The 144179-nt window shown below is 37.1% G+C and overlaps 5 protein-coding genes across 6 annotated transcripts; all 5 read right to left on the bottom strand.

Moving 5' to 3' along the window:
* Positions 1-12646: 12646 nt before the first annotated feature.
* LOC138335802 (uncharacterized) lies at positions 12647-13742 on the bottom strand. Its single transcript, XM_069284963.1, has one exon. The coding sequence runs from the start codon at positions 13532-13534 to the stop codon at positions 12839-12841; it is 696 nt and encodes a 231-aa protein (XP_069141064.1). The 5' UTR covers positions 13535-13742; the 3' UTR covers positions 12647-12838.
* A 32393-nt stretch (positions 13743-46135) lies between these two features.
* Positions 46136-46630, bottom strand: LOC138335707 (uncharacterized). Its single transcript, XM_069284868.1, has one exon. It carries the CDS (start codon positions 46628-46630, stop codon positions 46136-46138), a length of 495 nt encoding a protein of 164 aa, XP_069140969.1.
* Positions 46631-49368: 2738 nt separating this feature from the next.
* On the bottom strand, positions 49369-50130 carry LOC138335706 (uncharacterized). Its single transcript, XM_069284867.1, has one exon. The coding sequence runs from the start codon at positions 50128-50130 to the stop codon at positions 49369-49371; it is 762 nt and encodes a 253-aa protein (XP_069140968.1).
* A 35225-nt stretch (positions 50131-85355) lies between these two features.
* On the bottom strand, positions 85356-107870 carry LOC138334678 (uncharacterized). The gene is made up of 10 exons (XM_069283340.1): positions 107756-107870; positions 107345-107504; positions 103146-103450; positions 98920-99045; positions 97525-97563; positions 95499-95627; positions 93093-93137; positions 87141-87254; positions 86315-86421; positions 85356-85750 (listed from the first exon to the last, which is right to left on the bottom strand). The coding sequence occupies exons 1-10, from the start codon at positions 107844-107846 to the stop codon at positions 85571-85573; spliced, it is 1296 nt and encodes a 431-aa protein (XP_069139441.1). The 5' UTR covers positions 107847-107870; the 3' UTR covers positions 85356-85570.
* Positions 107871-116953: 9083 nt separating this feature from the next.
* LOC138334677 (succinate--CoA ligase [ADP/GDP-forming] subunit alpha, mitochondrial-like) lies at positions 116954-143906 on the bottom strand. Of its 2 annotated transcripts, XM_069283339.1 has the most exons (9): positions 143768-143906; positions 143152-143255; positions 142021-142137; positions 130596-130866; positions 129755-129916; positions 129199-129272; positions 128398-128586; positions 128009-128046; positions 116954-117195 (listed from the first exon to the last, which is right to left on the bottom strand). In XM_069283339.1, exons 1-8 carry the CDS (start codon positions 143802-143804, stop codon positions 128032-128034), a joined length of 969 nt encoding a protein of 322 aa, XP_069139440.1. In that variant the 5' UTR covers positions 143805-143906; the 3' UTR covers positions 116954-117195; positions 128009-128031. The 2 variants fall into 2 exon arrangements, with proteins under 2 accessions (XP_069139440.1, XP_069139439.1); XM_069283338.1 differs by lacking the exon at positions 128009-128046.
* Positions 143907-144179: the final 273 nt, after the last annotated feature.

Here is a 144179-nt window from a genome sequence, read left to right as displayed (position 1 = left end):
TTATTTTCTTCTTGTGACATGATATTTTAAAGCTATATTTTTTACATGTATCTATTCACGTCTGTTTCAATTAATTACTCTATATATAACATATGGTTAATTGTAATTTATTCATTGTGTTTTTATAGCTCATCTTCCCTTTGAAGTTAATTATCCAGACTGGTCTTACTAGTACTATGACACTTACGACTCAGACAATAGATAAGCTAATTATCTCACCTGTCCGAGTACCGACCAGCCTTAATAGAGTCATATACATGCCAGGTGTCACCCATTGTATCAATTGTACATTTAATTCCATGTCTCATATTTTGATAATACCGATCTACTGTATACTTGTATTTGATAATACCGATCTACTGTATACTTGTATTTGATAATACCGATCTACTGTATATACGTATATTTGACAATATCTATCAACTGCATACATGAACATGTATTTGATAATACCGATCTACTGTAGCATGCAGTACATATATTTTAAACACGTTATCCATTCCTTAAGGATGTGTTCTTCTGTGGTTTCAGTCCCGTTGAAGTCTCGTTTCGACATAGATCAGAAACGTTATGAGATTTTCAAATACGATTTATCAATATCTGTAGCATGTGGTCTGTAGCAAATGTTGTCAAAAAATTACATTTCTATATTTAGCAGATTTTTTTACACAGCGATTTTAAAGGTGATAAAAACAGATTTTAAATATGCTATTTTTGTGTTAATATTAGTTTATTGTGGTGCACTTTATGATTTCCAACAAAAAATACAGGTTGTATTTGACGTAATTTCAATAAAATGTGCTTGAAACGTAGTCCACAACGGTACGCGGTTAAAACGGCCCCACTGTAAAAACGGCCCCAGTCAGAACGGCCCCAGTTAAAACGGCCCCAATTTATATATGTAATATATGTGTGTGAATGCATATGAAAACGAGGTATTTAATTATAAAAAATGTATAAACATGAAAAAAAGTGTTTGTTATTTATATGAAGTATATGTTTTCTCATTTTTATTAATTAACATATTTAACCTATTCAAAATATGATAAATGTCTTTGCTAAATTGTTGCATTTAATAATGTTTGAATAAATAATAAAAAAAAGTTATAAATTGAAATTATACATTTATTTTGATCGATATTTAAAAAAAATAGCGAGATGGATACGCATTGGCTGTTAGTGTTTTTATAACCGAGTACCTCGGAGTAACTCGGTTAAAACAACAATCTAACTGATTGGTCCTTTGGTACTGTAAAACGAGTAACTATACGGAATAATTTCACTTCTTTTACATTCTATTGGATTTTAAACTGACATCATGAGACCAGCATTTGTGAGATGTTTGTGTTGTTCCCGTGCAGTGCGACCTGCACAGCATGCACTTCAGTGCGACGGATGCGACAAGTGGCAACATCGTTTGTGTAGTACTGGTAAGTCTTAATTTATTTTATATATTAAAATGTTTTTGTTTAAGTTGTCACAGTTGTTCAAAACCACCGGAGTTGTCAATCACGGCATCCATCGATCGGAGAGCGACGACCAGCCTCCCATTTTGTCCCAGATAAATGATTGTTTTTTCTTTTAATCTGCGTGTATTTTTTTTATGTCTCCGTATGTTTGTAACGCGTGATTTTTTTCATCAAAACGTAGGTCTAAAGAGGTGGGCCGCAATAATTGTCCATTTTCACTACGATCTTATTTTGGACATAAAATTACCGGTATGTACATATATCAAAACTCCCCGGTTAATTTTATGTGTAAACTATAAATTACATACATGCACAGTCGTATTACTACAGGGTGGACTGAATAGGAAAGTAATACATATTCATTCGTGAAAAATGACGTTATGTAAACTTAACCCCTCACATGATACTCCACATGATATATGTATTGTACTCGACATTATTGACATCATCATTTACATATAGTGACGTCATTTTATAGGTTATGACGTCAATAATGTGTCATTATGTAGGGGATAAATCACGCTACCCAATAAGTCAAAATATAACATATTTTTCGCCGTGTGTATTTCCGTAAGTACTAAGACCTGTGGCTAAAATCCACTTGCATGTTGACAGTTCCGCGATCGGCACACCGGCTTCCGGTAGTTGATTGTCTCAGATGACGTCACAACTCATCGGAACTCAAGGGAGGTAAGTCATAGAAAAAAAATTGTCGTCAAAAAGATGTGAAGATTGCTTTCATTAATTTTACTATTTAGAGACAAAATATAAGCAAATATCAAACTGATATATGTTTAAATAGGACTTACAAATGTTTCTAGCCTATTATCTCATTTTCCATGTCCCTTCTGTTTTTATCACCTTTAAATATCTATAATCGTCAATATACCACAACATGCCCCATTGAATTTTCCCGACTCTTGTCACAGCTGTTGGTCTCAGATGACGTCACGAATCTACGGCCACCTGGTGATATCAGGGGCGATAAGCGATGCGATCGTTCTAGACAACTGTTCTCCCTTGTCTAGAACGATCGCATCGCTTATCGCCCCTGCCCACCTCTTTAGACCTACGTTTTGATGAAAAAAATCACGCGTTACAAACATACGGAGACATAAAAAAAAATACACGCAGATTAAAAGAAAAAACAATCATTTATCTGTTGTGTCGTTTTGCCCCCCCCCCCCCCCCCCCCCCATTTTCGTCGACTGAAATGTTCTGCGCATTTAAAAGAAAAAAAGGTCCTCTTGTACAGTTTTCATACATCATTTTAGTGATTCCACTACATGTATTTCAAAAAATGTGTATAAGTCTTAGCAAGACAATTAATTCGTTATTACATTTCTTTGTACTTTGAGTTACACAACAATGTGCCGATGGTGTGAAGCCGGTATGTTCAGATCGAGCAGGGTAGCATAATGATACGCTATGCAGGAGAGGATTGCATAGAGAATGTATTCGATTACACCACTGCATAGAAATGTAGATTTAAAACTACACCATCAACTGAAAAACAAAAATTATGTATATAGGCCTGTGTTGTGTAAACTTTGTTTCGGAAATACACGGGGATTTCACTCAAATATCTATAGCGTTATTATATAAATTAATAAATATATCCTTTTATGTATGTCAAATTGACTTACGGTTGATCTGGAGAAAAAACCAACTTCTCTTTGTGTTGTTAATTAGTCAATATAGCACAGTGGCGTGTATATATACAATATAACTCAACTTTGATGGATTCATCATTTTTTATGTCATAAACTCGCCTTTGTAGTATTTAAAAAATAGAAACATATGAAATGTGTAAGTATGATATAAAAAGTATAAGTATATCAATACAATTTAAACTGTGCTGTTTTTAACGGATACATTTTGCTTTAGATATTGGCAGTGGAAATATTCCGTTATGTATATGTAATTATGTATATGCATTGACCATATACTGCAGTTATATGTGTTTGTAGAGGATAGCACAATTGGAAACCCAGTGTCTATACTTACACGCTCTGTAGGCTGATTAACGTGGATAACCGACGATGGGGGGATAGCCTAGCTATGTGTACGATTTTATATGCAGTTTCACTCGCATCGCCTGGACCCACTCTTTGCAGTGCTCTTTGGCATTCTGATCCTCGACATAACTTTCTGGACAAGACAGACTTCAGAAAAAAGCTCCTATATTCCGCGAATGGCATCTTCTTACGAAGAATCTCGAGGATATATTCTTTATTCCTAGAAGTTTCTGTATTTATTTTTCCGTAAATGCGTTGTTAAAGTACTTCCATTTGTTGCCAAATGATTTTGGGCGCAATTAATAGTTGTTTGATTAGGTTTTATGTCACATAAATTCATAGTTTTTATTCAAGCTATGTCTCTTTGCAATAGTGGAATCTCTTGTCCATTTATAGTGCTATCTCACTGAAACTTGCCGGCACATCCCCTCGGTCATTATACTGACAACGGGCAAACTCACTCACTCCCTTTTATGCTAAAGTGTTTACAACCCAAGTACGAGTAGTGTACGGGAATGAAGTAGTAAGCTGAACGCCAGGTTTGTCCCAGGAAAACTAAATGGAACACGCTGCAGATCTTACACTTGAAACCTCTACTTGACAGTGTGAACTTATATGCATACCATATTTCATATGACGCCGGTACCGTTGGGTAGTTTCACATTTATATGTCAAAATCTCTTTGGTCTGTAGTCAGATATCATATTCTGTGTACTGTCAATTAAACTTGCGATTTCTTATTGCTATATACAATTGTAGTGTATATAAACCTCAAACTTCATAAAACATAATTATGTACAAAAATGACATGGACATGCAGTATTGTAAATTTTTTTATGAGTTCTAAAACGTGAGGTTATATTTATTTACTGAAATATTGACTGGTATATATAGGAATGTATGCCGTTAACGATATGGAATCCATATAATACATGTACTATAGAATATGTGTGTTAAGGCCGCGAATTAGTAAGTTGTGGTACTGTGACCAAATAAAGCTGAGAATAGCTTTTTGTTTGCAAACAAAGCCTTAAAAATTATTATATAGCAGACCCATGTGTCGGTACGACCCCGGTCATCCTGTAAACATGTTCTCCTATGTCGTTTTTATTGACGAGATGACGAGGAGAATAAAATATAACACTATGCATATACAAGATAAATGAGCAGCATAGTGTATTGATAAGAATATAGTGATATAACATTAATAAAATTGTCTCTCTATTCTTTGTAATGCACATGAAACTGAATGAAAAACAAGTAATAGGCCTAAAAATCGGTGGAAATGTCTGGATCAAGATGACGTCTATCCTTTGTAAATGACGTCATGCTACGTCATATTTTACGTCATAAAATGACGTCGGTTGAAATTTCGGAAGATATTCATTTAATTCAGTGATATATACGCAAATATCAAAATAAAACAAAATGGGGTGTGGTATTTTTGAGATCGGCCCAATCGGCCCTCTGGCACTCTGGAAACCCGAAGATCGGCCCAATCGGCCCTCTGACACTCTGGAAACCCGAAGATCGGCCCAAATCGGCCCTACGGCACTATAAGGGTTAACCTTGTCACCAAGTTTGAAGACAATTGGTTTACATTTGTTACAGTTATTGCACGGAAATGGCAGAAAATGACGTTTTTAGTAATTCAAAGGGCCATAACTCCGCTAAATAAGGTCCATCGACAGTCGCAATCGAAGTTGGCCGAGCCCGGCATACTACCCTGTTACCAAGGTTGAAGAAAATCGGTTTAGATTTGTTACAGTTATTGCACGGAAACGGAGTGTTACACACAGATGGACAGACAGACAGACAAACCCAAATTAATATCCCTCGTTGCGGAGAATAATAATCTAGCCTGATATTGATTATATTTTCAACACAAACATTGGAGGAATTTCATTATAAGAATATCGGGAAATCGCTACAAAAAAGTTGTTATTCATTTTTGCTGGGATACCCTGTCTTTACTGTACAATTTCTATTACTTTTATATATTAATACGATTGTCAACAAATTGTTAAGTCTTCAACATTTTAGTACATCGGGAATTAACATGTAGTAAATATGGCTTTAATTTATAATTTACAAATGAAATACTCACGATTAATTCTGGATATCACTTGTAAAGTCTTCGTTTTATAGAGCTCCTCAAGTTGTAAATGTTGATACCCTTTTACAGAAGTTATTACTGAATAGGTGTCGCCGTACGTGTATGTAAAGTAGCAACGGCATGTATGAAGTGATCAGTGGAGAGTCACGGACAGACTAGGCGTGCAGGTAACGATACACTAACACAGCAGCTAGGCCAAAAACGATCATTGCTAACTTCCCAGGCTATTTTATTTAAATTGGTGCTGCAGGCATGTAGTTTGCTTCAAATTATCCTAGAAAAAAGGCAGTGAGAGAGTCTTAACCGTCTTTCTTAGCACACACTTTACTCTATATCAACCTGTTTGTCTATAGATGTGGTATAAAGAACTGAACATTTACCTCGATATGAAATCTATGCCCAAAAAGGGGGAATTCCACAATCAATTTTTTGGTTTTACTCTGCGGTCCTTTTATTGTCCACACACGTGGTATATTTGCCAGTAAGTACATCTCAGTATAACAAAATCAGTACTTTCTGTTAGTTTGAAAACTTAGATATTGGGTCATTTAATTGCGAGATCTTGGGCGTGTGCAGTTAGATGTACGTGCATATCAATGTGCTGCTGAATACAATGTATAATCATAATTTTATTCGTCCGATCGTCCTTCATTTCGTTCGTTCATTGCCCTTTTTTCTTTTGTCCGTTCGCTCGTTATTCATTCATTTGAATTAAAAAAGCGAAGGAAAGGGTATTAAAGCAATCGATTGATCAATAACATTACTTATATTAACACCTGAGTAGAAATCCCATGAACTAATTGCTGCATTTGACTACCTAAGGCTTTATTGTAACTACGTAGTCCTGTTTCTGAATTTATAATGGTCCTTCTAAACAGTTTGTAAATAAATAACTGTTACGTATTGGTTCTGAAATGAATTCTGACTACATGCCTTTTCATTCTATGATATAAAAATACTCAAAAGACGAAGATAACTTTGAATGGTTATTTTTTTTACTTATATTTATTTTTTATTTTTGAAGACATTTTATAGTACATAAAATAATACTGACACGCTCACTCAGATATACCATATACATTATACCTGTATAATTGCGTATATATGACATATGTAGTACATAAATACATTTATACATATATTATATAAATTCATACATACACAAATATATCGTAAATCATATATATAGTAGTTACATATCTCCTATAAACTTACATACACACCCACCCACAACACGCACACGCACCCTCGCACGTACGCACACACACACACACACACACACACACACACACACACACACACACACACACACACACACACACACACACACACACACACACACACACACATACATCACCCTAACATATGCACACACACTTACACACCATTGTACACACTCTTATCTCACAATTTCTTACAACAGAAAAAAATCATCATTTTGTCAAAATCTACACCAAACACTTAAATTTAGAGAGGGGATGAGAGAAAGCGGGAAGAGAGAGGTTCCACAACTGCTATGACATGAAATTGTCAAATTATTGTCAAGTTTCCTTTTTATGTTTTCGTTTTTATAATACGTGGTAAATTTCACAGCATTGAAATTATCTTTAATGGCGTTGATGAGGGCGTCAATACTTAAAGGATTTAGGCCACGATTTTTGTTTGTTGTAAAATGTTATGTATGACACTAAATACATGTAGTTATTAGATAAGGGAGATAACTCCTACAGCTATATTATCAATACATCCTATAAAGTTCATATCATTAATTTAGGTTATAGAATTTTCTTTAATATTATCATGTGTAAACATACATATTTTTAAACATTTTGATTATAATTAGGGATATAGAATGATCTATTTCCAGAAAGTTCTGTGTGTTTATTTGTTTTTAGTTAGATAATCCTAGAAGTAGAAGATTCACCAATATTTTTTAATTAGGGTTTAGCTATGTATACTCCAGCTGTCCAACGCTAATGAGAAGTGTAATGAGACCTGTAAGTAGACATATCAAGAATTGTACAGCGCCATATTAGATCATATTGGGAGAGCTAATGTGACTTTATCTGTGGAGTGTTACAACGCATTGTGTGGATTTATTCATATTGCATGGAATTTTACAAATCATCTGTGGGCATTCATTTGCCCCGTGGAGTTATAAGATATTTTGTTGGCAACAGCAAATTTGACTCCATTGCATTATATAGTATAGAGGAAACAGTAAGTTTAGAAATTCAAATTAGACAAATGGAACTTAAACATGAAATGAAACTAAGACAAATGGAAATAGACAAAGAGAAGGAAATGAGAGAATCGAAATTGAAAAAGAATTAAAAGAAAAAGAGAGAGATAAGATGTTAGAGCTAGAGAAGCATAAAATTCAAGCTGAAACAGAACTTAGAATGAAAGAATTAGAACTAGTTTCTCAGGACAGTTCAAGGGGTTTACAAGGAACATTAGGTTAGTTCCTCCTTTTCAGGAGAAAGAAGTTGACAAGTATTTTCTGCATTTTGAGAAAATAGCTGAATTATTGTTAATAGAGGTGTTTAAACGTTGTGTCCACACAAACATAAAAACTCATTTAGATAAGAGAAAAAAGTTGAAACACTTAGTGAAGCAGCTACAATGGCTGATGATTACGCTCTCACCCATAAAGGCTCATTTGTTAAAAACAGTTTTAATGACAAAAACAGTACCACAGGTACTAGTAAATTTGGTCAGCCTATGAACCCAACCTTTAGTGGCCCTTCTAACGACAAACCTAAATTAGGTGATAAAACTAAGTCCAATTCTAAAACAGATGATAGGGCAGGTGTGGGGTCTCCTTCTGGTCCTGTTTGTAATTACTGCAAGAAAGTAGAACATGTTACATGTATGTCTAAATGTTATTCTCTCCAGCGTAAGGAGCAAAGGCGTAAACAATCAGTTCCTTCTGTGTTAGCTATGTCAAAGCCTAGTCAGAAACTTAGTGATATTGTGAAGGATTCTAAAGTGTCTGTTGATTAAGAGCTCAGAGTCTGATAGTGTCTTGGAGAAGTACTCTCCTTTCATTTCTGAAGGTTTTGTGTCACTTACTAGTGATATCACCAACTTGAAACCTGTGAAGATTTTGCGAGATACTGGGGCTTCTCATTCTTTGATATTTGATGGCGTAGTGCCTTTGTCTGAGGAGACCTCATGTGGTAGTAGTGTTTTGCTTCAAGGTGTAGGGTTAGATTTTGTCAATGTGCCTCTCCACTGTGTTTATTTAAAGTCAGACTTGATACCTTGGCCTGTCATCATTGGTGTTAGACCGGAACTTCCCATAGAGGGCGTGTCGCTCATTTTAGGCAATGACTTGGCTGGAGAGACAGTTCGGGTAGATCCCTTAGTGTCCAGTATTCCTGATAAAACAGGTGGTGCTGAGACTTTTCAACAGGAATTTCCTGGTATTTTCCCTTCTTGTGCTGTAACTCGTTCAATGAGTAAAAAGGTTTCAGATGTTGCAGTAGTTGAGGATCATTATAGGCCAGGGTTAGGTGACACTTTCTTGGCTCATGATATAGAGGATGTCTGAGGCAAGTGTGATCTTTTGAGCAATCCTGTAGACTTTGATAGTGATAGAGTTGTTCCTAACAAAGGTACTTTTTTGGCTGACATGATGAGTAAATCATCTTTGTCTAGAGAGGAGCTTATAGTAGAACAGGAAAAAGATCCTGAAATATCCTTGTTGTGTAATCGGGCTTTGAGTGAGGAATAGGCTGAGAAAGTCAGGTGTGTTGATGCGCAAGTGGAGCCCCCCTGATGTGTCTCCCGAAGAAGACTTGAAGGTTGTCAATCAAATAACTGTCCCACCGAGGTACAGGCAAGTTATTCTGAGATCACTTCTTTTGGCCAAAGTTGAAACGGAATGTGGCTGATTTTTGTAGGTCTTGTCATACTTGTCAGGTGGTAGGGAAACCTAATAAGAAAATCCCTGTGGCACCTTTGCACCCCATTCTAGTATTTGAAGATTCATTTAGTAGAATCATTATAGACTGTGTAGGTCCTCTACCAAAACAAAGTCTGGGAATGAGTATCTTTTAACTATTATGCCATTCTACTCAGGAATACTAAGGCCCCTAATATAGTCAAGGCTTTGGTTAAATTCTTTACACTGGTTGGTCTTCCAAAAGCTGTCCAATCGGACCATTGTTCAAGTTTTATGTCTGGTATTTTTCAACAAGTCATGTACCATCTCCAGATCAAGCAGTATAAGTCTAGTGCTTATCATCCAGGATCTCAGGGTGCTTTAGAACGTTTCATCAGACATTAAAGAATATGATGAGATCTTATTGTTTTGAAAACAAAAGATATTGGGACGAAGGTATACACATGTTGTTGTTTGGCGTTAAAGAATCTGTACAAGAATCTCTTGGCTTCAGTCCCTTTGAACTTGTGTTTTGACACACTGTACGTGGTCCTTTGAAAATTTTGAAAGACAAAATTTTGGGCGAAGATTCTAAAGTGAATCTCTTAGAGTATGTGTCTAACTTTAAGCAAAGGTTGACAAAAGTAAATTTGGCCGTTACTCAAATCAAAATGAAATTATGGTATGATAAAGATGCCCGTGCAAGTAGTTTTGATCCAGGTGACAAAATTTTGGCTCTATTACCAATATCGGGTCAGCCTTTGCAAGCTTATGTTAACTACATTGTACAAACTCCAGGGAGGCGCAAGTAAGCTCAATTATGTCATGTTAAAATCTGATACTTGAGTATAAACATTTGTTTCCGGATACACCAGGCAAAACAGATGCTATTTATCACGACGTGGGTGTGGCCGATGCGCCACCTGTCAAGGAACATCCTTACCGTGTCAATCCTTTGAAAGAAGAACGTTTAAAGAAAGAAATTCAGAACATGTTATGTTGGACAATGATATTATTGAACCAAGCAAAAGTGAATGGAGCTCTCCACGTGTTCTGGTGCCAAAGCCAGACAAGACATACCGGTCTTTTCTGCACTGGCTTCAGAAAAGTAAACTCTGTCGGTAAAACAGACTCTTATCCAATTCCAAGGATTGACTCGTGTATTGACAAAGTTGGAAAAACCAAATACGTAAGCAAGTTTGACTTGTTGAAAGGATATTGGCAAGTGCCATTGTCCATTAACAGAAAGAGCTAAAGAAGTGTCGGCATTTGTAACCTCGTAAGGTTTGTACCAGTACAAAATTGTGCCGTTTGGTATGAAGAATGCCCCAGCAACATTTCAACGTCTTCTTAATAGCGTGATATCAGACCTGGAAGGCTGCGATGGATACATTGATGACGTCATCAACTACCACGACACGTGGGAAGACCATCTACGCAGGATTCGCGAATTCTTCGAGAGACTCACTACCGTGAAATTGACTGTAAACTTGCTAAAATGTGAATTTGGTCATGCAACTGTTGAATTTTTAGGCCATGTTGTAGGACAGGGGCAGGTAAAACCTGTTCAGGCCAAAGGAGAAGCAATTATAGATTTTCCAACTCCTTGTAGCAAGAGAGATTTGATCAGATTTCATGGTATGGCAGGATACTACAGAAAGTTTTGTCAAAATTTCTCTGTTATAGCAAATCCACTTATTGCTTTGTTAAAGAAAAATGTCAAATTTGTCTGGTCAGACGAATGTAAGTGTCTTTGAGAAATTGAAAGCCATACTATCAAACTCACCAGTTCTGACTGTTCCAGATTTAATAAACAGTTTAAACTGTTTGTTGACGCCAGCGATGTAGGTGTTGGTGCTGTTTTGATTCAAGAAGGTTCTGAACAAGTTGACCACCCAATTTGTTATTTCTCGAAAAAGTTTGACAAACAATAGAAAAATTATTCCACCATTGAGAAAGAAAGTTTGGCGTTGATTTTGGCCTTGAACCAATTTGATGTGATCTCTACACTACAGTTGTGCCTGTGTTGGTCTTCACCGACCACAACCCTGTGACATTAATTGGGAAAATGAAAAACAAAAAGCAAAGAATTCTCAGGTGGAGTTTGACTTTGCAAGAGTACAATCTTGACATCAAACATATGAAAGGGAAAGACAATATTCTGGATGATGCTTTATCAAGGATTTAAATGTGACTTGATATTTCAAGAAAGTTTCCTTTTTCAAGAAAACTTTCTTTTCTTTAAGGAGGGGTGTGTTATGTATGACATTAAATACATGTAGTTATTAGATAAGGGAGATAACTCCTACAGCTATATTATCAATACATCCTATAAAGTTCATATCATTAATTTAGGTTATAGAACTTTCTAGATTATTATCATGTATAAACATACATGTTTGTAAACATGTTGATTATAAGTAGGGATCTAGAATGGTATATTTCCAGAAAGTTATGTGTGTTTATTTGTTTACTGTTTTTTGTTAGATATTCCTAGAAGTAGAAGGTTCATCAATATTCTTGAATTAGGGTTTATTATATATATACTCCAGCTGTCCAATGCTAATGAGAAGTGTAATGAGACTTGTAATTAGACATATCAAGAGTTGTACTGCGCCATATTAGATTCTATTGGGAGAGCTATTGTGACTTTATCTGTGGAGTGTTACAACGCATTGTGTGGATTTATTCACATTGCCTGGAACTTAACAAATCATCTGCGGGCATTATTTTCCTCGTGGAGTTGTGATTATTGTTAATTAGGAACCTGGAAGGATTAAGGATTATACCAGGACATTCACATACAGATAAGTAACATTTTAAATTCTCGTATTACTCTTGTACCACCACCAATTACTTTATATATTGTAAACCATCTCTGAATAATATTGAATACATAAATAAATTGTGTTTTGAATTCAGCTGCTGGTTTCTCATTTCTGTTATTCTTGGTCATAACAAAAAAAATACAAATAAAACATTTTACAAAGTTATGTAAAAAGCACATTGGCTCTTCCCCGACATTGCTATACGCGCTTTCAGCTCTTTCAAGGCAGTCAGGGCTGCCGTGAGGCTTGGCCTAATATTTTAATGAGCTGAGCGGTCACGTGACGATATGACGTCACAAGTGCAAACTCTCACAACACGGCCCGCCTATACTACTGAGTAATAGTTCCGTAGCGTTTCTTATTTGATAATTTGCTGAATTGCCCATAACCAAACAAGTTCATATTTTGATTTAGTATATGTACAGTGAAATCTGTCAAATCTGACACCATGTGGGAGCAATTCTTTTGGTCGGATTAGACAGGATGTTGGAAAAATCAGGTGGCAGACTAGACAATTCTCATTGTATATTTACGCAGCTTACCTGCACTAGATTAGTGGTGAGAATCTTGTTGGCCTCTAGATCCATGAGGGTGTAAGTCCCATATTTTGCATAGTACCCCGGAGAGTCACATCTTGCATCACCTCCAAGGACTACCTCCTGTCCTTGTAACTGTTCCAACAGATCAGCCTGAGAGGCAATCCAAGTGGTTTGAATAGATGGCACAACAAATAAACTAATCAAACGACTGCAAGTTCTACTGCTGAACATCTGCAAGTTCATGTTGTGGAAAAGCTGAAGTACCTTTGACTTACTGCTGCCATTGGTCATAATTGCAGAAACAGTCCTTAAATTGAAGCAGGATAAAGTCTTGTGGCAAGGCCGGTTCTTCCATGTAAAAGAGTGTCCATTTACACACACAGACCTGGTCACAATAATTGTACCTCTGGTGAATTGGATGAGAGGTGTGCAATCACCTGAACAATATCTACAAACAGACAAAAGTTCTGTGAGAGCTGTCTCACTGACCAGGAACTGCTTCTCCTCCACAGCAGTCACGTCATTCTCTAAGCGGTAATTCATAATGTTTACTTCTCCCTCCCCATCATCATCATCGCTACATTCTAAGTCATCTGATGTTCGATGATAGTCCTCATCGTCACTGTCTATACATACATACATCAATGTCAATTTCGTCTTCTTCCTCACTTTCATAAGACACAGTACTAGTCTGGTCAGGAATCTCAATATGAGCAGCTGGTGTTACTCTGATCTTGGTTATTTTGGGATCCGTTTGAGTTCCAAATGACCGATACACATAGTTGGTGACATGGTTTGACAGCAAGTATCCTGTGTTGTGTTTGGCAGCTGAATAACCTGTGTTTCATTCATTTCCTCCTCATCATGGTTGGTCACTGTACATGTGATATCCGTCAGTAAATTATTACAAATTACACTAGAAACGATCTGAAACATAAAAAAGATATTTAAATTAAATTACCAATCAGATTGTATCCTATATAAATTGAGTCAATTCATGTATAATTTTTGGGTATGAAGGATCAACAAAGATCGAATGACTAGATTTGTTATAATTAAGAAACTTGTATGGTTTTGTGATGTTCCCATGACATCATGATGTACATAGTGAGTGTCATACAAAGCCTCACATGTACTTTATTATAGTTTGAAGGCCATATATTTTTTATTCAATTCAACCGCATAACACTTTTATATGAATTTAAAATTTTTTATACAGATCAAAGTAGAAATTCCCGTATACATGTATATATAGGCCAAGTGGAAATCCAAGAAATCAATTCTAAATCGATTGAAAAACATATTCACATTATGTTCTAGGACCAGATCTACAAGTGGTTGTTTATTTTCAACATACACGTACATATAGTCAACTGTATGCCATCTAATTACTTTCCTGTAGAATTCAATATAGAAGGACATAAAGTCAGTAGTGTAAATGCTCCCTCCCCCCGGCCCACGGATTATAAAAATATATTCACAGACACACACTCATACATGTATGTATACATATACTATACCTAAATATATTGTTGTTTATTTTACACCACAGGCGTCTGCTTCTGGTTTGATAAACAAGAGATCCCAGAGGGATCTTGGCGCCCACCAAAGAATGATCTATGTCTGACAACAGAAAGAGGATCTTTTCCCTGCTTTTCAAACTTTAACTACATACTATATATGAAACTTGAGAAAGATCCTTTCAGTACTTTCTGAGATATGTAGCAGTAACAAACTTCAATTATCAAAATCAAAGATGGCTACCTGTCGATCATCTTGCTGACCGATAAGTCCGAATGTGCACTAGACCCCTTCAGGAACCTGCACATGAAATTTGTGAGAAAGATCCTCTTCAGTACCTATTATGAGAAAATAGAGGTAACAAACTTTAACTATCAAAATCCAAGATGGCCGCCAGTCGGCCATCTTGTTGACCGATCTGTCCCAAAATTGCAAAATGATGCACAACTAGGGTCCTAGGGGAACCTACATATGAAATTTGAGAAAGATTCCTTCAGTACTTTCTCGGGAAATAGCGGTAACAAACTTTAACTATCAAAATCCAAGATGGCCGCCGGTCGGCTATCTTGTTGACCGATCGCTCCCAAAATGCAATATGCACAACTAGGGTTCAAGGGGAACATGCATATGAAATTTGAGAGAGATCCCTTCAGTACTTTCTGAGAAATAGAGGTAACAAACTTTAACTATCAAAATCCAAGATGGCCGTCAGTCGGCCATCTTGTTGACAGATCGGTCCCAAAATGCAATATGCACAACTAGGGCCCTAGGGGAACCTACATATGAAATTTGAGAAAGATCCCTTCAGTACTTTCTGAGAAATAGCGGTAACAAACTTTAACTATCAAAATCCAAGATGGCCGCCAGTCGGCCATCTTGTTGACCGATCTGTCCCAAAATGCAATATGCACAACTCAGAGAGAAGGTGAGAGAGAGAAAATACATAAAGCGATAGGGGGAAGGGGAGGAAAAAAACAGAACGAGAGAGGGTAAGAGAAAAAAGACAGCGAGAGTGAGCAGAAAAAAAAAGCAGGGGGAAAAGACAGGAAGGGGGAGTTTGAGAATAGAGAGGATGTGGAGGCAGGCGAGACAGTCGTGGGCGCGTGGCAAGTAGAACTAATGTAGATGAGCGAGAAAGCTTAGCGAAAAATAGAATATCCGGTAAAGGGAGTGAGTATATCCGGTAAAGGGAGTGAGTATATCCGGTAAAGGGAGTGAGTAAGAGAAATGAGAGACAGGCTAGATCAAGTGCGAAAGCTAAAGTAAGCTATGTTAGAGTCATGAAGTCATCATCTTTCTTACAAGGACTCACATTACGCTAATATTCAAGTATAATACAATCATGCGGAGAGAAGAAATGTGAATATTTATATATTGTTTGAGTAATTTTTTTAATTGTTGTAAATATCCATTGTCTCACTTTTTCCATATTTGCTAAAGATATTCTTCTTTCAGTGTCATCATAGTGCATTTTTTTATTATTATTATCTTTTTTCGCCATTGTTTCAAATACACTGTATTTAATTTCTGAGCGAGTCATAACCAAAAACATTACATACAATTATACTTAACAAAATTGATTTCATGTGCACACAATCTTCATTTGTACAGGTATACATCAAGTGGCATTGCCCTATATTCCACCAAAACAGTCCATATAAAAGGAAAAAGGCTACGACACTCAAATCTTATACATAGAAAGTAAAAAAAAAAACCTTTTTCAAGTATGAATACTAATTGCCATATTTTGCATAATATAAAAAGGGGAACCTACATATGAAATTTGAGAAAGATCCCTTCAGTACTTTCTGAGAAATAGCGGTAACAAACTTTAACTATCAAAATCCAAGATGGCCCCCAGTCGGCCATCTTGTTGACCGATTGGTCCCAAAATGCAATATGCACAATTAGGGCCCTAGGGGAACCTACATGTGAAATTTGAGAAAGATCCCTTTTGAACTTTCTGAGAAATAGCGGTAACAAACTTTAACTATCAAAATCCAAGATGGCCGACTATGGCCGCCAGTCGGCCATCTTGTTGACCGATTGGTCCCAAAATGCAATATGCACAACTAGGGCCCTAGGGGAACCTACATGTGAAACTTGAGAAAGATCCCTTCAGTACTTTCTGAGAAATAGCGGTAACAAGAATTGTTAACGGACGGACGGAAGGACGGACGGAAGGACGGACGGACGGAAGGACGGACGGACGACGGACCACGGACGAAAGGCGATTTGAATAGCCCACCATCTGATGATGGTGGGCTAAAAATGTAATAACCAACCCCTACTATGATCATATTGTAGGGGTAGAATATGTTATTTTTCCAAAACCAGATGCAGACGCCTGTGTTTTACACATATATAATCAAATAGCCGACATGTTTAGATTTTATTTTCCCTGCTCTACTGCACTGTACATAAACCCGACGAAAAGCAATGGTTTAGGTACAGTACATATAAAAAATACATAACACGACTTCATAACATCGAATTAATAATTACATTCTGGCATGAGTTAGTCTAGACACGGATATATGTAGATATGATGCTATATCATATATGCCTACCTCGGCTCTAGCACGCTTCTAAAACGCTCCTTGTGCACGGGGTCGGGCAGGAAGACTGATGCTGCTAACTTCATTTTGCAGTTTCATGGGAACATCGGGCACTGCATCTTTCTTCAAAATCTTCCGAGAGTACGGCGACGACATAGCCCAAACTACCATAACTGCTGGATCACGTGCAAAACGTGATGCAGAGAAATGTTCCCTCACACAATCTATGGTGGGCAGAAGGCTTGAATACACGCCGCGTATAATTCCAATTCTGGCGGTATTGCTTCTGCTTCTGCTTCTACCATTTGGGTATCCCCAGTCGACATTCCGACTATTTTGATACCTTGGATGAGTGCGCAAATTTAGTGCCGAGAAAATTTAAAATCTAAATGAGAATAATTGAAGAAAAACAATGTACTAAATGAATAAATAATTATCCACAATTAGAATACACTACTTGCAGAAAAAAAGAAGAAAATAGCCACACAGAAATAGATAGGGTTAAAAACAAAGTTGACGTTTACAGTTTAGAAGATGAGAGAGAGTTTGTACAGTATTGGGTGTGAGGTTATTCCAGGCTATGATCGTGCGTGGAAAGTATGACAATTTCCTGTACTGAGTTTTGCAGTGTGGAATGGCAAAGCAAAGATCAAGATGGTTTCTAGATGGACGTGTAGAGGGGAGTAATCTGTTACTAGGATCAATAGCGACTAAGTTGTTATGGATTTTGTACATCATGGATAGGCAGGCATTTTTCCTTCGGGTTTCTAAAAGAGGCCAATCTAAAATATTCAGCATGTCGCTAACACTAGATCTATTTCTATGACTATTAAGAGTAAAACGTGCACCTCTACGTTGGACCATTTCAATTTTGGAGATGTCAGTTTCAAGATAAGGGTCACACAGATTTTCAAATTACTGTAATTGCTTTTGTACTTCACAACATTCCCATAAACAGTGAATGATAATTTCTCTTTCCTTATTACAGAGTGAACATAAAGGGCTCGGATACAACTTTTTTTAAAGAAAAGTATTCGTTACTAAAATATGGTGTATAATTCTATCCTGAAACCCTTGTAGTTTGGAACTTTTTTGTGGCAGAAAGGGGTATTTTAAGTTTTTTTGGTCATTTTTCGTTATCAAATTCAAAATCAAAACGCTCATTCCATTTCTTGATTTGGAGTAAGAGGTGATGAAATAATGTATTTGTAGAAATCTTTAGACCCCTTGTTGCTCATAAAAATATTTCTTATAGATGCGACAATAAAGTTTGGGGTAGCCTTTTCATTTGAAAATTACACTTTTAAAGAAAACATTTCACTGCTGTAACTACTCCATGATACTGGAGGAAATTAATTTTAATCCTGAACTTTTGTAGAAATTCATCAATGAATAACAAGTCATATTATTGGTGTTTTTAACAAGGTCTTTGACTATAAAAAAAAATTGCTGCCTTAAAGTTGTATGGTCTATAACTTTCGCTTTTTTGGTCATAGTGAAAACTGTTTAAGTGTTATACACATTTTTCTCCGTCTGCCTGAGGTTTAAACTTTCTAATTTTACCACTTTTTATAAAGTTGCAGCAATGGAAGTATCTTTAATTATAAAAGTAAAAAAATCTTTTTAACGTGTACACGTCAAAAATAGGCTCGAAAGATGCCAAATCATTCCGAACTCTTCCGAACATCGTCGCGACAATCTCGAAGTAAAACGAGAGTTGTGAAATCAAGAGAAAATATCAACAATTTTTCATAAACAAAATATGTGGTCGACCTCATCAGACTCTATCTACAAAGAAAATAATGCTCGCACATTACAATGTTTGATACACACAACATTTTACGGTAATGTGTAAATTGGATGTTTCAAATACTCAATATGTGGACATATACTAGCATAATTTGCTCATATAGGCCAGAAGGAAAACGTAAGCAAACACATGTATGCTTACGCTAGTTACCTGGCTCACCACGTGCAGGTCGTGTCGAACGTCAGTCACGTGATACGATTAGGAATCCGACAAAACCCGAAGTCACTGAACATGGCGGTGATTGAAGGCGCTTTATTCAAAACTAGGAATATATGATTCCTAGATTTCGGCTCTCTTATAGGCCGACATATGCTTTTGGGGAGCTAAATCATCAAGTTACATGTCAATGTTTAGATATCAAATGTTTAAGTTACATATCGTTACAGTGAAATTAGCAGCAATGCAACTTTAAACCAATTTGGATAAAAAATAATTGTTTCCTACTTAAATGTCTTTTTTATACCACAGCGGTGTTTTCAAGATAGAATCTTGTGTAACATTTCTCAGAAACATAGAGTTATTCATTCTGAACCTTACTTTGCATGAGAAAGGCACAGACACAAATAAATTCTTTGACACAATTTTGTAGTTTATTTAAGTCTATAGTAGTATTCAGAAGCAAATTCCGTTTACCAGAAGACTGAAATATTCTTCTTACCCAGACTAGTTTTAGTGAATCAATAAAAGAATGTACATCAATCATTTTTAACCCTCCTTCTGTATGATTTTGAATATTAACCCTTTATTTTATTTTATGTGTTTTGTTACCCCACAGGAAATAATATGATAGAGAGTTCAATTTGTTAATACATTTCTCATGAGGATTAGGCAAAGTAATAAACAGGTAATTAATAAAGGTTTTATTATGTTAAAGTTATATGTGCTGTATTTTTCATACTCACGAATCAAGATGAGCTTTTAATATGTTATTCAGCACCAAAAATTACCAACTTTTTTGAAAATTACAGTGCTTTCAATGCATAGGTTTTAATTTTACATGTACAACTAAGAGCTGAAAAGAGTACTGCCAAAAATCATTTATTTACATCAATAGTGAAGTGAAATGAGTATATACGGTGAGACCATGAAGCCAAATTTTGGTCTACAATTTCATTACACATTTGTACAATGTTTTCAGTAATTGTAAAGTGACTTCTGCAGGTATGTTTTCATTTAAACATATTTAAGGCATAAAAACAACAACTTTACAGTACAAAATTTCTGTGTTATAACTAACGTTTATAAGTCATCTGAAGCCATTTGAATGATTTTTACAGCTTTATTCATCAAACCTTATGGTTTTTAATAGATTAATGATGAAAAAATAGCATGTCAAAATTATCGCCCAGTTACGCCACATATAACTTTAACTCTACCAAGTGGTGTCAAATTTCTTCTGCTCCACACATTCAAAAGTGATTTTAGTTTCACAATCTATTAATCAAAATTCATCTTGGGGATTTCATTTAAATCTACACAAAATTCTATTTCTAGGAAGCTAAATTTATCCTTTCCCCAAATCGGATTCAGTTCTGGCAAGAAAGTTTCCTGACTATATTTGCAACTACCTATCCGAATAACTTGCGTCTTGCTATTATTTGTAGAAAGCCCTGAAATTCTGGCAAAGTGGTTCAATTCAACAATTCATTCCCTTAAAGGTCTTTCTGAACCGTCTAATATTAAACCGGTATCATCAGCATATTGAACATTTAAAATATTTACGTTTTGAACTTAAATCCCTTTGATATTTTTATTATTTCTTATTCTCACAGCTAAAATTTCAATACACAGAATGAAGAGATATGTGGCGATTGGATCCCCTTGACGACAACCACGATGAATGCTGAGTGGGAAAGAAATTTTACCACCCTGATTTATAACTGAAAACACATTTTTATGCAAAGTTTTGACCCAGTTTCTAATATCTATTCCAAAATTAAATTAAAACATTCTAAAACTTTATCAATAAAACCCCATGACGCAGAATCGAATGCTTTCTCGAAATCAATCATAAGTAACATACCTGGAATGCTTAGATCTTCTGCATACTGCATGACATCATATACTGTACGAATATTTTCACCAATTTAGCGTCCTGATAAAAAACCTGTCTGATCTTCATCAATAAGTTTTCCTAGAACCGATTTCATTCTTTGTGAAATTATACCAGAAGCAATTTTATATGTGATGTTTAAAAGAGACGTGGTTTATTTCCCTTGGGGATACAATTGAGAGCTGGCCAAATATACTCCACAATCCTTAAAAAAAAATCTGCTGTAAAACCATCGGCACCTGGACTCCTATTGTTTTTCCATATTTTTCAAAACAAAACCTGCTTCTTTAAAAGATATTTTACCTTCAAGATTGTTTGATTCATTCTCACTCAATTTAGGGACATCATAATCTTCAAGAAATAATTCTAAATCAATATTATCAACATCTCTGTATCTGTACAATTCCTCATAAAATAATCGAACTTCATTCAATATCTCTTCCTGATTAGTAATAACCCTGTCTTTCTGTATTCTAGGGATGATTTTTGAAGTATACAATTGTAATTCCTATTTTCTAAATTTAAAAAATATGCTGTTGGTTTCTCCCCCCTCCTCAATCCACTTTGCTCTTGATCGTTTCATGCTACCCTTTATCTTTTTCATACGAGTGGATTCTAACTGCTTTTTTCTTTTCATTAATCTCATCTAGGTCAGGATCAGAACAATCTTCTAATGATTTTATTGATTTTTAAAGATTTTCTTCAGTGAAATTCTGTTGTCATTTCCTAAATGAGGCGTATGAAATAGACTTTCCTCTTAACTCCATCTATAAGGTTTCTAAAAATTACTGATCATTCACTAAAAATTGGATCTCACTATTGTGGATGTTAGATGAAATTAAAACAAAATAAATAAAGATATAAACGGCAAATTTCTCGTACTTTATTTAGGTATTGAGGGTTCCAAGTTTGCCCTTATTTCACTTTACGGTCCTAAGCAAGATAATCCAAATTTGTATGCCCTAGTCTCAGAAACAATAGAAAATTTTGGTCATGAGAACGTAATAATTTGTGGCGATTTTAACTTAGTTCTAAATCCTGAAATGGACTACGATAATACATGTAACTATCAAAATAATAATAATAATGCTTCAAGGGGAAAGTTTTAGAATTAATTGAAAATCATAGCCTTGTTGATATTTACCGAGAACATCACCCCGATAATGAAAGACATACATGGCGTAGAGTTAATCCAACAAAACAGGACAGATTAGATTTTTTCTTGATTTCAGAATCACTTCTATCTAGTATTCACAAGTCGAGTATAGAACCTAGTTATAGGTCGGATCATTCTGCCGTAATCATATCCTTGAAGTTAAATGAATTTAAAAGGGGAAAAGGTTTTTGGAAATTTAATAATTCTCTGCTCAATGAATCGGAGTATACAAACTATTGAGGCGATCAAGTTACAATATTATCTCCATTTCTTTGTGTACTTTGCATTTAAAATTATTATTTAAAAGAATTGCTATGTCACGTGATTTGAAGTATACGAAGTGAAACAGCATTCGTAACCCCACTCATTTCTAGTAGTAATTTCATTTCCTGATCTGTTGTGAAATGAGTATCCTGTAAACAAAATTTACTATATTTTTTGTCCCGTAGATAAGAGAAAACATCTTTCCTTTTTGCCCTATCCCTGAGACCCTGTCAATTTGCCGAAACTATGAAAATATTATTCATGTAAAATCTTAAGTTCGACTACATACATGTATTGTAATAGTTGTGGGACATAGAGGAGCGAAAGAAAAGAGAACGTAAAAAGGAGGAAAGAAAGCAAAAACACATAAAAACATCAACAAATAGGTCTAACAATTTGAGACCACCTCTCAACAGTCACCGTCTCTCAAGTCTTTACACTGTTTATTTACCATAGTATGATAGCCATGTACATTGTATTTTGAATATTTGTGTAAACTCAAGAATATCAAATTGTATAGAATTATGTAATATTGTGGAATGATCTTTAATGATCATGTTACCCATATTATTTTGCATTGTAAAAAAACAGCGAAATTCGTGCTGAGTACTTTTTTGTGTGAATTATTTTGGATTAGAATTCATGTCATCGCTTCACAATTTACCAGATTTTGATTATGTAACACCTTGTTGGGTAAAGAATTTGCCTATGATTTTTCAAACAGTGATTTACAAGAGTTTAGATTAAGAAATGTATTTTTTGTGTATAGACATGTTCATATTTGTAAACTTCAATTTGCTGTTTTGTTGATTGTTTTCATGTTAAATGTCATTCGTTATGTATCTTCAATTTTGGCGGAAATAAATTGTGATTTCTTATATGTGTAATGCTAGCCTATTATATACATGTGTACAAGTGTATATTTAAATTTGTTAATTGGTACTGTTTACATTAAGACATGTGTCGTAGTTTGTATGCACGTGAAAAAACATAAAATAATGATCTTTCAAAATAAATCATATATAAACTTAAACAACGAGTTGTGTTTTTTATGATTTTTACCGGCTGTGTGTTTAAAAATACTTTAATACTAAGGTGCAAAGTTATCAGGTGCAGGCTGGTATATATAATATATTATTGCAAATATTTCCATGTGGTAAAACTTCGAATTTGCATAATATAATTCTACATGTTTTCAGTGGAATTAGACGATGGAGAATTAAGCAATCAAATCCTAATATTATCATATTATATAAATAAGTTATCAAAGTAACTGTATGATATATATGTAATACCAATGATAAAATTAAATACGATTTGTATATCCCGTGAACTGTCACGCGGTTTATGATTGGTTCCTATTCGGACATTTGTGATATTATTCATTTGTTTTAATCTACTCGAAAATACTCAATAATCTATGTTTAGAAATAAAATACAAAGCTTCATTTTGAATATAACAGCCGTTTCTTTATTGTGATATATTGCTTTAACGTATTTAACTGTGTTTCTTTTAGCCAATCCTCCTTAGCAGTTCTCAATACCGGTAACTCTTGCGTCAGTTAATTAGCGACTATTGTATATCACTAAGTGCTGTTTACATATTTGTTGCTGTATGTTTTGTATATTATCATTTTTTATTACTTGTTTCTTCACTTTAGGCCTAGGTTTGGAAGTGTAGAGTTGGATATTTCTCCGCTCCGCACCCGACTGTAATAAATCAGTATATAGAAAATATCATCTTTGGATTATCCTTTTTCACAGACTACATTAGAGCTATTTCCCCAATACACTAGCTGTAGCGCTGTGAAAGTTGGTGTGAGAATCTCCGGGCAAGTCCACTTTTTAGCTGGACTACGATACGGTCGCTCATTACTAAGACTTGATAAGTGTAAGGAACATATAGTTTTGACAAATGGAGAACTGGATATTTCACTAAGGTAACACGCACATGTTAAACCCTTGCCATGGACTTTGCCAGCGTTTTGGGACTTGAATACTGACGTTTGGTACGCGTGTTTCCGAATATATCAGCCACACAATGATATATAAATGATTTTCAAGAAGTGTCTCAAAAAAAAATTGAGAGATGTTAACATGCTACCACACCAAGGGAGGTACCGACGTAAAACGCATGTCACTAGAACATCAGCGAATTTAGAACAAATTCCCTACAATACGTACATATACATGTACATGTATATATAGATACGTTACCATCTGGATAGTAAAAAAAACATAGGAATATTGAGAAACTTGAAAAGTTGTAGTTTAAAAATATTTTATTGTCAATTCAAAAGACAAAGAAATTAGGCAAAAGTTATTACAACTTTGAAAAGCCTTCTCGAAACATACAATAACGAAACAGGAGACAATGGACATAGATGAAACTAATGACATTTAATACAAAATTTACATTTTTATAAAACCTAATTTTTTTCTGGACTTTATAAATTGATGCATGTGTCTGAAAGTACTTTGGTTTATATGATGAGCACTTTCAAATTGATACCAACATTCAAGTTTCTTGGTTGCATCAATATCTTAAATTTTCATGTACAATACTTGTCTTTCTGTCACCTAAAATTGCAACAGGCTGGATCTTTTTCATCAAAATTACATGATATACATTTTTTGAAAGTTGCTAATGGTGATGATCTAGTCGCTTCATCCAAGTCATTCTACATACATGCAGAGAAAAATGTATAAAGGAAGAGAAAGTCTGTGAAGAGGATTTCTATAATTGCTGATACATGTAGTTCTTAAAGCATAATTATTAGTATCAGCGACTTTTGGAGGAAGAAGTGAATGGAGATAGTTTGATGCTAAATTATTCTCGATTTTGTACACTAAACTGACCGCTGGTCGGTGTTTTTTCTCCAGGTACTCCGGCTTTCCTTCCCCCAACAAACCTGGAACGTCCTTACGTGACCCTGGCTTTTCATAGAACTTTAAACTAATAGAACCTAACGTTTCCGAATATAAAGCTGAAACAGTTACATTTAAGCATTAAGCTATCTTCCTTTGGCATCTGTGGTCCATATAGATGCCAGAGCTTTGCAGACAATCTTCAGCGCATTATGAGATGATTGTCTGCAAAGCTCTGGCTTCTATATAGATCATAGATGCCATAGGAAGATAGTTTTATTCTTATATTTACATTATCAACTCAGTTTAGGGTCTCTGCATTAACATTGTTTAAGCTAGAGCAGGAAAACCGTTTATCAACGACTATTTCATCCACAAGATGAAACAGCCATTTTGACGGTGATCAGATGACGTATCCACGTCAATATTATTGACGTCATAATGGTCATGTTTTGGGTGTCAGTGATGCCGTCATATACTTCACTTTGCCTTGGTTAGTTTATATAGTAAAAGTGACAAGGAAATGTAAATTTATGAAAGTAAACCAGTAATAATTGTTGCGGCTTCGCGTTGAGCAATTTTTTAAACATTTTTAAAATATATTTTTATTTCTTTTCTTATGTGCAATATACTGCAAATATCTAAACACTTTCATTCTTATTCACATTCAGTATCGATATCACACTCATTCTCAATCATCTTACTCATATCATCATCATAAATCATCATCATTACAACCATCAATAATATCATCATCATTCCATGATTCTAATCATCATCATCATCTTTATTTCTTATCTTGACAATGGATCAGATACCAAAAAATATATATCTTAGAAAAACGCATTATAATCTCGACTATTTCTTGGATATTGAATATAAATGAATCTACAAACGGTAACATAAAACAGTTAGAGAAAACGAAATTAGTGTGTTTTGTACGTGTCTTTCTGTTGCATTTCGCTGATTACGAGAAACCAGCGAATTAGAATGATTGTAAATTGTTATAATTAGTAACACTTATAAATGTAATAACGATACATAAGATGCATAACCTTAAGTCTTAAATAGTTATCCCTTTAGTTTTCACCATTCCGAAAAAATGTATAATAGTTACTATAAGCCGTAGAACTCCCTTATATAAAAAGTAATTATTTGCTGTACACCTCCCGAGATAAACATTTGCTATGAGCCGTACACCTTATTTGCTTTGTGCCGTACATCATTGCGATTTGGACGAGCCTTTTGAAATAGATGAGACGGGATGGAAAATATTTTTCTCCTGAATCTACCCTTAGATATCATAATAGGGTAATGTAGTACTTGAATATGTAATTATGGTCGATGGAAAGATCTTTTCAAGCAACTGTTCTAACGACAGACGATTTACGTCGGTACCTCCCTTGGCGTGGTGACATGTTTACATATGTCAATTTCTTTTGCGACACTTATAGAAAACCATTTATATATATATCATTGTGTGGCTGATATATTCGGAAACACGTGCACCAAACGTCAGTATCCAAAAACATCTAAAAATGCAGATAAATGCAACAATTTAGCTTTGTACAAATCCTGACTTTCTCACTTTAGCTTCAGGGGGTACCTAGTTACGGTGTAATTACAACACGGTGATTGTGTTGACAACTCGCGCCGTTGCTCAGGAGTGGCATTCTATTTTTAGCTCGCCTATTCGAAGAATAGGGGAGCTAATGTTGTCACCCCGGCGTCGGCGTCGGCGTCGGCGTCAGCGTTGGCGTCCCATTTCACGTTAAAGTTTTTGAGAAAGTTTCTATTTTGTCTATTGTTTAAGCATAAGTCATCATAAATGTTTATGATTTTATTTTTATTTTCCTAATGTGCATGGATGCTGAACGTGATAATACAACCAATTTGGGGTCCTTTAGGGTGTTTTTGAGTCTGTTAATTTGTCATATTTCCATGTTAAAGTTTTTGAGCAAGTTTCTATTTTGTCTATTGTTTAAGCATAAGTCATCATAAATGTTTATGATTTTATTTTCCTAATGTGTATGGATGCTGAACGTGATAATACAACCAATTTGGGGCCCTTTAGGGGGTTTTGGAGTCTGTTAATTTGTCATATTTCCATGTTTAAATAGTAAATACTTGAACATCAACTTCTTCTGAATAGGCGAGCTTTGCTGTTCTCCAACAGCTCTTGTTAGATACCTCACCTGTGTAGCCGGTTTTCAAGTGTCTGTGTAGGCGGCCGAAATGTCGTGATATTGTAAGTCTGTCTGGACCGAGCTAGGGTCAATTCGTCCCAAGGTTTCTTGTTGACCTTGGCGCCCTTTTTCCAGGCAGACTTAACCTGACTCTTGGCATGTGCGGACGTGGTTTTACGAGTCTCCATGTTACACCACATTGTATGGTATATCGGCTCTGTGTTACATTATGTACATGTTTGTAAATACATACTTTAAACTCATACGACTGAGTTATCGTTATGTTATGCGTTAATTACCACACTTCACGAGCCCGTTCTAACAAATATGTTGACTTCATCCCACTGGACCTTCAGCTAATTTTACATGGCAGTCAAGAATTATCTAAAGCAGACAATGAAAAAATATTTCTGCACACTCAGAAATATATTAACGATACAAAAAGATTTTGATTTTACATCTGTACATTCTCTATCACCTACCTCTTTCTATTCAAGTTACAATTGTGCAAGCCTTCATAATTTTTTCCAACATATCTCTCTTCAGTACTTGATACATTTGATATATTGTGTATTTGAAATAATTCATATATATATAAACTGTTTACCCACTTTAACTTTATCAAATACTGCGTCTTTTATCTTTCTCGACTCATATGACACTTGCGAAACGGAAATATCAGAAGGAAAGGAATGAACAAAGTGAAGGAAAACCATGGAAGGAGATATGATGAACATTGATAAGCCGAAAGTTGTGCGTAGTGGATTGTGTACTTGTGCCATCTGGGTCGAGAAAGATCATTCACGCAGTCTTAAACAATGCTTCTTTTAATAGTGAAAATGTCTTAACTATAATTTATGATAATATAAATGAAGGCCTCTGTCACATTCTTTTCATATACCTGCACCTTCTTACATCCTATCTTTACCCTTCCCTTATCCACACTTCCACAAAAAATACTATTTTATTGTTAATGTCATCTTGTATAATTTTGTATGTGTTACCTAATATTGTATGGAAAGGGCTTAATATAAGTTGGTAAAACTTGTGCCCAATCCTATTGTACATATTTGATACAATAAAATATGTTTAAACTAAACTAAACTAATATGTTGACACTTGTCACATTTATCACAATACTATACAACTTACAACACGGCTTCAGATCATCCACAACGACAGTCTACATTAAAACAATTTCTTGTACATATATTCTTTGAGTTAAATGTTATTATTCCGTGTAAGTAACGTTACATGAGATGACTCGGAACTTTATAAATCACCGATTTCATTATGTCAAGTGTCATGTATTTGCCCCGCGCTCAAGCGTTGAGTTTCAAGGTTTTATGCAGATTATTTCAAAAGTAAGCTTTTATTGTAATAATTTTTATCATTCCAACAACAAGTAAACCCAGCTTATTACAAATATGTATGTTTCCAGCGGCGTAGCTAGGTCTGGATAGGCCTGCATGCCTGGGGGTGCGGGGGGCGACAGCCCCCTGCTCAGGGTCCAGGGGCGAAGCCCCCCAGAAGCTGACGGGAAATTGTTACAATGTAGTAACCATTTTACTTCTTTGGTAACTTTTAACGTATATACAAATGGTTAAATGGAGGTCACGATATTTAGGTGATAACCATGCAAAACTATATACATTGTATACTAGACTCCCGTGACAAGTGCTCGAACAAAAAACACGGATTTTGGCTGTAAATATTAAATTAGTAAGTAATGGCAGAATTTTGTGTTATTTTTACTGATGAAAAACTTATGGAGAATATTTTAAACAAAATTAAAATTAAGTTTACGTGTTGGTTTGTTTATGACAGCGAGTCAAAGATCACTGTCAAAATGGTGGAAATTGCGTAAGAAGGGACCAGTCCTCGACCACCTCAATAAAAAAAAAAATTGTATTAATTACCTATTTTTCTACTTATTCTGTTCTATTTCTAACAATTACAACAACAAAAATTCTTTTTCTAAATCAAAAATCTATTCATATTCGACAAAAATAAAAGCCAACTATTTCGTGACACCGGAAATCACGGATTAACACGCGTTTTAACGGGGCGGGAAGTGAACCAAAATTGACCAATTCACTTTTTCGTTACTAAGGCCAAGAACATGTTGCAATTGCTTTAAGTTGTTTTGTTATCATTTTTAAGATAATTATATGTTTTTAGAACTTTTCATGCGATGTTGTTTATTTTGGTATTCGTAAGTGTTTCCCGATTCAAAATCCACAATTGCTTGAGGGATTTTGGTGAAGAAGTCTTCTTCTTTAGTTTAAGTCTAACATTGTCTTCGACAAATTTCAAACATATTTAACAACTATTCTAATAAATTTCCAGAATGACCAATCTTCAAATCTTTCAAATGTGCACAAAGTAAAATGTTAGGCATACAGTTTGGCATATCATATGTATTTATACATAATTTATATTCTGCAGCGTTACGTGTATTCAAATGTTGTGTTTTTTCTGACTGTTCAAAAATGTAAGTCAGATTATTATTTGCATGCTTGAGCATGCAAGCATGCACGGGCGCTACGCCACTGGTTTCAACATAAAGTACAAATCTTTTCATAACAAATTCTGCCTTTTTATTAACTGTGTCTACTAGCGCGGGCCTCGCCGATCTCTGTTGTTTACCCAAGCCCGCGCTAAGGGCAGACAACTCGATCGAAGTCTAAATAAACTCCCGAGCTTTTAGTAAAAGTAGAACATTTAGCCATTCTTTCGAGAATGTTACCGGGCTCTGTGACGAGGATGCAGTTCTACAAAGAGCCCATATATTTTATTATTTTAGATTATTTATACTTATGAACATTTTCTTTAACTATAGTAACAATAACACAATGGAATCTCCTCCCTGTAGCAGCAGTACAATGCACTACACTCGAGGACTTCAAGGCATATATTTCCAACGTAGCCCTTGAAGCCCTCACACATTAGTTCTGCACACACCTTTTATCTATATACTAAAAAAATCACAATTTAATCCTTTCACACCCTTGCACCCCTACAGGTCACCGTGACATAATCGTCATATTTTGACGGCGTCATATATTCGAAAATTGCCTCTTTAAAATGTCCTGAACGTAACACATTGTATTTCCACCAAGTTTCTTATCCATTAAAATATCATTCTTATCTTTAAAACTGATTGTACCCTTATCATTTTACCTTAGGACTACTGATTAATACACTCACTATTACTTACTTGGTTATCAACACATTAGCATTAAAAAACCGTTTACTGTAGAACGACTTTTTTTTTATTCTACTTTTATATAAATTAATATACATGTATATATGTAACACATGAATAAAAGATATATATATATAATTGGTAATAGTATTGATTTAATACATATGCATATATGTAATTCATATTTTAAAATGTGGTTATAAATTACAACTAATTCAAATAAGCAAATGAAACGATTTAATATTGTTACTGTTTGGCAATACACGAATACATGTATGTACGCATATATAGCTACCTCAGTGTACAAGGTCATAGAGTTGTCTGCCCTTAGCGCGGGCGCGAGCTCGGGTAAACAAATGAGATCGGCGAGGCCCGCGCTAGTGGACACGGTTAATAGAACGCAATCAAATTTAACTATATACGTGTATTTAGCTGATTAAAAACATCTTAGTTAAACAAATTTTAATATTTGACAAAAGAATATAATTTATATGCCATGTATCATACTCTTATAAATATATAATTTTGGGAATAAATTTCATATTGATATTTTTTTTTCCTTTTTTTTCTTTTTTATATATATACATATATATAATATAATGGTACAAGGGAGATAATTCATTTATAGACAGAATAATATTATAATAGTAAGATAGTAATTAGTTATGTAATATAACAGACTAGTAAGCCACTAATACTTTTTGAAGTTTTCCCAGTTTTAATGGGTACATAGTCCAGTGATTCTGTCTATGTCTGGGATTACAAAAGTCCACAACCAACTATTGGCAAAAGCCCCTAACACTAGCGAATACTAGATTCACACCCAATAAAAATGGAAAACGGGAGTAATGCTTAATATGATCATGATCATGATTTAACATATAAGATTCATATAATAAAAGGATATTTTTTTAAGTTCTGATCGCCATCACTACCCTCCAACACAATACAGGAAGTTTATAAAAAAAACAATAAGAATATTTGGACATAATTTGGATATTTGGATATTTTGAAGACCCAAACAATATAAAAAACGGTGTATATGGGTGTACAGACACACCCACACACACCCACACACACATGCATTTATATATATATAAATAATTCAAGATAAGTCGTTTGGTATTAATTAAAAAATTTGAAACACATTTGAATATATTTACATTAACTTCATCATGGCCTTGTATACAACCATTTACTAATAGTGCTACTTTCATATAGTTTCAGGGTATCAGTTAATATTTGTCTTTCATTAAAGCTGACAATGCAAGTTAAAAACATGCAGTTGAAATTTAAAAAAAAATATATATGAACGAAATTTTGTTTTTCAAAAATTGTTTCTGAGACATCCCCTAGTTATGACATGACAGTGTGGTATCTAAGGAAGTGGCAGCCATTTTTCTTTTGCTCTGCTTAGTAACCTTCACTGGCCAACCCCCTATATAAAGCACGGGACTCTTGACACACGTGTATCCAAATACATCCGTCATCTGCATATTGAGCTAAATTGGTCTTATTATATAGTGTATCTTTTAGAGTATTAATATAGATGTTAAAGAGAGTAGGAGATATTACGCTACCCTGAGCTACACCGTTTTCAAGTTCATATTGGTCTGATAACGTATCATGAATTCTAACCTGAATCTTACGGTTTTTAAGAAAACTGCTGACAAATTTAAATATGTTACCAGTTATACAATGATACAAAGACCATCATGCCAAATTAAGTCATATGCTTTCTCTAGATCTAAAAAGACAGCTAATGTACTTTGTTTGAGGTTGAGACCTTTCTTTATATCTGAAGTGAGTCTAAGAAGTGGGTCTAATGTTGATCTACCTTTACGGAACCCGCTCTGTTCCTCGTTAATGATACCTGATCGCTCTAGTGTGTTAACTAGTCTGTTATTGACCATAGTTTCCATACATAAATGCGATGTTAATGCTATGGGCCTATATGATGCAGGTTCCTGTGGGTTTTTACCTGGTTTTAGTATAGGTATAACTACGGCGTTTTTCCACGATGCAGGTATAGATCCCTGCCCAAACAATTTAGAACCTTTATTATATACAGTAAAGTGCGAAATTGCCTCCCTTAATATCCCCATTAAACCCCCTCCCCACTTAGTGTCCTAGGCTCGGTTATAACCGGAACAAGGACGTTAAGCCCCATCAATTAATCAATCAACACACGTGTATCATTCTAAACATGTCTTGTCTCAGATACACATGCCCCGATATTGCAAATAACAATGTCAAATTGAAAATAAACACTGCACTCACCTGTCAATATTTCATTGAAGTAATAGATGAATGTGTTGTCAGCTATATCCCAACATATGTCCAATACGAACTTATAAAACACGTCAATATACACTAAGTTTTACACGTACATGTACAACGACACGTCTGTGTCCTTGATAGTTGTCGCTCGTTCGGGTCAGGTACTATAGTCACGTGTATAAGGTCAGTTGAGTGCATCGAGTACGATGATATACGTGGAGATACGTGGACGGATTATTGTTTCGATTTCTATTCACTTGCGTTGGAATTTTATTTTGAGAAACATCTAAATGACAACTTAGAGAAGTTGGCATGTTTTCTTGCTAAAAAAGGCCCATATTGTTTTACAGGTGAGGGTGTTGTTTACCTATAGCTATTTGTAGGTGATACATGTATAGTACATGAATGAGCGCACGTGTGTCGATTCAAGCGCTTTATATAGGGGTCGGTGAGTCGTCGGAATGTAAAACAAAAATGGCTGTCCCCAACCGGGGAATGTCTCATAAAGGATTCTTGAAAAAACGAGTATACTTTAAAAAAAAATCATTTTAATAATTTTAACTTGCATTGTCAGCTTTAATAAAGAGTGCACATTCGGATTTGTGGAAAATCTAATAAATAATCATTGAATAAGTCATAATTAAGATTACTAGCATTATTTCTAAGTTGGCAAAGAATGATGTTTATTTTTCTAGGTTCATAATTTTGAAAAGTGATTGTTACTTTACATCAATAAGTGAAGTGTCTAACTTATTGAAATCAATTTATGTAGATGGGAAATAACTGTTAGAGTAACTTTCAGTTCTGCAAAGAGGTGGATTAAATATTCTGTTTTCTCTCAATTGATATCTATTATTTATATTGTCATTTATGTATGAATTTATTATATCTTTTAAGTATGGTGGTGAATCAGAGTTTTAAATTTTTATGATGTTTATAATCTTGTATAAATGTATGTTGAGGAAATGTAGATGTAGAACTCCAACGCAGATTCAGTGAATGGTACGATACGTTTATTGGAGTCTTAGGAATCGACTCTGTACAGAGATTATTGGCGAGTTAATATAGCAGTACATCGGGATAACATCTGTCAATATTTGGGTATGAAAGCCAATACCTGGAACATTTGACCCAACGTAGATGCTGTATTACATAGGGAAACATGTTTACTCATTCGAACTGATCATGCATCATAATTAATAACATGGTTATGTAATTAGTAGTTATACAATAACCCTAACAGAAGTTGGTTTCCAATAGACTTTACATGTACGTACATATACTATTGTAAATATGAAACACATGTGCTTGACCTACACAGTGTAATATACTTGAAAGATATATGTAGATAATTATATATTAGTCCAACTTTCAAACTCTAAAATTCTTATCATTTATATATATTATACCACATTTTATACATAGGAGATAGTTTCTTTTTTGTCGCCTTTCGGCTAAGGTTTCCCACTGTAATTCATTATAAATTTTGAATGTTAAGTACCTCTACGTAAGCCAGTAATTATTCGTGCTGCATCTAACTGTATTAATTCTTAAAGTGATTTTTCAAGTTCTGTGCAATTATCCCAGACTTCACTAGCATATTCTAGAATTGGCCTAAAATAAGTTGTATACATCAGAATTAAAGATTCTCTATCAACTGAGTTTTTATGATTTCGCATGATATTGACTTTTTTGTATATTTTATTATTAAAATGTTGTATATGTTCTGATCACTTTGCATCTTCACTGAAGGTTAGACCAAGGTGATTGTGACATCTTTTATTCGCTAATGGTTCAATTAGAAAGTCAATGGGTGGAGGATTAGTTTCTTTTTTTACGACTAAAAATTACAGTTTCAGTTTAAGATGCATTAAATTTCAAATCCCACGTTTAGCCCAATTACTAACGATTTGTAAATCATGTGAAAGTTTTTCTACTGTTTGAATTGGATTATTATCTATAATTACATATAATGGTGTGTCATCAGCAAAGAGTTTGATGTTGTTATCAACTTGGTCTGTTATGTCATTTAAAATGTATATATAAGAGAAAGTTATAACTTTTCTCTCGTCAAACTTTAATATAATTCGAGTTTTACGGAAAAACCGCAAATATTAAGACAGCACAATTTCTCGCTGTATATTATATCAAACGAAAAACAGGAATTAGGTTCATTAACCGGCTATAATACGTCATCCTGTTATTATGGCACAGAATACAAATCTTAATCTATTTCCCTTATCTAAATTACTGATGATTAAGTGGTATATAGATATATTTGATTAGTTGTAGGGTCACCAGGTAAGAAGCCGGATTGGTGTTTAGATATGATTTCATATTCAATTAGATAATTGTATATTTTTTTATTTAAAAAATATTATAAAATTTTACTTAAGTAAGATGTGATTGAAATTGGTCTGTTTGTAATTAATTGCATCATTAATTGAGCCTTTACTTTTGTTCCAGTTTGTATTGTTTTGTTAAATAAAGGTTTTAGTGGTGTAGCGATAGAGGATTGAAGTGTTTTGATTACTTTTGGAATCATTTCATCAGGAAAAGAGGTTTTTTGATATCAAGTATATTTAGCTGATCAATTACATCTTGCTCTGTTATAATTATGTTATTTAACATAGAAGGAAATAGATCAGGAGGAGAAGGCTGTTCTAGATCAGAAGAAGAAGTTGCAATAGATGTAAAACAATCATTTAAAGATACAACTTTATCAATGGGATGTTGGATACTGACTCCATCATGGATAAGAGGAGGTATGCATTTATCACATAAAGACTTTTGTAAAAAAAAATTAAAAGTAACTATGTTTTGCAGTTCTAATCAGATTAATTACCTCATTTCGAATATTTCTAAAGCTTTCTCAATGTACAGGATTTTTACTTGTTTTTGTCTTTTTATGGATTCCATTTTTTTGACGGAGTATCAATCTGATTTCTCTATTCATCAATGGCTTATTATTAGGTCTAATAGTTATAATTTTTGAAGGTATACACTCATCCATCTGATTAAGAATAGCACCCGTTAGTAGGCTGTTAAAACTTTCAGTGTCATGATTTTGAGACAATAGTGTCCAGTCAGTTTCACTCAGAGCTGTGTTCATTTTGTTCATAATTAGTATCTTATATAATAATATTTTCTTTTTAAAGATTTGAATATGATATGTTAAAATGTATAGGTGAGTGATCACTATATAATTGAGGACTGATTACTGTATACTGATCAATCCACTATTATTTGAGAAAAATTATATCTAAAGATGTGGAGCTCTGTGGTGTTATTCGAGTTGGTTCTTTTAACAGACCTGACAGATTATATTTGGTTAGTAGCTTATAGAGGTGAGAGGTGGGTCTTACTTTTAACATGTCTACATTTATATCACCTGTGATGATAACATCTAATGAGGTATCTACTGCATGGTTTAACATAATATCTAATTTGTTCCAATATTCTACACCCTAACAAAAATTTATGTTTTTCAATACAAATTTCAACCCAGATAATTTCAATGTCATTACTCTCCAAATCATATCTCCGTTTTGATATGACACGATTTTTATAAAAAAATTAAAAACCTCCACCATTACCAGCTACTCTATCTCTTCTATGTGGTGAATTAGGGAAAGCGTCAATCAATAGGTCAGTGCTTGGTATACTACTGTTGAGGTGTGTTCCAGTTACACATAAGATATCATTTTCTAAATGTTTTGCATAACCTCGTTTATCAGATTTCTTAAATTGTATTGTTTTCATCAGATCCGCTAACCAATCTGTATATCAGCCCGATTAGTAGTTTTTCCTAAGCATTTAGAGATATTTCTGAAAATCTGTCTCTAAATGAACTTCTTTTGGTTGAAGTAACTTGTTAATATATAGAATCGTACCTCTCCCTATATCATTTTCTATATTTTTTGTCGAACATGCAATAGTCAGTGTTCCCTTCTATCGAAAATTCTTGAGGTTTCATATTCAAAGATCTTGTTTTAGGTTTGACCTCGGTGATCACGATTATCTCTGATTTTATCTCATTTACCCTTATTGCCAGTTCTGAAATTTTATTTTTAAGTTCGTCTTCATTAGTGTTAAATCATTTTAAATGATCAAAATTGATATGATTTCCTTTTTTTCCGAGATGTGGGTATTATTTATTCTCCTCCCTTTGTTTTTATTTTTGCTATTCTCCGGTCCCATGGAGGCCCCCGTACTTTGTACGTGAATTCCCCCGATGGGTTCAGGTCCCATTTCTGTTTTGCCTCATCCCAAAATTTCTTTCTTTGTTCCTTCTCCGACTTTGTGAGGTCGTTGCTAATTTTGATGTGTGAACGCTCCTCGTTCTCCCCTAGAGATTTTATATTTCTTAACAGAGCCTTTTTAGTATCCGTGTTTGGGAATGATACCTATACTGGCCTGTTTTTAGGTTTGTTCTTTTGATCCCCATCTTTGTTCAATTTACCAAGTTGAATGACTTTCTCGATGACATTTTCCGACTCAGCATTGCATGTATCCAGAATGATTACTTGTTCAGTGTCGTGCACTATCCTATGTTCCTTTGACGTAAAACTGCTCTATGGAACCCAGTATATTACAATGTTACGCTCCCTATTTTTCCTTTCATTGATCTCCGACATTGTGTTTATGAGGTTCGGTTGTTGAGATTTTCTTCTTGGCGGACTTCCAATATTTAGGCCTGTCCCTCCTTGATGATCATGTGTTTCTTCATTACATTTTATGGAGATGGCCTTTTCTTATGTGGATTGTTATGTATGACACTAAATACATGTAGTTATGAGATAAGGGAGATAACTCCTATAGCTTTTTTTATCAAAACATCCTATGAAGGTCATATCATTGATTTAGGTTATAGAACTTTCTAGAATTTAATCATGTATAAACAAATATGTTTGTAAACATGTTGATTTTAAGTAGAGATCTAGAATGATCTATTTCCAGAAAGTTATGTGTGTTTACTTGTTTACTGTTTTTAGTTAGATATTTCTAGAAGTAGAAGGTTCTCCAATATTCTTGAATTACGGTTTAGCTATATATACTCCAGCTGTCCAAGGCTAATCAGAACTGTAATGAGACCTGTAATAAGACATATCAAGAATTGTACAGCGCCATATAAGATTCTATTGGGAGAGCTATTGTGACTTTATCTGTGGATTATTACAACACTTTGTGTGGATTTTTTCATATTGCCTGGAACTTTACAAATCATCGGTGGACATTCAATTTCCTTGTGGATTTGTGATTATTGTTAATTTGAAACCTGGAAGGATCAAGGATTATACCAGGACATTCGCATACAGATAAGTAACACTTTAAATCATCGTACTAGTCTTGTACCACCACCAATTACTTTAGATATTGTAAACCATCTCTGTATAATATTGTATATATAATTAAATTGTGTTTTGAATTTAGCTGCTGGTTTCTCCTTTCTGTTATTCGTTCATGTAACAGAATTGGGGGCTCGTCCGGGATCGATATTCAATTTGTGAAATCTAACTTTGAAAAATTAATTAAGAAATTTTCAAAATTTGTGTACAAACTTTGAGTTTACATTTGAAACCAACAGCTAGATAAATATGACTACTATGCAGGTAGAACAGTTTGTTAAAGCGCCATCCCTGGAAGTTTTTTTGCAAGTTAGTAAGAAGGATTTACTGTTATTGGGTAAACATTTAGGCCTTACTATCAAAACTAATTTGAGGAAAGCTGAAATTAGGAATGTAATTATAAGATATTTTGTTGACAATGACAAATTTGACTCTAGTGCATTAGATAGTATAGAGGAAACAGTCAGCTCAGAAATTCAAATTAGACAAATGGAACTTGAACATGAAATGAAACTAAGACAAATGGAAATAGAAAAAGAGTTAAGAGAAAAAGAAATTGAAAGAGAATTAAAAGAAAAAGAGATTGAGAGAGATCAGATGTTAGAGCTAGAGAAGCAAAAAATTCAAGCTGAAACAGAACTTAGAATTAAAGAATTAGAACTAGCTTCTCAAGACAGTTCAAGTAATCCAACTATTAGGGGTTTACAAGGAAACAGATGTTTTGATGTCAGTAGAAACATTAGGTTAGTTCCTCCTTTTCAAGAGAAAGAAGTTGACAAGTATTTTCTGCATTTTGAGAAAATAGCTGACAGTATGAAATGGCCTGAAGATAAGCTTACAATGCTTCTTCAGAGTGTCTTGATTGGTAAAGCTAGAGACATTTATTCTTCTTTATCTGTAGATGAGATTTCAAATTACCAAGTAGTCAAGAAAGCTATTTTGAAAGCTTATGAGTTAGTTCCTGAGGCTTACCGCCAGAAATTTCGAAACTCGAGAAAGAGAGATGAACAAACTCATGTAGAATTTGCCAGAGAAAAGGAACAATTATTTAAAAGGTGGTGTGATTCTAAAGAAATTGATGAGGATTTCGGTAAATTGAGGCAATTATTGTTGATAGAGGAGTTTAAACGTTGTGTCCACACAAACATAAAAACTCATTTAGATGAGAGAAAAGTTGAAACACTCAGTGAAGCAGCTACAATGGCTGATGATTACGCTCTCACCCACAAAGGCTCATTTGTTAAAAACAGTTCTCAAGACAAAAACAGTACCACAGGTACTAGTAAATTTGGTCAGCCTAGGAACCCAACTTTTAGTGGCCCTTCCAACGACAAACCTAAATTAGGTGATAAAACTAAGTCTGCTTCTAAAACAGATGATAGGGTAGGTGTGGGGTCTCCTTCTGGTCCTGTTTGTAATTACTGCAAGAAAGTAGGGCATACTATGTCTGAATGTTATTCTCTCCAGCGTAAGGAGCAAAGGCGTAAACAGTCAGTTCCTTCTGTGTTAGCTATGTCAAAGCCTAGTCAGAAACTTAGTGATATTGTGGAAGATTCTAAAGTGTCTGTTGAGATTAAGAGCTCAGAGTCTGATAGTGTCTTGGAGAAGTACTCTCCCTTCATTTCTGAAGGTTTTGTTTCACTTACTAGTGATATTACCAACTTGAAACCTGTGAAGATTTTGCGAGATACTGGGGCTTCTCATTCTTTGATATTAGATGGCGTAGTGCCTTTGTCTGAGGAGACCTCATGTGGTAGTAGTGTTTTGCTTCAAGGTGTAGAGTTAGGTTTTGTTAATGTGCCTCTCCATTGTGTTTATTTAAAGTCAGACTTGGTTACTGGGCCTGTCACCATTGGTGTTAGACCGGAACTTCCCATAGAGGGCGTGTCGCTCATTTTAGGCAATGACTTGGCTGGAGAGAAAGTTAGGGTAGATCCCTTAGTGTCCAGTATTCCAGATAAAACAGATGATGCTGAGTCTATTCAACAGGAATTTCCTGGTATTTTCCCTTCTTGTGCTGTAACTCGTTCAATGAGTAAGAAGGTTTCTGATGTTGCAGTAGTTGAGGATCATTATAGTCCAGGGTTAGGTGACACTTTCTTGGCTCATGATATAGAGGATGTCGGGAGCAAGTGTGATCTTTTGAGCAATCCTGTAGACTTTGATAGTGATAGAGTTGTTCCTAACAAGGGTACTTCTTTGTCTGACATGATGAGCAAATCATCTTTGTCTAGAGAGGAGCTTATAGTAGAACAGGAAAAAGATCCTGAAATCTCCTTACTGTGTGATCGGGCTTTGAGTGAGGAAGAGGCGGAGAAAGTCCGGTTTGTTACTTCCGTAGGTCAGGTGTGTTGATGCGCAAGTGGCGCCCCCCTGATGTGTCTCCCGAGGAAGACTGGAAGGTTGTCAATCAAATAGTTGTCCCACCGAGGTATAGGCAAGATATTCTGAGTTTGTCTCATGATGTACCTATGGCAGGGCATCTAGGTGTGACCAAGACTTATAACAGGATCTTAGATCACTTCTTTTGGCCCAAGTTGAAACGGGATGTGGCTGATTTTTGTAGGTCTTGTCATACTTGTCAGGTGGTAGGGAAACCTAATCAGAAAATCCCTGTTGCACCTTTGCACCCCATTCCAGCATTTGAGGAACCATTTAGTAGAGTCATTATAGACTGTGTAGGTCCTCTACCCAAAACTAAGTCTGGGAATGAGTATCTTTTAACTATTATGTGTGCTTCCACACGCTTTCCTGAAGCCATTCCACTCAGGAATATTAAAGCCCCTAACATAGTCAAGGCTTTGGTTAAATTCTTTACATTGGTTGGTCTTCCAAAAGCTGTCCAATCGGACCAAGGTTCGAATTTCATGTCTGGTATTTTTCAACAAGTCATGTACCAGCTCCAGATCAAGCAGTATAAGTCTAGTGCTTATCATCCAGAGTCTCAGGGTGCTTTAGAACGTTTTCATCAGACATTGAAGAATATGATGAGATCTTATTGTTTTGAAAACAAAAGAGATTGGGACGAAGGTATACACATGTTGTTGTTTGGCGTTAGAGAATCTGTACAAGAATCTCTTGGCTTCAGTCCCTTTGAACTTGTGTTTGGACATACTGTACGTGGTCCTTTGAAAATTTTGAAAGACAAAATTTTGGACGAAGATTCTAAAGTTAATCTCTTAGAGTATGTGTCTAACTTTAAGCAAAGGTTGACAAGGGCATGTGAACTGGCAAAAGAAAATTTGGCCGTTACTCAAACCAAAATGAAAACATGGTATGATAAAGATGCCCGTGCAAGAAGTTTTGATCCAGGTGACAAAATTTTGGCTCTATTACCAATACCGGGTCAGCCTTTGCAAGCTAGATATTTTGGACCTTATGTTGTTGAGAAAAAGGTCGATGATGTTAACTACATTGTACAAACTCCAGGGAGGCGCAAGAAAACTCAATTATGTCATGTTAATATGCTTAAGAAATATGTAGATAGAGAAGAGAGCAAGACCTCTCAACCTATTGCTACTTTGGCCTCTGTACCATCACAAAGTGAAAGTACAGCTGATATTTGTAAATTAGACTTAGATGGTGGTGTACAAGATGTAGGTTTAGACTGTGGTGTTAAGTTACGGAATTCAGATGTGCTCGCGAACTTGGACAAGAAACTATGTCATCTATCGGAAAAAGAACGCAATGAACTTAAAGATTTGATACTTGAGTATAAACATTTGTTTCCGGATACACCAGGCAAAACAGATGCTATCTATCACGACGTGGATGTAGGCGATGCGCCACCTGTCAAGCAACATCCTTACCGTGTCAATCCTTTGAAAGAAGAACACTTAAAGAAAGAAATTCAATACATGTTGGACAATGATATTATTGAACCAAGCAAAAGTGAATGGAGCTCTCCATGTGTTCTGGTACCAAAGCCAGACAAGACATACCGGTTCTGTACTGACTTCAGAAAAGTAAACTCTGTCAGTAAAACAGACTCTTATCCAATTCCAAGGATTGACTCGTGTATTGACAAAGTTGGCAAAGCCAAGTACGTAAGCAAGTTTGACCTGTTGAAAGGATATTGGCAGGTGCCATTAACAGAAAGAGCTAAAGAAGTGTCGGCATTTGTAACCTCACAAGGTTTGTACTAGTACAAAGTTATGCCGTTTGGTATGAAGAATGCCCCGGCAACATTTCAACGTCTTCTTAACAGCGTGATATCAGACCTGGAAGGCTGTGATGGATACATCGATGACGTCATCAACTACCACGACACGTGGGAAGACCATCTACGCGGGATTCATGAATTCTTCGAAAGACTCACTACCATGAAATTGACTGTAAACTTATTGAAATGTGAATTTTGACATGCAACTGTTGAATTTTTAGGCCATGTTGTAGGACAGGGGCAGGTTAAACCTGTTCAGGCCAAAGTAGAATCAATTATAGATTTTCCAGCTCCTGGAGGCAAGAGAGAGCTGATGAGGTTTCTTGGTATGGCTGGATACTACAGAAAATTTTGTCAAAATTTCTCTGTTATAGCAGCTCCACTTACTGCTTTGTTAAAGAAAAATGTCAAATTTGTCTGGTCAGACGAATGTAAGTCTGCCTTTGAGAAATTGAAAGCCATACTATCAAACTCACCAGTTCTGACTGCTCCAGATTTTAATAAACAGTTTAAACTGTTTGTTGACGCCAGCGATGTAGGTGTTGGTGCTGTTTTGATGCAAGAAGGTACTGAACAAATTGACCATCCAATTTGTTATTTCTCGAAAAAGTTTGACAAACACCAGAGAAATTATTCCACCATTGAGAAAGAATGTTTAGCATTGATTTTGGCCTTAAACCAATTTGATGTGTATCTATGCACTACAGTTGTGCCTGTGTTGGTCTTCACCGACCACAACCCTTTGACATTCATTGGGAAAAATGAAAAACAAAAATCAAAGAATTCTCAGGTGGAGTTTGACTTTGCAAGAGTACAATCTTGACATCAAACATATCAAAGGGAAAGACAATATTCTAGCTGATGCTTTATCAAGGATTTAAATATGACTTAATATGTCAAGAAAGTTTCCTTTTCAAGAAAACTTTCTTTTCTTTAAGGAGGGGTGTGTTATGTATGACACTAAATACATGTAGTTATGAGATAAGGGAGATAACTCCTATAGCTTTTTTTATCAATACATCCTATGAAGGTCATATCATTGATTTAGGTTATAGAACTTTCTAGAATTTAATCATGTATAAACAAATATGTTTGTAAACATGTTGATTTTAAGTAGAGATCTAGAATGATCTATTTCCAGAAAGTTATGTGTGTTTACTTGTTTACTGTTTTTAGTTAGATATTTCTAGAAGTAGAAGGTTCTCCAATATTCTTGAATTACGGTTTAGCTATATATATACTCCAGCTGTCCAAGGCTAATCAGAACTGTAATGAGACCTGTAATAAGACATATCAAGAATTGTACAGCGCCATATAAGATTCTATTGGGAGAGCTATTGTGACTTTATCTGTGGATTATTACAACACTTTGTGTGGATTTTTTCATATTGCCTGGAACTTTACAAATCATCGGTGGACATTCAATTTCCTTGTGGATTTGTGATTATTGTTAATTTGAAACCTGGAAGGATCAAGGATTATACCAGGACATTCGCATACAGATAAGTAACACTTTAAATCATCGTACTAGTCTTGTACCACCACCAATTACTTTAGATATTGTAAACCATCTCTGTATAATATTGTATATATAATTAAATTGTGTTTTGAATTTAGCTGCTGGTTTCTCCTTTCTGTTATTCGTTCATGTAACAGGATATCCTGCTTTCAAAGAGTTCCATAATGGCGTTGCACCTCTGCTCTATTTTCATATCGGTAATGGTACATTTTGTACTATGCTAGCACGTACTGTGCAGAACCACACTGTAGTCCTTTGATTCCTGGTAATGTGCATCCGATTTACCGAGACATTTGGTGCAGTGTCGCGAATGACATTGTTCACACCCGATCATTTTCGCATCAGCCTCTGTAAATATTCAGTTACAGTCCTTGCATTCAAATTGCGTTTCTTTATTATCACCGTGGTGTACCCGACCTGGAGGGGACACTTCAAGATGGCGGTCGGTTCCGAACGAAAAAGGTAGGTGTCGGTTACAAAATGAGGTTTCTGAATAAATAAGGAGCCGATTTTTCCATAGTATGGCTATATTTTGAGAGAATTTGACAAGGAAAACGCACATCCATTCCACTGGATCCATATTTACGTTTTGTGGTTGTATCACTACTCCGAAGTAGGCGTTAGTTGAGATTTAAAAATCGAAGTGTAGCAATCATTGTAAAAGTTGCGATTTTCGGACGTCTTGATGCTTATAACTGAAAGTTTCATCACATATATCACAAAATGACGTTTCTGATTAATTCTGTCAAAACACAACTCGCGGACTATACTTTTTGGATATGGAGTGGACACATTTGGATACGGAGTGGACAATTGTAATCGATAATGATTATTGTATTAATCAATAATTGATGTTTGCAGTGACCAAAATTTCGATGCAGTAGAAATTAAAGAGTAAGAGGTGAGAGGTAACGAAGAAATGGAGAAAAGGAAACGTGAGCAAGCCAGATGTACCTTCCCGAAAACTGCTTTTTAGTTAGGGAATTCACCGAGCTCACGACACCAAAGACCTTTCAGATGTTAGACGTGGACTCAATCTTAAAGACTGCGACTGATTGTGTTTAGGTCCAAATCGAAAAGTCAGCGATATTTGTTTTGTGAAAAACAATACTCAGTGTTGATCGGTACTATGAAAGAATAAAATAGTTTCACTTGCAAAACAACTAATATTCTTTATCAAGTAAATTAACATGAATGTACATGTATGATTATGATTTTTGTACAGCAGTACTTGGTACATGAAAAACAAAACTTATCATTAAACTTTCTCTGCTTGAGTCATGAAAACTATAAAGTAATAAAAAATTTCAACTCCATGCTAAAGTAAGTCATTATGATCCACTATAAATTGTGATAATATTATAAACAATGATTATATTACAAAATGATATAATGTGAGAACAAACACCAAAAGTCGGCGAGAGGTCCACTGTAAAAAAAGTAAAATTATTTCTGACTCCTGGTTACGTAAATTCTGAAAATCAAATAAAACATAAATTCATCAAAGTGAAGTGGTGTCTAAAAGAAAAGTAAAGGACTAGCTATATTTCAATAACAAAAACTTCTGTCCTGCATATGTTCAAACCAAATATGTAGATATTAATCATGAGTTTCACATAGTGATGGACACGTCTCTGCTATCGGTGTAATGTAAGGCATTATTGCGAAACAGACTATACTTTGTGTAAACATGTACCCATGTATTGATGACGTAGGGACCGCATGGTCCTCTTCGGATTTCCACTAATGGCGATACACGCAGTGTTCAGTGTTGTCTGTAAAATGTGTTATATCGTAGCTAAAACCCGTTTCTAGTAGCTTACAACACAACGTGACATCATCATGGAGGTTTCCATCTTGTATTCAGTTTATTACAATGCGCATGCTCAGACATACAAGCGTGTAGTGATACAGATTAACAGACTTACTAAAGTCCGAGTTATACAAATAACACTGTGTACCGTATTTTATTACATTCCTCCCCTCTATTTAAAAAGTCAGTCTTTAAATGTCTATAATTTCACCATTAATTATTATAGGGGATATGTAGAGTATTTTTCTTTAAAGATACACAGTAAATTATAGACTTTAAATTTACTCATTTCTTTTAAATCATAAATGTCAATGTCAGTTTCTCAATTATACGACACTGTAGATGGATTTTAAAACACTCATTTTTAACTTTATGAAATGAAATAAAACACTTTAACAGTATAACATTGTCATTTTGTCATTAGAAAAATTAAACAAAACTGAAACATTATAGAACACAGGGGTTCTTAAGAGTCTGCACGGGGAGTTATTATGTCCCCAGAGCACAGTGCAGCTCTGACCTATACCTAGCTACAAATCTAAACGCGATGGAGCTTTCCTTCGTCGAGCTGGGTTTCGTCTCGGAGATGGTGCTGACACAGTCTTGCCCGAGGACACAGCCACAGGATTTTCCAACAGTGGAGGAGGCGTCGCGACATCGGATGGAGGTTGGATAGGGACTGTTTCTGGGGCCTTCGGTGTGATTGGTATTGGTAATTTGGGTGGTAAGTCAACAACGAGTTCAGGGATGGGTAATTTCCCTTTGATGATTTGATCGGTATGTCTCCGCCACACCGCTCCATTACCAACATTTACTCGGTACGAAAGTGGACCTGTTTTCGATTCGATAGTTCCTGGGATCCACTTTTCTCCGCTTAGTCGATAATCACGTACATTTACCGTTTCTCCTTCGCTGAATTGTCGAGACGACTGATTTTCGTTTATCATCTTCTCCTGATTATTACGAACTGTACGACTCGTGCTCGGTCGGATAAGACTCAGGCGTGTTTGTAACGATCTTCCCATGAACAAATGCGCCGGGGTTTCGTTCGTTGTCGCATGTGGTGTCGATCTGTAGGCTAGTAGGAAATTACAGTCTTTTATTTAACGTTCCTCCGTCCTTCCGCGATGCTTTCATGGCCTGTTTGAACGTCTGAACTAGTCGTTCCGCTAAACCGTTGGTACGGGGGTGGTATGGTGCGGACGTAGTGTGACGTATACCGTTGTATTTCATGAAGCGTTGAAATTCGTCAGATACAAATTGTGGGCCGTTGTCCGAAACTATACATTCGGGTAAGCCGTTCCTGGAGAACACTTCACGCATAACTTCGATCGTTTTCGACGCCGTCGTCGTTGACATTGGTATTATTTCCGGCCATTTAGAATGAGCGTCCACCATGAGGAGGAACATGGACCCTTCGAAAGGTCCGGCGAAGTCGACATGGACTCGCTGCCATGGTAGTTGTGGCCATTCCCATGGGTGCACAGGTGCGGCGTTCGGGCTAATTTTGTGCATCACACACCCATGACACTTTTTAGCTTGTGTTTCTAAGTCACTGTCTATTCCTGGCCACCAGACGTAGCTCCTGGCTAGCGCCTTCATCTTGCTCGCACCAAGATGACCTTCATGTATTTGATCCATGACCTTGAGACGAATATTTTCGGGAATTATTACACGTATCCCCCACATCAAACATCCGTCGTGTAACGATAGTTCCGTTTTACGGTTAGCATAGGCAGCTATGTCGGGGTCTGCCTTCACATCATTATTCCAACCGTTTAATGTCATTTCATAGACTTTCGACAATACTGGGTCTCTCCTTGTACTTTGTCGCACTTCCTTGACCGATACCGGTAGTGTGTCAAATTGAGTCGTCATGAACACATAGTCGACATCTGGCTCGTCGGTTTCTCGTTCCTTCACGATCGGTAAGCGCGATAGACCGTCAGCGTTTCCATGACTTTTCGTACCTTTGAATTCAATCTTGTACTGAAAACCGGACAAATACAACGCGTATCGCTGAAGACGTGCGGCTGTCGTAGCAGGAATACCTTTCTGTGGGTGGAAAATAGACACCAGGGGTTGATGGTCCGTTATTAGTGTGAACTCACGACCGTAGAGATAGGCGTAGAACTTTTTCACACCCCATACAATTCCCAGAGCTTCCTTGTCTATTTGCGAGTAGTTTTTTTTTTCAGCAGCAGTAAGGCTTCGCGAGGCATATGCTATTGGCTTTTCGTCGCCGTTCTCGAGACGATGAGACAATACAGCACCGATACCAAACGGAGACGCGTCGCACGAGAGTACCACGGGTAATCGCGGGTCGTTATGCGTCAGAACTTCGTCCGATGTCATCATTTCCTTCACACGGTCGACGGCCTTCTGACATTCCTCGGTCCATTCCCATTCAGCATCCTTTTCCAGAAGTTTGTGTAGCGGGCTAAGTACGGTAGCAAGGTTTGGAAGAAACCTCGCATAATAGTTCACTAACCCTAACAGAGCTCGGAGCTCACTCACGGTTTTCGGAATCGGAGCGTTGACTACAGAGTTGACCTTGTCGTCGGTTTTGTGAATACCGTCCTTGTCGATTACATGACCGCAGAATTCGATCTTGTCGAGCATAAACGCACATTTCTCCTTGTTTAGGCGTAGACCAAATTTATCTAGGCGCTGAAGCACGGTTTCGAGGTTTCGCATATGTTCTTCCTCCGTTTCGCCGGTTATAATCATATCATCAAGAATACATTGGACACGACCTATCCCTTGAAGCACTTGGTCCATGGCACGTTGCCAAATGGCAGGTGCCGAGGCTATACCAAACACGAGCCTCTGATATTGGAAAAGGCCAAGATGGGTGTTTATAGTTAGGAATTTCCGATCCTCTGGTCTCACCTCCATTTGCAGGTACGCCTGCTTTAAGTCCAACTTTGTAAATTTCACACCTCCGGCTAACGAAGCGAATATGTCCTCAACTTTCGGTAACGGATACTGGTCCACGTCGAGTACCGGGTTGATTGTGACCTTGAAATCTCCACAAATTCTCACGGAATTGTCTTTCTTAGGGATTGGCACAATCGGTGTGGCCCATTCACTCGTTTCGACCTTCTTTAGGATACCAGCACCCATTAATCGTGTTATCTCAGTTTCAACTTTTGGTTTAATGGCGTATGCCACAGTTCTCGCCTTACAAAATTTCGGATTGGCCCCGGGGCGTACTTTGATCTGAGCGGAAATGTCCCTTAACGTACCCAACTCATCCTTGAACACGGCGGCATATTTCAGTTTGAGACCTTGTACTGTCATGTTTTCACATTTCTCATGAAAGTTGAGTCGCCGAGCTTCCTTGATTGCCGTCCAATCAAGTGTCAACACATCGAGCCAGTTCCTTCCGAGTAATGGCGGACCTCTGCACTCCTCACTAACAACATGTATCGGTAGCACTGCTTTTTGTCCGTTTAGGTTGACCTTCACCTTAATTTGACCTAGTGCCTTTATTTTCTCACCGACTAGAGTACGAAGTTTTAAATCTGTCGTTTCCAGTTTACAGTCACTGAAATGTCTCTTATAGACGGACACAGGAACGATGGTAACTGGAGAACCGGTGTCCAGTTCCATAGCGATTACTTTACCGTTCACTTCCGGTTTTACCCATATGACGTCACTGTCGAGGTTCTTTACCGTGAATGTTAAACTTCCAAGTAGACTGTCAACATCACTGTCATCGTGATCTAGAGAGTACACCTTCCCCTTTTTATTTCCAGAATTAGACTTCTTTTTCTGTGTTTCGGCAGGCTCTCTGTATGTGTCCTTTTTCTTTACAAGCGTTGCACGAGTAGTCCTTGTAGAAACATTCCTCCGCACTATGATTTTTTCCGTTGCACCGAAAACATGGTTTCTGTGATTTCTTTTCATTCTTTAAGCCGCTTTGTTGAGTTTTTTTCTTCATTTTCTTTTTTGGGTTAACCTTGTTTATTTTGTTTACCATGTTTCCTGACTTTTCCCTCTGAAGTTCCACAGCATCTCGGGATGCCGTCTCCATTGCAATTGCAATATCTAACGCGTTTTTATAGGTCAGATTATCTTCAGACAGCAGTTTCTTTTGTATATTGTCATTACGTAGACCACACACTAATCTGTCTCTCAAAGTTTCATCCAAAGACTGTCCAAACCCACAATGCTCACTTAATTTTCGTATGGCTGCATTGAATTCTCTGATCGACTCACCCGACTTCTGGTCTCTCTTGTGAAACCTAAAACGCTCGGCTATCTGTAGCGGTTGAGGGTTAAAATGTCCATTTAAGACGCCGACCAAATCTACATACGATTTATCACCCGGTAAATCTGGTGCAACCAAGTCATGCAGGATGGAATACGGTTTCCCGCCAATAACACTCAACAACACCGGAACTTTTTTTCCATTTGGCACCTCATTTGCCTTAAAAAATTGTTTCAGACGTTCCTGATAACACTTCCACGACTCGACGGAATCGTCAAAGTTGTCGATTTTCCCCATGCGTCCAGCCATCCTCGTCGCCAGAATGTTATATCGTAGCTAAAACCCGTTTATAGTAGCTTACAACACAACGTGACATCATCATGGAGGTTTCCATCTTGTATTCAGTTTATTACAATGCGCATGCTCAGACATACAAGCGTGTAGTGATACAGATTAACAGACTTACTAAAGTCCGAGTTATACAAATAACACTGTGTACCGTATTTACAACAAAATGGTCCCCTAATGTCAACAAGTGACATAACATGGTGTCAGAAGTGTGGGATAAACTCGCCTAAATAATCGTTGAAGCAGACATGGCGCCGTATCAGTTTTCCCCACCAAAATAGTTTAATTTCAAAGCTCCGGAGGATTGGGTAAAATGGGGAAAACGTTTTGACCGGTTTCAAGTGGCATCAGAGCTGTCGTGAAAGGACGAAGCTCTCCAGGTAAACACATTAATTTACGCCATGGGTCCGGAGGCCGAGGAAATATTCGGTTTCTTTTGAACTTACGGAAGATGAAAAGAAAGTCTATGAAACTGTGAAAGAGAAATTTGAAGGTTATTTTGTGGTCCGTCGAAATGTCATATTTGAGCGCGCCAAATTTAACCAACGTAAACAAAAGGATGATGAACATGTTGAAACATTTATTACGTCGTTGCATGCCCTGTCAGAACATTGTAATTACGGGACACTCAGAGAAGAGATGATTAGGGACAGGTTAGTGGTTGGACTGACAAATTTGAAACTGTCTGAGACTCCCACCCGTGCAAATGTCGATAGGCTTCACACTAGAAATAAAGGCCATGGCCGTAATCATCAACAAATCCAAAGATGAAAGCATAAACCGCAATATCAAGGTCAAGGTCAAGAAAGTAAAGGAAAGTGTCACCGATGTGGCCATGATGTACATAAGCTTGATTAGTGTCCCGCGCAACATGTGAAATGTCATCATTGTAAGGACATCGGACATTACAGCAAAATGTGTAGAAATAAAAGCCGGAGGCACAACAGTCGGCGAGGAAAAATCAACGAACTTAAACGAAAGTGATTCCGATGAAAACTGCTATGATACCGCCTTTCTAGGGTCAGTCGGAACGGACAAAAATGATGTGGACCTCAAATGGTCGATAAACCTAATCCCTGAGCAAACAAAGATTACTTTTAAAATGAATACCGGCGCGGACGTAACGGTTATCCCTGAGAAACTGTACAACAGAATCCGTAAACCGTTGGTAAAGTCTGCAAAACGCTAAGTGTGATAGGGAAATTCCAAGGACAGATGAAAGGTAAAAGCAGTACCGTGCTACTAGACATCTATGTAAAAATAAATCTACAGTATCCGTTATTGGGGAGACCCGCGATAAAAGCTTTAGCCTTGATTAGGATAGTCACATCGGTGAGTGCAAAACCCAAGTTGTTCAGTGGTCTCGGAAAACTTGATGGTGTGTATCGTATTACGCTTATTACTACTCCGAGGCAAATAGCAACGAACTTAATCGTATAGTGAACCTAGGTGTTATTTCACGTGTGGAAGGACCTTCTGATCCATGCGCAGGAATGGTCATAGTACCAAAACCTAATGGAAATATACGAATCTGTTCCAAATTTTACGAAACTTAACGAGGCTGTTAAACACGAGATTCGTCAGATGCCAGCTGGCGACCAAACATTCAGTCAATTGAGTGGCGCAAAAGTGTTAAGTAAATTAGATGCCAATTCAGGCTTCTGGCAAATTCCGCTCTCCGCTGTCTATGTTGACCTGTTTTATTACTCCCTTCGCAAGATTTCGGTATCATCGTCTCCCATTCGGCATAACAACTGCGCCTAAAATTTCTCAGCGAAAAAATTCTCGAGGGGCTAGAGGGAGTCATTTGCTAAATGGACGTCACACTCGTATTCTGGTCTACACAGGAAGAACACGATTTTAGACTAACTGCCGCTCTCGTGAAGATTGAACAGGTCGGACTAACGTTAAATCAAGACAAGTGCCAGTTCTCATGGTCATAGGTCACCTTTCTAGGACACGTGATAGCAAGTGAAGGCTTAAAGCCATATTCTTTATACTATATCCCACACATGGTGCCGAGAAATGCGCTTCATACTTAGTTGTAAAATAGGATTTATACCAGGATTACTGCGAATAGCGGAGTACCTCTCAAGCTCTTCACAATTTTTAAGATTTTCTTTCCATCATATGTAATAAAAATCATTCAAAAATCTGTTAATAAAACGCTTCCAGCACATTGCTGGTGGCACAAAGACATTAAGAATGTAGTCATTTATAAAGGATTGTATATTAAATTTAACCATTATATTGTATATATCAGGTATAAATCCTGTTTGAGTACAAGTATTACATACATCGCCATACAAAAACTGACATAGTCGAGTAATAAAAAGTGTTTTCCATATAAATTTAGCTTTACCCAAGTACACTTTATTCCAAAACAATAACTCTCGTCTTTCTACTTCGCTCCAAATATCAAACGATCCTAAACATTGGACTGTTACAGCTGATGAGGACGTTTTTGGGAGACCAATACAATGTCTACAGACATACCTTTGTGTTCGTTCTAATTCAGCAACCGCACTTTTGGTATACAAATTCCAGAGTTCACAACCATACAACATACTGGAGTAAACAACACTTTTAACAATATTAAAACCTGAAATGGGGTTTAGCCCATTTGGATGAATAGCAATTGTTAGAAGTGAATTTATAATAGTCCTCCCTTTAACACAGGCATCTGTAATATTGCTGCTTGATTGCAGATTACTGGTGAACAGTATCCCTGCATATGCTTTTGAGATGATACTGGAATCCTATCTGGGCCAATTTTACACTGTAAATTATTATTATCCGTCTTTCCACGTCGACGACTAGACTGAAATATTACCACAGAACTTTTGTCAGAGTTATAGTTTAGTCGCCAACGGGTAGAATATGAATATACAATAGCTAACTCTTGTTGAAGAAGCCCTTTGGAAGCTGATAGTACTAACGTATCGTCAGCTAACAACACACATGGGATGTGTGATTCTGTTACAATAAGGCCAAGACTTCGATTATCTAACTCCTTACCGAGTCCATCAATCATGACAAGGAAGCACCATGCTGAGAGCAATGGCCTTGACCTACTCCCTGCTCAACATTGTAGGTCATGCTTTTCTTGCCATCAAAGAGGACAGACGCCTTTATATCAGTAAACGATATCCATTAGTATCCATTAATAATCTATCGCGTTTTCCACCTTTAAATAATGTTATTACAATACCATATTTAAAATGGTCTGGGTACTTGTCGTTTTCAAATATGTTGTTATAGTATCACTAGCAAACTTTGAATGTTCTAATACCAATCAGTCATGACCCTATAACAAGGAATTTTTCACTTGTTATACAAAATGTTGATTTCGTAAAAGAAACAAGGATCCGTAATGATTTCTTTTGACGGTCTTTATTACACTAGCACTTTGGCCTTGAACGGTGGGCATATCCTGGATATTCCAAAAATAGTGCCGTGTTGTTCGTTCGGTGGTCGTGGCCTTCACTGATATTACAGAGTATAAACATAAGGTTAAATGAAATACAACAGATAAGCACCTGACATTTACTGCTCTTAATTTACTGGTCAGGCGGGTAGGCTAATTATACTTAATTGGCGTGTCCATTGCCCCGAGTATAAGCGTCATACCACCTGGTTGCCCCGTGTACGTAATACAATTACTCAATTAACTTTATGTGACACTGAAGCTGATATAATTACCGCGGTTAATCCAACAACAATAAAATCAAGAAAATTTGTATAGCAATGTCAAATGTAGTGTCTGAAATAAATATATACATCCATCTCTCCGTTAAAATTATATGTAGGTACGCGTTCACTGTCTTTTGTTTTACAATATTGTATTCAAGCACTAAAATCCTTATGATAACTTCCCTCGCCATCGGAAAATGAGACGTCCTCGTCTCATCTTAGATTTGTCGGTTTGAAGTTTGGAACAAAGCCTGGTGGCATTTGTCGGGGATTATCACACCACCAGGAGCTGCGGGTATCAGTCCTCTTTTGACGATTTCCACGGCGCGTGGGATTACTAGTACTGTTACGTTGTCTCGATTGTTGAACATGGCTTTGATGATTTTGGTGGGATAAATTGTTCACGATTTGGACAGAGGGAACTTGGTGAATTTTAATCACATCCGAATTTTGTTTTCTTTTTAAAGATGCGACTTCGTCTTGTAGCTGGTAGTTTTCACTTGCCAATCTGTCATTCTCCCTTCTGGCTCCAGCGTAGTCTTCTCTGGCCTGGTCTAAATCTATTCCTAAAATACTTATTTCGAAGTCTTTCGCTTTCATTTTCTTGTCGCGTTTCTCTATAGCTTTTTCAAATTCCTTGTGTTGAGCTGCCCATGAATTCTGTTTATTTTCTATGTTATCCGAATTGTCCAATTGTTGTTTTAGTTTACATATTTCTTCATCCATGTTAATCTTTTCCCGTTGAAGTTTTTCACACTTGTCCGAAAGACTTTTTACTGTAATTTTCATTAGTGTATTTTGTCTCCTGATAGAATTCAGCTGAATTTGGCATTGATCAGTGTCCATAACGTTTAAAAATTCATCGTTCGAAAGAGTTTGAAAAGGTAAAATTGGCTGTACCTGTTTTCTTTCTTTAAATTCCTTAAGTCGCAATAAATCTCTCCTCTGCTTGGCGCGGGATTTTCGTTTTTGCAAAGGTCGTGAAGAACTGGCTGATATCACGGGTGGTGTCGACACAGCGTTTACGTCACACAGTTGTTCACTCACCGCTGTTGAATTAATCCGGGTGAAACACACATTTGCAAAATGTCCAATCTTTCCACATCGAAAACAATAAACGTGTTTAGCAGGACAAAAGCTGAGATGATTTTGGAGAAATTGTCCTCCACATCTATAGCAATTACGCCGTCCCAAATCTACACATACACGTAGGTTTCCTTCCATTCTTGGTTTGTTCCAAAAACTTGCAGAGCGTGCCATGCTGGTGTCCAACGCGGCGTTGTTCTTCGTTGCGATTTTGGGGGGAAAATTCTCACTTGGCTGTTTAGGCGCGGGATCTACACTGATTCTCTCACCAACTATAACAAGGAATTTTTCACTTGTTATACAAAATGTTGATTTCGTAAAAGAAACAAGGATCCGTAATGATTTCTTTTGACGGTCTTTATTACACTAGCACTTTGGCCTTGAACGGTGGGCATATCCTGGATATTCCAAAAATAGTGCCGTGTTGTCCGTTCGGTGGTCGTGGCCTTCACTGATATTACAGAGTATAAACATAAGGTTAGATGAAATACAACAGATAAACACCTGACATTTACTGCTCTTAATTTACTGGTCAGGCGGGTAGGCTAATTATACTTAATTGGCGTGTCCATTGCCCCGAGGCTAAGCGTCATACCACCTGGTTGCCCCGTGTACGTAATACAATTACTCAATTAACTTTATGTGACACTGAAGCTGATATAATTACCGCGGTTAATCCAACAACAATAAAATCAAGGAAATTTGTATAGCAATGTCAAATGTAGTGTCTGAAATAAATATATACATCCATCTGTCCGTTAAAATTATATGTAGGTACGCGTTCACTGTCTTTTGTTTTACAATATTGTATTCAAGCACTAAAATCCTTATGATAACCCCCTGCTTTTCCACAATTCATATTAGATATGACACGTTTTACTTCCGGTTTAGATATCGGCTTATCACATATGTCCTGACAATTGTTAAAGCTTTCTAAATACATGTCGAAGAGCCTTTTCAATATTATCTTTAAATTCATCGTTGAAGTGGGGTTGATTTACTGGACATGCAAGCTTGCTAAAATGTCCACGCCATGCTTCTCTTAGCGCTTCCGGGTCACGCGTTATTGTACCGTTTACTAGCAGCTCATTAGGATGCAGATTACTCCCTATGGACCTTTTCCGCCGAACGGCTTGATAGAATGTACCGAGATCTATCTCTGCCAACAATTCAAATTCCGCAAACTGTTTGCGTTCATATTCTTTGCTCGCTTTATGTCATTCCCGCCTGAAATGTCTTTTTGCACTCTTGTAGTTTGAATAAGAATCAAACTGAGAGCCTCTAGGTCGACCTTCACTCAGCCATATCAGCCTTGATGACCTCATGTTTGTGTGAAAGGCTCGAACTTCACGAGAGTTCTAGTTAAGTTTCAGGAAGTATTTTTTTTGAATTTTTTTGATAGGCAGAGTTAATTTTGCTGCTGTATGAAATAACTTTGATATTTGTTCAATATCATTTTATCGACGAACTTCTGATTAATTTATCCAGTAACTGTTTATAATTGATAATATGAATCTCGGTAACTTTTTTTCCATTTCACAAAATAATCGTTTGTCGCGATTTGACCCTTAAATAGTCGTACGTTCACTGTTAGTTGTATAGGTCTATGATCAGACACGTTAAGAAAGTAGTCATCGCATATACGACACGTGTCAATAAGACTTTAGACGAATGTATCAAGACATGATCAATCATTGACATTCTTTCACCATTACCAGATAAATAAGTGTAGTTCGGCCCCGAAGACCAATCTTGCGAATTAGCAGATATAAGATACCGATCTTGCATAAATTGTTGAAGAATTTTTCCTCTCTCATTGGCATCTGGAATGTTTTCTCCCCAAATTTTTTAGATAGCTGTGCGTTAAAATCCCCAATTACAATTATATTACCATTTTCTACATATTTGTCATATATATCACATAAACATTGCATGGTATCTCTATAATTACAAAAAGGCAAGTTTGAGGATGGCATCAATACACCAATAACATAATAAGATAAATTACTAACTTTAACATGTAGACCAATAACTCTGTCATTACCATCCTGTAAAAGAGGAGCCACTTTCAGGTTTTTACGCCATAAAAATGCTACTCCTCCAAACCCACGCCCCTTCCTATTTTCAGGTTCTGTATCCAACCTGTCATCACATCTACCAAAATATTTGAATTGTGTGTCAATACTATTAAAAAATTGCAACTGCTCAGGCATGAGCCAGTGCTCTGCAATGAAACTGATATCCGTTATTTAAGTGAATCACATAAGTAAGGTGTGCCAAATGTTACACCACGAATATTCCAGCTCATTACAATAGCAAGGCTTAAAACGAGTAGTGAGTATATACAGCTCGTATTCATCTATCAAGTCCTGTTGGTACCTCTCAAAATTGTCCCTGTTGTCACCTGTATTCCAATAGTTGTCATCCTGTACGCCTCCCCAATCGTGAAAGTGCTACTGAGCTTCGATGTGAGACTGTCTCCCATCATTTTCAGAGTTATTGAACTACTCGCAATCTAACCTGTCCATCTCATCGTTCCGAAGACCGACGATTAATCAATGTCAGCGGTACACGACGGGGTCGAGTTCTCGCACGAGGACTTTAAACGATCTTTATATCTTAACACATTGTTAAATTCACCGACACTCATTGTACCGTCAAAATAGTGAAACAGAATATGTATATCGTCCAGTAATTTATCACTTGCTTGACTATTTCCACCATTTGTCCGTCCGATCAAGTGGCCAGATGGAGTTTCTAATCGTCGCGCCTTCTCTAGCTCAAACAGACTATTGCGTATCGCACTAATTTCACATAAATCGCCTTTATAAAGATCAGAAAGCACTTTTTGAATTTTGTCGATCACAGCTTCCAACTATGTCGCAAAGATGACTAAATATTTCATTATGGCTTTGTGATAAAGCTTCACCACTATTGAACCCACCGCGGGCCCCACTTGGTGAACTGTTCATTCTAATTTGTCCAATTTACACCTTTTATAACGATCAAATTCACTACAAGCTTATTTAAACATATCATCGATGTCAATAATGATGCACATACATAACATTTAGCCAATTACTTGCCTATTAAGTCTGTATCATTTGAATTTCCTCGGAGCGAGTTTCCATTGTCTGTTGACCATCAAGGGAGTTAACTCTCGGGCAATGTCGCCTATGGAAACTATTTACGCGCAAGTGGAAAAAGAAGCCCTCGCCACGGCATGGGCTTGTATAAATTCAGAGATCTCATCACCGGGATGGACATAGATACTGACCATAAGGCTTTACTCGCGTTACTTAACGATTACGTATGCGTTTGATGAGATACTCGTACAAAATGGTGTACACACCTGGATAAGGGTCATCTATTCGTGTCGCGGACGCACTATCTCGCTCTCCCTTAAAGGACATTGACGAATTGATGAGGAACTCAGTGACGAGGTAGCCGTGCACGTTGATTATGTAATGTCGCAAATTCCCGCCACTTCAGCAAAACTCGCTTCGATATTGCTCGAACAACAAAACGACGAAACATGTGTTGAACTTATCAAACACATTAGAGAAGGTTGGCTGGATAAGTCGCGACTATCTACTCGCGGTATTCCCTATTGGACGGTTCGCGATGAACTTAATATTGAGGACGGACTCCTGTTGCGAAACAGTCGACTTGTGATCCCGAAATCGATCCAAAGCGATATACTGTCAAAAATCCATGAAGAAGATCAAGGCATCGTAAAATGCCGAAGACTGGCGAAAGAAAGTTTTTGGTGGCCTGGAATGAGTCGCGACATTGTGCTAACCACAAAAAGGACCAAGCAGAACCCATGATATCAACACCAACTACAGACAGATCTTGGCAAAAGGTTGGCTCTGACTTGTTTCATTGGCGCTATAAAGACTACGTTCTTGTGGTGGATTATTTTTCGCGTTACATAGAAATTGCCCTGTTAGAGGACCGTTCTACCTCCCAATCAGTCGTGAATCACCTTAAATCTATATTTGCACGACATGGCGTACCAGAGTCTGCAGTATCAGACAACGGGCACAGTATGTTTCGGAAACGTTCCAAAAGTTCTCCACCAATTACGGTTTTAAACATGTAACCAGCAGCCCCAGGTACCCTCAAGATAATGGGGAGGCGGAGAGAGGGCCGTACAAACAATGATCCATATTAGCACTACTTTTACACCGTAGCACTCCGCTCGAACAAGGTAAAAGTCCAGTTGAACTGTTAATGGGCAGAAAACTCCAAACTACGCTACCCATACATCCATCCGTCCTCATTCCAACCGGTGACGAACAAGAGAGATTCCGGAATATGGACATGAAATTTAAAGTGATTCAAAAAAAGAATTATGACAAATATCACAGAGCCCAAGCAAAACCTGAGCTTACATTCGATGACATTGTGTTGATAAAAACTCGGGACTCTCGTATTCAAGGGATTGTGAAATCAACATCCACAACTCCGTGATCGTATCTAGTCAGCACCTCAAAAGATGTACTTCGACGTTACAGGAGACCATTGACCAAAGTCTCTGGTCATATCCACGATGAGCTTAATCCACCATCTGACGATGACGACGAGGATCCGGATATAAAGGACGATGTCGACCTCAAAGAAACATCCAATGTCGAAGGAGGAGGAATCCCTACCCCGTGTACTGTGACTGTGACGAGATCTGATCGTTTGTCAAAACCTCTAGTGAAAATGGACCTTCAAGACTGTGTTCTATTTCGAATTTAAGTTCTCTGCTATAATTTGGAATCCTAATGCCACAATTCTATAGTACTAGTGTAAATAGGTTTATTACAGAGACTGTGCTAAATCATATCATTTTGGTTTAAATATGATAGTTAATGATTAATAAATATAGTCGAATTGCATTAATAGGATGAATTCGTTAATTCATGTTCAAAGTGTTTGCTTATTGAAAAATATTATCGTCAAATATAGACTGTTATTTTAATGATCAATACCTACGAGACTGTACATTTAATTCCAACAAAGGGGGGTGTAATGTAAGGCATTATTGTGAAACAGACTATACTTTGTGTATTCATGTACCCATGTATTGATGACGTAGGGACCGCATGGTCCTCTTCGGATTGCACACTAATGGCGATACACGCGGTGTTTAGTGTTGTCTGTAAACTGGTCCCCCAATGTAAACAAGTGACATAACAATCGGCCATAGTAAAATTTTGTCACAGTTCGGACATGCTCCCTGTCTGTGGCTTTCCATGTGCCTCTTGAGATTACAATTGTCCACTCCGTATCCAAATGTTTCCACTCCATATCCAAAAAGTATATTCCGTACCCTAAATTTCGAGTCCACTCTGTGATTAAAAGATCGTACGTTCTCAGGGTCCACTCCATGCCAATTCAAAATTGTTTAAACATCGATAACTAATTAATGAGTTGACGAAATGAGCTGTGCTTTGGCAGGCAGAATTAAGAAGAAACGCCATTTTGTAACATACGTGATGAAACTTTTGGTATATTTGCTTCAAAACGTCCGAAAATTGCATGTTTACACTGATTGTCACGCTTCGATTCGATTTTTAAATCGCAACTAAGGCCTACTTCTGAGTAGTGATACAACCATAAAACGTAAATATGCATCCAGAGGAATAGATGTGCGTGTTCATTGTCAAATTCTCCTCAAAATCTAGCCATCCTACGGAAAAAATCGACTCCTTATTTCTGCAGGAAGCTCACTTTGTAGGCAACACCTATCTTTTTTGTTTTGAACCGGCCGCAATCTTGAAGTGTCCACTCCAGATCGGGTACACCACAGTGATTATCACCGAAATTCTGATGAAAGTCGGTGGTTAAGTCGCTAGTATTCCGGAATATATATTTGACGCTCGATTTTGATCTGGATTTTGATGACGGAAGTTTCCCGCAGTTCCTAGTCACGACGTTTTTAGGGGCGCCGCTACCGTTCTTCTTGTTGTTTGCTATAGCCATTTCACGATCGCTCGTCGCGCTTAACTCCTGTATTGTTGTGATATTTCAGTATGTAACAATTCCTCAGACATTAGAAATCTTCGATTTTGTTCCTCTCTGGATTGTCGTGCTACATGTACTACCGGAACCGGAACCGGAATCAGAAGTCGTATTTTGAACTAACAACACCTCCGTATACTCTGTAACTGTCGTACTCCGATTCGGACAATGAAATCAAAAATGTTTTCAATTCTATTTCGAGAGACAATTTTGTCTCAATGCTGATACATTAGGAAAGGGTGATGTTTTACACTATGACGGAACTGTAGTCCTGAGTTAGATTATTACTTCGCCTAAATAAGGCATACGAAGTCTCACATATGGCAACTGATCAAAAGGCGGAAAAAGCAACAACCGAGCACATGTAAAGAAATTCGAATCGTTGACGTGACCGCGTGGGATCGTGAAAGTATTGCAAATCAGATTGCATTATTTTTGAAACACTATACGAATCATCAGATTCAAATATATCTAAAGAATATGAAAACATAAACAGTTAAGTACCAAATGACTAAGTATGAGATGATCAACACTGTGAAATCTTATTTAACGAAGTTTAGGAATCTATTCATAAATGTAACTTGCGAAAGGCGCCGGGAATCCATGGACTGATAAATGAACAACTCAAAAACGGAGGAAGGACATTAATTACTTTCTTGACAGAATTGTCAAACCTTGTCACTAAAAAGTACGTATATTCCCGATTTATAGAAGAAGGGCAAACTTATTCCGATTTATAAAGGCAACAACAAGCCGAGATCAAATCCCGATAACTATCGACCCATATCGCTGCTACCTGTAATGTATACGATATATGAAACTATCATTCATAAACGACTTGTTACCTGGCTCCAGGAAAACTTCCGGCGTTTCCGAAAGAACAACAACAATGTTTTCATCGTCTTATTGGCTGAGAAAAAGCGTCGTTCATCCTGTAGGAGACGATTTATGCAAACATCGAACAGAATAACAAGGTATTTGTAGCTTTCCTGGACATAAAAACTTCCAATACCGTGTGTCATGGGGACTTATACAAAAGTTGAAGCGGAAAGGAATTAATTGTAGAATACTGAGCATCGTGGAAAATACTTATTTGGGACTCAAAAGCGCTATTTTTTGCAATGGAACCAAATCGTGATTGATCGAGATAAAGCAAGGATTGCAACAAGATGGAACTATGTCCACGCTATACTATTTGATCTTCATCGACGATCTCCTGAACGACTTGTCTTAACATCCGATGCCCCACTTATGTTTTACATTGTTGTAACCCTACCCTTACCCGCCCTGTCACCGCGCTCTTTATAGTGCCTGTTTAATGTCTGTCAGCATTATTCAATACAGTGGAAATTCTCGTTCAATACTACCGGAAGTTGTGTCATTTTTCAATGAATATTAGGTGGAGTGGAACTGGAAATGAAAGATAACCATGAACACCTTAGAATACCTTTATCTAGCAGCATGTCACGCGCAAAAAATATTGAAAAGAGCTATAAAAGGGACGCGCATCGCTGTTTTCTATACGCGGCATTGAAACAAGCGACAGTGAAGTAAATTCAATGATATACCTCAACGTATACAGAAAAATACCATCCGCACTCTAGATGTTAGATAATACCTCAGATAAAGATTGTGTCAAAATTATCTTTGGAAGACATGACGCTAGCACAGATCCAAGGATTGACTTTGAATTGATGGTCACACGCTTCATCAGAGCAGCGTCCCATGCATTTCTCACGGTTGAGGACAAGTTCTAACTTAAATGACTGAGTAAACTGTTAATTTTTTTTTCAAGATAACGTAATTGAACTTTTCCCCATTCTCTCTCTTTGAATTTATTGAACATTTATTGTATCTCTTTAAGAGGAAAAAAATAATGAATGAATGAATGCGAGCATTACTTCTAAAATCTCTTATGTTTTAAGTCCCAGTACCTTGTCTCCTTCAAAAGGTTCAAATACTATCTAAAATTAATGTCTTCCATGGCGAACAGTTCAATGGGTCTAACAAATTTCATGCCAACATCAGGCGAGTGTATATTTACTTAAACTATATACATTTTAATAAATATAATTCAAATCGATAATTATAATATAAATACCAGTATAACAATTTTGCTTGTAATGAGCATTTCCATTGGTTTAAATATTTAATTTTTCAACCCATAAAAGAAAAAGTGGCGTCGCTGTGACGTCACAATGTATACAATTCACATAACAAGTATATAAAATTACGCCAGCCTTTTCTCTGGCCTATTGTGTCTGGGCTTTAATATTTTCATTCTTTGATTGTCGTTGTTTTCCAATAAAAAAATATGAATGTAGTTGATATAAAGGTATTGTTTTTTTTGTTTTTTGTTTTTTGTTTTTTTAAAGAATTGGATCTTGCTTTGGTCGATTTCATAGGGTCATGAATTTTGATTTCCTCCTGAAACAAATGGAATGAACTACGAAGCAGTTCATTTTGAATTTGTTTCAAGGACAACTTGATTCATCACATAATGAAATTTTACAATGAAATGTAAAAAAAAAGTTTCCTAGTCATAAGTTGACGGATTTCAAAATAGAACGATAAAGAGTTGCTATTAGATCCAACTTAAATATGCATTTGACATCAAAACAAAAGATGTGTTCAAGCATTGTAACAGTAATAAACATTAAAATGGATCGCCGGTCGGGGCTACAACCTGGAGCTTTCTCTGGAATGTTCGGGGAATTCAATAGCATGCGTGTACGGTCACTCAACTTGCCTAAATATATGGGACATCCGATTGGAAAACAATGCTAAGAGATCAATAGATTCACGTACATATCACGTACAGATTCCCAGATTTTTTTTTAACTTTATCATCAGCTTTATCTCCGTGTTTGCGTTTGAAATAGGCCTACACACACCATGGAAACATTTTATCTTTATCCTACTTACATAAAAAGGAATTATCACAGCAACTTTCCTCAGTTGAAAATCAAATATGGCGGCTCGCTCTACTTCAGACTGCATCACTACTCTAACAACGGTACTTAGTCGTTCCGCACTGGTTATCTCCAATGGTTTCGATATAGAAATCATTAACATGTTATCAAATTTTAAAATTGAATACTTCTAAAATAATTGAAAGAAGTTTTTGTTATATTTCTAACCAAACGGCAACTATAACGTTCAACAATCGGAACTATATTTTCGATCATCCTGACTGCCGTAGTAATTCAACTTAGAAAGCAACACAGTTTTAGATATAACTATGGACATACAATAATAGACCATTTATATGTAAATAGATTCATACCACCTTTCACGTAATCAAAACATTGTTACTAATCTCTTTGTAAACGCTCTCTGGGCTGATGTCGCTTGTTTAGATACACTACCACTCCGGATCCTATCACAGCTAATGTAGAACGTTTTGCAAATGATAACCCTTATATATCAATGTGATTCAATATAAAAAATGTGTATTTATCAGGCCTAATTGTAGGTATTACTATTGATTCGAACATTGTTGTGTTGTTTGTTATGTTTGTAATTTTTGGCAAAATATGCAAAACTTTGTACATTACAGTTTTGTAAGTCCACAAGGTTCGCTTCATATTCCTGTCACCAAATAACCATGCCATTATGTTAACAAGTGTTTATAGCATGTAGGAGGAGCACTGGTTTGACCGGATTCGACTTTACAAAGGCATCCATATCGAGTCCTTTTTTAACCTTATTTGGAAAATGGCAGCTGTATATTATAGTTGCAAATATACCATATAGGGAGGTATTGCTATCATCTCATATAGTCTATTATACACTTTTTGGAACACTGAACATAGCGCGAAGATTATTGTTGAGAAAAAAATCAACTGCTGCATTTTGGACAAAATATGAAGATTTTCGGAAATGCATTTGAACTCTTACGTTTAACATTTTTTTTCTTAAAAAAATATACCTACTATGTTCAAATGACATTACATGTACACATTGGTATTCCATATATGCCATATTTGCATGTTATAATATGTAGCCGCCATTTGCATGACAATATAAAAAGGATTCGATGTGTATCTTTCGTAAAGTCGAATCTGGTCAATCAAGCGCTCCTGGCAATGCTATAAACGCTAAATGCTTAATGTTGGCTGAAGTTGGTTGCGAGTTCCTAGTTCCTAGTTCCGTTTAATAAACGGAACTAGGAACCAGACCCGAGTTCCGTTTAACTTAAACGGAACAAGGAACCAGACCCGAGTTCCGTTTAACTAGGAACCAGACCCGAGTTCCGTTTAACAAACATACTGGCCAACGAGCGGAGTTCCGTTTATTAGGATTCCTATCTCTAACTGCATGTTCAATTACCTATTATATACAGGAATCGAACTAAGAGCTTCCATTGTTACATGAACGAATAACAGAAATGAGAAACCAGCAGCTAAATTCAAAACACAATTTAATTGTATATACAATATTATACAGAGATGGTTTACAATGTCTAAAGTAATTGGTGGTGGTACAAGAGTAGTACGATGATTTAAAGTGTTACTTATCTGTATGCGAATGTCCTGGTATAATCCTTGATCCTTCCAGGTTTCAAATTAACAATAATCACAAATCCACAAGGAAATTGAATGTCCACCGATGATTTGTAAAGTTCCAGGCAATATGAATAAATCAACACAAAGTGTTGTAATAATCCACAGATAAAGTCACAATAGCTCTCCCAATAGAATCTTATATGGCGCTGTACAATTTTTGATATGTCTTATTACAGGTCTCATTACAGTTCTGATTAGCCTTGGGCAGCTGGAGTATATATAGCTTAACCCTAATTCAAGAATATTGGAGAACCTTCTACTTCTAGAAATATCTAACTAAAAACAGTAAACAAGTAAACACACAGAACTTTCTGGAAATAGATCATTCTAGATGTCACATACCGCCTCGAGACGTGTACATATGTTTAGTTAAGTATTTGGTAAGTATAGTTGTTAGCACATTTAAATTACGCGCCATTTCTCACGCGTAACTTCATAATAGGAACTACGCATACGTGAGGCAGAAAGGTAAGCTTAGCGTGGGCAATACGGCAGACATCTTGATGGATTAGGATTTCTTTGCATTCCATAAAGTCATAAGGAGCGTGAAATGCAGTCACGGTAAGTAAATTTATGTTTAATTTACCTGTATATGTCGTGTATATGAACGACCGTGAGCGTAAAGGTGTATAAGCTCGTGCATGATGATTTGTTGACAGTATTGAGTTAACAGGTACGCTTATGCGACGTAGAGAGCGATGATGTGTATTGCCGTGTTTGGTATTCAATACCTGTATTTATTCTAGTATAATTATAATATATTAAAGTTAGGTAGTATTCTGATAGGTTTTATTAATTATATATTGTAGCTCCATGCCCATGTCTACGCCACATCATCTACACATACGTACGCTAATTACCACCTGTATGTGAACTGTATGGGAGCCTGAACAGCCATATACAGATGGTGTTCCCCATACTACACAACTACCCAGAAATATGACATTTGGTGTTGATGCCTGGTGAGATGACTCCTGGTGAGGGATTGAGACCCTTACAGGAATTATGGTGACTACTTGTACGATATATTATACCCTATGGAGGCCCAGCTGTGTGTTGCGGCAGTGAGATTATTCGTACTAGGTCGTTGATGATTGGTACACGACCCTATACCATAAGGAGCGCTCGAGAACTATTACACATGTATGAATACAGTCTGTTGTTAGTCCTGGATACGGTCTTACAGTACAGCGCCTGATGTCAGACAGGCACAACTGGCCATATCTGTATATGGAGTATATGGAACGACAGAGGGAACACACCGGGATATCATTGACATTTTGTATGGGATTAGTGGAAGCAGCAGTGTACAGTGTAGCGGTATGGAGCTCATGAACTTTATATAGAAGGAATAAATTAGTGTTAGGAAATTGTTGTATTATTATTAGATAGGTGTAAATTCTAAAGTTGTTGTAATATATAGTATTGTAATATAAATATATAATATATACTTATTAAAGTGTGATTCACTGAATGAGTATTGTGGGAGTATTGTGGGAGTGTATATGGAGTGTGGATGGCTATTGGATATTGTATATTCTGTATAGTCTATGCTGTAAATTGTAATAAATGTAAATATTGTAATTTGTTGTTCTTTCATTTGTGAAACATGTGGCAATATGTCTCGGTTAGGTTACAATTTTTGGTGGCAGCGATGGGATGATATTGCTCACACGTTTGACATTTGAATTGGAAATCAGTTTAGATGAATTTTGAATGTTGGAGTGTGTGCTCTGAGAGTGGAATAAATCTGAGTGTGGTGTCAGTATAGTATTACAAGAAGAGCCAGCTATACAGGATTCATCTATGAAAGTGACATTCGTCTACAATAGAGGTAAGTGTTTTACTTTTACCTTACTTTCAATATACTAAAGTTGGTGTACAGGTAGGTATATCAGGTAGGATATATGTTGTTTGTAGCATTGCTTATTGTTAAATGGTTCAGGATATTTGTTACTTAGCCTATTTTGTTGTGTATAGTACAATAGTGTACAATGACCTCCTTAAAAGAATTGAAGGAAATGGGGACGGATATTGGTCTGGAAGGTAAAGAGCTGCAACAGTTTATCCTATCAGAGCAGGCTAGGGAAAGGGATGAGCGAGAACGCGAGCGGGAGGCTCGGAAGATAGAGGCTGACAGGAAGCATGATCTGGAGCTGATCCAAAAGAGGACTGAAGCAGCTGAGAAGGAACTAGAGATTCAGTTGGCACTTGCCAAGGAGAAGGAGGAATTGGCTGTTAAAGAACATCAACGACAGGTAGAAATCTTGGAGCTTAAGGGTAAGCAGGATGTTAAACCGAAAGTTAGTGGTAGTGACTTACGGGGTCCTAAATTACCAGCGTTTGAGGAGGGCAAAGACAACATTGATTCATATTTGCAGAGATTTGAACGATTTGCTACTACCCAAGGATGGGATAGGGAAGGTCAGTGGGCATCAAATTTGAGTGTATTGCTTAAAGGAAGGGCATTGGATGTGTTTAGCCGACTACCAGTGGATCAGAGTCTGGATTATTCCGTATTGAAGGATGCTTTGTTAAAAAGATTTGAGACAACTGAGCAAGGATTTATGAAGAAGTTTAAGACGGGCCGACCAGAAGCTGGAGAGACTTTTGTGCAGTTTGCCGTAAGGTTAGATAGTTATTTCTTGAGATGGTTGGAGATGGCGAATTCACCGAAAACGTTTGAGGGTGTAAAAGACTTGATCATTCGGGACCAGTTTATCCAAGCTTGTGGCAACGAACTGACATTGTTCCTAAAGGAGCGTATTCCAGCAACGATTACCGAGATGGCTAAATTGGCGGATCAGTTCGCAGATGCTAGAGGGAATACGGCAAATCTACTAAAGTTTCGTCCTGATGGACATAAGAAGCAGTTCAATGGGGTAAATGGTAAGTCCGGAGACAGCCAAGTTATTAAGCAGTCATCGACCGAGTACAGTTCTAGGTCCAAACAGTCAGGATCAGGGAAGCATTGCTTTATATGTAATAAAACTGACCACTTGTCGTACAACTGTCCTAAGAAGTCGAAGAAAGGCCAGGTTCAGTGTATTTCGGCCAGAGGTAAAAAGGTTATTGTCAAGCCTACTGGAGATTGTGATATGGAGAAGGTAGGGAAGGAAGTGAAACCAGAGGCATCAGGGACGAATATATTGTCAACATCATGTGAACGTCAGGTAAGCTGTGGTATGCCGGTGATAAAGGGACGGATTGGGAATCACTCTGTGATGGTGCTTAGGGACACTGGATGTTCAGGAGCAGTTATTCGTAGAAGTCTGGTGGCTGATGAGGATTTGACAGGTGAGACACAGACCTGTGTCGTGGCGAATGGTGATAAAGTGGTGGTGCCCATTGCAAAGGTGTTTGTAGACTCGCCATACTTTGTCGGAAGTTTATGTGCTTGGTGTATGGATAATCCCGTGTATGATGTAATACTGGGGAATATTCCAGGGGTTAGACATGCTAATGGACCAGATAAGGACTGGAAACCAAAAGAAGTCGTACAAGCTGTACAGACAAGAGCGCAAGTGAAGAGAGATGGTCAGCAATATCGTCCTTTGAAGGTGCCAAAAGTGATGCAGGATATCGGAAGCCCAGATGAGATTAAAGAGACACAGATGACTGATGGGTCGCTTGCGAAGTACTGGCATTTCGCAAAGGAAGGTAGTGTCAAGGACAGAACAGATGGTGGGTCGTCTAGATTTTATGTAGGACGAGGGTTGCTTTACAGAGAGTTTCATAGTCCAGGTGTTGAAGGAGGACGGGTTTTCAAGCAGTTGGTGATACCTGAGAAGTTGCGGTCTACAGTTGTGAGACTCGCTCATGATACCATGATGGCTGGACATTTGGAAGCTAAGAAGACTATGGATAGGATCCGCACAGAGTTCTTTTGGCCGGGTATGGCATCAGACGTTACTAGATTCTGTAGGTCCTGTGATGTGTGCCAGAGGACTATTCCCAAAGGTAGGATTAGCAAGGTACCTCTTGGACAAATGCCACTTATAGATACCCCATTCCAGCGTGTTGCCATAGACTTGGTGGGACCATTACAACCGGTTACTGATCGAGGAAATCGCTATATACTTACTATAGTAGATTATGCTACCCGGTACCCGGAAGCCGTCGCTTTAAAGGGAATCGAGACTGAGCGTGTGGCTGAGGCCCTGGTAGATGTTTATAGTCGTGTTGGAATTCCACGTGAAGTACTGACAGATTGTGGAACTCAGTTTACCTCGGAACTGATGCGAGAGGTCAGCAGATTATTGTTAATACGCCAGTTATCGACAACTCCTTACCACCCTATGTGCAACGGCTTAGTAGAGCGGTTCAATGGGACACTTAAAGCGATGTTACGTAAGATGTGTGCTGAACGTCCGCGAGACTGGGACAAGTACCTTAATGCGCTTTTATTCGCCTATCGTGAAGTACCCCAAGAAAGCCTTCGCTATTCGCCCTTTGAGTTGCTCTACGGGAGAACGGTCAGAGGACCGATGATGATTCTCCGGGAACTTTGGACGAAGGAAGTTCCAGACCCAGATACAAAGACCACATACCAGTACGTGGTGGACCTAAAGGATAGGTTAGAAGAGACTTGTAAGTTGGCACAAGAGCAACTTCGATCAGCAAGGTCACGCCAAGCAAAGTACTACAACAGGAAAGCAAAAGCTCGTGACATGAAACCTGGAGACAAGGTATTAGTACTTCTACCGACCAAAAGGAACAAACTCTTGATGCAGTGGAGAGGACCATACATGATTGAGGAAAAGAGGGGTTCAATGGATTACAGGGTGAATGTTGAAGGGAAGAAGAAGACGTTACACACGCCAACCTTTTGAAGTTGTATGTTGAGCGGAGATGTCAGGTGATGGTGGGACAAGATTTTGGAGTATTGTCAGTGGTATGTAATGCCATGGTAACAGACGAGGACGAAAGTGAAGATGATGATTTTCCTCCTGGGAATATCATCACTATTCCGCCACCGACGAGAACAGAGTCGATAGATGACGTCGCAGTATCAGAGTTACTGACCTCAGATCAGACAACGGATATCAGGAATATTTTAGCGGAATTTGAAGATGTACTCACTGATGTTCCAGGAAAGACAAACCTAGGGAAACACGACATAAAGACAACAACATGTGAACCTGTCAGAGTGAAGAGTCATAGTATTCCATACAGTATGAAGAACACAATTAAAGAAGAACTAGATAAGATGTTACGAATGGGTGTCATCGAGCCGTCAGAGTCTCCATACGCGGCGCCTGTGGTGATTGTACGGAAAAAAGACGGAACCAACCGTTTCTGTATCGATTTCCGCCAACTCAACCGCGTCACCATTTTTGACGCAGAGCCGATGCCTAATGCAGATGATATTTTCGCAAGGCTCTCTGGACACAAATACTTTTCACGTCTAGATTTAAGCAAAGGCTACTGGCAGGTGCCGATGTCAAAGTCCGCACAGGAGAAAACAGCTTTCACTACGCCATTCGGACTATTCCAATTTTCAGTGATGCCGTTTGGACTTGTAAATGCTCCGGCAACATTTTGTCGCATCATGAGGAAACTCCTGCGAGGTATGGACGGCATTGAAAGTTTCATTGATGATATTCTCATCTACTCTAGGAACTGGAACGACCATATGCGTGTTTTGAGGGATTTGTTCACTCGTCTACGGAAAGCTAATCTCACAGCAAGACCTTCTAAATGTGCCTTGGGTTATGGAAGTCTGGAATGCCTAGGCCACATTGTGGGAGACCAGCGTCTTTTACCAAACCCAGACAAGGTGAAGGCTATACTTAGCGTTCCGCGACCTGAGACGAAGAAGCAGGTGCGTTCGTTCTTAGGGATGGCTGGATATTATCGGAAATTTATACCGGATTTCGCAGCGATATCCGTACCGTTGACCGACCTGACAAGGAAAGGCCAACCACACAAGATTGTTTGGGGCGAAGCACAAGTGACAGCGTTCGAGACGCTGAAGAAAGTTTTATCTTCAAGTCCTATTCTGAAGTTGCCAAGTTTGGAAGAGGGATTTATCCTACAGACTGATGCTTCTGATTATGGCATTGGGGCAGTGCTTCTTCAGGAAGAGGCTGGGGATCGTCTTCCAGTTGCTTACGCCAGTCGGAAACTCAAAGGGGCAGAGTCCGCCTACGCAGTAGTGGAAAAGGAGTGCTTAGCTGTTGTTTGGGGAGTGCTGAAGTTCCAAAGATATCTCTATGGACGACATTTTGTTCTTGAGACAGACCACCAGCCACTCCTGTATCTCAACAAACTGAAGGGAACCAATTCTCGGCTCATGAGGTGGGCGTTGGTGTTACAACCATACAGGTTCACCATCAGAGCGATCCGAGGAAGTGAAAACGTTGGGGCCGATTGTTTGAGTAGACTGTAAGTTGATCATTGGTGTTAATCCTACGTATAGGATAGCTATTAGCTGTATATGAGTCTTTGGCGTATGTGATGTGTGGGGAAATAAAAATTGCTACCCGATTTTATTTCTCAATGCCAGGGCGTATGTCACATACCGCCTCGAGACGTGTACATATGTTTAGTTAAGTATTTGGTAAGTATAGTTGTTAGCACATTTAAATTACGCGCCATTTCTCACGCGTAACTTCATAATAGGAACTACGCATGCGTGAGGCAGAAAGGTAAGCTTAGCGTGGGCAATACGGCAGACATCTTGATGGATTAGGATTTCTTTGCATTCCATAAAGTCATAAGGAGCGTGAAATGCAGTCACGGTAAGTCAATTTATGTTTAATTTACCTGTATATGTCGTGTATATGAACGACCGTGAGCGTAAAGGTGTATAAGCTCGTGCATGATGATTTGTTGACAGTATTGAGTTAACAGGTACGCGTATGCGACGTAGAGAGCGATGATGTGTATTGCCGTGTTTGGTATTCAATACCTGTATTTATTCTAGTATAATTATAATATATTAAAGTTAGGTAGTATTCTGATAGGTTTTATTAATTATATATTGTAGCTCCATGCCCATGTCTACGCCACATCATCTACACATACGTACGCTAATTACCACCTGTATGTGAACTGTATGGGAGCCTGAACAGCCATATACAGATGGTGTTCCCCATACTACACAACTACCCAGAAATATGACATTTGGTGTTGATGCCTGGTGAGATGACTCCTGGTGAGGGATTGAGACCCTTACAGGAATTATGGTGACTACTTGTACGATATATTATACCCTATGGAGGCCCAGCTGTGTGTTGCGGCAGTGAGATTATTCGTACTAGGTCGTTGATGATTGGTACACGACCCTATACCATAAGGAGCGCTCGAGAACTATTACACATGTATGAATACAGTCTGTTGTTAGTCCTGAATACGGTCTTACAGTACAGCGCCTGATGTCAGACAGGCACAACTGGCCATATCTGTATATGGAGTATATGGAACGACAGAGGGAACACACCGAACAGAGAATCTCTACTTATAATCAACATGTTTACAAACATATTTGTTTATACGATGATAATATTCTAGAAAGTTCTATAACCTAAATTAATTATGTGAACTTTATAGGATGTATTGATAATATAGCTATAGGAGTTATCTCCCCTATCTAATAACTACATGTATTTAGTGTCATACACAATACCACGAATAATACAGCACAGAATTAATCTCCTTATCACAAGTTTCCTTAAACGGATCTGACACCTAGACTCCAGTTCCGTTTAACTTAAACGGAACTAGGAACCAGACCCGAGTTCCGTTTAAGCTTATACGGAACTAGGAACCAGACCAGAGTTCCGTTTAACAAACATACTAGCCAACGAGCGGAGTTCCGTTTATTAGGATTCCTATCTCTAACTGCATGTTCAATTACCTATTATATACAGGAATCGAACTTAGAGCTTCCATGAATAATACAGCACAGAATTAATCTCCTTATCACAAGTTTCCTTAAACGGATCTGACACCTAGACCCGAGTTCCGTTTAAGCTTATACGGAACTAGGAACCAGACCCGAGTTCCGTTTAACAAACATACTGGCCAACGAGCGGAGTTCCGTTTATTAGGATTCCTATCTCTAACTGCATGTTCAATTACCTATTATATACAGGAATCGAACTTAGAGCTTCCATGAATAATACAGCACAGAATTAATCTCCTTATCACAAGTTTCCTTAAACGGATCTGACACCTAGACTCCAGTTCCGTTTAACTTAAACGGAACTAGGAACCAGACCCGAGTTCCGTTTAAGCTTATACGGAACTAGGAACCAGACCTGAGTTCCGTATAACCCCACGCTTGCATAGACATTTGTAAAGCTCATCTGACCCGAAGGGCCTGATATCGAATATAATAATATATGATATCTTATATAATTCGATCAAATTCTGGATGGACCTTGCTCCTTCAATAAATTTTAAATTGGCTTGCCATAGCATTTACTCATTTTAGCTCAACTGGTCCAAAGGACCGAGTGAAGTTATGCGATAACGCGACGTGCGGCGTTTATGAATGAGACCGGAATTCTTTTGAAATTAAATGGAAATTCTTGGCAACAGATCTAGACCGTTTAAGCCCAGTACATACGATTTTTACAGATATCTTTATCTAATCCCCATGGTAAAAGGATTGTATTTTTAATTTTAAATCTAACAATGTTTCATCGAAATATTTAGATTTCCAGATTATTTTTCTCCATTTATTTTTATTTTTATGTGAAGGAGTATTTCAAATTAATATTTTTCTGATATTTTAATATCTTGTTAAATTGATGTGCATTTTATCGAACTGCAAGCATAAACCAAAACTGCCTTCGAAATATACATGTATATTGTACCTATTGATCTTGTTTAAGAATATCCTTCCGTGAGTCAACAAAATAGATCACGAAGAATCACCTGTTTTATGAAGTAATTGTCACAAAAACTCTTACAATTGGAAATAGCAAAACAGGCTCCACCATTTGCTTAATTTTAAATCTCCATCATATAATGATGCTTTCAATATCATATGATTATGAGTGCTAATCAATAGTGGTAGAGAGTCAGTCCCAGCATTTTTACAATTTTGAATTCCCTTAAGGATGCTACCATCGCAAAATGAGTACTATCCCATACTTAATTTCAGAGAAAAAGTCGTTTATATGGAAATAAACAAATTGACCCCTTTTGGCCCCGCCCCTCAGGCCCAAGGGGATAAGCCACACCCTTTTTATAATTTTGTATCCTCACCCCATATAGATACTACCTTTGCAATATGAGTTGTTATATATCGTGCTTTTTTGTTTTAGAGAAGAAGTCTTTTATAAGGAAATTAGAGTTTTCAATGTTAAGCCACTTTCATGATATAATACTTCTATAACTTTAGAATTCAAATTCACTACATACACGAATTTTTATAGCCCTGAAAACATTATATTTGAGAATCCCGTCTCCCTACCGTACCTTATTTCGTACTCGACGAGAGTATATAAAATGATGTCCCTTCCTAAACACCTCTATGTAGCCACGAGGCCAAATGACTGAGGAGGAAAGGGAGGGAGGACGGAAGAGTGGAGCCCCATAAAATCATTGTTAGTTTTACATCATGTAAATTGGTTTTACATTGAAAAACCTCAATTTCTTTTCAGTAATAAGCTACTATAACTTTAGTATGCGAATTTGTCTTTCTTACCGTAATGGCGAGTCCGAAGCCAGGCAGCCCAGTCAAATGGTAAATGTAGGGGACAGGCCCCAGGCAGAGAATATAAAACAGGGTTGAATGAACAAAGGTAAAAACGGATATACCTCTCCGTGGAAAGAGGTGCAGCATTGTGAAACCTGCTCGCATAAGGTTAAAAGACCATAAATGCATTTAATGTCTACTGAGGAGGAACAGTCACAGACAGAAAACAGTCCATCAGAGTGGAAGGCAGAGACCGGAGTAGACTGACCACGCCAAACGGCAGAAGACATTGATGTCCTGGTACAAGGACCTATTGCGGAGAGCCAAAGAGGTCGCAAGGGCTCTAACCTCATGAGCCCTCACCTTGCATTCCGCATGAGATTGATCATTAGACGGCTCATAAGCAATCTTGATCACCTGACATATCAGTGTGGAGATGGGCTGGAAGGAGATATCCTGCTGACCCTGTTTTAAGGTCCCGACAGGAACAAAGCATCCGATAATTCTCCCCAGACTCAATAGAGACTGACAGGAAAGGAATTCTAATGGAATGGGGCGAAAAACCTGGTTCCCAATTCTTTGCCCAAATTTCAGGATCAGTGAGAAGGGTAACGGCAGATCTAGCTCTTGCCCATGAAATACGCGAAGAGCGAAAAGACAATGCATAAATATCACTTCTCATGTGGCCTGAGGCAACAACAAGCAGAAAGACAGTCTTAAAAGTTAAAAACTTTATGGAGTCCGATCCTAAAGGCCCATTAGAAGCCGAAGCCCCCATTTATGACTCTAAAACGAGTTCTAGGTTCCACTGTGAGCTAACTACTGTACGTTAGGCCTGTCCAGATTGAACCCCAGAATCAAGACAGACAAAGAAATGAAGATCCTACCTCTGGTCTACCACGGAAAGAAAGTACACTGGCAATAGCTGTGCGATAGCCTGCAATAGTACATGATTGTGCTCCCTAAACAAGACAGAGAAGGAAACTCGCAATCAGCTGGGCAGAGGCAATGACCGGATCAATCTTCCTGACGCCAATCAAAGAAGATCTTCCAGCGTGACTGGTAGGCGGCAGAGGAGAATGACCTAATTGATCGGGCGATGCGAGCTGACATATCCGAAGAAAAGCCTGACTGAGCTAGGACTCCTGAAATCACGTCCAAGCGTGAAGGTAACGTCTGGGGCCGATGCTAACGAAAGACATTTGGTTTTGGTGAGAGAACCAGAGGACGAGCCACCAGAAACGACAAGAGCTCCGAAAACCAGGGTTGACGCGGCAACAGTGGCGCTATCGGAAAGAAGGAGCAATAATGCTCCGGAAACTTCTGTAGAACCCTGCGTCCATGGCCCAGGCCATTTGGTTTGCCACGGAGAGACAAAGGCTGACAACTGATTATTGAGAAAAGAGGCAAAAAGGTCGAGGGATATAGATGCCGTTCTGTCATAACCAGCTGGCGCCGCCTGGAGATTTTCCGCCAGAACATTTGCGCTTCCTGGAAGATGCTTGACTAAAATTGTTAACTGCATTTCCTTATAGATAGGAATAATACGGAAATACTGATAGCGAGGGGGCACAAAGGACGTGAGCTGGTGTCCCTTTCTCTCCAGATAAGCGACCACTGTAGAGTTGTCCGTAGCCATTCAAACCGCATTGGAATGCAGAATCTTCTAAAATGTCTGCAGAGAAAACAGAAGAGCCATCATCTTCTGCATGTTCCCCAGACCACTCCATCGACTGGCAATGGATGTCGAGGTAAGCCCCTAACACTTCCATGAACGCATCCGTGAACATGTTCACGGTGGGAGCTGGCATGGACGACAACGAAACCCCCTGAAATACATTTGTTATTGCCTTTCAGAGTACACCACCGAACAAACCCCATGAGTTGAGATAATACAGAACATTTAGAGACCAACGAGGGGCCAGCCGATGAAGGTCAGAGGAATATCTCTAGCCTTCTCGAATTTCTTCAAAGTTGGAATGACAATACCATGAACCGCGTGGAAACGGTTTCCCAAGAAGACAATGTTTTAAGAAGGGGAACCTCATACTCTTTAAGGAACTAAGCCAACTCTAAGCAAAAGTTTCATGACCAGACGGGTGTTCCGATCCAAAGATTCCCGAACTAGATGGATCATTAGGAATTCGTCGACATAGTTGTGAACATGTCTTCCCTAGAGTACAGAAATCACACTACAACCAGCAGCAGTTGATGGGACACCAAGCTCCAAACCTCTTGCGGATCAGAATTATTCTGAAATTGAAGCCGAGTGTGTAGTCCATAATAGGCACCTCCTCGACCGCGCCCTTTAAAAGCATGGTCCTTACTTCCTCCCGGATGGAAACTGCCATCTCCGAATCCCCCGAAGGAGGGAAAAAATACATACTTTGACACAAAGTGCAGATGTCGCAAGTATGGAATGCCAAACCGCTCCTTCACTACAGAAAAGGCTCAAGGGTCCTGGGTGATATCCTTCCATTGACTCTAGAAAGAAGGTGGACTGACGATCTCCTACAGGAAGATGAAAACGAGGAATATCGAGACCTTCACAGATGGAGAATTGTTGCCTTACCCAAACCCTAATTTACGAGAGGAGGACTTGAATCTGAGACTGGCTGAATTCTCAAGAACAGACCTTTCGTATGGAACGATCAAGGACGGAGAGACGAATCAGGAACTTTTCGTCTCGTCCAAATGATGGTTTGTACTCTTCCTACCCTTCCCAATGTTACCATTGAAATAAGGCTTTGACTTCGGTCGCATATAACAGTGGGAGCAGAATTTCTAGCCTTCTTTTTTGGTGGTGCTGACCTCTGTGAGGTAATGGCCTTCAACGTCTGAATTCTCTCAAAAAAAGGCAGAAGGGACCACGTCTGACATTGACGAGTAATGACACCTTCAAAGAAGCCAATCCTCTCAATGTCCTGTTCAGGGCAGAAGTTTTCAAGTTTATATATGACATTCTGGATGGAGAGACGCAACAGCCTCTCCATCGTGTGGTGCTCCTTGGAGCCGAACACTACCTGGTTCATTGACCAAGTTTCCAGAGTTCAACACTCGAGCTTAGCAGGCAAAGAGGACGACAGTCTATCGTGTATTGCATAACCAGGGGCTTGAACCTTTGACCAAAACTGAGGTGCAACAGGGCTAACTTAAGCGTGCGAGATGAGGAAAAATTCTTCTTCATAAGTCGAGTTAAGATATGAATGCCATTGACCACTTTTCCTTGTTAGATAAACACCCGTCATATTGTCCAATGAAAATATCCAGTTAAACATCTTATTACACGTGGGAATCATAATAAACGAACTCATTGGTCAGTAAAAGCACGTGAACTGAATATGGAATTTGATTGCGTTGGGTTAAAAGGAACTCGGGTCTAATTCTTAGATTCGTATGATCTTAAACGGAACTCGGGCATGGTTTTTCGACTCCGTTTCTACGCTATATTGAGTTTTTCTGTGATTATATGTTCCTAAAGGTTCCGAAGACGATTACTGTAAAATACTAGAATACTGACACGTCAAAATAGGCCCCGCTCAAGATGCTTTGCGATTAGGAAAAGTAATATCTTGACAATGGAATGTAAAATTGAAGCTCTGATTTCGAAATGATTGATGACAGTATATATTACAAGATATCTTAGAGGATTCTTGGCGCGTACCAAAGAATGATGTATGTCTGACGAAAGAGGAATATTTTCTCTGCTTTTTATACAATAAATATTAAAATCCAAAATGGCTGCCTCTTGGCCATCATTTGATTTTGTTTGATTGAGTTGTATGGCCCATTTGGGGGTTTCTTGTAGATAGATCGGTTCAAAAATGCCTTATACGCAACTAGGAACCTAAGGGAATCCAACCTCTGAAATTTCAGACAGATCCCTTTGGTGCTTAATAGAGATAAATATCTTCAACTACCAAAATCAAAGGTGTTTCTCTGTCGGCCATCATATTGACCGATTGGCCCAAAAATGCAATATGCAGAACAAGGGCACTAAGGTAACCTACATCTGCAATTTAAGACTTCTTGGTAACAAAAAAAGAACTAAAAAAGGACAGGCGGAGGACAGGCGGACGGACGGACGGACGGACGGACGGACGGACGGACGGACGGACAGACGGACTGACAGATAGACCGACAACCTGATTACTATAAGGCACCCGTATTGCGATACGTGGCACTATTAAGCATCAGGATATTCATTAAAGTCTTTAAAGGCAATGTATAGGCCAACATCGGCTTAAACAGAACTAGGAACTGGTTCCTAGATCCGCATAATATTAAATATAATAGAACAGGTCTCGTTGTCGACTTCGTGTAAAGAAATCTACACTGAAATGATTTTTACTTTGATTACATGGTCCTGAAATTTCAAAGACAATTCCTGTAAAAATAAATCTAAAAAAGTCACATCTATGCAAGCGTCGGCTCTAAACTGACCTCGGGTCTGGTTCCTAGTTTCGATCAAATAAACGGAACTCGAATATGGTTCCTAGTTCTGTTTGAGCTTAAACAGAACCCGGGTCTGGTTCCTAGTTCCGTTTAAGTTAAACGGAACCAGGGTCTAGGTGTCAAACCCGTTGAAGAAATTATGTGTTGTATTATTCATGGAAGCTTTAAGTTCGATTCCTGTATTACAATGGTAATTAAACATCTTATTAGAGGTAGAAATTCTAATAAATGGAACCCGGCTGGTTGACCAGTATTTGTGTTAAACGGAACTCGGGTCTGGTTCCTAGTTCCGATTTAGTTAAACGGAACTGGGGTCTAGGTGTCAAACCCGCTGAAGAAATTCTGTTATAAAGATTAATTAAGTGTTGTATTATTCATGGAAGCTTTACGTTCGATTTCAGAATTATAATGGTAATTAAAAATCTTATTACATGTAGAAATTTTAATAAACGGAATCCGGCTGGTTGACCAGTATTTGTGTTAAACGGATCTAGGGTCTGGTTCCTAGTTCCGTTTAAGCAAAACGGAATGGTCTAGGTGTCAGATCCGTTTGATAAAATCTGTGTTATAGAGATTAATTCTCTGTTGTATCATTCCTGAAAGCTCAGAGCTAGATTCCTTTATATCATTTGAATTTAATATCTTATACGATGCAGAAATCCTAATAAACGGAACTCGACTCATTGACCAGTATATTTGTGTTAAACGGAACTCAGGTCTGGTTTCTAGTTCCGTTTAAGTTAAACGGAACTAGGATGTAGGTGTCAGATCCGTTTAAGAAAATCTGTGTTATAGAGATAAATTATATAAGTTGTATCGTTCCTGAAAGCTCAGAGCTAGATTCCTGTATAACATATGTAATTTAATATCTTATAAGATGTAGAAATCCTTATAAACGGAACTCCACTAGTTGGCCAGTATGTTTGTTAAACGGAACTCGGGTCTGGTTCCTAGTTCCGTATAAGCTTAAACGGAACTCGGGTCTGGTTCCTAGTTCCGTTTAAGTTAAACGGAACTCGGGTCTGGTTCCTAGTTCCGTTTAAGGAAACTTGTGATAAGGAGATTAATTCTGTGCTGTATTATTCATGGAAGCTCTAAGTTCGATTCCTGTATATAATAGGTAATTGAACATGCAGTTCGAGATAGGAATCCTAATAAACGGAACTCCGCTCGTTGGCCAGTATGTTTGTTAAACGGAACTCGGGTCTGGTTCCTAGTTCCGTATAAGCTTAAACGGAACCTGGGTCTGGTTACTAGTTCCGTTTAAGTTAAACGGAACTGGAGTCTAGGTGTCAGATCCGTTTAAGTAAACTTGTGATAAGGAGATTAATTCTGTGCTGTATATATTCATGGAAGCTCTAAGTTCGATTCCTGTATATAATAGGTGATTGAACATGCAGTTAGAGATAGGAATCCTAATAAACGGAACTCCGTTCGTTGGCCAGTATGTTTGTTAAACGGAACTCGGGTCTGGTTCCTAGTTCCGTATAAGCTTAAACAGAACTCGGGTCTGGTTCCTAGTTCCGTTTAAGTTAAACGGAACTGGAGTCTAGGTGTCAGATCCGTTTAAGGAAACTTGTGATAAGGAGATTAATTCTGTGCTGTATTATTCATGGAAGCTCTAAGTTCGATTCCTGTATATAATAGGTAATTGAAACAACGGAACTCCGCTCGTTGGCCAGTATGTTTGTTAAACGGAACTCGGGTCTGGTTCCTAGTTCCGTATAAGCTTAAACGGAACTCGGGTCTGGTTCCTAGTTCCGTTTAAGTTAAACGGAACTGGAGTCTAGGTGTCAGATCCGTTTAAGGAAACTTGTGTTAAGGAGATTAATTCTGTGCTGTATTATTCATGGAAGCTCTAAGTTCGATTCCTGTATATAATATGTAATTGAACATGCAGTTCGAGATAGGAATCCTAATAAACGGAACTCCGCTCGTTGGCCAGTATGTTTGTTAAACGGAACTCGGGTCTGGTTCCTAGTTCCGTATAAGCTTAAACGGAACTCGGGTCTGGTTACTAGTTCCGTTTAAGTTAAACGGAACTGGAGTCTAGGTGTCAGATCCGTTTAAGTAAACTTGTGATAAGGAGATTAATTCTGTGCTGTATATATTCATGGAAGCTCTAAGTTCGATTCCTGTATATAATAGGTGATTGAACATGCAGTTAGAGATAGGAATCCTAATAAACGGAACTCCGTTCGTTGGCCAGTATGTTTGTTAAACGGAACTCGGGTCTGGTTCCTAGTTCCGTATAAGCTTAAACAGAACTCGGGTCTGGTTCCTAGTTCCGTTTAAGTTAAACGGAACTGGAGTCTAGGTGTCAGATCCGTTTAAGGAAACTTGTGATAAGGAGATTAATTCTGTGCTGTATTATTCATGGAAGCTCTAAGTTCGATTCCTGTATATAATAGGTAATTGAAACAACGGAACTCCGCTCGTTGGCCAGTATGTTTGTTAAACGGAACTCGGGTCTGGTTCCTAGTTCCGTATAAGCTTTAACGGAACTCGGGTCTGGTTCCTAGTTCCGTTTAAGTTAAACGGAACTGGAGTCTAGGTGTCAGATCCGTTTAAGGAAACTTGTGTTAAGGAGATTAATTCTGTGCTATATTATTCATGGAAGCTCTAAGTTCGATTCCTGTATATAATAGGTAATTGAACATGCAGTTAGAGATAGGAATCCTAATAAACGGAACTCTGCTCGTTGGCCAGTATGTTTGTTAAACGGAACTCGGGTCTGGTTCCTAGTTCCGTATAAGCTTAAACGGAACTCGGGTCTGGTTCCTAGTTCCGTTTAAGTTAAACGGAACTGGAGTCTAGGTGTCAGATCCGTTTAAGGAAACTTGTGTTAAGGAGATTAATTCTGTGCTGTATTATTCATGGAAGCTCTAAGTTCGATTCCTGTATATAATAGGTAATTGAACATGCAGTTAGAGATAGGAATCCTAATAAACGGAACTTCGCTCGTTGGCCAGTATGTTTGTTAAACGGAACTCGGGTCTGGTTCCTAGTTCCGTTTAAGTTAAACGTAACTCGGGTCTGGTTCCTAGTTCCGTTTATACATAATGGCATGACAGAAACATGTACTGAACCATGTTGACTTACTAACCTAAAATGTACAATTTTTTATTACTATTATTTACAAACAGCACAATAATAATAGTCAACAATAATATCTAAGGTTAGGACGGATGCATAGACATTTTTTAGAAACTAAGTACACCTAAGGCCGGAATATAGGCATACAAAAATCACTAGTTTAAACAGGGTCTTAAACCTTAAAGCTGACAATGCAAGTTATAAAACATGCATTTGAAATTAAAAAAAAAAGTTTTGTTTCTGAGACATTCCCTAGTTATGACAGTGTCGTATCTAAGGAAGTGGGAGCCATTTTTCTTTTTGCTCTGCTAAGTTACGTTCACTGGCCAACCCCCTATATAAAGCATGGAACTTGACACACTTGCGTCATTCCAAAAATAGCTTGTCTCCGATACACATGCCCCGATATTGCAAAAAAAAAAAAAAAATAATAATAATAATATTGCAATAAATAAAAAAAAAATAACAAACTGAAAATAAACGCTGCACACACCTGACAAGGTTTTATTGAATTAATACATGAATGTGTTGTCAGCTAAATCCCACAGTATATCCAAAACCAGCTAATGAAACACTTCAATATACACTAGGTTTTACATGTACACCGACACGTATGTGTACTTGGTAGTTGTCGCTTGTTCGAGACAGGTAGTCACGTGCACATGACAAGTCGAGTACATCGGTTACGATAATATACTTGGAGATATGTTGACGGTTTATCTATTCTATTCATTTGTGTGGAAATTTTATTTTGACGAACTTGTAAATGACAACTTAGAGAAGATGACGTATTTTGTTGCCAAACAAGCCCGATATACTATAGGTAAGTGTTTTGTTTACGTAATAGTAGACAACTGCTAGGTGTGTATGTACGTGTATAGACTGAGCGCTCGTGTGTCGATTCACGCGCTTTATTTAGAGGTCGGCGAGAGCACAGGCGTCTGCTTCTGTTTTGATAAAGAAATATAATAACCTACCATATGAACAAGGTGAGACACTCCATGAACCGGAAGTTGAGGGTACGCTCCAATTCACTTTGAAATAAGACCAGATTTGACGAAAATATTGAGTGTCCGCTCGTTTAATCAACGCACCTTAATTAAGAATCCTCCTTTTGCAATGTATGCCAGGTTTTTGTCGCGAAGTTACGGGTTTTTAATATGAAACATGACAAAAAGTATCCAAGTAGCGGACGATGCATCAACTATGGAACGGAAGTTGATCTTTCAAGCAAGCAGTTTTGCAAGTTGCAATCTGATTGGTTAATCAGATTAATTGACCAATCAAATTGCTTCTTGCAACTGCTTGCTTGAAGAGTTCCAATTCCGTTCCACAGTTGAAGTATCGGAGTGTCTCACCTTGTTCATATAGTAGGGGTAGGACATTGTATTTTTCCAAAACCAGATGCAGACGCCTGTGGTGAGAGCACCGGATATAGATAGATCGAAACACAAAAATGGCTGATCTCGACAGGGGGTTGTCTCATAAACAATTCTTGAATTACAATTGTGCTTATTTTTTTTTTAATTTCAATTAAAACCTTTTCAACTTGCATTGTTGACCAGCTTTAGGTATAAGTGTATGATTTTTCATATTTATTACTTTCAATCTACTTTCTTGTGGGTATATTTTGGTAGACTGTTCGCTTTTTGTGTATGTATTGCTCATTCAAATCATCAATTCGTTTTCAAACAATCGTCCTCCAGAGGGATAAACTAAATATAGTTCAATCAGTACACTCGTCTCTTTTATGACTTTCCGGCCTCTTGGCCATCTTCAGGTACATGGAAACAAAAGCCAAGCTAGGTGACATCCATCTCGAACTTCTTGATGTGATGCCGCAGCAACAATGACGTCATGGATATGTTTTAATCTATGGCTGTATTGCTTGTTCCTTTTGAAAAAAAAGTGATAACTTGATTTTTATTATGCAATGCGTATTGAATTGTTTTTGTAATGTTATGGTATAATTAGTATCATTTTAGGAATCTTTAATTATTATTTATTAAAATCTTCAAGACTTAATGTACGGTATTTGAGACATACTCGTGTTACGTCTCCAGGGCAAATGTCTACTTGTCAGCGACGTAACAGTCTGGTGTATAGATAGGTTCCTTGTTGTTATGTAAGTTCATGTTGTACTAACATGAGTTACATGTCATTTGTACACATATGCAATATCTAAGCAATATAAAAGGGGCTGGGAGTGATATTCAGATATACAGAGTAGAGGGGCGGATAGCGGACACACCCTGTGTCTGGTCCCATTTCGGGGCCATCCACAGCATTATGTGATTGTGTGATTGTAATAACCATGCTTACACGTATATTGTAAGTTGAAATGTAAATATGCATCACAGAATGAGAGAAAACGTCGACACTACATTGGAGTTCTTCATATATCTTCACAGATGATGAACTAACAAACAACTTCAAGTCATACTCCATCATCATCAAACATTTAAAATATCATAATGTGATTTTTGCATTGTTTGATAAAACAAAATACAAAATAATACTAATACAAAAAGGATTGATAAAGATTAGCGGTAATTTCTTTCAAGAAGTTTACTAGGACGAAGTTATAAAAATAAAGAAATGAAGACTGATTAAGTCGTACGATTACTTTTTATTTGGATTTTATTAAAACAAGGTACATTTACATATATTGTAATTTATGGGATTGAGGTTATATATTAGTATATATATAATGTCTAGGAAACCTCAATCTAATAGTTACACACTAGTGATAGGATTTCGTGCTTCTATAATACGACCATTCAACGTGTGATATCATATCTCCATCGCGAATTCCTACACGCATGCTCAGTATGACTCACCACCTAGACATAGGTGTAAATGACCTGGTTTCAATAAGCTTTTCTAGTATGGTACTAGCTTTAGTGAAGGCAGCTGTATGCATGTTTTGATTTATCTCCATGAGTTGAATATTTTTGGACATTGCGTTGATATTAACACTATTGTATGATCGGAAGCGCCTATGAGTGTATGAAATCTGGAAAAAAAAGAATGTAAAGCAATTATACATCAGTAGATGGAAATTTGTAAACAATCCAAACAGTTTCCTAACGTATTCAAACGTACCATGATTACATTTAATATTATCAATGAATGCAAATAAAATCTAATTCTGCATTATATCAAAGCATAATAAAAATACTACTATGATTTACATAAATATGTGCACACAAAATATAAAAACAAATTAGGAAGGAATTCAAAACTCACAACAACAAGAATGAAAACTTAACTACAGCCTCTGTCAATTATATTAAAGACTGTTTATCAAAGAATTGCATGAAAACTAATGATATATTGAAAACAACCGTGAAACTGCAAATCTGTCAAATAGCTATAATGTTTAAGGCATATCAATCAATAAAGAGAAATACAGTTTTAATAAGATCGAGTAAAGGTAATACAAAATAAAAAAAAATCTACATATCATCAAAGGATAACCTTATTGACATGTTTTGATTACAACGGTGAAAGCTATGCTTTTATATTGTTATAAGGGTTAATCAAGCTGCATGCTATATAAAGCATGTGTATAACTTACGGAAGTGACAAAATCACTCGTAGTCCTTATAGCGTCAAAAACTTTCATCAGATTATCTAATTTTGTGGCTACTCCTCTCGCAGTAGAACTTAATGTTTGAGAACACACTAAAACAAATAAAATGAAAATTCAGTAATTGAGTTGGGTGGCAATGCATTAGGGCGTTATTATATCACAGTTTGAAGGGTTTTCTTCTTTATTGATATATCGATCACTGTACATTAAAGGCCCACTACCTTTCCAAAACAGCTTTTAATTTTTTAAATGGGAATGTAAAACGAGATCGGTAATTTTGTAGCGTCGCAAAAGTTATTAACTTACCGTTAATACTACACGTATTATCACCTTCTGAACAATTTGATTAAAATAAATAAAATAATAATTTTCATAACGCGGGTCGTCTTATGTTTCCCGCCGTCGTCCTACATACCGCGCGGTAGTTGACTATCACTGCGCCAGACGGCAAAGCAGCGAAAATGACTTTCCAATGTTATCTTATATTACGCAAGAAATCTTGCATATGTTTGGTGTTGTAACCTCATCTTAGGCCATCGGCATATGTTTTCTGATGTTATAAATTTTTTTTCAGAAACCTTTTTATTTTGCTCCGGAAAGGTAGTGGGCCTTTAATTATATGACGATATATTTACAACTGTATATATGTTGTACTAACAGTTTTGCATAAAACAAATACTAAGAAAATAATTGTTACATTGAATGACACATTAATTATAATATTTATCATCAACAATTACGGTTTTCCAAACACCCGTGCATAATATAAATGTATGGTACAGATATGTACATTTATTTTAATCACACTTACTATCAAAAATAAGTGGTTTGTCAGTAATAGCCGGGCAGGATGTGGTAGCGGAACACTGTTCAATCAATCTGGAGCACTTCCCTCCGTCTTTATTGCATTTAAGTGTATCAGATTCTAAAAATAAAAATGAAATTGTCTTATATTGATCATAATAAAATTATAAAAGCTGAATACTCCGTAAACGTACTCGTAGATTTCTAGCACTGAATTTAAAGATGCTTCACCGCCGACAAATGGTATTTTTTCACTATTAAAAAACAAGAACAGACGATTTAGTTTTTTCTTCAAGGTAAAATATGAAAAAACAATTAATTGCATCCCGAAAAAAAATCCTTGGCACTATATTCTATATGGAATGAAGTACTGATTGCACATGTACCCAAGGCAAAATAAATTAGTTTGTATTATTTTTTGTGTTCATTCGACATATATATTTAAGCAATAAACTGTTACCAGATTGGACATACAGTTGATATGAAGCCCATCCGGAAGGAAGATAAATAGAATGGCGCCCGTTAGGGCGCCATGAATATTTATCTTTCGGACGGATGGGCTTGATATCAACTGTATGTCCAATCTGGTAACAGTTTATTACTTATATTTCCATTACGATCATTCAAATTCAAGACTATACATGTATATCTTTTGAATTTCCCGCTTGCGCTAGTGTTGACGTCACCAAGTTCAATAAACGGAACAGCCATAGCATCAGATTCTGAATATAGTTCAACACAAAACGGTTTGTAACAAGCTAACAAATGAAAATTATGCGATAATATTTTTTAATACATGCTATTTTGTCAATACGATAATACCATTAGATTTCATAGACCGCACAACTTTAAAACCACTTTTAAAAACATTTGACCGTTATGTATAGGCGTAAGTATACAGTGTATACATTCTCAGTGACGCAGCGGAAACGTCAAATATTCATACGCTTGACCAGATTGGAGTTCATAGCCAGATATTGCCCATCTGGTTTAACATAGATTAAACGGGAAACTGAAAGTAGAATGGAAATATATACAAATATACACCAATTATTGTTCAAATAATGAATATCTTTTATGCTCTGTCAGCGGTGGAGCATCTTTAAGCAAAAATGTATGTTTATATATGTTTTATTCAACACTAACTTGGCGATTTATCTAAGGATCAAATGTAATGACAGAACTCCATATACAAATCTCTCGATATCGGACATTTATATCATGTACTGTTTCGCAATTCTAGGACTTGGTCTGATTGAAATGAGATGTTCAATGTAGTTCCATCAATTAATGAATGTTTATACAGTTAAACAGCTACTCGAACGTCAGGACCAGCCCTAGAAACAGATAATGGAGCGTCAAGACCAGACCAAGAAACAGATAATCGAACGTCAGGACCAGACCCAGAAACGAATAATTGAGCGTCAGGACCAGACCCAGAAACATTTACTCGAACGTCAGGACCAGACCAGACACAGATAATTGAGCGTCAGAACCAGACCCAGAAACAGATAATCGAACGTCAGGACCAAACACAGAAACAGATAATTGAGCGTCAGGACCAGACCCAGAAAGTGATAATCGAACCTCAGGACCAGACACAGAAAGTGATAATCGAACGTCAGGATCAGACCCAGAAACAGATAATCGAACGTCAGGACCAGACTCAGAAACAGATAATTGAGCGTCAGGATCAGACCTAGAAACAGGTAATTGAGCGTCAGGACCAGACCCAGAAACAGATAATCGAACGTCAGGACCAGACCCAGAAAGTGATAATCGAACGTCAGGACCAGACTAAGAAAGTGATTATCGAACGTCAGGACCAGACTCAGAAACAGATAATCGAACGTCAGGACCAGACTAAGAAAGTGATAATCGAACATCAGGACCAGACCCAGAAACAGATAATCGAACGTCAGGACCAGACCCAGAAAGTGATAATCGAACGTCAGGCCCAGACTAAGAAAGTGATAATCGAACGTCAGGACCAGACCCAGAAAGTGATAATCGAACGTCAGGACCAGACCCAGAAAGTGATTATCGAACGTCAGGCCCAGACTAAGAAAGTGATTATCGAACGTCAGGACCAGACCCAGAAACAGATAATCGAACGTCAGGATCAGACCCAGAAACAGATAATCGAACGTCAGGACCAGACCCAGAAAGTGATAATCGAACGTCAGGACCAGACCCAGAAAGTGATTATCGAACGTCAGGCCCAGACTAAGAAAGTGATTATCGAACGTCAGGACCAGACCCAGAAACAGATAATCGAACGTCAGGATCAGACCCAGAAACAGATAATCGAACGTCAGGACCAGACCCAGAAACAGATAATCGAACGTCAGGACCAGACTAAGAAAGTGATAATCGAACGTCAGTATCAGACCCAGAAACATATAATCGAACGTCAGGACCAGACCCAGAAACAGATAATCGAACGTCAGGACCAGACCCAGAAACAGATAATCGAACGTCAGGACCAGACCCAGAAACAGATAATCGAACGTCAGGACCAGACCCAGAAACAGATAATCGAACGTCAGGACCAGACTAAGAAAGTGATTATCGAACGTCAGGATCAGACCCAGAAACATATAATCGAACGTCAGGACCAGACCCAGAAACAGATAATCGAACGTCAGGACCAGACCCAGAAACAGATAATCGAACGTCAGGACCAGACACAGATAATCGAGCGTCAGGATCAGACTACGAAAGTGATAATCGAACGTCAGGACCAGACCCAAAAACAGATAATCGAACGTCAGGACCAGACCCAGAAACAGATAATCGAACGTCAGGACCAGACACAGATAATCGAGCGTCAGGATCAGACTACGAAAGTGATAATCGAACGTCAGGACCAGACCCAAAAACAGATAATCGAACGTCAGGATCAGACTCAGAAACAGATAATCGAACGTCAGGACCAGACCCAGAAACAGATAATCGAACGTCAGGACCAGACCCAGAAACAGATAATCGAACGTCAGGACCAGACACAGATAATCGAACATCAGGATCAGACCCAAAAACAGATAATCGAACGTCAGGACCAGACCCAGAAACAGATAATCGAACGTCAGGATCAGACTACGAAAGTGATAATCGAACGTCAGGACCAGACTAAGAAAGTGATAATCGAACATCAGGACCAGACCCAGACACAGATAATTGAGCGTCAGGACCAGACCCAGACACAGATAATTGAGCGTCAGGATCAGACCCAGAAACAGATAATCGAACGTCAGGACCAGACCCAGAAACAGATAATCGAACGTCAGGACCAGACACAGATAATCGAGCGTCAGGATCAGACTACGAAAGTGATAATCGAACGTCAGGACCAGACCCCAAAACAGATAATCGAACGTCAGGACCAGACCCAAAAACAGATAATCGAACGTCAGGATCAGACCCAGAAACAGATAATCGAACGTCTGGACCAGACCCAGAAACAAATAATCGAACGTCAGGACCAGACACAGATAATCGAGCGTCAGGATCAGACTACGAAAGTGATAATCGAACGTCAGGACCAGACCCAGAAACAGATAATCGAACGTCAGGACCAGACCCAGACACAGATAATCGAGCGTCAGGATCAGACACAGAAACATATAATCGAGCGTCAGGACCCGACCCAGAAACAGATAATCGAGCGTCAGGACCATACTCAGAAAGTGATAATCAAGCGTCAGGACCAGACTAACAAAGTGATAATGGAACGTCAGGACCAGACCCAGAAACAGATAATCGAGCGTCAGGACCAGACTCAGAAAGTGATAATCGAGCGTCAGAACCAGACTCAGAAAATGATAATCGATCGTCAGGACCAGACTAAGAAATTGATAATCGAACGTCAGAACCAGACTTAGAAAGTGATAATCAAACGTCAGGACAGACTCAGAAAGTGATAATCGAGCGTCAGGACCAGACTAAAAAAGTGATAATCGAGCGTCAGGACCAGACTCAGAAAGTGATAATCGAACGTCAGGACCAGACTAAGTTGTGATAATCGAACGTCCGGACCAGACTATGAAAGTAATAATCAAACGTCAGGACCAGACTCAGAAAGTGATAATCGAACGTCAGGACAAGACTCAGAAAGTGATAATCGAACGTCAAGACCAGACTCAGAAACAGATAATCGAACGTCAGGACCAGACTAAGAAATTGATAATCGAACGTCAGGACCAGACTCAGAAAGTGATAATCGAACGTCAGGACAAGACTCAGAAAGTGATAATCGAGCGTCAGAACCAGACTCAGAAAATGATAATCGATCGTCAGGACCAGACTAAGAAATTGATAATCGAACGTCAGAACCAGACTTAGAAAGTGATAATCAAACGTCAGGACAGACTCAGAAAGTGATAATCGAGCGTCAGGACCAGACTAAAAAAGTGATAATCGAGCGTCAGGACCAGACTCAGAAAGTGATAATCGAACGTCAGGACCAGACTAAGTTGTGATAATCGAACGTCCGGACCAGACTATGAAAGTAATAATCAAACGTCAGGACCAGACTCAGAAAGTGATAATCGAACGTCAGGACAAGACTCAGAAAGTGATAATCGAACGTCAAGACCAGACTCAGAAACAGATAATCGAACGTCAGGACCAGACTCAGAAAGTGATAATCGAACGTCAGGACCAGACTCAGAAAGTGATAATCGAACATCAGGACCAGACTCGGAAAGTGATTATCGAACGTTAGGACCAGACCCAGAAAGTGACCCAGAAAGTGATAATCGAGCGTCAGGACCAGACCAAGAAAGTGATAATCGAACGTCAGGACCAGACTAAGAAAGTGATTATCAAACGTCAGGACCAGACTAAGAAAATGATAATCGAACGTCAGGACCAGACTCAGAAACAGATAATCGAACGTCAGGACCAGACTCAGAAAGTGATAATCGATTGTCAGGACCAGACTAAGAAAGTGATAATCGAACGTCAGGACCAGTCTCAGAAAGTGATAATCGAAAGTCAGGACCAGACTAAGAAAGTGATAATCGAACGTCAGGACCAGACTAAGAAAGTGATTATCGAACGTCAGGACCAGGCTCAGAAACAGATAATCGAACGTTAGGACCAGACTCACAGAGTGATAATCGAACGTCAGGACCAGACTCACAAAGTGATAATCGAACTTCAGGACCAGACTCAGAAACAGATAATCGAACGTCAGGACCAGACTAAGAAAGTGATCATCAAACGTCAGGACAAGACTCAGAAAGTGATAATCGAACGTCAGGACCAGACTCAGAAAGTGATAATCGAACGTCAGGACCAGACTAAGAAAGTGATAATCGAGCGTCAGGACCAGACTAAGAAAGTGATTATCGAACGTCAGGACCAGACTCAGAAAGTGATAATCGGACGTTAGGACCAGACTCAGAAACAGATAATCGAATGTCAGGACCAGACTAAGAAAGTGATAATCGAGCGTCAGGACCAGACTAAGAAAGTGATTATCGAACTTCAGGACCAGACTCAGAAAGTGATAATCGAACGTCAGGACCAGACTAAGAAAGTGATAATCGAGCGTCAGGACCAGAATAAGAAAGTGATAATCGAGCGTCAGGACCAGACTAAAAAAGTGATAATCGAACGTCAGGACCAGACCAAGAAAGATACATACAAACCTCCAACGTATGTCTGAAAACGAAAATTATATTGTATACGGACCTGAATGAAAAATCATAATTTTAAGCATTGCATTCAAAATGGCCATTAATTCACTTGCGTTTTTATATGCAGGGATCATTCGTTGGTACTTTCTATCATGGTTTCGACCTTTCAAATATCTTCGTGGATAAATACATTCGTGGTTAGCACGATGGAGCAACGATACTAATGATGCACGTGACGTTTTATATTCTAACCATGAAAATACCGGAGATGTCTATACAATGACAAAGTTATACATTATAGTATTAATGCGTACCTCCAGTCGCCTTCTTCCCCATTCGGTTCATCATTCCGGTTGGTACTTAAAAAGAAAATAACGTGAATAATGCAATAGTTGAGCCTATTTGTATTTTGACCACAGTTTTGTTTATCCATATCCAGTAATGTTACTTCAATGATGAGGGTTGATAATGAAATATGTATCATTTATACCATTTATCAGTATTTTCGAAACTAATTATTAAACACAACGACAAATACAAAATGCAGATAATGGTCACGGAGTTTATTTTCTAAGGGCGTCAATAACTACCCATACAAAACGAAAGGGCGTCAATAATTGTCCATGCAAAACAAGAGAGTGCTATAAACTGTCCCATTGGCATGAATACCAGTATTATAAGTCAAATCAAACGATCATAAAGTACAATTAATCAAATGATACTTGACCAGTACTCAAACCAAACACAAGGAGTTTGGCTGTTAAATTTAAATAGTAATTTTGTGTTATTTTAATTTAGGACAGATTTAAGGCGAATATTTTCAACAAAATTAAAAACACGTTCATGTGTTGGTTTGTGTACTTCAGCGAGTCAAAGACCCTGTCAAAATGGTGGAAAATGTGTATGAAGGGATCAGTCCTCGAACAGAAAAAACATGAACAAAAGAATCAACTGATTGTAGTAATGAGAAACGAAAAAAAAGAAGTGTGTGTTCGAGCATATTCCTGTTCAAGCACTGGTCAGGTGAGTCTAAAATTTCACCGATAATTTAATACAATATTTTTTACTTATATAGATAGGTTTGCTGATCAAGCGGTAACCAATGATCAACCAATTCTGTGAATTTCATTAAAATGTGTATCAATTATAATAATAATTCTTTACTAATGTTAGCGAAGTCCTACCACTTCGCTTAACAACGATTCAAACCCAATGACACGTTAATTAATCGTTTTTAAATCATCACTGCGACGGAAACAGATCCGGAAGTATTAAAGGGAGGAAATTTTGCTGAATAAAAACTCTTCACAGAAGATACAAAGGGACGAAACTCGAGAAATTAAACCATATCATATTCAAGCAAATAAAGTGAGTGTGTGTGTTTCTTTTTTAACTAAATATGTTATTCTATATGTATGAATTCAATATCTTGTATTCAAAGAAATCTTTGGAGGGGGACAAGTGACAAAAACCCACAGAAATTTAGATTACTGAGGCAATTGACATTTTGACCATTTATCATCGAATCGTATCCAAAACTGATAGAAGAATAAATACAAAATTGATATAAAAAGTTGGAGAGAAAAATAGCTGCGCGCTTGTATGGATATCACATTGATTATTTCTGTATCCGTCATCAATACGTATCATCATATCACATTGATTATTTCTGTATCCGTCATCAATACTTATCATCATATCACATTGATTATTTTTGTATCCGTCATCAATACTTATCATCATATCACATTGATTATTTTTGTATCCGTCATCAATACTTATCATCATATCACATTGATTATTTTTGTATCCGTCATCAGTACTTATCATCAACTATTAATTAGTGGAGGGAATTTCTCAGGTATTATAATTCATACAAACTAAGCTTTATAACGGCCTACTATGGTGTGCCGAACGTTGCAAAATTCAATAAGTAAAATAAAATGTGTAAAGAAAAAAATTGTGTTGTAATATATCGTTATATGTGTTCAATATGTTTAATTTGTGTGTAAAAACAATAAATGTTTGTGTAATTTTTTAAATATTTATATGTAAAAAATAAAAATTTTGTTCAATAATTTCTTTGTGTGTGTGAAAAATATATTTGTGTGAAAAAATATATATTTATGTGTGATTTTCATAAAACAACATCACACACAAATATATATTTTACACACAAATATTTTTTTCACACATAAATATAGAATAAATTACACACAAATATTTTTTTTCACACACACAAATATATTTTTCACACACACAAAGATATTTTGTTCACACAAATATAAAACAAAATCACACACAAATATATATTTTTACAAACAAACCATTTTTTCTCACACAAATATAAAAAAAAATACACACAAATATTTTTTCACACACACAAATTAAAAATAATGAACACATATAACGATATATTACAAACACATTTTTTTCGCACAAATGTTTTTCCTTATTGAATTTTGCAACGTTCGGCACGCTATAGCCTACTCCTTTTTTGGCAATATAGTTAATTTCAAATTAATATGTCTCAATGTAAAACAAATGACATGCATAATATGTGTTAGGAATGAAAGTTGTATCTTGTTTATATGTTATACAACTGTCTGACAAAAATTTGGAAAAATAAAATAAATACAAAAAAAATGTTTCTGTATTTTTCTCATTATGCATGTAAGTTTATTTTGGGGTTACTTGTTTTAGTTTTTACCAGTACTTACTCTTAAATGGAATGTGTTTCTGTACATTTGTCATCATGTTTGTAAGTTGATTCTGGGTTGTCTTGTTGACACCCATTGAACTTGCAATAGCTTGGAACATTTGCATAAACCGCTTCACTCTCTTCTTTTCTGCGATAAAAAATACAATTATAAAATTATAACAAAAATAATGAATTTACCACATAGATGGTTCGTAGCAATATACATGTACTCAATCAATTGAACTTGCTTTCTTTATCATCGATACAGATTAAGTGGTACATGTATATGCAAATGGCTTTATTATTTAAATAATTTTATTTATTAAATTCATTTAATAACATACTATAAATTCGTAAGTTTATTATTTTTATTTCATCTTATTAATATGCAAATTTAACAAATGAAATAAATAAAAAAAGAATAAAAAAAATAGATATATCATGAAAATATGAACAGATGTAGACTTTCTTTAATACATCTGAAACCTGTGTTTTTTAAGAGAATACAAAGGAACTAATAAAAGCTAACTTGTCTACCTATACACAATCAAAATTAACGTTCCTACAAATACACAATCAAAGTTAACGTTCCTTCAAATACACAATCAAAGTAAACGTTCCTACCTATACACAATCAAAGTTTACGTTCCTACCTATACACAATCAAAGTTTACGTTCCTACCTATACACAATCAGAGTTAACGTTCCTACAAATACACAATCAGAGTTAACGTTCCTACCTATACACAATCTAATTTAACGTTCCTACCTATACACAATCAAAGTTAACGTTCCTACAAATATACAATCAAAGTTAACGTTCCTACCTAGACACAATCAAAGTTAACGTTCCTACCTATACACAATCAAAGTTAACGTTCCTACAAATACACAATCAAAGTTAACGTTCCTACCAATACACAATCAAAGTTAACGTTCCTACCTATACACAATCAAAGTTAACGTTCCTACCTATACACAATCAAAGTTAACGTTCCTACAAATACACAATCGAAGTTAACGTTCCTACAAATACACAATCAAAGTTAACGTTCCTACCTATACACAATCAAAGTTAACGTTCCTACCTATACACAATCAAAGTTAACGTTCCTACCTATACACAATCAAAGTTAACGTTCCTACAAATACACAATCAAAGATAACGTTCCTACCTATACCCAATCAAAGATAACGTTCATACCAATGCACATTAAAAGTTACCGTTCCTACCTATACACAATCAAAGTTAACGTTCCTACAAATACACAATCAAAGTTAACGTTCCTACCTATACACAATCAAAGTTAACGTTCCTACAAATACACAATCAAAGTTAACGTTCCTACCTATACAGAATTACAGTTAACGTTCCTACCTATACACAATCAGAGTTAACGTTCCTACCTTTACACAATCAAAGTTAACGTTCCTACCTATACACAATCAAAGTTAACGTTCCTACAAATACACAATCAAAGATAACGTTCCTACCTATACACAATCAAAGATAACGTTCATACAAATGCACATTAAAAGTTACCGTTCCTACCTATACACAATCAAAGTTAACGTTCCTACAAATACACAATCAAAGTTAACGTTCCTACCTATACACAATCAAAGTTAACGTTCCTACAAATACACAATCAAAGTTAACGTTCCTACCTATACAAAATTACAGTTAACGTTCCTACCTATACACAATCAGAGTTAACGTTCCTACCTTTACACAATCAAAGTTAACGTTCCTACCTATACACAATCAAAGTTAACGTTCCTACAAATACACAATCAAAGATAACGTTCCTACCTATACACAATCAAAGTTAACGTTCCTACAAATACACAATCAAAGTTAACGTTCTTACAAATACACAATTAGAGTTAACGTTCCTACCTATATACAATCAAAGTCAACGTTTCTACAAATACGCAATCAAAGATAACGTTCCTACCTATACACAATCAAAGTAAACGTTCCCACAAACACACAATCAAAGTTAACGTTCCTACCTATACACAATCAAAGTTAACGTTCCTACCTGTGGCAGGGGTTGTTGATCTTTTTACTCGTGACATCTCTGAAAAAGGTTAACAAGAAATATATGCTAATGTATTTTGATTGCAATCATAATAACAATGTTTAGATATTTTTTAAGCATAGTATTTTCCTCCGAGATTCCCAAGAATCAAATTTTATTGCATGCATTAAAACGACCGTACTTTGCATCAAATTAACATGAAAAGACGTGTCTGCTGTTGGTCCAATTGTCATGACAATGCGTGAATTGTGAAGCCAACTCTATTGTAAAGATGTCACTATATATATGTACTTGATAGAACCGTGTAATATCATATAATTCTTTATAGCCTTAATTGGTGGCAAATCAAGGTATACTTACTGCTTAGGAAACAAAACTTACGTTTTTTCTTTACCTCACATACTTGAATTTGTGAAAAAGGTATTTTCATAAAAGATAATGGTATCATAACAATAACCCAGGTAAGGCGCGTCACAATTAAATCGTTACTGTTAATGCAACAGAAATGCCGATATACAACTACTGGCTGGATCATTTTTGGAACGTGCCAACTCTTTTATTTTGTTCTTACCCTATATATGATCATATGGATACCATGTAAAGCAATTAAAATATATATACTGATAAACAAACAGAGGTAAACGGAGAACTATGAAAAATGTTCGATGGCATAAGATAATGTAAACGACTCTATGTTAGGGTACAATGTCTTGCCATCCTCAATACTCCAGTGTGTACTATCACTGCGTGTCATCCTCGATAATCCAGGGGTATCTTTCAATGTCGTTATGTCCACTCCTTAACTACATTATAATAAAACTAAAGGCTTGCCAACAACTGACAAAATACAGGCCTGAAAAAATTCATTTGATGTACATGATAACGGATATGATACATTGTGGTCGATTATGTGGCTTTAAAATCTAAATGCTGAATCCACAGGCCAGTGATTTGTCAGTTATATTTTCTCTTGAACTGCTTTCAGATTTCAGATTTGACAAAGTTCAGGTATAGCGACAACAGTGAAAATTACCCCAGAACCTAGTTGTTCAATAAGTGATTAGACTAATCGCTGTTTAAATTTCAAATCCAATTGAAACAATGTCTATTAGTATATTTTTACAAGATTTTAAGCACTCTAATCGTTACCTCTACTTGCTGATTCTAGTTAAGATATAATCATACGTTTCGCAACAAACGGGAAATGACAAATTCACTAATCATGCGAATAGGCTAATCCCCTTTTCAACATCTGGTGTATCGAGGATGATCTCGTGCTAGAATCAGGTGGCGGTAATGACATCTCAAGATGCATCAAAACCCTAGAAACGGGCCAGACCTCGCATCACATAGAGAGTATTTTAAAAGGTTGTAAAATAATAAATGAATTCTTACTTTTTGCCATCTTCATATATCTCTCCATATGTGGCGCTGCTTCTGGACTCTCTTGCCTCATTGTTTTAGCCATTTTTGTCATCATGTCCTTAGCGTAGTTAAACCACCTTTTCCGTCTTACCTGAGCTAAAAACAAAGATTACCAGGATTTAAAACGCCGTGGTGTTTGGTTATCACGTAAATGAATTATCGAAGTAAGAAGTATGAATCAAGCAAGTACCAAGTACCAAATATAATATACGGGGTATATGTAAAAAGATTGAATATTTCAGGATTTAAACGACACAATGCATCTTAATAATTAATGAATAAATGGATAATTGCTTGGCAGATGTAACAAAAAAACAATCAGATGGAATGTCACGTCAGACTCAATATAAACTGGTAATTAGATATTATGATAAAGTGTTGATTTAAACGAAAGATATTTACGATATATAGCAATTTATACTCAATATTGTTTGTCCCAAATAATGATGTATCACTTCATACGATTTCAAAGCAATAAAATAATCAACATTAATCTGAGTGTACTTCAGAGGCGAAGGCAGGAGAGAAAAATACGCGTGGGATAACTGACAGAGGCGAAGACATGAGAGAAAAATACTTGTGGGATAACTGACAGAGGCGAAGACATGAGAGACAAATACGTGTGGGATAACTGACAGAGGCGAAGCCATGAGGGAAAAATACGAAAAACGTGTAGGATAACTGACAGAGGCGACGACATGAGAGACAAATACGAAAAAACGTGAAGGATAACTGACAGAGGCGAAGACATGAGAGACAAATACGTGTGGGATAACTGACAGAGGCGAAGACATGAGGGAAAAATACGAAAAACGTGTAGGATAACTGACAGAGGCGACGACATGAGAGACAAATACGAAAAAACGTGAAGGATAACTGACAGAGGCGAAGACATGAGAGACAAATACGAAAAAACGTGTAGGATAACTGACAGAGGCGACGACATGAGAGACAAATACGAAAAACGTTTAGGATAAGTGACAGAGACGAAGACATGAGAGACAAATACGTGTGGGATAACTGACAGAGGCGAATGCATGAGAGACAAATACGTGTGGGATAACTGACAGAGGCGAAGACATGAGAGAAAAATACGTGTGGGATAACTGACAGCGGCGAAGGCATGAGAGAAAAATACGTGTGGGATAACTGACAGAGGCGAAGACATGAGAGAAAAATACGTGTGGGATAACTGACAGCGGCGTAGACATGAGAGAAAAATACGTGTTGGATAACTGACAGAGGCGAAGGCATGAAAGACAAATACGAAAAACGTGTAGGATAACTGACAGAGGCGAACGCAGGAGAGACAAATACGTGTGAGATAACTGAAAGAGGCGAAGACATGAGAGACAAATACGAAAAACGTGTAGGATAACTGACAGAGGCGAAGACATGAGAGAAAAATACGAAAAAACGTGTTGGATAACTGACAGAGGCGAAGGCATGAGAGAAAAATACGAAAAAACGTGTAGGATAACTGACAGAGGCGACGACATGAGAGAAAAATACGTGTATGATAACTGATAGAGGCGAAGACATGAGAGAAAGATACGTGTGGGATAACTGACAGAGGCGAAGACATGAGAGACAAATACGTGTGGGATAACTGACAGAGGCGAAGACATGAGAGAAAAATACGTGTGGGATAACTGACAGAGGCGAAGACATGAGAGAAAAATACGTGTAGGATAACTGACAGAGGCGAAGACATGAGAGACAAATGCGAAAAACGTGTAGGATAACTGACAGATGCGAAGGCATGAGAGAAAAATGCGAAAAACGTGTAGGATAACTGACAGAGGCGAAGGCGTGAGAGAAAAAACCGAAAAACGTGTAGGATAACTGACAGAGGCGAAGACATGAGAGAAAAATACGAAAAACGTGTAGGATAACTGACAGAGGCGACGACATGAGAGACAAATACGAAAAAACGTGTAGGATAACTGACAGAGGCGAGGACATGAGAGACAAATACGTGTGCGAAAACTGACAGAGGCGAAGACATGAGAGACAAATACGAAAAACGTGTAGGATAACTGACAGAGACGAAGGCATGAGAGAAAAATACGAAAAACGTGTAGGATAACTGACAGAGGCGAAGACATGAGAGAAAAATACGAAAAAACGTGTTGGATAACTGACAGAGGCGAAGGCATGAGAGAAAAATACGTGTATGATAACTGATAGAGGCGAAGACATGAGAGAAAAATACGTGTGGGATAACTGACAGAGGCGAAGACATGAGAGACAAATACGTGTGGGATAACTGACAGAGGCGAAGACATGAGAGAAAAATACGTGTAGGATAACTGACAGAGGCGAAGACATGAGAGACAAATGCGAAAAACGTGTAGGATAACTGACAGATGCGAAGGCATGAGAGAAAAATGCGAAAAACGTGTAGGATAACTGACAGAGGCGAAGGCGTGAGAGAAAAAACCGAAAAACGTGTAGGATAACTGACAGAGGCGAAGACATGAGAGAAAAATACGAAAAACGTGTAGGATAACTGACAGAGGCGACGACATGAGAGACAAATACGAAAAAACGTGTAGGATAACTGACAGAGGCGACGACATGAGAGACAAATACGTGTGCGAAAACTGACAGAGGCGAAGACATGAGAGACAAATGCGAAAAACGTGTAGGATAACTGACAGAGACGAAGGCATGAGAGGCAAATACGAAAAAAAAGTAGGATAACTGACAGAGGCGAAGACATGAGAGACAAATACGAAAAAACGTGTAGGATAACTGATAGAGGCGAAGCCATGAGAGAAAAATACGAAAAACGTGTAGGATAACTGACAGAGGCGACGACATGAGAGACAAATACGAAAAAACGTGTAGGATAAAGTAACTGACAGAGGCGACGACATGAGAGACAAGTAAGAAAAAACGTGTAGGATAACTGACAGAGACGAAGACATGAGAGACAAATACGAGTGGAATAACTGACAGAGGCGAATGCATGAGAGACAAATACGTGTGAGATAACTGACAGAGGCGAAGACATGAGAGGCAAATACGGAAAACGTGTAGGATAACCGACAGAGGTGAAGACATTAGAGACAAATACGTGTGGGATAACTGACAGAGGCGAAGACATGAGAGACAAATACGAAAATCGTGTAGGATAACTGAGAGCGGCGAAGGCATGAGAGATAAATACGAAAAACGAGTAGGATAACTGACAGAGGTGAAGACATGAGAGAGAAATACGTGTGGGATAACTGACAGAGGCGATCATGAGAGACAAATACGAAAAACGAGTTGGATAACTGACAGAGGCGAAGACATGAGAGACAAATACGTGTGGGATAACTGACAGAGGCGAAGACATGAGAGACAAATACGAAAATCGTGTAGGATAGCTGAGAGCGGCGAAGGCATGAGAGACAAATACGAAAAACGAGTAGGATAACTGACAGAGGCGAAGACGTTAGTGACAAATACGAAAAACGTGTAGGATAACTGACAGAGACGAAGACATGAGAGGCAAATACGAAAAACGTGTAGGATAACTGACAGAGGCGAAGACATGAGAGGCAAATACGAAAAAACGTATAGGATAACTGACAGAGGCGAAGACATGAGAGGCAAATACGAAAAAACGTGTAGGATAACTGACAGAGGCGAAGGCATGAGAAACAAAAACGTGTAGGATAACTGACAGAGGCGAAGGCATGAGAGACAAATACATGTGGGATAACTGACAGAGGCGAAGACATGAGAGACAAATACGTGTGGGATAACTGACAGAGGCGAAGACATGAGAGACAAATACGAAAAAAACGTGTAGGATAACTGACAGAGGCGAAGACATGAGAGACAAATACGTGTGGGATAACTGACAGAGGCGAAGACATGAGAGACAAATACGAAAACGTGTAGGATAACTGAGAGAGGCGAAGGCATGAGAGACAAATACGAAAAAAATGGTAGGATAACTGACAGAGGCGAAGACATGAGAGGCAAATACGAAAAACGTTTAGGATAACTGAAAGAAAAATAAGATAAAAAAAGAGTTATGGAATTTCCCTTAACGTGTAATGCTTTCTAATGAACATTTTGAAGATATCTATTAACTTAAGGAGTGTGAAACTGGGCCTATGGTTTCCTGCCGTCTCCTCTTTGTAAATTAGCTTGAAAGCAAAGCCATTTTCATTATTTATCTATCTGCGTTTGCTAACCTCTTTGTGGCGCTGGTGTGGCGAATGAAATAAGTGATTCATCAACTTGTCTTTTGATTTCAGCGACTGAGGAAGTCCATTGTCCACTAAGCATCTCTTGGAAAACCCGCAGCATAGGTACAGCGTCTTTGGAAGGATTGATCACGTTAAGGACTCCTGACTGGACTTTTTTCGTTGCTCGTTTTATGAATTCTAAAAATGGCTGTTCGTCATTGAGAATTACTTCACATTCTCCATATAGAGCACCAGTGTAGGAGCAAAGAGACATCAGAGCATTTTCGACTGAGAGAACTTTGGATGGGCTACTGAAAAGAAACATCAACGGAGTAATCAAGTGTTACATATATTGTAACAGGATAAGACAATGTTTTTGTAATGAAATGAGCTAAATCTGAGAGAAGAAATAGCCTAAATTAGTGTTTCATTTAAAACATTCCAGTTTGAAATACAGTGTTAAATGACAAATAAATCTTAAGTGTAACGTATAGTAAAAAACTGATGTTACTTTAAGTGTGATTATCTAAATACTAATATATTGTTTTAGCACTAGTTGTATTCTTCATGATTGAATACACGGATATTCCTATAATTACAAATAAAAAGAAAACCATAAGCGGTCTAAATAATATATATTCATGGTAATGAAGACAACTTATGCTGTTATACCTTTACTTTGTATTCCCTATACTTTTCTATAATAAAAAAGTCCATTGTTCCATATGTTTGCGCCCATGAAATGATGACAATCCACCATGGAAATGTTGACTGCTTACGTCATCATAACGTCATGGTTCATTAGTCTTCGGCACTATTCGGCAATGTCCGCCGATGTGCATTAGGCATTGTATGTATGTGGTGAGAGACAGACGGATCCAGAATAAAAAAAAACTTACTTTGTTTTTATCAATGTTCTATCGTTCTATGTACTGCCAAATAGTTTACCATTGATAAATTACAAAACAATTAATCTATTTTTCGCAATATTTTAGTTAACAACGAAAATTGTTGCATTTATTTCATTTGCTACCATACAGTATAATTCTGCATGTATAATGAAGGGGATTTATCTCGTAGTTATACACCTCCGGCCTCAGGCAACAGTTTGGTCCTCAAGTTCAACATAACACGTGCAGATCTCAAACTCATATTATATATTTATGATATAGATTGTCTTGATTGAAAGCTGACTGAATCAAGGAAAACTTGACAATTTAAATTATACTAATTTTTTTTTTTTTTTTTTTTTTCATTTTTGTCAGGATTTTTTCATAACTATCAAACATTACACCCCCCCCCCCCCCAAAAAAAAAAAAAAAAAAAAAAAAAAAAAAAAAAACAACAACAACAACAACTTCAAATCTGTTAAACAATACATGTACCAGAACACATTGTTTATTTGTTTATGATTTTTAGGTACAGAAAATGAAATAACAGATTTAGATATGACAAGAAAAAAATTAGATATTAATCTAGAAAAAAACCCTTGATAGAAGATGCATAACAACATATCTTTTTGACGGAATATTGAACTACGGGGACCTATTTGGTGTGTGAGAGACTTCCGCAGTAAGCACAGTAGGCTAAAAACGGGCGAAACCTCAATGATCTACGGCGTTAACGTTAAAATGGTTAAAATCGGAGCTAAAGATGTTATTATCAACATTTTAGGTGTCCTTATTTAGAGGATAAATGGTTAGTATCTAAAAATACAGGGTTTATTTTGGTACGAAACTTAGGAAAGCCGCGATGGCGAGGCTTTCCCTGTTGAGCACCAAAATACATTGTAAAACTTGTATTGTAAGATACTAACCGTGTATTCTGTTTATCCTGCAACCGTAATGACATTCAAACGAAAGCAAATTGTCAGTTATTGAATAGGTTTTGCTCGCAGCGAGACGCTTCTTTGATACGGATGAAAAGATTCACTATCGTGGGAAATACATAAGCGCATACGCAAACAGTACCAATAATTCTATTCAGTGTGTAATACCACTGAAACAATATGAAAATACTAAAAAAACAATTATTATCCATCAAAAAATTACTTTACAATACATACATTTACCATGAGCAAAGATAAGGACGACACCACCATACCAGATTTTCGATATCGTTAGATGATGTCATTGCGGAGAATGTGACGTCACTTTTTAGCGGGAGTAAATGACATTTCATTCACCGAAAGGTTAAAGTTTTCAGGGTCAAGTAAGAAAATCTTCCGTCAGATGTGGAATAAATTCACGTGATCGTATTGTCGGATAAAGCATTTGTATTGACGAATAATGCTTCGGCCACAACCCCTTCCGATTAAGCTTAGGATGTACTCCAAGAACGATATTGAGCCATTTTAGCACGGTTCCCGGCCGCACCCCAGACGGGGTGTTCTCTGAACAATAGGTAGGTGTTGTTTTAGGAAACAATAGGAAGGCAATTATATACTGTTTCATATAAGCTGTCTTTATATTTTCACCTGTAAAGTCAACTGAGATTTACTTTTATTTCAATCAGTATCATAGGTAATATTGGTGGGTTTTGGAAAATAATTCCTTCAATATATATCTTACAATATACAATGTAAATTATTGATTAAAGATAATCGGTGCTTTAATATACATAAAATCATAAACATTGTAAATGCTAAGAATTAATAAGGAGCTACATGCAGATTTATATTAAGAACAATGCATTTTTTTACAAATCATATCTCAATTTTATCAGAAAAACAGGTTCTCAATCTATGTATATTCTAATGTAACTGTATTCTGTATTGACATAGGAGTTCACCAGGGCTACATTCATAGCCAACTTTCATTTCGTGTGACCGTGCATAGTTGATTTCTGTTTTCGCATAGACTTACACCGTTAAGTATTTAATTTGGTTAGAAAATGAGTGGAGAAAAACAATATCATGATTTTTTTTAAAATAAATTTTGTCGGAAATTTTAACCTGTTGATTATAGTTTAAGTTGGTTATCTATTGAAGCTGACACAAACACACATATACGACGTTTTATAAACATTGGTAATACTATATCATTGGTTTTAAATGCTCTATATGTATTTTAGATACAAAATATTTTTAGAAGCCACTTAATAATGTAAAAAAACTATATGAAATGAGATTGAAGACAGTTACTTTGGGTCTTAACCATGTATATTCATTTTAATACACATTATAGATATTAATGTTGCAATACTAGCAACATTATTTCAAGTCCATATGTTGTAGGTTTTGTAATTCTCAAAATGTTGCAAACTTTTAGTGCTCAGAATACCAAATTAACAGTTTTCGTCTTTTTTTCTGTTTAAAGATTATAGTTCATATACCGATTTGTATCTAATAACAATGTTTGACCGAAAATCAGCCATAGGAGAGAAATATGTTATTTCTAACATGCACAAAAATATATCATTTTACTGCGCTGTTAACAGACATGACCGGCCAGTGGCCGGGGCTCTCAAGCAGCATCTGGGAGGTGCCCGAAGAGATTTAACTCGAAGTTAAAATCTCTCCGGTGTCCGGCTTCATATTCTTCACACATATTGTAAGTATCCCGATATCCGGTCCGGAATCAAGTAGCAATCACACCGCCCGACATTCGGCCGGGCCTGGAACAACGATGCTTCATTATCCGTATGATATTCATAAGATATTCGTCCGGTGTCCGGATAATATTAGGCCGGTTTTATCGCCCGGACATCTTATGATAATCGGCCGATTAGTATTAGATGCTCGGTCGGTATTCGCTACTTCGTTGCCCCCCCCCCCCCCCCCCAAAAAAAAAAAAAAAATCTCTTTTGAAACAGACGCCTTGCGATTACCACACGACCTCCTTTTATATGTAAATACGATGTTTTCACATTTTTGGCCAGTATTGTCCGATGTCGGGAAATGGCCAAAACCAGCGGTGTACTCCCGATTACCCCCTATGCCCGGATATCGGCCGATCAGTGTGACCCAAGCGCAAGTTTATCCGGCAGTATCCAGCAGTATGCGGGGCAGTTGCAGGATAAAATGGGTTATAATATCCAGCAGTATTCCGGGCAGTTGCAGGATGAAATGGGTTATAAAGTAGATAAAATATAGCAATAACAAAACAAACGACATAAACTCCACTGAAAGTGCTAAATCGGTCCGGTTATGGATGCTGTTATTATTAAGTATAAATCTAAATTATATACATTCTATGTGTCAATACCTTTCATATTTTCCTTTCAGACACGTTGCGCATTCCACATATTTCTGGCTGATCTTAATTTTGCAGTCAGCAGCATCTTGTCCCAAGCTTACAGGATGTGTTTTTTGTAACGTAGTTGCAATTTGTTGAAGAAGAGGCTTGCGAATGGCGTTGTTAAAATCTTCAAAAAATACAAAATAAACAATTTGTTTATGTCAGAAAATAATAACTTCGAATAAAAATAACTACTCATAACATATGGACACAGATAACACTGTTTCAAAATTAAACACACGCCATCTGTTAATCATGCAGAACTACTTTTAATTGAAATAGTTTGTTATGCTTTCATGTATACAAAATATATATATCTTAGTGAAAGTTTATAGTGCTTTTAGTTTAAAATGAAATGAAACCATTAGAAGAACATACCTTTAAGCTCTTTGAAGGATACCTGAAGCGCAGCGCCTGGTCCCAGAATCAAGCACAAGATAATACATGTAGACTGCAGTAAACCACACATCCTCACGGCTTCGGTACTAAGAGAGCAATACACGGCAGCTCACAGGAACGCGCTGTCATTTATAAGCAGTCACGGGGTTCAAAGTATGTAGAACTCATTAGCACATATCTCGTGATTCTATTCTAATTAATACATGTCTGCTTTTGTTTTATGAAGTTCGCGAGATGTATGACTTTAGTTATTGGATATGTGCGAGATACATACATTTGTAGCACATTGTGTCACTATGTAGTTACAGTTGTCCCACATATAAACGCACAATCTATCACTGCAATTGTCTTAAGATAATACGAGTTTGGTATTCCCCCTATTATTTGTACGCTAAGTGTATTTATGTAACTTTAATTTAGCGTAACACAACTTTCTGAAACAGCCGTTTAGCATTTTAAATGAAATGTGCATTGATGACTGGGTTGAGGAGAGGAATATTTACTGGAGCAGGAGAATTTCCCGTTGTTCAATATACTATATACGTATTTCATCCAGTTATCATATCGTTATATACCGCTAAGAAACTAAACACGTCATTGTTCTTATTCGAACATATGTACAAGGAAAAATCTGTCCGACTGAGTTTGACCGAGAAACGTTTCACCGAGATTTAAACATGTTTTTTTTTTCAAATTGAATATCAAGGAACAACAAACTCAAGGTATTAAATGTCAATGTAAATTTAAGCTCCATAAACATGGATTAATTAGGATTGTTTTCATCTTATTATTTATAGTCATGAAATAAGCTTTAAGCCTTTCAATTAAAATAACATTTTAAAAATGATTTTTGAATACAAATCATATTTTCTTTTTTTCACACAGAAGTGTGCAAGATGTTTCGATAAATATGTCAAACAGCAATTTTATACAAAATGATATTGTTCCATTCACACACTAAATTTAGAAATGACAAGGTTCATAAAAACTTCCTCCGGTGATATATGAAAGCAGTTCCAATCGACAAATGGCGGGTTGATCCACCCCTTGTTGAACTGTTATGTTGGAGATTTAGTTCATAAGGAGTTATGAATATAACATACCAATATAACTTGTTCTAACTTTGAAGTCAATGTACTGTCACAGTTGTGAACATCATCCATAATGTCAAATATTTGAATTTAAGACTGCATGTAATAGTGCGCAGAATAAGTTCCATGCGTTAGCATAATACAAATCATTACAGATTCATGTCCACATCGGGATGCTGACTCGCATTTCAGACGCACTGTCTTGAATTTTGTGGAAGAACAGTCACGTGATAGTCAGCTATCCCTTTAGTACTCTCCGACAATTACGGCCAATTGCATAAACAATTAGATTTTCGATTTCAGTGTATCTCTGTGTTACGTCCAATTAAATTTTAGATTGTGCAATAGCGCTCTAAGATGAATTCCATTAATTAAAGTACTGAACATAACTCAAACGCATTTTACATTCCATTAATGTTTCAGAACAGAATTCATTATCAAGTTCAGGTACATTTGCATTAACGTTTGTCATTTATGTTTAATATACGTTAATATAAAAAGACAACACTAATACATATGTAACAGATTAACGGACTTATTAGCTCAGTAACTGTTTTCATTAATTTAGGTTTGAACACAAAATTTTGCGAAATTGTTCGAGAACTCGAACGCGAAGTCAAATATTGCCAGTCTTCGTGTATTTGAGAGCATCAATGCTTATAGAAGCTTTTGGTCGCGAATTTAAATGTATTTGTGAATTATGTATGTTGCAATTACGAAGACATGTTGTATTCGCGAAGTGGGTAACAATACTGAAGTGGGATTCTCAGCATTGGATAGTGCGATAAGAACAATCATAGTTGAAAACGTAACACGTAATATATGTCAATGTAAGTATGATAAAAATCGTTTAATATCAGGATAATACAATCATGTCACTTCATGAAATAGACACCTTTTTATTCGAATGTACTGCAATTGAAATATGTGAACTCCGCCATTCTACATTTCTTTTTGTAAATATCATCACAATTAACGTTTAGACGTTAGACGGGATTGTTTCCAAAAATGTTTTAGATCATAAAATAAATATCTAAGGAATTCGTGAAATCTATCACTGACCTACTTTTCGTAAATAAATTATTGCTTTCTATCTTCTTCATTCACTGCAAAGTGGTGATAAATAAAAGTTATGGGCTCTGAAATACCATAAACATGTATGACCACGGGATACACATGGAAACCAATCCTTAGTAAGTATCCTATTGTTTGAAATGGTTCCCCGCCTGCTGTCGTGACCACCAATATAAAAGGTATGTGTGTAATATAAACTTTATTTGTTATACTAGACCATTGCAGAAAGTAGTTATACACTTTCGATACTCAAGGGGTTACTTTCACTTTTGAGAATATTACGGCAGTAATAATAATAGAAAACCCTGGAATGTCCAAGATAGAATCTAGGTACTTATCTTACCGTTGGTACATGTAAACACCAAAGAATCAGATAGCCATCCTCATGAAACAATGGATTGTATATTTTTAATGTTTCTGTTTCCACATGCGTATATAAGGCATTGTATAAGTTATACTGTGACATAGGCGCAAGTCAAACAATACAAACTTTTCTATCAATCATTGTGAATTGTCCATAAGTTCATGGCATTGGTTTAAATCTCATTATTGTTTGATTTGACCTCCCAGGAATAAGTGTGCTACGTTCATGTGCTACTTTTATGCCCCTTCATACGCTAAATTCGACTTGAGGGGTGTAATTTATACGAAAAGTACGTCAACACAGAATAAGGTATACTGAACTTTAATTACTTATTATTTTTTTGATTTTATTAGTTCTATTTTCTCAATGTTATATTTGTATGATATCGTCACCATCGTCTTATCTTGTATGATACAGTTTAATTAGAAATGTCGCTACAGAAATCAGGCTTGGTTCCTCGTACTCATAAATATTCATCTAGGAAAATGTATTGTCCTATTTTAACGTCAGTTTCCATAGTGCTATTTTCGCCTGTTACACTTCATACTGTTACAGTTTAATGAGTGTGAAGCGCCTTGTCATTATACATTACAAAGGAAGCGGTCATCTCGCACGTTTCAATTAAAAGATACAAAGTATAGGACACATTATAAAATAAACAATTCTCCGAGAGCAAAATGGATAAGTATATCAGTGGGAAAATAGCTTTTGCCAATAACAACTTAGAAACAAGTCAGAAAATTATGGAGAAAGACTTACTGTTTTTCCAATCAAATAGTTTATGCTACACCACTGCCGAACGGTATTTTTTCTCTCTATCAAAAACAGCAGTAGATGAATAAGTGTTTTTATTCGAAACTTACTTTAAAACCTGAAAATATCAAAAACAATTGCGTTCCGACTCTAGCTGCCTTGACGATCACCTGAGTGGTGATACAGAGTACTGATTTACCTTGGTAATGTCAGTCAGGACCATCACGGACATGATTAGTGTTAGATATTGAACCACAGTCATTTGATTTTTTTTTCAAATGACGTTTTGAGTTTTCTATATGTGAAAGGAATTATATTCTGCTATTTGTTGAAGTTGAGAAGATTTTTTTAAAGTTTAAACAGTTGCATAATGTAGATCCTATACTATTTGACCCCCTTTGGCCGTACCACTCAGGCCCATGGGGTAAGCCATAGAAAGTGTTACAATTTAATAGACCTCAATGGCCATCATATCTGATAATTATGACATTTGACCCATTTCCTATAACAAATGTCCAAATAATGCTCAAAAAAGTGTTTCCCTTTATAAACTATAAACTTGGCCCCCTCCCCAGTAAAAGACCTGAAGACCTTTTCATCTATGTCAATATGAAGAGTGCTTGATTCTACCATTTCCGGATTTTTAGATGATTTAATTTTTTTAAAGTCATTTTTACGCCTTTTGGCCCCTCCTACAGCCCCCTGGGGGATGGGGGCCATATACTTCACAATTTTGTTTGGCATTTTGCCATATGTTTGGTGTTGTAGCATCATCTTAGGCTATCAATACCTATTTTCTGGTGTTACTAATGTTTTTTAAGAAATCTTTATGTTTTGCTCCAGAAAGGTAGTGGGCCTTTAACCCATAAAATCTTCCATAATAAATGCGATGATTTGGTCGTGTAACTTTCTTCATGTGGGAACGCTATAACTCCTTGATGTTGTGGGATATTTCCAGGGAAATGTTAATGCAATACAGACACAAACGTCGGTGATTTTGTACAGCTCTAAATCAAACGTCGGTGATTTTGTACAGCTCTGATCAAACGTCGGTGATTTTGTACAGCTCTAAATCAAACGTCGGTGATTTTGTACAGCTCTAAATCAAACGTAGGTGATTTTGAACAGCTCTAAATCAAACGTCGGTGATTTTGTACAGCTCTAAATCTAAATCAAACGGCGGTGATTTTGTACAGCTCTAAATCAAACGGCGGTGATTTTGTACAGCTCTAAATCAAACGGCGGTGATTTTGTACAGCTCTAAATCAAACGGCGGTGATTTTGTACAGCTCTAAATCAAACGGCGGTGATTTTGTACAGCTCTAAATCAAACGGCGGTGATTTTGTACAGCTCTAAATCAAACGTAGGTGATTTTGAACAGCTCTAAATCAAACGGCGGTGATTTTGTACAGCTCTAAATCAAACGGCGGTAATTTTGAACAGCTCTAAATCAAACGTCGGTGATTTTGTACAGCTCTAAATCAAACGTAGGTGATTTTGTACAGCTCCAAATCAAACGTCGGTGATTTTGTACAGCTCTCAATCAAAGGTCGGTGATTTTGTACAGCTCTAAATCAAACGTAGGTGATTTTGTACAGCTCTAAATCAAACGGCGGTGATTTTGTACAGCTCTAAATCAAACGTAGGTGATTTTGTACAGCTCTAAATCAAACGTAGGTGATTTTGTACAGCTCCAAATCAAACGTCGGTGATTTTGTACAGCTCTAAATCAAACGTCGGTGATTTTGTACAGCTCTAAATCAAACGTAGGTGATTTTGTACAGCTCTAAATCAAACGTCGGTGATTTTGTACAGCTCTAAATCAAACGTCGGTGATTTTGTACAGCTCTAAATCAAACGGCGGTGATTTTGTACAGCTCCAAATCAAACGTCGGTGATTTTGTACAGCTCTAAATCAAACGGCGGTGATTTTGTACAGCTCTAAATCAAACGTCGGTGATTTTGTACAGCTCTAAATCAAAGGGTGGAGATTTTGAACAGCTCTAAATCAAACGTCGGTGATTTTGTACAGCTCGAAATCAAAGGGTGGAGATTTTGTACAGCTCTAAATCAAACGGCGGTGATTTTGTACAGCTCTAAATCTAACGGCGGTGATTTTTTACAGCTCTAAATCAAACGGCGGTGATTTTGTACAGCTCTAAATCAAAGGGTGGAGATTTTGTACAGCTCTAAATCAAACGGCGGTGATTTTGTACAGCTCTAAATCAAACGGCGGTGATTTTGTACAGCTCTAAATCAAACGGCGGTGATTTTGTACAGCTCTAATCAAACGTCGGTGATTTTGTACAACTCTAAATCAAACGGCGGTGATTTTGTGCAGCTCCAAATCAAACGTCGGTGATTTTGTACAGCTCTAAATCAAAGGGTGGAGATTTTGTACAGCTCTAAATCAAACGGCGGTGATTTTGTACAGCTCTAAATCAGACGTCGGTGATTTTGTACAGCTCTAAATCAAACGGCGGTGATTTTGTACAGCTCTAAATCAAAGGGTGGAGATTTTGTACAGCTCTAAATCAAACGGCGGTGATTTTGTACAGCTCTAAATCAAAGGGTGGAGATTTTGAACAGCTCTAAATCAAACGTCGGTGATTTTGTACAGCTCTAAATCAAAGGGTGGAGATTTTGTACAGCTCTAAATCAAACGGTGGTGATTTTGTGCAGCTCTAAATCAAACGGCGGTGATTTTGTACAGCTCTAAATCAAACGGCGGTGATTTTGTATAGCTCTAAATCAAAGGTCGGCGATTTTGTACAGCTCTAAATCAAAGGGCGGTGATTTAGTACAGCTCTAAATCAAAGGGCGGTGATTTTGTACAGCTCTAAATCAAACGGCGGTGATTTTGTACAGCTCTAAATCGAACGGCGGTGATTTTGTACAGTTCTAATCAAACGTCGGTGATTTTGTACAGCTCTAAATCAAACGGCGGTGATTTTGTACAGCTCTAAATCAAAGGGCGGTGATTTTGTACAGCTCTAAATCAAAGGGTGGTGATTTTGTACAGCTCTAAATCAAACGGCGGTGACTTTGTACAGCTCTAAATCAAACGGCGGTGATTTTGTACAGCTCTAAATCAAACGGCGGTGATTTTGTACAGCTCTAAATCAAACGGCGGTGATTTTGTACAGCTCTAAATCAAACGGCGGTGATTTTGTACAGCTCTAAATCAAACGGCGGTGATTTTGTACAGCTCTAAATCAAACGGCGGTGATTTTGTACAGCTCTAAATCAAACGTCGGTGATTTTGTACAGCTCTAAATCAAACGTAGGTGATTTTGTACAGCTCTAAATCAAACGTCGGTGATTTTGTACAGCTCTCAATCAAAGGTCGGTGATTTTGTACAGCTCTAAATCAAACGTAGGTGATTTTGTACAGCTCTAAATCAAACGTAGGTGATTTTGTACAGCTCCAAATCAAACGTCGGTGATTTTGTACAGCTCTAAATCAAACGTCGGTGATTTTGTACAGCTCTAAATCAAACGTAGGTGATTTTGTACAGCTCTAAATCAAACGTCGGTGATTTTGTACAGCTCTAAATCAAACGTCGGTGATTTTGTACAGCTCTAAATCAAACGGCGGTGATTTTGAACAGCTCTAAATCAAACGTCGGTGATTTTGTACAGCTCTAAATCAAACGGCGGTGATTTTGTACAGCTCCAAATCAAACGTCGGTAATTTTGTACAGCTCTAAATCAAAGGGTGGAGATTTTGAACAGCTCTAAATCAAACGTCGGTGATTTTGTACAGCTCTAAATCAAAGGGTGGAGATTTTGAACAGCTCTAAATCAAACGTCGGTGATTTTGTACAGCTCGAAATCAAAGGGTGGAGATTTTGTACAGCTCTAAATCAAACGGCGGTGATTTTGTACAGCTCTAAATCTAACGGCGGTGATTTTTTACAGCTCTAAATCAAACGGCGGTGATTTTGTACAGCTCTAAATCAAACGGCGGAGATTTTGTACAGCTCTAAATCAAACGGCGGTGATTTTGTACAGCTCTAAATCAAAGGGTGGAGATTTTGTACAGCTCTAAATCAAACGGCGGTGATTTTGTACAGCTCTAATCAAACGTCGGTGATTTTGTACAACTCTAAATCAAACGGCGGTGATTTTGTGCAGCTCCAAATTCACTCCAAATCAAACGTCGGTGATTTTGTACAGCTCTAAATCAAAGGGTGGAGATTTTGTACAGCTCTAAATCAAACGGCGGTGATTTTGTACAGCTCTAAATCAGACGTCGGTGATTTTGTACAGCTCTAAATCAAACGGCGGTGATTTTGTACAGCTCTAAATCAAAGGGTGGAGATTTTGTACAGCTCTAAATCAAACGGCGGTGATTTTGTACAGCTCTAAATCAAAGGGTGGAGATTTTGAACAGCTCTAAATCAAACGTCGGTGATTTTGTACAGCTCTAAATCAAAGGGTGGAGATTTTGTACAGCTCTAAATCAAACGGTGGTGATTTTGTGCAGCTCTAAATCAAACGTCGGTGATTTTGTACAGCTCTAAATCAAACGGCGGTGATTTTGTATAGCTCTAAATCAAAGGTCGGCGATTTTGTACAGCTCTAAATCAAAGGGCGGTGATTTAGTACAGCTCTAAATCAAAGGGCGGTGATTTTGTACAGCTCTAAATCAAACGGCGGTGATTTTGTACAGCTCTAAATCGAACGGCGGTGATTTTGTACAGTTCTAATCAAACGTCGGTGATTTTGTACAGCTCTAAATCAAACGGCGGTGATTTTGTACAGCTCTAAATCAAAGGGCGGTGATTTTGTACAGCTCTAAATCAAAGGGTGGATATTTCGTACAGCTCTAAATCAACGTCGGTGATTTTGTACAGCTCTAAATCAAACGGCGGTGATTTTGTACAGCTCTAAATCAAACGGCGGTGATTTTGTACAGCTCTAAATCAAACGGCGGTGATTTTGTACAGCTCTAAATCAAACGGCGGTGATTTTGTACAGCTCTAAATCAAAGGGTGAAGATTTCGCACATCTCTAAATCAAAGGGTGGATACTTTGTACAGCTCTAAATCAAAGGGTAGAGATTTTGAACAGCTCTAAATCAAACGGTGGATACCTTGTACAGCTCTAAATCAAACGTCGGAGATTTTGAACACCTCTAAATCAAACGTCGGTGATTTTGTACATCTCTAAATCAAACGTCGGTGATTTTGTACAGCTCTTAATCAAAGGGTGGAGATTTTGTACAGCTCTAAATCAAAGGTCGGTGATTTTGTACAGTTCTAAATCAAACTTCCAAGCTAGATATACATTTAAATATCACAATCCAATCAGAAGTTTTTTGTTTTTTAATTATTGTGATACAACGCACATGGATTTGGTACCAAATAGACAATCATTTTTTAATAAAATTATAACAGTAGCTCACACAGTAATAGGGTGAACGTCAAATGATGATCTCTTCTGCGTGCAATATGGTACATGTTTGGGTTTTGGAAGACAGTTATGTTCATTGTCGTCTTTGTCTTTTTGTGGTATTGAAAACTTTTGTTAAATTACAATGTTATCTCACTGAAGCACATCATATCGCATCCAATCACATTATATTCATTACAGGCAATCCTGTCCTAAATTCACGCTGAACGAATGGGCAGAAGCTGCCACTTTCATAGCCTTTTGTGCATCTCTCCAGTGGATAGACTCCATAGCCTTCCTTACAGGGACGAAGTTTCAAGTTCAAATGTGAGACAAGGGAGACAGTAGGAAGAAAAAAGAAGAGAGTCAGATGAAAAGCGGTAACCATAAATATTAATTTAGCCACATTTTATGCTATTTAATTGCGCCCTGTCTAGAGCTACAGGACAAAGATAAAATTCACGATGTGAATATTTGGTATTTATAAATGACACACGTTTTACTTTTCTGGATAACTTTAATGGTATATGTATATCAACATGTCGCTATTATTCAGTGTCACCTGTCACACAAATTACACAGTCCACTAACAGGTAGTCCACTACTTCTCAGTCCGTACAGGTTCAATCAGAAAATAAAATTAAATGATTTTCAATCACATCATCGCCAGCTTTCAGTCTAGGCATTGCATCACATTATATGTCGTCGTGTGTTAGGATTCCAGACTCAAGCCCATCGCCTGAAACATAGAATAATAACGGCATAAGAACGCAGACTACACAATACATCTACATGTTTCATCTAAACACACATTAACGTTCGCTATCAATGTACTTGTTTATGCTGCGAAAACAATTAATTTTACTGCCACATACAAAACTTGCAAATTATTCAATTGTCAACATGGATGGAAGGAACAATACATAAGTATTCATTTTCTGTAGCATGGTATGTATGTTTAATAGATAGTGCAATATTATCAATGACATTAATTGCATATTGAAGTTTCATTACACCAGTAACACAAGCATATTATTCTTATAATTTCATCACACATCCTTGTATACAGTGTCGTTGGAAATTAATTTTATATCTAATATATAAGATGCAGGTGCAGACACAGTTCGAATTATTCTGCTGTTTTATGGTCTTTTTCATACAGGTCGTGAGCCAACAGAACGACAGAACAAACCGGACCAGTGCAAATACATTTATTTCAAACCTGCTGTCAGCTCTAATAAAGAGACAGATATCCTACAAAGTGTAAAGTAACATGTAATTAATTAACACTTTCCAAAATAGCTATCTTTATAGGTATGGAATATTTCACCTGATAAATTGACTTTTGATGTTTGATTTGTTTGTATTGTTGCCTCATTTTCGACTGAGTGACTACGTGATTCTATTGTTATAATGTTACTTAACATCGACATGAGACAAGGGATCTGGTGATATTTTAAACATGTGTCACTACTTTATATCCATTTACATAAACAATTATACATGTAGAATTTGGAGATGAGCCACGAACTTTCCGGGCAAATGTAGGTTCCACGTCCGTCAAAAGGCAGCAAGCATTTTCAAAGTCTGTACATCAGTAAGCTAATACTGATATATAACTGCACAAATCTATCCCAATATCTCAGCTTTTATGCATGTTAAGATGTAGTTTTAGGATCTGGTTTCGGACATTTCTATGCCTAATGCGCGAACTACGGTACTCGGTAAAATTCCCCCCAACTATATATTTTATGCATTTTGATGTTTTAATGACATTTTATAGTTGACTTTTTACACACGGAAAGAATATTTACTGTTATTTTCTATAATACTTATTTTAAGAATTGCCTATTGTTTAAATTTAGTGAAATCCGTGTTTATTTGCGAACGTAGGTCACAAATTCTTTAATCATGATATTAATCTGTTGTGTTTATTTGCGAACGTAGGTCACAAATCCTTTAATCATGATATTAATCTGTTGTGTTTATTTGCGAACGTAGGTCACAAATCCTTTAATCATGATATTAATCTTCCGAACAGCCACACACTTTCGTTGTAGATACTTAATATTCCATCATTTCATGGTAGGGCCATCACACGCTATCCTAAGGAATTCTTTATACATCTTACATTTTAAATCTGTTTCATTAATACCTTCTATTAATTGTGCGCACAAGAAGTTTTCAAATAAAGCTTTACGGTTCCTTCTAATTTTCACTAACATCATATCCATAACCACTGACATATTTGGTGCAAGCAACTGGCGCCTCAGACACTGACGTCATGGAATAAATAGAAATTTAAATTTGGAATAGATAATCTATCTATAAAAGCGGCTGTAGAAAATACCATATACAGGCCTGCAACATCTCTGCTATCTCTTTAAAGCTGTAATGGTGAAACAATTCAATGAATAAAACAGTATCATTGGTCATGAAATATGTTTATGTAAGCATTTTGTTTGTAAAATCCTCTAATTCACATCGTTTGGATTAAAAACATACTATTAACAAGAGGCCCAAATGCCTAAACGGTCATCTGACTATTGGCACAATACAACATAGTCATTTAAAGATTTTAGCCATTTTGACCCCTGTGACCTTGAATGAAGGTCAAGGTCATTCATTTGAACAAACTTGGTAGCCCTTCATCCCAGCATGTCACAGGGTCAATATCAGGTTTCTATGCCTCTTAGTTATTCACAAGAAGTTGTTTTAAGGATTTTAGCCTATTTGACCCCTGTGACCTTGAATGAAGGTCAAGGTCATTAATTTGAACAAACTTGGTAGCCCCTCTTCAAGGCATGCTGCAGGCCCAATATGAGCATCCTAGACCTTTCGGTTCTTGAGAAGAAGTTGTTTAAAGATTTAAGCCTATTTGACCCCTGTGACCTTGAATGAAAGTCAATGTCATTCATTTGAACAAACCTTGAAGCCCTTCATCCCAGCATGTTGCAAGCCCTATATGAGAACCCTGAGCCTTTCCGTTCTAGAAAAGAAGTCGTTGAAGGTTTTTGCCTATTTGACCCCAGTGACCTTGAATGAAGGTCAAGGTTATTCATTTGAACAAACTTGATAGCCATTCATCCCAGCATGCTAAATGCCTAATATCAGTACCCTGGGCCTTCTGGTTATTGCAAAGAAGTCGTTATTGTAATGCCAAGCAATGTTCTGATTACAGGTTCATTATTTCTTTTCTGAACGCATTAAGATTTACACCTGTACCTCTAATTTCCCTATTGAGACCCATTCTTTCTGCTCCAAGGGGTCAGAGCCAAAATTCATACAAATTCTGTTACCCTTCCCCCAAGGATGTTTCTCACCAAATTTGGTTACATTCCATGCAGAACTCTATGACTAGTAGTGATTAAAAGGATTTACCTCTATTTCCTCTATTGGGCCCCGCCCCTCCTGCCTCCTGAGGATCAGAGCCAAAATTTATACAAACTGTGTTCCCCTTCCCCCAAGGATGATTCTGGCCAAATTTGGTTACATTCCATGCAGAACTCTATGACAAGTAGCGATTTAAAGATTTACTTTTATTTCCCTTATTGGGCCCCGCCCTTCCTGCCCCCCCCCCCCCCCCCCCCCCCCTGCGGTCACAGCCATAACTTATACAAACTCTGTTCCCCTTCCTCCAAGAATGTTTTTTGTTTTTCACCAAATTTGGTTACATTCTATGCAGAACTAGTAGCAATTTTAAGTATTTACCTCTTTTTCCCCTATTGGGCCCCGCCCCTCCTACCCCTGGGGGGTCAGAACCAAAATTTATACAAACTCTGTTCCCATTCCCCCAAGGATGTTTCTGGCCATATTTGGTTACATTCCATGCAGAACTCTATGACTAGTAGCGATTTAAAGGAAATGTTGACGGACGGACGGATGGATGACGCACGGACGGACAGACGACGGATGCCGCGCCTTGACATAAGCTCACCGGCCCATCGGGCCAGGTGAGCTAAAAGTTAAAACGGAATACAAAACTTTGTGACAGTTTGGACAAGATACAAGTGTATACATACAATTGTAAATAGTTTCTAGTCACGATGTCACTCACATGAATAATTATTTTAAGTGTGCATTGGTAAAAAGGTCACTAGAAAGATAAACTCATAAATAAGGTAGATATTATACATATTCATATTGGAAGATTTTTACACATTTTTTCTTCTCGTAACAAAATCTGTGCTCTACAAGCTTTTACGAGATCTTAATGGCTCAAGTTGTCTTATAAATTGAGGAAACATGTTAAATGATTTGATTTTCGGTTAAATATCAATTTGATAAAATTTAAAAGAAAATGACAAGTATGGGATTGCTAGACAAACAGGCAAAAATCCTCAAGTGCGCCATGTCTAACAAGTGTATCATGAGCATTAATTGCAATGAGGCTAGTCAAAACCTTGTTCAAAATACAGGGACACTATCATTATAATTATATAATTATAATTACAGAAGGGATCATTGTTATTTGTCATATAACAACACAATCTTCATCATGACATCTAAACCCTAAAATTGAACTTATTTACTTATACAATCATGCACTTGATCAAATGTAATATTGAAATGACAATAATTATATATTTAATTCGTTGTATGGTTGCTTAAGTCGCCTCCATTTTCCTCTTCATAAGCTAAGTATTTAAACTTTAGTTTGGTACATTTGTTTAACGTCTAAATTAACTATTAAATATTAATTAAATATGGCTGTTTCATATATGTATTTCTCTTATAAAACTTTACAGATTTGAATAAATACTGTAATATTAGTTTAAAAGTTTTTAGTATTAAAGCCACACTATACGTAACTATCAACAAAATTTCAAGTTAAATTCGACTCCGATATTGTTAGTATTTGTAGATGTAGTTGAAATTAAGATATATTAAAGAATATTTGTAATGATTTTTTTTAATAACTTTAGTACAGCAGTTGCTGAAAGTCGATACATGTAAACAAACTGGTCGCCATAGAAGTTACGATTATTACCGAACGGAAGTCGGAAAGTTCATGACCCGTTTTCGGAAGAGTTCGGACAGACGTTACGTAGTAACGGTAGTCACATGACGTTCTCGGCAACGACGTTACAATGTCGGCTAACTTCGGCTTGTTTGACTAAGTGGGACCCACCTAGCGATGTTTAATATTTATTTGATTTTTATCAAAGTATTCCGAATCATAATCGCTCATCTTGACTTCGATTTAGTCCTGTCTCTGCATGATTTACAATAGGATTTTTTTTCAACATTCTCCTAAATCATGAAAAAAATAAGAAAGATGCGGATATTGGGCCTTTAAAGGATATTTACACCTTCTCAGTTTTGTGTGTTAATATAGCTTTTGGCATTAGTTTGGGTCTAAACAGTTAGGTAAAATATATAAGCAATTAAATGTTACAGTATTAACTATAGGATTTGTTCTTATTGTCTGACAACTGGTCACTGGAATTATGCAGCTAAAATTATTTACTGTTTTATATAAAAGGCGTAATATTATTGTAGCTCAAAGTCATGCAGTACATGTCTGCTGTTTAAGGCACTAGTAAATCTTCTATAATCTGAGGCAAACATTTATAGTGTTCAGTAAAATTATTTCATTGGATTTATTTAATTTTTCTCTAGGTTATACATTCCACCCTCATACTGCAAAAAACCCACAAGTCAAGGTATTACTTCAACAAGAGATCCCAGAGGGATCTTGGCGCCCACCAAAGAATGATCTATGTCTGACAATAGAAAGACGGATCTTTTCTCTGCTTTTCAACTTTTTACTACATATTACTACATATGAAATTTGAGAAAGATCCTTTCAGTACTTTCTGAGATATATAACACTGACAAACTTCAATAATCAAAATCAAAGATGTTGTTGACCGATCAGTCCCAATATGCAATATGCAGGTCCTAGGAGTACCTACATATAAAATTTGAGACAGATCACTTCAGTACTTTCTGAGAAATAGCGGTAACAAACTTCAATTATCAAAATTCAAAATGGTGGCCTGTCGGCCATCTTGTTGACCGTTCGGACCCAAAATGTAATTAGGGACCTAAGGGAACCTGCACATGAAATTTGAGACATATCCCTTCAGTACTTTCTGAGAAATAGCGGTAACAAACTTCAACTATCAAAATCCAAGATGGCGGCCATCTTGTTGACCGATCGGTCCCAAAATGAAATATGCACAACAAGGGCCCTAGGGGAACCTACATGTGAAATTTGGGAGAGATCCCTTCAGTACTTTCTGAGAAATAGCTGTAACAAACTTTAACTATCAAAATCCAAGATGGCAGCTTAAAGGCCATCTTGTCAACCGATCAGTTCAAAAATGAAATATGCACAACTAGGGACCTAAGGGAACCTGCACATGAAATTTGAGACATATCCCTTCAGTACTTTCTGAGAAATAGCGGTAACAAACTTCAACTATCAAAATCCAAGATGGCGGCCATCTTGTTGACCGATCGGTCCCAAAATGAAATATGCACAACAAGGGCCCTAGGGGAACCTACATGTGAAATTTGGGAGAGATCCCTTCAGTACTTTCTGAGAAATAGCTGTAACAAACTTTAACTATCAAAATCCAAGATGGCAGCTTAAAGGCCATCTTGTCAACCGATCAGTTCAAAAATGAAATATGCACAACTAGGGCCCTAGGGGAACCTACATGTGAAATTTGAGAGAGATCCCTTCAGTACTTTCTGAGAAATAGCGGTAACAAACTTTAACTATCAAAATCCAAGATGGCGGCCTGGCGGCCATCTTGTTAACCGATCGGTCCTAAAATGCAATATGCACAACTAGGGCCCTAGGGGAACCTACATGTGAAATTTGAGAGAGATCCCTTCAGTACTTTCTGAGAAATAGCGGTAACAAACTTTAACTATCAAAATCCAAGATGGCGGCCTGGCGGCCATCTTGTTAACCGATCGGTCCTAAAATGCAATATGCACAACAAGGGCCCTAGGGGAACCTACATGTGAAATTTGAGAGAGATCCCTTCAGTACTTTCTGAGAAATAGCGGTAACAAACTTTAACAATCAAAATCCAAGATGGCGGCCTGGTGGCCATCTTGTTAAACGATCGATCCTAAAATGAAATATGCACAACTAGGGCCCTAGGGGAACCTACATGTGAAATTTGAGAGAGATCCCTTCAGTATTTTCTGAGAAATAGCGGTAACAAACTTTAACTATCAAAATCCAAGATGGCGGCCTGGCGGCCGTCTTGTTAACCGATCGGTCCTAAAATGCAATATGCACAACAAGGGCCCTAGGGGAACCTACATGTGAAATTTGAGAGAGATCCCTTCAGTACTTTCTGAGAAATAGCGGTAACAAACTTTAACTATCAAAATCCAAGATGGCGGCCTGGCGGCCATCTTGTTGACCGATCGGTCCTAAAATGCAATATGCACAACAAGGGCCCTAGGGGAACCTACATGTGAAATTTGAGAGAGATCCCTTCAGTACTTTCTGAGAAATAGCGGTAACAAACTTTAACAATCAAAATCCAAGATGGCGGCCTGGTGGCCATTTTGTTAACCGATCGGTCCTAAAATGCAATATGCACAACTAGGGCCCTAGGGGAACCTACATGTGAAATTTGAGAGAGATCCCTTCAGTACTTTCTGAGAAATAGCGGTAACAAACTTTAACAATCAAAATCCAAGATGGCGGCCTGGCGGCCATTTTGTTAACCGATCGGTCCTAAAATGCAATATGCACAACTAGGGCCCTAGGGGAACCTACATGTGAAATTTGAGAGAGATCCCTTCAGTACTTTCTGAGAAATAGCGGTAACAAACTTTAACTATCAAAATCCAAGATGGCGGCCTGGCGGCCATCTTGTTAACCGATCGGTCCTAAAATGCAATATGCACAACTAGGGCCCTAGGGGAACCTACATGTGAAATTTGAGAGAGATCCCTTCAGTACTTTCTGAGAAATAGCGGTAACAAACTTTAACTATCAAAATCCAAGATGGCGGCCTGGCGGCCATCTTGTTGACCGATCGGTCCTAAAATGCAATATGCACAACAAGGGCCCTAGGGGAACCTACATGTGAAATTTGAGAGAGATCCCTTCAGTACTTTCTGAGAAATAGCGGTAACAAACTTTAACAATCAAAATCCAAGATGGCGGCCTGGTGGCCATTTTGTTAACCGATCGGTCCTAAAATGCAATATGCACAACTAGGGCCCTAGGGGAACCTACATGTGAAATTTGAGAGAGATCCCTTCATTACTTTCTGAGAAATAGCGGTAACAAACTTTAACTATCAAAATCCAAGATGGCGGCCTGGCGGCCATCTTGTTAACCGATTGGTCCTAAAATGCAATATGCACAACTAGGGCCCTAGGGGAACCTACATGTGAAATTTGAGAGAGATCCCTTCAGTACTTTCTGAGAAATAGCGGTAACAAACTTTAACTATCAAAATCCAAGATGGCGGCCTGGCGGCCATCTTGTTAACCGATTGGTCCTAAAATGCAATATGCACAACTAGGGCCCTAGGGGAACCTACATATGAAATTTGAGAAAGATCCCTTCAGCCCTTTCCGAGAAATAGCGGTAACAAGAAATGTTAACGGACGGAAGGACGGACGGACGGACGGAAGGACGGACGACGGACCACGGACAAAAAGCGATTTGAATAGCCCACCATCTGATGATGGTGGGCTAAAAATTTGTGGTAAGGATATAAATGACAATTTTAATAATGAGAAAAAAAGGAGAGTTAGTGATTGTACGTGGCAGAAGAGAGAGTTTGAGAAAGTATGTGGCAGAAGAGAGTTAGAGCAGTTATATGGCAGAAAGAGAGTTAGAGAAGTTACCGTACGTGGCAGATGACAGTTAGAGAACGTATACGGCAGAAAAGAATAAGAGAAGATACGTGGAAGAAGAGAGTTAAGAGAACGTAGGTAGCATAAGAGAGATAGAGAAGATACGTGGCAGAAGAGTGTTAGAGAAGGTATGTAGCAGAAAGGAGTTAGAGAAGTTACCGTACGTCGCAGATGAGAGTTAGAGAACGTATGTGGCAGATGAGTGTTAGAGAAGATACGTGGCAGAAGAGAGTTAGAGTAGGTATGTTGCAGAAGAGAGTTTGAGAACGTATACGACAGAAAAGAATAAGAGAAGATACGTGGAAGAAGAGAGTTAGAGAATGTATGTGGCAGAAGAGAGATAGAGAAGATACGTGGCAGATGAGAGTTAGAGAAGATACGTGGCAGATGAGAGTTAGAGAGCGTATGTGGCAGATGAGAGTTAGAGAGCGTATGTGGCAGAAGAGAGTTAGAGAAGATACGTGGCAGATGAGAGTTAGAGAATGTATGTGGCAGAAGAGAGTTCGAGAACGTGTACGGCAGAAAAGAATAAGAGAAGATACGTGGAAGAAGAGAGTTAGAGAACGTATGTGGCAGAAGAGAGAGAGAGGATAAGTGGCAGAAAGGAGTAAAAGAAGTTACCGTACGTGGCAGATGAGAGTAAGAGAAGTTACCGTACTTGGCAGATGAGAGTTAGGAAGGTATGTGGCAGAAGACCCCTAGTTTAAATGAAGGTGCTGGCCTTTGTACAGGACCAAAGGCTGTAAGACCTATGTATGTGCAAGCGTCCCAATGTATGCTATAATGACTAGTTTAGAAATACATACAAAGTAAAAAGGAAAACTACTGTGATGTCCCAATATTCTACCAAATACATGTATCAGCTCATCAAATGGCTCAATAGAAAGGCAGTGGGTCAACAGAAAGGTAATCTTATTAAAACTAGACATTCAATAGTTATACATTAAAGTTTTATAACTTCAGCATATTGAAGATATGGTTTAAAGATATTGAAGAGGTTTCAGAAGGGTGGAGCCATACATGGTATAACTGAATCCTCCTAGATTTTATCTAAAGAAACCAGTTACAAACATCAGTGAGGCAAATATTATGTTTACTCATCGATCCTAAAACGCAATATGCACAACTAGTCCCCTAGGTTCAAACTACATATTAAATTTTAGGAAACAGTAATTCTGTATTTTTAAGATTTTTAAGTTTCCATGGTAACAGAAAAAAAAATCCCAAATCTGATGGTCTGCTATAGAAAAAGGCACAACTAGGGCACTTGTCTGATTTATACTGAAAGTTTCATGGAGCTGCATTGAACGGTTTTTGAGTTATAGCCTGGAAAAGAATCTCGGACAAACCGAGCCCAATTTAATATCCCCCAGAAATACGTTTCACGGGGGATAATTAAGACCAAGCTGATGCCAAGAACATTAAGTAGATCTCCTTCTCTCAATTGTGTTATTATCTCTTTCCTTTCTTCACCTTGTTACAGCATAAAAGTTAATATTCAAATCTTATGTTACTTTGATTGACACTAACAGTATAAGGTATACATGACATATACTAATTTCAACTTTATGTGCAAGAAGTCTTCTGGACTGTGGCATATTTCTTGCACATTATAGTTGCAATTGGAAGCATCAGGATATACAGAATTGTATGGAAAGATTATAATGATAGTATTGGAAACCTTGCATAGTGTATAAAAAATATCAATATGTGTTTACAAAACGTCCATGTGATAACTGATCTGAATCTCATGTCAGTCAAGTAAACATTGAATATTGAAAAGACAATACATTATTTTATCTGCAGTTGACATTTTGTGAATGGACTTACAATACCAAAAAGATGCAATGGGTCAAAAGGTTCTAAACCTTTATCAACAATATTTATGTAAAAATACATGTATTAAAACAAAATATTAGTTATATGTGTCGTAACTGAGTGAACATTTTGACAAGCAGTTTTTTTCAATAATCAATTTAAAACCATCAGATTTGAATAATTAAGCTGTGAATATCATTTAAATGCACAAAAACTGTATAATGCCCTATAATCATTAACATAGTTACAACACAAATAATTCACACTGTAAAGGTTTTTGTATTTATGCTCTGTACATACAAGTACCTGACTACAGAAGTCACTTTACAATTACTAATAACACAATGAAAATATCAAATGAAATTGAAGACCACAACTTGGCTTCATGTACTCATTTCACTGCACTGTAGACATAAATATAACAATTTTTGGCAGTACTGGTACTGCCTAAATTGATTTTGAACTCTTATTTGTCCATGAAAACTAAAACTTTTGCATTGTAACTATTTGACAGTATTTGTATTGTAAAATGTTGTTAACTTTTATTGGTGAATAACATATGAAAAGCTCGTCTTGATTCGTCAGTACGAAAATAACGCCACATTTAACTTACGTAGCTTTACTGCAGCAAATGGATTAGCTTGACTGCAGCAAATGGATTATAAAATGATACCCTACTCCAGTGCAGCCTACATTGTAATATCTAATTTGAAACATTGTGCGGAACACCTAGCTTCTACTAAATAGTGTCATATGCAAAATTGAAACACAGAAGAAAGTAGGAGAGGCACAAGCAACAAACTCGAACACTTTAAATCACTTTGAACTGGTAACACATAACGTGCAGAACAGGAGGGGAAATAACTCTAGCATAGCAACAAACTCACCAGCTTCTTACAACTAATCACTGCTATTTTTTCATAGCCTGTATAAAATTAAATCAATTTTCACATCCATATATAATATGAGGCACACATTAACTACTTTTGGTTCTAAAACAGATTCCAAGGCCATTTTTTTCACTTCTAAGGTCAGTCTTTACAGTTATGAAGCACAAAAATAATATTTGCCATGAAAACTCACACCATGTGTTTCGATTTGTTTATTATACTAAAACATACATTCAAACAAAGAAGTAACTTTACTTAAATAAGTGATTACAATAAAATGCAACAGAAAAAAGAACAAAACATAAATGTTAACATAGTGTATACAGTGAAAGTGATTATAAAGCACATCAAAGCCACACTGTATATGTCTACAGACGGATACTGACCTGAAGCATTGTAGTGCCCAGCTGAGCAGGAGACATGCTGACATGTACACCAGCAGATTTTAGGGACTCTATCTTCTCCTCTGCTCCTCCTTTACCCCCGGCAATGATAGCTCCGGCATGACCCATACGGCGACCAGGTGGAGCCGTCAACCCAGCTATAAATGACACTACTGGCTTAGCATTAGGTCCCTGTAAATTAAAATGAAGAATCAGTTTCTTATAAAGATAAGTCTCAAACTTTGATTAGAGAAATAAGGTCCCTGTAAATTAAAACAAAGAATGAATTTCTTATATTATAATAGTTAAGTCTCCAAGTTTGTTTAGGGGAGCCGTCAGGCCAGCTATAAACAAGAGGCCCATTGGCGAAGCAAGAGCTTCATTAATCATAAGTCTAAAAATTCTGTAAACATATGGTCAAAGTGGTCACAACTGAAATGACCAATAAAGCAGGTTTGTAAACCTTATCAAATAAAAGTGGCAGATACTTTTCATAAAGGGATTTACATTTTGCGATTATGTATCGCAATGTTTTAGTGACAACTTGTGAATTGCAATGAATTTTAACAGACTTATCCCAGATTTTTCTTACCAACATCACAGGATAATCTTAATATCACTTTGTCAAGTGTAACACTTTATAATTTACAGTATGACATAAAGAAACCAAAGGGAATTTATTATCTTAAAACAAATATTACTTAGCAAATGTTGTGAGACTGTTAAAACAAATTTCATTTCCATTGCTAAAATATTTTGAAATATTACAAAAATAAAAAAATAAAAAAAAATACACAAACTTACAGAATTGAAGTTTTTAAGATATTCAGCTGCCTTTTCTTCTGCCTGGCCACCAATTTCACCAATGAGCACGATTCCTGAATAGAGGGAGATAACTCATTTAAATAAGGTAAATACATATCCATTTGCAGTATTATTATATAATCATTTTCCTTTAGCAATACTGTGGATTTCTGCTTATAGAATGTGGTATCACACTCAGACTCTCAACTGACTAATGTGGGCCATAAAGGAAGGTTCTTCCTATATTAAATGCTATCAGATACAATAAAAACGGTCAGTCTCCAGTAGAACAATAGCATCTTTAGCTTATGCATTATTTTGACATCCATTTTGTAAAATATAAGATATTAAATCCTAGACATAACTGGAACTATTATACAATGATACAAGACAAAGATAGCAAGATGCCTTACTGAATGACAAACTTCTGTACCAGATATAGAATAAAACTTACTTAAAGACAAACTTCTGTAACAGGTCAAAAAACAACTTCCTCTTGTATCAACCTACTTGTATAGTACTTTTGCAGACTCTGATGATAACTACATGTTCCTACCTTCAGTTTCTGGATCATTCAGGAAGACCTCCAGGCAGTCAATGAAGTTTGTGCCGTTAAATGGATCCCCACCAATACCAACACATAAAGTCTGGCCCAGGCCTGCCTGTGTTGTTTGGTGAACTGCCTCATACGTCAGAGTGCCTGACCGCGACACAATTCCTAAAACAGTCAATAAAATTTCCCATCATAAAATTGTAGTAAGTACACAGGACACCTGCTGAATCACCAAGAATAATGATTGTAAGTGAGAGTGTTAAACATAATATGGAATATGTTGATTACATAGACATTAACACAGTAAAACAATGGCTTTTACAAAAGTCATAGGACTTCCTACGCTAATACAATTTGTCATTTTTCTTATGGTACATACAAATCTTGTATATTTCATACTACAGTTAGGAAATTCATTCCAGCTTATCCCTTCGTATATATAATGCAAATTCTATGCACTCCTAAAACATACCAGTCATTTGATAAAATGTTTAAGTTTCAAAACCCACAGAATCTGGATCTAATTCATAAATTCCTGCGAGCAGCATGCATTCTATATAACTAATAGCCTATACAATATACTGTACACATGTTATATTGGTGAATGACATCTACATACACTTCATTTTGTACATGTGCTGCTTTTTCATGTCCCTATCAAAATACTTGTACAATATATTTATTTATGTAGATCATTTCTCTGTTTTTTGTCCTGAGTTTTCTCTGTGAAACAAGTCTACACTGAGCACTTTCAGTGAATAGTAAGGGAAAGTCAATATAAATGGAAGCACTGCCTTCCTTCTAATTGTTATCCTGAAAACAATGAGACAATAATAATACTGACCTATTTTTCCTTTCTGATGAATGTGGCCAGGCATGATTCCTATTTTACATTCACCGGGCTTGATGATTCCAGGACAGTTGGGGCCGATGAGCCTGGATTTATTTTGGCGTAGAAGTTTGTGTTTGACACGGACCATATCCTGCTGTGGAATTCCCTCCGTGATACAGACAACGAGAGGCACCTCGGCATCAATGGCCTCCACCAGGGCCTGGCCAGCCATCTTAGGAGGCACATACACCACTGTAGCATCAGCGTTCGTAGCTTCCATGGCCTGTGGTTAGAAAGGTAGACATATCAAGCTTTAGGAACACAAGGAAACTTTCACACTTAAATGTGTTATATAGATGAGAAGTAGCTTCCTCAAAACCACACGTACCATTTTATAGTAAACTACAGTGGTGAAAGAAAACAAGATCGAGTCAATTATTGGTTTTGACAAAATTTCTTAATTTATATTTATGCACTGTTTGAACTATTAATTAAATAGGACAATTCAAATGACGACTGGTATTTCTACAAAGTTGGTATTAAACCAATCATACTAATTCTTTCAAGAAAAATGTTATCAATCAAATGTAAATTTATATATAAATATATATATATTGTATATAGATTGACAGTTTTATCAGAAAATGTTGATTTTTACAGAACTATTTTTTTCTGAGCAGGATTTTAGTGTGAGCGTATGCAGAAGCAGCATCTGCTGAGTGTGAATAGTGTTGGGACTAATTCAAATAGCATCAACTTAACTTTTATATGAGAAAACTTTTAAATTTGGACATTTAACTATGCTGTTAATTCAAATTTATCAGAATATTGTTAAATGATAAATAATTGGGGAAACTTTTTCCTGTGTGATTGCTTGTCGTATCACACCATGTACAACTATATCCAAAAGACCCAGAGGTCCTGTATCGCTCACCTGGTTTATTTAGTAATTACATGTATCATAAAAAACTCTGAATCCCCACTCCATAAGGATGTTACCAATGCAATATGAGTGCTATCCAATGCTTAGTTTTTGAGAAGAAGTCGATTTTATGGGAATAGCCAAATTGACACTTTTGGCCCCACCCCTCATGCCCCCAGGAGGACAGCCCCACAATTTGTACAATTTTGCGTTCCCGCCTTATAATGTTGTTACCAACACAATATGAGTGCTATATATGCAATGCTTTATTTCAAAGAAGTCGTTTATATGGAAATGTAGCCAAATTGACCATTTTGGCCCCATCCCTCAGGCCCCCAGGGGATCAGCCCTATAATTTGTGCAATTTTGAATCCCAACCCCATAAGGATAAAGCAATATGAGTGCTATCCAATGCTCATTTTCATAGAAGAAGTCGGATATATAATGTATATGGAAATAGCCAAATTGACCCTTTTGTCCCTGCCCCGCAGGTCCACGAGGGGTCAGTCCCAAAAATTGTACAATTTTTCATCCATATCCCATAAGGATGCTACCAATGCAATATGAATGCTATCCAATGTTTAGATTCAGAGAAGAATCGGACCAGGTGAGCTATAACAAAACCAAAACTCGCTGTTTTTTTATATAAATTGGTGGTTTAACAAAAACCATAAAACAAGAAAGGTTTCAACACAGAGAATCAGTAAATGCTATATAGTGAGTATAGCTAGCTGCTTTAAGAGAACATATCATTTGCTATATTTCTCACAACACTGGCAATTGGTCATAAGAATTGATCCCTGAAAAGTTCAGAAAATGAGTAATTATGCTAAATATAAATATATATATATATATTTTTTTTAATTTTTCTCATTTTAGTGAATATTCCCTCAACTTCTGACACATTGACCACACAGTACCTAAATCAGTAACCCAATCATTTATCAACATTCAGATGGCCATGTGGTTTTGGTGATCATTAACAGTCAGATGGCCATGTGGTTTTGGTGATCATTAACATTCAGATATGTATCCATGTGTGTTTTGGTGATCATTAACATTCATGGATCATCACATGTGTTTTGGTGATCATTAACATTCAGATGGCCATGTGGTTTTGGTGATCATTAACATTCAGATGGCCATGTGGTTTTGGTGATCATTAACATTCAGATGGCCATGTGGTTTTGGTGATCATTAACATTCAGATTGCCATGTGGTTTTGGTGATCATTAACATTCAGATTGCCATGTGGTTTTGGTGATCATTAACATTCAGATTGCCATGTGGTTTTGGTGATCATTAACATTCAGATTGCCATGTGGTTTTGGTGATCATTAACATTCAGATTGCCATGTGGTTTTGGTGATCATTAACATTCAGATTGCCATGTGGTTTTGGTGATCATTAACATTCAGATGGCCATGTGGTTTTGGTGATCATTAACATTCAGTGCCATGGTTTGTGATCATTACATTGCATGTGGTTTTGGTGATCATTAACATTCAGATGGCCATGTGGTTTTGGTGATCATTAACATTCAGATGGCCATGTGGTTTTGGTGATCATTAACATTCAGATGGCCATGTGGTTTTGGTGATCATTAACATTCAGATGGCCATGTGGTTTTGGTGATCATTAACATTCAGATGGCCATGTGGTTTTGGTGATCATTAACATTCAGATGGCCATGTGGTTTTGGTGATCATTAACATTCAGATGGCCATGTGGTTTTGGTGATCATTAACATTCAGATGGCCATGTGGTTTTGGTGATCATTAACATTCAGATGGCCATGTGGTTTTGGTGATCATTAACATTCAGATGGCCATGTGGTTTTGGTGATCATTAACATTCAGATGGCCATGTGGTTTTGGTGATCATTAACATTCAGATGGCCATGTGGTTTTGGTGATCATTAACATTCAGATGGCCATGTGGTTTTGGTGATCTTAACATTCAGATGGCCATTGGTTTTGGTGATCATTAACATTCAGATGGCCATGTGGTTTTGGTGATCATTAACATTCAGATGGCCATGTGGTTTTGGTGATCATTAACATTCAGATGGCCATGTGGTTTTGGTGATCATTAACAGTCAGATGGCCATGTGGTTTTGGTGATCATTAACATTCAGATGGCCATGTGGTTTTGGTGATCATTAACATTCAGATGGCCATGTGGTTTTGGTGATCATTAACATTCAGATGGCCATGTGGTTTTGGTGATCATTAACATTCAGATGGCCATGTGGTTTTGGTGATCATTAACATTCAGATGGCCATGTGGTTTTGGTGATCATTAACATTCAGATGGCCATGTGGTTTTGGTGATCATTAACATTCAGATGGCCATGTGGTTTTGGTGATCATTAACATTCAGATGGCCATGTGGTTTTGGTGATCATTAACATTCAGATGGCCATGTGGTTTTGGTGATCATTAACATTCAGATGGCCATGTGGTTTTGGTGATCATTAACTTCAGATGGCCATGTGGTTTTGGTGAATCATTAACATTCAGATGGCCATGTGGTTTTGGTGATCTTAACATTCAGATGGCCATGTGGTTTTGGTGATCATTAACATTCAGATGGCCATGTGGTTTTTGGTGATCATTAACATTCAGATGGCCATGTGGTTTTGGTGATCATTAACAGTCAGATGGCCATGTGGTTTTGGTGATCATTAACATTCAGATGGCCATGTGGTTTTGGTGATCATTAACATTCAGATTGCCATGTGGTTTTTGGTAATCATTAACATTCAGATGGCCATGTGGTTTTTGGTGATTATTAACAGTCAGATGGCCATGTGGTTTTGGTGATCATTAACATTCAGATGGCCATGTGGTTTTGGTGATCATTAACATTCAGATGGCCATGTGGTTTTGGTGATCATTAACATTCAGATGGCCATGTGGTTTTGGTGATCATTAACATTCAGATAACCATGTGGTTTTGGTGATCATTAACATTCAGATGGCCATGTGGTTTTGGTGATCATTAACATTCAGATGGCCATGTGGTTTTGGTGATCATTAACATTCAGATGGCCATGTGGTTTTGGTAATCATTAACATTCAGATAACCATGTGGTTTTTGGTGATCATTAACATTCAGATTGCCATGTGGTTTTGGTGATCATTAACAGTCAGATGGCCATGTGGTTTTGGTGATTAACAGTCAGATGGCCATGTGGTTTTGGTGATCATTAACATTCAGATGGCCATGTGGTTTTGGTAATCATTAACATTCAGATAACCATGTGGTTTTGGTGATCATTAACATTCAGATGGCCATGTGGTTTTGGTGATCATTAACATTCAGATAACCATGTGGTTTTGGTAATCATTAACAGTAGATGGCCATGTGGTTTTTGGTGATCATTAACATTCAGATGGCCATGTGGTTTTGGTGATCATTAACAGTCAGATGGCCATGTGGTTTTGGTAATCATTAACATTCAGATGGCCATGTGGTTTTGGTGATCATTAACAGTCAGATGGCCATGTGGTTTTGGTGATCATTAACATTCAGATGGCCATGTGGTTTTGGTAATCATTAACATTCAGATGGCCATGTGGTTTTGGTGATCATTAACAGTCAGATGGCCATGTGTTTTTGGTAATCATTAACATTCAGATAACCATGTGGTTTTGGTGATCATTAACAGTCAGATGGCCATGTGGTTTTGGTAATCATTAACATTCAGATGGCCATGTGGTTTTGGTGATCATTAACATTCAGATGGCCATGTGGTTTTGGTAATCATTAACATTCAGATGGCCATGTGGTTTTGGTGATCATTAACATTCAGATGGCCATGTGGTTTTGGTGATCATTAACATTCAGATGGCCATGTGGTTTTGGTGATCCTTAACAAATCCATAAGATATAAACACCTGTAAATCTATAAGATGTTTTTCTCTCCATAATACTCAAATCATAAAAAATACACTTGGCATTTGGGGGGTTATTGGTGATTATTTTTCTTTTTAGTAGTCAATGTTTTTTGTTTGTTAAATTTTATATTTGAAAAGAGTCTTGACACTACCATTATCAACATCATAGATTATGATATAAAGCATTCATTTCATAAAGACAAAATTGTCATGTTCACAACACCTCAGTCCATAAGAAATCCTGAACATGACAATAGGTTACTGACTGCCTATATAGATATACAAACCTTCCCTATACACCCCACTCCCCATTGTTCTCCCTCTGCCTATTGTGTCTGTGAGTACTTTTCAGTACCTGGGTTTTAGGCCCAGTAAAGGACTTATCTGTAGCTCTATACTTGTGAGTACATTTTTGTGTTAGTCTGCCATTACCCATCGTAAGAAGTACAAGGATTTTTGTTATGGGAAAAGATAAAACTGTATGACCCAATTGTTTCATTATGAAGCTCTGTTCAACCATTGGAAGCTTAAAAGTCAGCCTGGGGGTAAGCAAATATGCAAAGAAATTGTCTGAAACTTAATTACCACCACCCCCACCTATAAATGCCTCTATCCTACCCCCTGCCCCACCACCTCCGCATTACCCACTTCCCCACCCTCCTTCCCCTGCATCAAAACCCCCCACAGTCATTCTATAGCTGTACGTATATACTCCATACATTGTATATCATATATTTGTAACTTACATGAATCTAAGAGCTGCAACAATAAACCATGGGACATTAATATCACGGTATAAACTACATGGTACGCCCCACCAATATCCGGATAGTGCGAAATCTAGATTTTTGAGCAGTTATGAGTATCTCCCCACAAAAAAACATGGTTGCGCTTTAGATACCCGGGGACATAGAATTGAAGAACCTCCTGCAACATTAAAATCACCCATATGGAAGCATTTTGCATTCTGTATTATTTAAAAAAGAAGGGGTAAAATCAACAATGAAAAAGTAGAAAAAAATTTTTTTTTGACACATAAATTCTCTTTAATGCATATTGTGACAAGTATGGTGATACGTATAGTATTGCGAGGGAAGCGTATTGTTGCAGCACTCATGAATATACCAATAAGCAATAAAATGAAACACAACACCCCTTATGCAAAGTTACTGACAAACCATTTCCATATTCAAACTCATCCATAATATTATAGATGTTAGGCAGCAAACAGTTTGAACTGGGACTATGAAGGGAGTAGGGACGAGATATAAATTATTGATTAATTGAGTTAATAGGCAAATTTATCAACTACAAAACTATTGCTATTCTTCCTTTTCATGAAATCCTGATTGGATATCAAAGGAGGATTAAACTTTATTTATGGCCATGTAATCCCAATTGGCTAGCTAATACAGACTACAATTGCAAGAGTATTGCATTCTGAATTCTGCTTAATTCATGTCTATGAATTAAACATACATCTGGTGCAGTGTCCATTTAGAGTTACTGCCCTTTGCTAGTGTCAGTGACAATGGGACTTATTAGTTAGTTTAACTAATGCAGACTACTATTGCAATAGTATTGCATTCTGAATTCTATTAAATTCAGTCTATGAATTAGACTTCATGTTGTACATCTGGAACGGGTTTGGTTTAGAGTTACTTCCCTTTGCTAGTGTCAGTGACAATGTAACTTATTCACTTACCATGTGATACCAGTTAACATTTGTTCCAGACTAGGATCTCTAGTGGTAATTGAACGTAACTCTTTGTAATCTTCCTGTTGAAATAACGTTAGTGTGGGATATCATCTTTTGATGTCATTCCATCACCAATAGAAACATAAGTCCCCCGCAAACGTTATCAGGTATCACGTGGTATGTGAATTTGTCCCATTCATGATCAAACTCACTGACATTAAGAACAGTGTCAGAGTTTGTTTTTGATTGAATAGCATGGGGAAAAAGTGACTTTTGATAACGACTGTTAGCTGTTATCGTATTAAACCCCCACGAGTAGGCTACTTCATTTTAGTCCAGTTCAGTCTGTTTCAGGTAATTCTAACTAGTGTATAATGGTAGAAGACTATTATGCCCTATAATTTTAACTATTGCAATACTATTGTGTAACAGGGTGCAGGATTTATAATAAATTCAACCACTAAAGAGAAGTTCTCTCTAGCGGAGTGGTATATTGTTGCTAGTATTGACAAGGGTTTCAGCTGCTATTTGCGAGGTGACAAAAGCACAATTCAGATAGTTAAACTAAGGCAGGCTACAATTGCAATAGTATGGCAATAGTGTTGCTTCCGAATTCTATTTAATTCAGTCTATGAATTAGACGTCATGTCGTACATCTGGTGCAGTGTCCGAATTCTATCTAATTCAGTCTATGAATTAGACGTCATGTCGTACATCTGGTGCAGTGTCCGTTTAGAGTTACTGCCCTTTGCTAGTGTCAGTGACAATGGGAAAAATTCACATACCATGCGATACCCGATAATGGCATTGAAATGACATTAGCACAGTATATCATCATTTGACGTCATTCCATCACCATTAGAAACAACAGTTCCGCTCATACCTTGTCAGGTATCACATGGTACATGAATTTAAAAGTCCCATTCATGATCAAACACACTGACATTGAGAACAATGTCAGTGTTTGTTTTTGATTGAATAGCATGAGGGAAAAGTGACTTTTAATTGATAGTCTGTTATGGTATCAAACCTCTGCAAGAACTTCACTTTAGTCCATTTCAGTCAGTTTCTGGTAATACTGACTGGCGTTCAATGGTAGGATTACTATTGCAATACTATTTCTATTGTTGGAAACACTATTGGGATAGTTTAACTAATGCAGACTACTATTTCAATACTATTGCATTCTGAAATCAGTTAATGAATTGGAATCAACTTGGTACATATGGAGCAGTTTTGTTTAGAGTTACTGCCCTTTGCTAGTGTCAGTGACAATAAGACAAATTCACATACCATGTGATACCCGATAATGGCGTTGAAATGACGTTAGCACAGGATATCATCTTTTGACGTCATTCCATCACCAATGGAAACAATAGTCTCGCTCAAACCTTATCAGGTATCACATGGTACATGAATTTGAAAGTCCTATTCATGATCAAACACACTGACATTAAGAACAATGTCAGTGTTTGGCTTTGATTGAATAGCATAGAGGGAAAAAGTGACTTTTAATTGATAATCTGTTATCATATCAAACCTCTGCGAGTACTTCATGTTGGTCAATTTCAGTCAGTTTCCAGTAATTCTGACTGGCAATTAATGGAAGGATTACTATTGCAATACTTTTTATAGTGGTAGAAATACTATTGGGATAGTTAACTAATGCAGACTACTATTGCAATACTATTGCATTCTGAATTCTATTAAATTCAGTCAATGAATTGGACTTCATGTCGTATATCTGGAGCAGTTTTGGTTTAGAGTTACTTCCTTTTGCTAGTGTCAGTGACGATGGGACTAATTCACTTACCATGTGATACCCGATAATGGCATTGAAATGATATTAGCACAGGATATCATCTTTTGACGTCATTCCATCACCATTAGAAACAGTAGTCCCACACACACCTTGTCAGGTATCACATGGTGACTGAATTTAAAAGTCCCATTCATGATCAAACACACTGACATTGAGAACAATGTCAGTGTTTGTTTTTGATTGAATAGCATGAGGGAAAAGTGACTTTTAATTGATAGTCTGTTATTGTATTAAACCTCTGCTAGTATTTCATTATAGTCAAGTTCAGTCAGTTTCTGGTAATCCTGACTGGCGTTCAATGGCAGGATTACTATTGCAATACTATTTCTATTGTTGGAAACACTATTGGGATAGTTTAACTAATGCAGACTACTAATGCATTACTATTGCATTCTGAATTCTATTAAATTCAGTCTATAAATTAGACTTCATGTTGTACATCTGGTGCAGTTTTGGTTTAGAGTTACTTCCCTTTGCTAGTGTCAGTGACGATGGAACTTATTCACTTACCATGTGATACCAGTTAACATTTGTTCCAGACTAGTATCTGTAGTGGTAATTGAACATAACTCTTTGTAATCTTCCCCCTGAAATAACGTTAGTGTGGGATATCATCTTTTGATGTCATTCCATCACCAATAGAAACATAAGTCCCTCACAAATGTTATCAGGTATCACGTGGTATGTGAATTTGTCCCATTCATGATCAAACTCTCAAAATTGAGAACGATGTCAGTGTTTGTTTTTGATTGAATAGCATGGGGGGAAATTCGACTTTTGCTAACGACTGTTAGTCTGTTATCGTATTAAACCTCTATGAGTACTTCATTTTAGTCCAGTTCAGTCTGTTTCAGTTAATTACCCTATAATTTTAACTATTGCAATTCTATTGTGTAACAGGATGCAGGATTTATAATAAATTCAATCACTACTTCTGCCAGGGATCAAACATGGGACATCTGGATTACTAGTCTGTTGCTCAACCGATCAAGCTAAAGAGAGGTTTCTCTAGCAGAGTGGTATGTTGTTGCTAGTATTGACCAGGGTGTCAGCTGCTATTTGCCAGGTGACAAAAGCACAATTCAGATAGTTAAACTAAGGCAAGCTACAATTACAATAGTATGGCAAAAGTGTTGCTTCCGAATTCTATTTAATTCAGTTAATGAATTAGACGTCATATCGTACATCTGGTGCAGTGTCCATTTAGAGTTACTGCCCTTTACTAGTGTCAGTGACAATGGAACAAATTCACATACCATGTGATACCAGATAATGGCATTGAAATGACGTTAGCACAAGATATCATCTTTTGATGTCATTGCATCACCAATAGAAACATAAGTCCCCCACAAACGTTATCAGGTATCATGTGGTATGTGAATTTGTCCCATTCATGATCAAACTCACTGACATTGAGAACAATGTCAGTGTTTGTTTTTGATTGAATAGCATGGGGGAAAATTCGACTTTTGTTAACGACTGTTACTCTGTTATCATGTTAAACCTCTGCGAGTATTTCATATTAGCCCAGTTCCTACAATCTTAACTATTGCAAAACTATTTCGATTGGGGGGAAACACTATTGGGATAGTTTAAATTTGCAAACTGTAATTGCAGTAATATTGTATTGGTATCTTATAGAAGTGTTAATAATTTTCTTGGTATTTGATAGAATGAGATTCTCTAATGAAACTGAAACTTTGTATGCAGACTTACATTGGCAAGATCTTGGACAAGTTCGAAAAACAGACTTACAATAACTTATTGCCCTTTGCAATAATAATTGTTATTAGAACTTGTGGACTAAAGTGAATATTTTCTGAGCTTTACATACGCTTGTGTTAGTAAGATTATGGTTAAGGGCCTTAAGACCTTTCAATCTATCGGTTATGGAGAAAAAGTTTATTGTTGACAGACGGACAAACAGCAGATGACAGACATCACGGCATCACATAAGCTCACCTTGGTCCTTCGGACCAGGTGAGGTAATAATCAACATTTTAAGTTGACTAGACTTTTAAAAGAATACCTGCTGGAGGAGGGCATAATTCATTATAGGTGACAGAAAAATTCAAAGATATTTGGCTGTCATGGTTATAAAAGGTTAACTGAATTAGCTTTAATATGTTTAAATTTATCTTTTATCATATTTTCTTCAACAGAGTATAAATTTCACAATTAAGATAACAATGCATATGTTATATTGGCTGGGTGTCGGCACAACTGAATATGTACTATATTAGCAGGTACAGGCGAGCCTTTCCCAGGGCCTTGATAACAAAATACATTAATTAACTCTCAACCATAACCCTTTTGTTTTTGCCTTTAACAGTATTAAGGGTATAATATGTAACACATTTTTTTTCATCTACAAATACATATAGACCTAATACAGTATCTAGATCAAACTAGGGCACCTGACTTGTGACACTGTCTAGGGAATATATATTATCCAACACAGGTATTATTGATGTACCTAATACCCTGATGATCAAATAATGGGCCCCAAGATAATGAAACAATCTTAAGTTTAGACTTAGCCAATAGTGTTGTATTGATGATCGGCAATAATCGATTAACTACTAGATGATCCTCAACCGATCCGATAATCGATTAAAAATTATATAATCGATTAATCGGGTAAATATTGGAACTTATTGTGATTTTAACAATTTTCCAATAAAAACACAAATTACAGTGTGAATGCCTCCATACATTTCTCCATTACAATAATTTTCACCTTTTATAGTAAAAAAAAATTGTAAGAAAAACATTCAACATTCTCTTCACTGCTTACAATGAAGACAAAAGTAGCCATAAATTGGCGATTTGACTACAATAATGAACCGATCATTTTGTGCGATTATCAGATCAGATGGGTCATCTGATTTGAACTGATGATCGATTGTCATTTTTAGCCGATTATACAACACTATTAGCCAATCACAGATGATGTTACAATAAGTTGCTTACGTCAGTTTTGAATTTACTAAGAAAAACTTAAGTCTAAGTCTATTTCATGATCCTGGGGACTTGATTTCTGGTTTTTGTCAAAATCAGTTGAATACAAACTATATCTCCAGTAATCTTACCTCTTTTGTAGTGTTAAACACTGGCAACCCTAAATGGGTTTGGCCCCCTTTCCCAGGCGAAACACCGCCAACCATTTGTGTGCCATAGTCTATAGCTTGTTGACTGTGAAAAGTACCCTGAAATCAATACCAAGCTGTATTTTAAGTTTCATAAACAAAATCACACCATTTATAAAATCATTCAAAACTAAATCTTTAAATCGGCAGCCAAGATTTGTTCTTACTTTTACCTTTTTCTGACACTTTGATCTTTTTCTGATACTTTGACGTTTTTCTGATACTCTGACAGAATTAGATGCAATTTTACTGCTACACCGGTTACATTAATAAACACATCACACGTGTTGAACATGACTCAATTAACATCAGATAACAGAACTATTGCTTATGTATTTTTCACTACAAATTGTCCTTTATGGAGTTGAGACTAGCAAATAACATTAGATCTTCTGTTCTAATTTTCATACATTTTCTTCAAATATACACATTTATATGTACAAAGCCAAATGTTGACATCGATCATGACATCCATTATAAACTATATCTTGACATCATCTGTAAGAATATCTCTCCTCCCTGTACAATTCAAACAATGGAATCTAAACTGTTGAAACAGGTTTTTCTTTCTATCATGCATGACATATTGATAACAATTAATTTTATACTGTATTCGCCGTAATTAGCGCCCCCTCCCCCTTTCTGGAAAAGGAGCTCAAGTTGTATAATTAAACACCCCAATCCTGTGTATCAGTTAACAATGTTTTACAACATGTAATGTCTCTAACATCAGCAAGTCTTTTACATGTGAATCACAACATAATAATGTGTCTCAAAGGTTAAAAGGCATATGTATGTTTACTGTAAAAGATTAATGTGCCACGAGTACAAAAAGAGTTAAAATATGGTTGAATTTTTTGGCCACAATTTACATTTTAGTTCACTAATAATCGCTCCCATTTTTACATTTTTTAAGTGTCCTGGGGACTAATTATGGCAAATATAGAACAATACAACAACTCTTCAAAAAGTATTTATACTAGGTACATGTATATAAATCAGATAGATACCGGGTGGTACATGTATATAAATGTTCAGAGTGAAGTAAGCACGTTTGACTTTTCTGGGTTTTACCTGTTTCCCTGTAAATCCTTGGCATATCACTTTTGTATTTTTGTTAATGGCCAAGTTACTCCTTGTTCCAGTGTAGCAGTGCCTTACACCGGTCCTGGCAGCCACTGAAGAATATATTTAGGAAAAATGAGTGACAAATTTGCAATTTGGAAACAAAAGATGAAGTCAATGTAATAAGATATTTTTTTAAAATCTAATATAGGCCTATATATAATGACAATTTATTATGCAGTGTAATGTAGTGTTAGGTCTACTACAGTGTATAAATTTACAGAGATGGCTCTTGTAATCATTCCTATAAAATCATAAATTCCGAATTCGTTCAAAGTTGCACGTGTACAAACGTGACACAAACAGCTCTTAGAGAATTCACCATTTTACAAGACGGGCACATACTATGCCAAACAGTGGACGTTTTATGGGTCACTCAAGATAAGTTTGACCGGCGTCTGCTGTAGGTCAAACGTGGGTAGAGATTATTGAAGATAGCTTGCAATTACTGATTCTGAATTTGAATCCATAACAAGCATCATGGATAGACAAAAACGTCTGCATCATCGATAAATGCAAATGTCTCGGACAGTTTGCAAAATGAAGCCAAACGATATAACCTTACCCACTATCGGGCTGAATATTCTCCTGGTCGCCGCCATGTTGAAACGGTGTGACTAATTCAACAGTAAAACAATTTTTCCGGGTCATATTTTCCGGAAAATGCAGTCCGGCTACTCTCTCTCTCTCCTACTAAAATAAAAAAAAATGTATATTTCTGCTTAAATTTAACTAAATTATTATCAAAACGATTTTTTCTTTTTTTTTTAATTTAATAGTTTTTACCAAAATAAGATACAGATAATTGCAAGATACCGTAGAAAATGGTTTGCTGATTTGTTTCTCTCTTTTTTTTCTGTCTACATATAACCTAAATTTTAATCCAGTAGAAAATGTGTTTTGCAAACACACTGAAATCTATAATGGAACAGGAAAAATATACATGTATATTGAAATTTGATTAGACAATCCTAAAG

The sequence above is a fragment of the Argopecten irradians genome, chromosome 11 (assembly GCF_041381155.1).
Source record: "Argopecten irradians isolate NY chromosome 11, Ai_NY, whole genome shotgun sequence".
Lineage (NCBI taxonomy): Eukaryota > Metazoa > Mollusca > Bivalvia > Pectinida > Pectinidae > Argopecten > Argopecten irradians.
Note: the sequence above shows the minus strand (reverse complement) of the source record. Positions and strands in the feature narration are given on the sequence as shown.

Coding starts and splice junctions, on each gene's coding strand:
- LOC138335802 (XM_069284963.1), bottom strand. CDS start 13,534: ATGAAAGTGAGGAAGAAGACGAAATTGACATTGATGTATGTATGTATA.
- LOC138335707 (XM_069284868.1), bottom strand. CDS start 46,630: ATGGGAAGATCGTTACAAACACGCCTGAGTCTTATCCGACCGAGCACG.
- LOC138335706 (XM_069284867.1), bottom strand. CDS start 50,130: ATGGCTGGACGCATGGGGAAAATCGACAACTTTGACGATTCCGTCGAG.
- LOC138334678 (XM_069283340.1), bottom strand. CDS start 107,846: ATGTGTGGTTTACTGCAGTCTACATGTATTATCTTGTGCTTGATTCTG. Junction 107,505..107,755: donor ATCCTTCAAAGAGCTTAAAG/GTATGTTCTTCT, acceptor TATTTTTTGAAG/ATTTTAACAACGCCATTCGC. Junction 93,138..95,498: donor GAAACACATTCCATTTAAGA/GTAAGTACTGGT, acceptor TTTCTTTTTAAG/TACCAACCGGAATGATGAAC.
- LOC138334677 (XM_069283338.1), bottom strand. CDS start 143,804: ATGGCGGCGACCAGGAGAATATTCAGCCCGATAGTGG. Junction 143,256..143,767: donor AATATTCAGCCCGATAGTGG/GTAAGGTTATAT, acceptor TATATTCTTCAG/TGGCTGCCAGGACCGGTGTA. Junction 129,917..130,595: donor TCATCAGAAAGGAAAAATAG/GTCAGTATTATT, acceptor TGACTGTTTTAG/GAATTGTGTCGCGGTCAGGC.